Below are 127,603 nucleotides of genomic sequence, written 5' to 3'. Positions count from 1 at the left end.
AAATTTTTGGTACTATCTGCAATTTTACATAACCCCGTTTCAGGTGGCCACTGTGAGCTACAAATGTTTCCATCCTGTACGTAAGATCAGTTTTGCCTTACACACAGGGATGCTGCTGCTTTATGTAACTTCTGCTCTGTATCCTAAACGTAGCAGTAAAGCTTGGGTAACGTAATGCAACATGCCCAGAGAGGGTATAGTTGAAAAGGAGAAGAGTGCTGGGGAAGTTCAGTGGTACGCGTTGGTAGCATTTGAGTCCCAGAATGGTAACAGGTTTATGACCTACCCAAGGACCAGGTGAGAGGTAAGAGGTGAATGCAAAGGGGTGTAAAGTAGCATCAGATGCCATAAGCCAGCATGGTAATCAGGTGTGGATTTGTTGAAGGGAGAGAGGGAAAAGGAGACTCTCTTTGCCTCTTCCTCCCTCCCTCAGCGTGTGGTCTGATCCAGCCCGTGGTCCTGTGCTATATGGCGGATGTACAGCGGGGCTGCTGGGGGCAGACACATGGAATCTTTCAAGGTGCTTTGGGGCTGGGAGGGCTCTCTGATGCTGGGTGACAGAGCAAACCTCTGAGACTTTGCAGTGGCAAATATTATCGCTAATGGATGCCCCAGGGACTGCAATACTGGAAGAAGATGCCTTTGGGTAGGAGGTTTACAGGCAGAAAGTAACAGAAAACTTACTCCAAGTGTAAGACGAGGGACTTACCTACATACAGATGAACAAGCAGCTAAAAAAACCCCAAAACCCCAAGCAATTTTGTCACGTTCATCATCAGGATAAGTAGTGGTCTCAGCACACCAGGTGCCTCAGCACCGTCAGCGCTTGTGGAGGCAACAGAGCAAAGCATAAATGCATTCGTGCAAGGGAACCGGGAGGCCAGAACCTGAGTCTTCCAAAGCCCCAGGTGGATGTTTTGCCTTGCTAAGCAAGTCTGCTCGCTTGGTGACACCAGCTGCATCTATCCACTGCCCTTGCGTGACGCTGGCGGTACCCCTGAGAGTAGCTGCTGTCAGACCTGACCCTACCCTTCAGTGAAGCGCTGAACAAGTACATCTAGGATTTCCGAGTAAGGCATGCTCACTTTTAAAATAATATTCTTCTGAGGTTAGGCACTTTCCTTCAGTTACATGAGAAACCGCCTCTCAGTACCCTGAGAGGAAGAAGAGGGAGGGGAAGGAGGGCATCTTGAAACAGGTCTTTTTAAGTCCCACTATATGCACTTGCGCTGGGAAGTCTGAGGGGTTTTTGGCTCCTCTGTCAGTGTTGGGGTGTGTGTCGCTGATGGGGGGGTGTGAGACGAGAGCTGTCCCCACCTCTGTCTGCTCCCTTCCTTGTGGCTTCAGAAGTTGTGCTCCACCTCCAGAGGAGATGGGACCGTGTGTGAGATAAATGACCAGTCCAGAAGAACTGAAATAACCACCCCCTGGAGAGTATCCACTCCTTTCTGGGGCTGAATCAGTCTCTGCAGGGGTCCTTCCCTGCCGGCTCCCCAGTGCATTTCAGGTGAATCCAAAGATCTTCGCTCTTATTGCTATTTAATTGCTCATCTCTTTCAGCAGTATACTTAGGCATAAGCCATACCAATCTAATCGCAAACCCAAACAAACCAACAATCATTCGAGTCCTTTATATATTGGCAGGCAAAAGCAAGCCCTCGCCTCTTATCCATTCTGCACACATATAATTTTTCTGCAGCCTTCATCAGCACCAGGAATTCAATAGCTGAGACCAACGTTTGTGTCGGTAAATCCGGCGTGTAGGTCTGCCCCTTTCCTGAATATTCAAATACGCTGCCACATCAGTGTTTCTCATTTGGAAGACAGTGACAAGGGTCATAATTTTATTCTTTATCTCCCACTTCACCTGCTCCTGAATGCCGAAGAAAGGAGCATCCTGGGGAGCTCGGTGGTGTTGATGACAACCTTGCAATGCTCGACCGTTCGTCAGGGCGTCATGGGAGGATGAGGAGGAGCAAGAAGCACAGCCGAGCATCCGTGCCTTGCAGCCCTGGCTGGCCGGCGCTGGTGGCGGTGAGGTGGTACTGCCGATGGTGGTGGGAGGGAGACGGTGGGCGTTAGCCCTGCCCGCCCCTCCAGCCGCACGGCGCAAAGCCGAGGGGCAGAATTGCCATGTCAGGTAGGAAACCTTCAGCCTGGTCAAAAATAGATCTGATTTCTGAAGATGAGAAAGGTTAAAATTGAGGTTAAATGTCTTGAACTTCCCTCAGAACTGTTTTGTGAAAAGGACACTGGGTTTCATTCAGTTGCTTTCCACTCGCGCTGCATTTACATGCCTAAAAAGATTCAGCTGTCATAGCTCTGACAAGTGCTAAAAAGCTCTTGTTAAGGTCACCGACATCAGAGGAGTGTCTCTCGCACAACATCGCAGTGTATCGGGGCCACCGTCACTGGGAACGGGGGCCAACGTCAGACACTGTTTGCTACAGACGGGATTGTGACCCCGACGTCCTGGCACGGCTGAGCCGGCACTTTTCTCACCTCTCTTCCTAAGGAGAGCTGTGTAACGCTGCTCCAGCTAAGCGCAAAAAACCCCCTCTAAACATGAATGACCTTTAAATTTAGGCTGAAGCTAAAAGATCTGCTGCTGACTTAAAATCTGGGGTTGCTTTCATGTGTCTGAGCATTCAGGGAATAGATGTAGCTTAACATGCAAATGCAGGGCTTCCTGCAGAACGGCACTGCTTTTCAAGATCTCTCATTTCACGCTGTTACCGCTCCATGCCCTGCTGTTTCTGTGAAAAGAGCCTCTCGGAGGAAAAGTTTCCCACAGACAGAAATCCAACTGATGTGGTAAAAAAAAAAAAAAAAACCACAAAAAAACCACACCAACCAAAAACCCAACAACTTATAGTTTAATTTCTAAAATGTGTGGTGTCCATCCACAACCTGGCAATCAGCATCTTCTCTGCTGCTGGTGTTTAGAAAACAGCCCCCCACTCCCTCAGGTTTCTGTGTATATACTTTATATGTTTGTCCTCATCTACTTAAGCAAGTAGATCCTGAAGTTGGGAGTCGGGAGTTCTGTCCTGCCGTAGGTGTGCAGAGGAAGATTTTCCCTCTGTGCGAAGCTCCAGCACCTTTTAGCATGTTCATTGGTGCATCTGTTTTCTCTCTGTACAAGTTACCGTGCTCACATAACTCAGGTGTTCTGCACATATAGAGAAATAGATGTCCAAACGCTTTTTTTCCTTATCACTAATGAAAAATGCCTGTAAAGCTCACGTACAGCCGCTGTCTGGCAGGTCCCTTCCCTGGAGGTTACAGGTGGGACACACCACCAGCGGAGTCCACTTGCTGCAGTAATGTTTATTTGGCACTTCAAATATCTTCCTTGAGCCACCTGGACATCATCTTCTGTCTTTAAAGCAATGTATGATGCATTATTGATGTGTGAAATACGGAAAATGTTTGACGTTTCTCTAATACCTTACATTTTTATTCTCTTCTAATTTCAAATATTTCCCATTCCATGCCACTACCGTATAATTCAACATTTTAAGCATATTGTTCCTCACAGTGTCTGCTCATATTTTTAAGCTTGTCTGGTTATTTTGACAACAAGAGACACCATAAATTATGTAAGCAATTTCTCTCCTTACAAGCTGGTCCCAGCCCTGTGCTGCCCAGATAAGAGCAGCGAGACAGAAGCTGCTTTAGTAACAGCCGGACTCGTGTGACTGCACTTCAGCTGCGCTGTGACCAGGGCACAGAGCACGTGGCACGTTGGAAATGAATTGAAACTACATAGAACAGGGGGAAAAAAACAGATCCAAGCCTGGCTGCGGTCTGAGACTCCTCTGAGATTTGGGAAGTGCGGTTTGCGGCAGTTTCATCTTGAAGCTGTGGCTGTGACCGTGCCGTGGGCTGTATGTAACAGAGCCTAGTTAGCACATGATCCGGGTCTAGCAACTTCATCTCTAAAAGCTGGGCTTTCATCCCAGCTGGGAGTTCAGGTAGGTGTGAGGGGAGGGTTCTAATCCACGAGGCTTCAAAAAAATCAGAGATACTGGATTAAAACCCCTTGGGCAGGGGAGGGACCTGAGCCTGTCCCACACTTTCTCACGTATACTCCAATTAAGTAGGAAAGTGGCCACACGCAGCAGCATCTCGGTTCTTTCTTGAACTCAAAGACGAGCAAGAGTCCTGCTGTTTCCTTGAAGGGAGGTGCTGGGAAGCGATGCCCCGCTCCTCGTCTCGGTACCTGGGCTTTTATTAGACTCCACCATGATGTTCATATTCAGAGGTCAGCCTCCTGACCCGCCAGTCACTTTTTTCATATAAACAATCATTACAGACTAATTGATAATCTTGAGGACTGGCAGCAGTTATCCGGGACAGATGGCCTCTGCTGGGAAACCTCTGCCTCTGATAGCTCCAAAACATGACATAAGTCTCATCTTTTCAAGAAAGCCTTTACCAGATGGGTCTAATTTAAAGCATGGCCTTTCTCGTTTCTTCCTAGAGGATAACTAATTAACTGCAGAACGGATAGCTCTGCTCCTCTGAGGGCAGGCAGAAGTGGGTGTTTGATATGGAAACATTTATGGGTTTGGTTCCAGTGCATCAGTGAGGAGAGATGATGAACTCGTTAGAATAAGTATCGATAAGTGTATTGAACTTCCTATTATTCTGAATTTACTAGAGCTGGCCAAAAGAGGCCAATTCTTGAGAAATATGTAATGAAAAAATGTCTCGCATCTCATTTTTATTATTGCTCTGCAATGACAAACCCTAAGTCAATTTGTATTCTCTCTCATCAGTCCTATTAGTAGACTGCCGCCAAAATTTGTGGTCACAGCTGAGGAGCTCAGAAGAGGAGGCTGAAATAAAGCTCTTGTCTTGCTTTCCGAGAACTGCCTGCATCAATCCGATTGTTTCTGGCAGTCATTTCCCAATCAATAGTCAGCTTTGTCACTTGACGTTTGAACCTTTGGCTTATTTAGCCAGGCTCCTCACGGTCCTTGGTTTGCTGCTTGGAGGAGGTGTGAGCCCCAGGCTGCGGCGGGATACTTTATTCTCTTTTCCTCTTGTGCATGAAAATGGCTCCGAGAGATTCTTCTCCTTCAGGCAGGAAACCCTGAAAACTCTGGATCTTTTCAATTAGATGCAGTACTGATTGCCAGCCTTGTCTCTGTTCTCTTCCATGAGCTATAAAATATCTCTTCTCTTTGCCTCCCCAATTGAACTAAAAATGGCCTATTTTTATACGCTTTTTACAAGCGTGTCTACATGGTAGAAATGAGGCGTTCTAGCTTATCTTGTGTTATGTAAATATTTCTGTGCTTCTAGAATGAAATTTTTCTTTCCCTTTGATCCAGCTTTCTTGTAGTCAGTTTAACCTTCAGAAAGAGTCAGAAGAGATTCATGGAGATTGCCAATGGCTTTATTCCTGAGGAAAATTGGAGAGAGAAAAGAAAACTCAAAATTACTGATATAAATAGCTCATTTAGAAATGGATGGCTAACTAAAGGAAAAGGTTGTCTTTTGGTGTCTTTTTAAGCAAATTTTTGCTTAAAATAGCTGGGACCAAACGTAAAAATAGCATTTGCCATGTTTGTGTAGCGTGACAAGATGGAAGTAGTGCTGTTCCAGCAGCCTGGGAGGTGGCTGTGCCCCGTCCCTGTGCTGTGGGCAGGATCTCCAAATCCCATCCCCTGGGCTGCGGTGGAGGGACAGGAGGGTACGACCAGATGTGGGACAGCTGTGGGGCTGGATCTGCGGCTTTCCCCCAGCACACACACACACTGAAGGGTGAGGAGCATCGCCGGTGTCCGATACGATCCCTTTCAGCTGCAGTTGTTGAACAGTGTCAGCGGAGAAAAGGAACAGTTTGAGTCCGGTTATAGATGATTTTCTCAACAAACGGATGTTCCCGGTGGATTGCTTTTCTTAAAATGTTAATTATGCTTCTTTAGAAGTATGCTGAGAGGCGAAGCGGCTCAGGTGGGGAGGAGGCAGCGAGAGACCCGGGAGAAGCCGCAGTCTCCGGCGTATTTTGCTCATTGACCTCCCAAGTGGAGGAGGCAGTTTGAAACGCTGCTGACGCGTTTTGCCTACAAGCACTGAAACGGGTCTTGAACTTCACATATGCTAATGCCAACGGTCGTGGGGCAGAGTACCTTACAGGGACATGGTTTAGTGGTGGACGTGGCAGTGTTAGCTTAATGGCTGGACTTGATCTTAAAGGTCTTTTCCAACCTAAATGATTCTACAGGAGCATATACATATGATGGAAAAGCTGTAGGTATGGCTGGAAATAGATGAGTCAGGCTCTTGGGGTGAAGTGGTGAAGTCAGCTTTGGGTTTGTGGCTGAACTGTGCCCTTTTTAGTACCAGCTGCTGTGAAGGCGAGGCTGGAGCTCGGTCATGCCCACGGAGACAAGAAGGGGCCGGTGTGGTTGGAGGGGACGAGGTGTGCCCATCACACTGTTGCGGGGAGCTGTGTGCCCATACGGCTTCGCTCTGCCCCCTGCTATGCCCCAAGGAGGCGGCCGGGGACGGCGGCAAGGTCCCCTCGGTGCAGAAGCCCCCGTGTGCTCTGCGTTTGTCCGGGCTGTGCCGTGGGCTGGTTCTCTGCCCGCTGCACGGGGTTACCACCACGGCTGCAAACGCTGGAGTCTCAGACTCTGGCAATTCTCCGGCTGGTGGGTGCGTGCCCGTCTTTGAACAGGCTGTGCGGCACACGGGACTTCACCCCGTTCCAGCGCCTATTTAATGAAATACTTTCAGTGGTGTCAAGTACTGCTGTGTTAAAATCCGAAACCAGATAATCAAAGTTCTTTAGCGGTGATGGTCAACCTTGTGAATATGAATGAGTGGAAAATACTCTAAAATCGTGCTTGGGTTGATAGACAAAGATTAATATTCATTGTAAATGAAAGAGAAAGGACACTTTGCATAGTTCATAAATGAGATGGATTCCTGGAGAAAATTAGGAAGATTTTACTGGAATTATTTTTATCCTTCCATTTCTTTGTGGCTGGAGTTTTAGCTGATTGCTTTGGGCTGTGCTGGCAGCGGGGGTGAACAGTCTTTCCAAAAGAAAATTTTAGGACAACTTCAAACTCCCACAAGAAGAGGTTGATTCTAGTCTTCACTTATTTCATAGAGATTTATAATTAGGACCAAAGCACCACTACTAATGGGAGGAAAAGAAGCAAGCAGTCTGTAGTTAAAAAATGTTTAATTAACAGCTAAAAATGATTATACAGAAGATATAATAGCAGAGACTTTGTTATTTGGCAGTATTTTGGGCAGAAAGAATGATAGCAGGAGGTCTGGCTGAACTCATGCTTCTGTGCCAGTGACCGGGACTATTAGCATGATTTCCTATCTGGAGAAAATGTGTATGTGGGATTTATTTAGGTCGTGTATACATGTTTGCATGGATGTTTATCAGGTCAGCTGCTAGTACCTCTTTGAAAAAAGAGGGCATATATTTTAAAAAATAAACAGACGACAATGTTAAAGTCATGGATGTGAAGGCAAGAAGGAACCACTGCGAACCGCCACTTTGAGTGTCTGCCTGAAGCCTTCTGGTGACTCTTCTGGTAACACGGCCAGAAGTAAAATTTGGCTGAGCTTTGTTCTGCCTCGGTCGTCTCCGTGTCTAGAAGGGCTGATCGATCAGTCAAAGTCTGCTGAGATTGGGGTGAGGGTTTCATTAGCCTTGGATCAGGCCCTCAGCACTGGATACTCTGGTTGCTTGAAAATAGGTAATTAATGGCGCTTTATTTTGCATGTTTCCAAGGCAACACAAACCCCCAAGACATTGTTTTCCAGTACATGAGCAGAAGCTTTTGGCTGCTGCAGAAGAGTTCCCCTCTGTCTCATATGAAGCTGCTGTAAAGGTACCAAAGCCGTATTTTCCGTCGTTATAGTCGATTTACATCCTATATCCAAAAAGTAATGACGATCAGATGCAGCTGATGAAATGAGCTGTTCTCACTGCAGAAGAACTCATTCAATCTGCTGAGAGCTCTGCTGTTCAAATAGATAATTAGTGTTGTGACAAGTGTAACTTTAAATGCCTCAGTTTGGTGGCAATGTTAGGAAGTGTGACAAAAATTAAATTATTTGTCTGCTTTAACCATGGCCCTCCTTGGATTGCTAATGAGAGAAATTCTTGTTAAACACATGTCCTTTTTGATAGACTCCTTTACAGGTCCTCAGTTGGGAAAATGATTTATTATTTGTGTCATAAAGGGCATGAAAGAGAGGGCTTTCCCTTATTTTCTCTGACTCGTTTCTCTTGATGTCTTCAGCTGATGTAACAGGTCATTGCTTGTGTTCCAGCATAAAACGGAAAGATCCCCTAAAATGAAATCACTGGGGAGAGCAATCCCGATGAATGCCTTTCCCGCCTGTCGATGTTCCTTCTAAATTAATGGGCGCGGGGAGCGCATTTAGGTGCTCAAATCTCAGGGGAGCGTTCACGGCACCTTCCCTGGAGGTGACAAAAAAAAAACCAAAAAAAAACCCAATCTGCGCTTCTATTTAGGGCTGCAGAGCGATGAGTTCAGAGTGCCTAAAAATAAGTCCCTATGCGCGCTTTGAAGCACTTACCTCAGTGTGCTGTAACTCTGCGGCAGGGTGGGGAGACCGCCAAGGCCCCCCCGAGTCCCGGAGCAGGAGGATGCTGCGTTAAGTGCTCGGGGAGAGCGGGGAGTCGCTCTGGAGCACAGCGGCCAGTCGCTTTCATTCAAAGGAAGCGTTTTTATCTTTGCATTTTTATTAACGGCCAGATGGTTTGGTAGCTGGTTTTAGGTCCCACCTTTGACCAAGGGCATGCGAACCCTCCCCTTGTGCTGCTGGAGGATTCCAATCCTGCACCCTCAGCTGGCAGTGGAGGGGGGGAAGTGGCTCTGTGTCCGTTCTCCTCTTGCAGCTGGGTCATTCTGCATCCCGAGGAGTGCGGGATTCGGGAGGCTGGAGGCTGAGCGGGCAGCAAGGAGCTGGACTCTCTCAAAAGTTGCTCTTTCCTGATGGACAGTTCTGGGATGTGCCCCTGTCCTAGGAGTTGCTTTGAGTTTAAATTATCATGGGCTGAATTAATGAACATTTTGAAGTTGCAGCCTTTCTATTGGCTCCTAACGGGATGCTTTTGATTCTTCCTTTTTCAGCATTTGCCAATGCCTTCGTGTTCTCCCACCCAAAGGGGAATTAATCGCCGAGATGGAATGAAGAGCACAGCACAGAGAGCAGGCATGGGCCAGACCTCACAGGACTAATTATGCTCTTAAAGGGTAAGAGAATAATCTTAGGTACATTGGGAAGAAGGTGTCTTAGTAACGCTACATAGGGTTACTGGCCCGTCTCCTATATTTGTGCATTTAAAAAAAAAAAAAAAGAGAGACTTTCAGAGATACTTCTTGACCTCAAAAAGATCAGCAAGGAGCTCAAGAAAAGAAATTTAATACCAAATGAGTTTATCAAGTTTTCTTGACCCTTAGAGATGGGGAAGAAACAAAGGAAAGATGCACATGAAGGTCTTGTGAAAGTGTAATACTAAACCACTCTCCCGTACAAACTGAGAAGTCTCAAACCAGAGAGAGTTCAAAACCAAAGCCAATGAAGAGCATGGTATGAATTACCGTAAGTGCCATCGCAGACACTGCAACACGGCAGTTAAAGCTGATGAAGAGGACCCATGACAGGAAAGGCGAGTGTCTGTTTATCGAAATATCGGCCTGTTGGGGAGGGGAACTTTTTGATGCACCTAACGAGAGGCGGGACAGAGTCAGAGGACTGGCAATGCACAGCCACTGTCAGCAGGAGGAAAACATGAAAATAGACTCAAAATTGGTGACAGGCTAGGGTTATTTTAGACTGCCAACTATCTGTATTTGTGGAGAGTGTACCTATGCACAGACATACCCAGGTACTCCGAGGATATCTCCTAGAGATAGCCGTATTCCTCTGGCAAAGACGAGACGCTACCTGCTACTCAGGTCGCACCCACTGCGCTGGCTGCGGACATTGGAAGAAACGCGCGGTAGCAGAGCAGTTTGTCCCTGCGGAGAGGCAGGACAGCGGCTGCGCGGCTCCCGGGAGGACCGAAGGTCTCTCCTGGAGAGGATGCCCTCTGCCAAGGGCAGCGTGGGGGGATGCGCCGGTCTTTGGGAGGGCTGCCAAGAGAGCGTCTGCCTGCATCTCCTTGTCCTGCAGCCCGCGCTTTCTGATGGAGGGGTAGTGACCGGTGCCAGTGACACTAACGAGGTGTCCGCATCCTTAGCTGACCTTGTGAAAGACTTCCAAGCCGAAGGTGAGACATTAATAACGCCTCTGAGAGAGCGCTCCCATACGCACGGGGGGCAGGCAGCCTCCGCTTGCTGCGGCTGTTGAAGCAGGCGTTAAGCTTGGGAAAAGACAAATGTCTGTCCTTGTTTATAGGCTGTACGTCCTGGGGAGACCCAAGCTGCACGCACGCCAGGGAGGCAGCTATGAACTGTGAAAAGTCTTTGCAGAAAAGCTCTTTTCTAAGAGGGTAAGACTGACAGCTACAGATACGGTTAAGTGGTGTACCATTTCCCCGCCCATCCTGTTGCAGCTTGCACTATGTATGCATCAGATTTAAAGAAAAATAGTGCCTCTTTTTATCAAGCAGGCTTGATAAAACAACAGTAACGTACATTCAGTTGTATCTCTGCTAAACATATCCTTTGTTATTGCTTTTTCAGGAGTTCAAAGCATTAGCATAAAACAATTGAGGAGGTTGTTTTTCCTAAGAGAGCGAGTGCCTGTTTACAAACTCCTTTTATTTTCACAATATTCCATTGTTATTTATTTCAGACAGAAAGCTGTCAGATTAATGCACTCCCTCATGCAGGACAGCTTGCTTTATTGCCTGTTATTAAGACATAACATATATAACCTGACAGGCACTGCCCACGTCTGCATTCCGCCAGTGAAAGGCAAATTAAGTAGAAAATGGAGATCTCCAGTATTTCTTAGGGCTAAAGTGATATTAGTTTTTAACTCATTTTGTATTCATAGAGGATCCTGCATGTTCGCAACCTATCTGACAGAGTAAACTGTCCAAAGAAAAATTCTTTTATTCTTATACCAGCTACCTCTGAGAAATCCAGACTTTAGAAGCACAAGAGGAGTCATCAAGTCCCCTCATATAAACAGTTGTCAGGAAAGAATGAAAAAAACCCCATTACTCAGGTGGCACAAGAAACCCTTTAGGAAGCAAATCTTGGGGGAATGGCGGTGCAGGGTGAGAAGCTTTAAACCCACGCCTAAAATAACCCGACAAACAGCCCTCACCCTCCGAATCCCAAACCACAGCCCTCCTATCGCCGCCGGTACTGGCTGCCAGCGCAAGCCGTTACAGCGTCCGCAGGAGGCACACGCAGTTGTGAACGTTTTTTGTTTAGTTTTTTTTTTTTAGGCTGTATCAAATTCCTTTTTCTTTGGTGTGCGTGTCCAGCTGGTGGCAGGGCTCGTGTCCTTTCTCCTTTTCACCGTGACAGGTTGCGGTATTGTCCAGAAAACCCCAGCGAGTCGCCCAGTTTCGTGTGGCACTAACGGCTTCCAGAGAAGCCCCCCTGGAAGTCTCCGCGGTGATGCCGCGGCAGCACCCGCCTCCAGCCCTGCGTGCCAGAGAAAGGCCCCGCTCCTCCTCTGCCTCTGCCCAGCTTTTGGCTTTGCTCTTCGGTAGCCTTCAGCATTACTGAACAGCTTGGAGGAATACAGCTGCATTTTTTGGATAGGGTATTGAATACACTTTACAATAGTGTTTTCCTAAAACCTATGACTCAAGCCTACTATTCTTTCTTACGGGATTTCAAATAATAGCAATTTTAAGTGACAAAGTGCTGGCTATTTTTAGCTGAAGAACAAGTAAAAGCGGAATGGCAGAAATACTTTCCCCACCATCCGCAGTTCCAGTCATACAAGCGATGTTATTCACATTTTTCATTACAATTGATTTTTTTTTTCCCCTTTTTTCTCTCCCCAGGACTGAATTGCTAAACTCGGTTAGTCACAGAAGCTGCTCTGGAGAAGGCTGCAAGAGGTAGGCTGGCTCAGGGACCTCTCACCTTATCCCTTACTGGCTCTTCACCTTTTCCTCCTATACTTTCCCAATAACAACTTATTTTTTTTCTAACTCTCCAGGGAGAATCAAGTCAGTTTTATTACCGCAAATAAACATTAACTGAATTAACATGAGATGAGGAACAAACAGAGGTCAGTTTAAAGGCAGACTAATCTGAACATTGGGGGAAATACAGAGCGAGGCACATGTCCACCTACAACCATCTGAAAGGGAAAACCTGATGGTCTTGCCTCTTGCGTATACACTTGTAAACATGTTGGGATTATTATTAGCCCTTACTGCCGCATCTGGATCAGCTCCCTATTAATGTAGGTAGAAGCCATGCTTTAAAAGCTTAAAATATATAGTTCTGTTTTGTCAGTGTTCCCAGAGAGAAGGTTTTAGTGCTAGAAAGTCTCAGGCTTTACGGGAAACTGCAGTATGTAGGGAACAGGCAATTTGCAGGGGAAAACAGGCCATGCAATTTAATGCTGAATAGTGATATACTAAATTATTATAAAGAACTAACTCTTCTTCAATATAATTACATTTTTTTTTTTAGTTCAGAGGAGAGGGAACAGCCTAACTGGATAGATGGGAAACAAAGGCAGGGAAAGGGAGGTGGCTTTTTGTCCATCATGCTGCAAACCTGTGGGCTGAGGTAGAGCTCAGAAGCTCGAGCACAACCTTGGGTCCCTGCCCCACACACGTCTCACTCCTCTGGGGCAAGACCGGGACGTATTTACATCCTTACTCCTCTCCTCCCTCCTGCCCTGCTGTCTGTAGAAGTAGGCCTGGGTATATGGGTTGGGACTTCAGTCTTTTGGCAGCAAAGCTACTGCGAGGGAAACCACTCCTGTCCTGCCGAGAAGTGCCAGTTAGCAGGAGTACCATGGAGATGCAGTTAAGTATCATTTTTAGATGCAGTAAATCCCCATGTGTGCAAATACATAATACGAACAAGCAATAATACTGTGAAAGATTCTAGTATCCCTCAATGTAATAAATATTTTATTAGAGTAATAGAAAAAAATGCATACAGATAACCATAGGATACACACACAACTGGAAGTTTAAGGATAAATTTCAAACTTTTCAATATGAAACAAGGTACTCGGTACATATCTCATGGAGATATATAACTAGAAATTAAATAATACAATGTAATCGCATGAAAATGGCAATACAGGAACATGGACTAGAATTTTGTGAAGTAAGAATAGAAAGAGTCACCCTTTGTTGCATGAAACATAACTATATACTTACTAGTAACACCTGTTTTTCCATCTCCCACCCGCCCCCCCCATTTGCAAGTGTCTGAAAACATCACTGGTTAGCCACATTGAAAAGCAACTAGCCATTATAACTATATATGTACAGTATATACAGATCTTCAACAGTTAGCACATTTTCATCTGGATGTGACACTAATAAGGTAATTTGCTATTTGAATGCGTATCAAGGTATTTTTTCTACAGTGCTACCATAATTTCATTAATCCTGGTTCTCTCCCTTTATAGTTCTGTGTGTTGTAATAGTACTGTGTGATTTAAAAAAAAAAAGTCTTTAAAAGGCTCTGCTTTATGTCACATGAACACTTGCTCTACCATGTATGTAGGCAGCTCTCTAAAAGGTGTCTAAATGGCTGATTTGACTAAATTCACAACTATAGAAGTCAAATGTACCAGGTTTAATGTATCTTTAATATATTGCTATGAAAGAAAGCATAGATTTCTCTATAATAGCAAGCCTGAAGTGTCTTTGTGTAATTTTTGTGTTATAAGCTATAGTATTGCCATAAACTTACCAGAATCATATGACAGTAATGGGGTGCATTAGAGTGCCAGACCAGGTGAAATAGTTTTGAATTGGTTCAGGAGCAGCAGGAGGGAGAGTTAGGAATGTAACACTGAATTAAGGACGAGCTGAGTTTACAGTGCGGTGCAGCAGATAACAGAGCAAGATAATTTGGGGCTGCATATTTGGGAGCACCACATCACAAGGTAGGGAGGTGGTAGTAGTCCCTTTTCATAAGGCCATGGTGCAACTGCATTTCAATAATGCTTACAAGTGAGCACTTTTGTTAGTGAAACACACTGACAGGAGTTCAGAGAAGGGCAATAAAAATGATCCTGAAGGTGGGAGAATTTGGTTATGAATAAAGAACCTGGTTAAGAAATATAAGGTGGGGAGATAAGGAAATTAACTTCAAAATCTACTGCTGGAGAGGAAGGTTAGGTGTTTGAACAGGTACATAAATGTACGCTGCGATAAAACAGAGAGCCTTCCTTGAAACACGGCTGTGAAATAATTTCTTAAGAGTAGTAGCAGAAGCCCTGCCTCTTGGACACCTCAACATGGACTGTGCAAAACTAACATCCATACTGTGACTTTTCTCTACCTTCCAGCTTTGATTTCTTGCTAGATTTAGAATAACTTATATAAAGGGCAGTAAGAAAACTGATCCAAACCTATTGGATTATGACACTGTCTTAAGAACGGCCACTTGGTCGACGTGTTATCATCCGATTGAAACGCCATGTCTCTGATTTCATCTTTCGTATGTAGAATGATGTTATTGTAACAATGCAGAACATGCCCCAAACAATTCAGTGTCATTGCAAAAACGGAGTTTCTCACTGAGCTAAGCTCCTCCTCGTAACTCTGATCATAGTGCCATTGCTCTCCCTCTCTCTTACATTGTATCTGAAGTATGTAATATGTAAACTCCTTTGGTTCAAGTATTAAGGCATTTTAGATTCCTTTTTAAAGGATTCACTAAACTTTACATGATTTTTTTACTTCAACCTACAGTGAAATATAAAGAATTTAAAAACACGTCAGGATAGAAGAAAAACATGCATTAACCACTGCAGTTTTTTAAAAAAAAGCACTTTTCTGTAGTAACCGATTCTTTTTTTTTTTTTTCCCCCCAGCAAATGAAAATGTATCATCACAACACTGAATTAAGAGTCAAGGAAAATATTGTTGGTAAGAAGCTGGATACACTGAAGATATTCAAGACCGATGGGCCAGAACCTCTTGCATCCATACCTGTGACAAATGAAAAAGGTCAGGATTAAATGAAAGCATGAGTACCTGCTGTGCCAAATCCTTACTCTTCCTAGATGCTAAGCAAAAATTATTGTAAATTTTTATTTCTGACAAGCAATGAAACTTTACAAAAATACAGTAGATAGTTTTAAACTATAGAAATGCCTTGTAAAACGCTGAAACTGTACAAATGGTCTTTACTTTCAAGATAGTAACAAAAAAGAGAAAAAGTAAAAAAAATCTAATGTTTTTAATACCAATTTACATGGTAATTTACCAGTTCAATAGAATGAAGTTTGTCATGCATAAGGGCATGAAGACTGTTAATTGCTTTTCTTTTTATTACCTTATTACCATACAACATACAAGTATTAATTCTTTTTTTCCCCCCATCAATAAGGACTCAATTTGTGCAAAGACAAGCTGTGACAACTGCTGGGTGTCCACTGCAAATTCAGTAATGAGTCACACCACCGAGGCAGAGACACGTCTCTCTATGCCGGGGCGGGTATAAAGGAGGTGCTGGTACTGGCTGGAGACCCTGTATAAGCACGTGACAAAATAATAGTGATTCAGCTTCAACCTACTAGCTAGTCTGGGAATCAGGATCTGATCGCTGCTAGTGCCATCTCCGCCATCAGTTGTTGCTTTTACTTCTATAATGTAATCTTCGTTAAACTGGAGCCAAAGTTCAGCGGTTGTCTTGTCCGTGTTGAGCACGTTCATGTTGGTCTGACTGCTGGTCCTGTACAAAACCTGCAACACGAGCAAAGAGCTGGAGCGGGTCATTTCTTCCACTAGGACCTCAGCAGCAATTTTTATTTGTGTTTCTTAGAAACAAGGTTTCAGTCTTTAAAAAGACGGGATGAGAGAAAAGATCTGATTTTTGGTTAATATTGTAGGGCAGAATTACATTTAAAGAAAGAAGATAACATCAATTAAGCTCTTTTATTCCAGCTTTAATCTAAAATGGCACAATGTATAATGATAACAAAGGAATACTATATTCTGTTGAGTGTCTTAATATATCGTTCTATAAATTATCCCACCATTTGGAATCTGTCATTATCTAGATCAGCTTCTTATACCAATACGTAGTCTGGGAAGGAGAGAACTAATCAAAATTACAGACTACGTCGGAAGATGTTCTGCAAGTGCCGAGTGATTATTCTGTCATGAAACTTAACTGCATTCGGTGTCCTATGTTTTAAAGAATGGAAGCTACATCTGAATGTCGCAGCCCGGTGCTCAGTGTGATCAGGCAAGAGGAGGGATTTAAGAGCAACATCAGCCTCTCTTCAGTCCTGAAGGCTTGACGAGCCCGAAGGGTCCCTAGCGCCAGCGGCGAGGCTAGGCGTACAGAGGTATGTCCTCGCAGAGTTTAAAAAATGTACGGATCCAGTGCATGCACCTGGCAGAGTTTCACACATTTGCCAAGCAGGTAAGCTTGGGAGTTTCCCATTGCAAAAACCAGCAATCCCAACTCCCCCAAAATAACGGCAATAATGATGAAATGGAAAAAAAAATAAATGCAAAGCCACTGGAATTACACACACGCTGCCACCTTGGAGAGACGCTCCCTAATGCTGTGCCTTGCTACGAAACGCTCTCGGAGGGACACAGCCGCACGGCTCGCTTCCACAGCGACCGCACTACGGCTGCTCTGGCATTTTCAATGTCATTTGTTGGCTCTTCTCTTCCTGGCAAACCAACTTTTGTTAACCGTACTGCCCTTGCCTTCTGGGATAAAAACGACCCCCTAAGTGCTTTACTTCAGTAAAATTAACCAGCTTTATCAAAATTCAGCTTATCCTTGTGTACTTAGCAATGTTTGTTATCCACAGGGGAACCTGAAATTGTTGTGGGAGACAGAGTATGCAGTTTGAAGCTCTACACGGTATGTTTTTAGGTCAGCTACTGTCTATGAAACTAGGTGGCTCATCTAAGCTGTAAACCTATATTTCTTGCCAATACAACTCAGAACACTGCATAGTCAGATCTTCAGCCTAAATCTTTTACGCAGGAATACATCATGTGGGATCCAGCTGTACGCAGCTCATCGAGAACATCCTCAGCTGTTCTCTTAAACACACCTAAGATATACGACATATTTAAATATTTGTGTATTTGTGTGCTGATCAGATTTAGAGTAGATGTAGCAATGTAATTTCTATCAAGACAATGAGCATGTCCCACAGTAGGTAGAAGAAAAAGGTTTAAGAATATCCGTTTGATATATGTGGTACTAATAAATACACCTGGCCAGCAATGGAAGCTATACCCATCAGCTAAATCTTGGATTATTTGTTTTTTTTCAAAATGTTATACATTTGGGTAAGTGTTATACATGTGATAAGTGTTATACACGTTATAACATCTGGCAGCAATGCCTGCAGCTCCTGGCTTTGTTTGCATGAGGAGGAGAAGGCATTTAGGGTACCATTAATGGTAAAAGGACCACGGTTTATGAGACAACGTTAGAATATGATTTAAAATCTATAAAAAGGAGACATTACTGAAATGGCTTAGATGTGGTGTTGTGCATCCTCTGAACTTACTGCCTTGCACATAGACAAGAAAAGGCAAACTGTGGCTTGCTTTCAGATATTTTTCTGGTCTGTTTTCACTTGCCTTATACCCAGTCACCTCAGACTCGTTCTCCATAGCTGTTACTTCCTCCCAGCTGAGGATTACTCTGGAGTCGGTGACATTCCACACGACGTTTCCTGGCGGTTGACTGGGTGCTTCAAATACATAATAAAAGCATGACTTTAATTTAATTGGCATTAGTGATTTATTCTACGGTAGGAAATAATAGTTCAGGTAATTGACTGTCATTACATGTCAGATGCAAAAGCTACGCAAATGCAGCCTTGTCGTTTGTACACTTTATGGTTCAGAGACTAAATTGGAAAAACAGAAGGAAGGAAAAATAGAATGGCACATAAAAGTTATTTCTGAAGTTGCATTATCTGTTGATGGTCCTTCATTAAATACAGCCACACAAAAGCATATGTCTTAGGACATGGGTGATCAATTAGAACAAACTCTAATGCAACCAATGATGGTAACAGACAATTTCTAGTTTTAGCATATTGCCAAGATAAGCAAATACTTCACAATAGATTATTTATTAGACAAATTTAGTCTTAGTGAATATTCAAATCTACACACTATGCTGATTTAATATGTTTGTAATGCAAAAATATTTGACAGAGGTTTTTTTTTCTGTTCTTCTTTTAACTGGAGGCGTGATGTTGAAATGCAGTCTGTACCATTTCTGTATCTGCAGCCGTAACAATAGTGGGCTTTGGCCAAGGAAATCTATTGGGGTTTTTTTGTTCATTAACAATCTGAGACTGTTATTTTCAAAAGGAGTAGTATGCTTTTGGCTGTACGCTTTAATATATCTTGAAACTGCCAAGCTTTCAGGGAAGGCGAAGGTAAGTACAAACCTCTTAAGATGCCTCAAGTTGGTTTCCCAGAAAATGGGTCATGCAGTGACACAATCAATGATTAAAATATTTTCTAAATGTGTTAAGGAAAACAATTTACTGTTGCTGTCACCTAGTGGAGGCAACTGCTGCTTAGGTGGACCACGCTACGCTTTGATGCTGAAGGTTCCAGTATTAAACACTGACAGTGGTTTTAAACACTCCTATCCATGTGCTTATGGGTTTTTTTTCTCTCCCCCCCCCCCCCCCCTTTATTTTTAAACTCTTTCACACAGGTAGCTCTCTACCGTCTTTCCATGAGCAGTCAGATCAAACCCCACCTGATTATACTTCTTAACACAAAGTAGACACAAAAATGTAAGAGCGAGACTTAAAAGAATTATTCTAAAGTCAAACAAGCACTCACAGGTTTGGGGGTTTTTTTTCAGTATTTGCCTTGTTCTATATACTAAATAGGATTTAACGTGATGCACTAATAGCCACTTTTTGTAAACGTAAGAGGAGATTGTTTTACTCCTGAGAATTAAGTATTACAGCATATATGAATAGTTTTCACACTGAGATATTAAAGCTGAATTTCAAAAGAAATGAGTCATTCTTTTAAATCTACAACAAAATATTAATATGTCATCTGAAAAAATGAAGAGTAACTATATATAAAAACTGTAAGCCTCTATCTATCACTTGACTCATGGAAGTGATTCAGAAGGCTCCAATTCGCTTCAGACACCAGAATCTCCAGGTAATCGTCAGTGTTCAGAACTGCAGCACTTAATTTGTAATAGGTCAGCTCCTGAACCATCACATCACGTAAGTACATGTCCAGTGCTAAGCATGCAAAGAGCCACATGGATTTCTCTGAGACTCCTCAGATGCTTAAAGTTGGTCATGTACACTAGTATTTCTCTGAATTAGAACCAACGGACAGAACATTTGGTTGTAGTTTAAGACTTTCTAAATATGAAATAATTGTAACATCTTGCCTTATAAACTTAGGCAAGTCTTCCCCAGTTACTTGCCATTTTATATAGAAATATTTTATAAAACAAAACTACACTTGTTATTTTGGGCTACGAATGTGAATATTTCAAATATAAAAACAAAGACACTTTAATGGTCAAAGACAAAGACTGAATTTTCAATCTTGAAATATACTGCCAATTGAACTTATGTATTTGTGTTTCTTGATATGGCTAATAGTTACTAAGAAGTATCTTGCAGGTCATGTGGGTGAATGTAAATGCGATGTGCACAGAAATCCTTCATAGTGAAAAACATATCAATCACAAATATTCAAGTTAAGGTAGAAATTGGGATTGATTAAAAATCACACACTTGAATGAAAGATCAGTTTCTACTGCAGCAGTAGAGAGAATTGTTTGTCTTAGTCAATTCAACTAGTAGTTAGCAAAATCCTTCAGATTGACATTATACTGTACTGCAGTGGTTTTGCTCTCTTTATTCACCAGCAAGATACATGGACACGTGCACCTAATTTTTCTTTTTAATTATTATTCCAGATAGCAGAGATCTTGGACTAAGGGCCTGATCCAGATCCTGTTCAAATCTGTGGAATCAGGTGCTTGTCCAGTTCTCGTTCCCACATCCCAAAGGCAGGTGGTCACTAAAAAAAGGACTGAAAAAATCTGACTGAGCTGACCAGGCTGGCACAGCCTCCAGTGGGCAGCCAGCAGCCACAAAGATGATTAATTAGAGAAAACTATTCATCACATGTCAGGTACAGGCTACAGGCAGTGAGTTACTTCAGAGCAGCCAATTCATGGTAACTATACATATAATATATTGAAACTCTAGCAAATATAATTTCATCTGAGTTGGTTTAGTCCTCGGTGACAGAGTGCTGACACTCATTTCTGCACGTAATCATTTCTGATAAACTGGCTTATTTCATAATATTGATGATGTGACTGCTTTTGGTAGAAAGATGTTAATGACTATTCAAGGGAATTTGACCTTTCAGACAGATTTAATTGTACATTCTTGCAAGTCTGACAGAAATACTTCCAGATTGATGACCCTGATTCTGAGTTGTACTACAATGCAAGAGCATACTAAAAATATTTCCGTTTGTAGAAAAATTAGTGCAGCCTTTGACAATCTGTTCTCCAGCTTAATTTCTCCTTTTTAATAGTAAAGTGGCCTCTTGTGCAATTTGTTCAAGGGGAAACAATGGACATGAAGGATTGTTTTGTATGAATTGTATGAGGATCATTGCATTTCAAAAACCATGCACTAGAGAACTTATAAATATGTTATAAAACCCTGAAAAATTCAACAAGTCTCTGTTTTTTTTTCCTTCCAAATAACAAAAATTTTTCTTTTAACATTCTTCCAGTCACTAGAAGAATAGTAAAGGTTCTATGCAGAAATTACGTATCTTACTTCAGCTCCACTGGCATAGTTGAGTTTTACTTACCCTGCTAAAGTAGCAGAGGGCAGAAAATGGAAGATCTATGCTCGATTTAATTGTGTAACTAACTCACCCCTCTAGTCTGTATGAAAATTTAGGTCGCTTACGCATATTGTGATTCCCAGTAAAGCACCTATTTTTCATTTCCCTGCAAGTGCTCACACACCATTATGTCTCTTCCCACTTTAAATTCAAGATACTTACGTGTCTTTTTTGTGGTAGCATTTACTGTGGCACTAAAGGGACCTGCTCCAGCACTGTTGTAAGCACGGACAGCTGTGTAGTATGCTAAGTTGCTCTTCAAACCTGTTATTCTTATTGATGTCTCATTCCCTGCAGCTTTTACTCTGTTTGAAGATTCTTCTTTTTCACCACTATTCCAGTACCTAACCTGGTAGATATAAAACAAAACCATTTAAAATCTTGCATGGAATGGACTGTTCACCCACAGCATTGCATTTGACTCTAAGTGCATTTTTTTTCTCAGCTGAAAAAGGAAGAAATGCATTAAAGTTTAAAAAATGTTTACTGTGTAAAAAAAAAAAATTCTCATCCATCTGCTTTTCACGCTTGCTGCTCTTTTTAGTGTGATTGTAGGAAAAAGGAAACTGAAATATTAGCTCTTGCTTGAATTAAAAAATGACAAGAGAAAAACCATTACTTCATCTAAAAAGTAAACAAGTCAAACTCAGAAAACTGTACCTTACAAAATAGTTTCTTTGGAAGTAAATGTTAATTCTGAAAATATGTCAGTTTGAAAATACTGTTAGACAGACACATGACTATCAGCACAGGAAGCAAAACACAATTTCATTCTGTGTTCTTTGTTTTCAAAGATACTTAGAAGCAAATATCCTTCTTCTGGGCATAGGTGGGGCAGGAAGAAAGCAAGATACGTGGTAATCTTTTGAAAATTTGTGCTGCTGGCCTGCAGCCTGCATGACCCTCTGGCCCATGGCCCTTTACAAATGGGAGTGTATTTTAAATGAGCTTACCTCGTAGCCCAGTAACCTTCCACTACTCATCTTCCAGGGAATGGCCGTCCAGGAGACCTCGATGACCGAGGACGACAGACTTGTTGCAGAGACACCGGAAGGTGCTACGCTAGGCTCTGTATTCAGAAATCAATAAATGAGAGATGATCAGCAGCATTGGTGACTGTGGAAATAAACACGTCCGTATTCAAAGTGTTCTCATTTCTATTAACTGTTGCTATTTTCTCTGATGAAACCTCTCATGTTAAATATCTGGAGGTAACTCACTCAATCTGGAGAGAACTCAATCACGTACCTTCTTCAGCTGAAAAAACTGTGGTTACTGAACTAAATGGCCCTTCTCCTTTATTGTTATAGACACCAACTTTGACTTCGTATGGTGAAAAGGGCAAGATGCTTTCATTCCTAAAGACGTATCTGGGTGTGTCAGGAGAGGTGACCACAGTCTGTATCCATGTTGTGGTGCCAAAGGGGCGGAAAGCAACAACATAGCCAAATCCTTCTCCGTTTTGCAATTCTTCAGGGATGGGCTGTGGGAAAAGCAACAGACGACAGAAGTCTGTGATGCTACATACAGCACTGGACACGTTTTGCAGGAAGAAAGTACCGACAGACTAACGTACATGATTGTAACCAGGTTCTGGTACTGCATTTGGGATCATTCCATCAGCAAATTAACTCTGGTACGGCAGAGCAAAATGTGTTCCTTTGAACCTATTTTAAGGTTTGCACTTCAAGAAGAGAACAACTTGCAGGTATATTTTCCACTAAGTATATACTGTTTTAAGACACTCTTCAGTAAATACAATTTTTTTTTCAATTTCACAATCCATAGTTCATAAAAAAAAATGAATAATTGCTTAGTCAACTGTTACAGAATCCAATACTACCTTTGTACAGTGGCTTATACCTTCCTCTGATGTGATTATGATGAGATAACCACACAGAGTAGTCAGTAACAGAATGTTAACACTTTTTAAACTCATTAAAAAGGGGATACATAATATAAAGTAGTAGCTGATTGTTTGTATGGGCTAGCACATGCATCCAGAGTTAATGGTAGGAAAGCAAGAACTGCAAATTTGCACTGAAAAGCATAATTCTTTGGCTCAACCTTTGAGCAATACCCCTTCCTCTTCCCCCGCCCTCCTTGCCCCCTTTTTAGCGTTAACATTTGTTTGAGAACAGAAGCAATCTCAGACAAACTAACTAAATTTCCTACTGATTGCCATCTAGCACAGTAACACATGAAAGCGAAAGAAGGGAAGGCAAACGTGCATAGCTCACATTACAGAATGTTACCGAGCACATATACATCCTAGATGAGAAGCTGCTGCAGCCAGGGAAATTCATCTTTTAAGAAGAGTTTGAATGAAAACAATCATTCTCTGAAGAAAATTGCTTGCCAGAAAACTTACATCCCATGTTATGACCAGTTCAGACCTGCTGCCTCCTCCCCCACTGACTTCAGTTGGGGGAATTTCGGGAACTGTGAAAAGGAAACGTATAGCTGTCTACACAGTGTAGGTACAGGAGACGACATCATATAACGTTATCCTCACGCTCTAAAGCTAACCCGGTTGTATTCATACTGCTTTTGCAAATCAAGGTAAATGCTTTTGAGGCAGGGTGGGCAGTCCTGGAAAGCCCCAGCCCTGTCCTGCATTCACTTTGCTGCTTTGCATCGCTGGGGCAGGCTGATGTTTTTCTGAGCGCTTGAAGAACCTCACTAGCTCGCAGACTGAACCATGTATGCTAATGCTTATGAACTTCTAAAAACCGGAGGCATGCTTCCTTTTTTTAATAGGGTTAACTTATGCAGATTTATTGGGCAATGGCCTTATTCCAAATAAATTCCTGGGGTTTTAACTGATGTGTTCTTCTGAGCCACGTGCTTGTTACATGCAAGGCGTACACTGATCAAACACTAGGAATGAAATAACCCTGTCGAAATTAACCTCTTTCCATCCATTAATACCTTCAGACTCTGCAGCACTGCCTGAACTGACAGACTTTGGCATACTAAATACAGTTTAAATGTATTTAGATGTTATGCTTCTGTGATGTTCAGTAATGCAACACAAACTGTCCCACAGCTAAATGGAAAAATCATGAACAAACTAGTTATAGGCTTAATATTCAATAGCAATTCCAAGCTTGCTTGCAAAAAGCCAAGGACATGAATGCTCCCTTTTTGTTAATATTCAAGATTCTTGAATTAAAAACAAATAGAAGAACCCACTAACCTGCCTCTTCAGTTCTTACTTTTTCTGAGGGTAAACTAGGTTCTCCACCTCCTATTTTGTTACTGGCAACTACACGAAATTCATATTCAACCCAAGGATTTAAATCCACTACTGTGGTTGTGAATGTTTTTCCATCGATCACATCTGGAACTATTAAAAACAAAAAGAAAGCAAAAAAAAGGAAGCTAAGAACATGGTGTCCCTGGTCAAAAACATTTCAACAAAGCCTGTAACAAGAATTGTGTTTTACCTGTTGTAACTCGCTGCCAGCCAACTGAAAAGGGTGTCCTTGCTTGTATGGTGTAAGTGGTTACTGGGCTGTGATTATCTGTGCCTTCTTGCCAGGAGATCTGAGCTGTGGTATCAGTTATTTCATCCACTTTCACATGTTCGGGGGGCCCAGGTGAGCCTAGAATCAGATAGAAAAATACGCAGTGTTTTGTAAAGCCAGTACCCTGGAAACCACTACCATAGCAGTATCGCTTCCCACTTTATCAGCGCTGTGGGAGGAAGAAAACAATTCAGCTTGGAATAAGAACACTTGTAATTATTGTTTTACATTCACTAAACTCTGATAATCTAATTCTGAAATACTCTGAACTGCAGCACAGATGACAGGGTTTTGTTTTTTTTCAAGAACCTTTGTTCAGCATGATCCCTCTGTCTTTCCAATGTCTTTTACTTTAGTCCTCAATGTCCTCTTTTAATCTACTAATACATCTCTGTAGTCTGCCAATTTGTTATCTACAGCTGTTTTACTGTACAATGCACTGTAGCAATTTTTCAGCACAACATGTGATCCGCACTCTGAGCAGCAATTCAGTCAGGCAAGCTTTCTGCTGCCTTCTGGAAAATCCTGATTCTGGGCATCCTGGCAAAAATGCCGGGTTTTGTCTCATCGGCACCAGCAAAGGGGGTTGAAATAACTAACAGTACATTGACAATTAGAAAATATCTGGCATATTTTAAAATATATTGAATAAGTGTTGATCACATAATGTGCTTTCCTAGACCAAAGCTTTTCTCTTGCAATAAATGTAGCTGTATCATCAGCAAAGAAAGCTACAGTTCTGGCTTAACTGTGAGCATTCCAGCTCTGAATGAAAAGGAATAAGCCTGCATTATATGCTTTAAACTCCAGCATATCCCTAGGACAAAGCCTCTCCTAGGCTCTGGCAGCAGTTGCCCATTTCACAGGAAGGATTCTGGAGTCACCAACCCCAACTGTTCAGTCTGCAAAGGCAGCAACTCATGACTCGCTCACAGCTGCCAGTACCGAGTTCCCTCTCGTCAGTGACTTGAAGGACTGTCAGTGAGAAAAGATGTGAAGTCAATATTATATCCTCCAGTTCTTCACTTCTTTCAGAAAAATTAGGCTTCATCCAAAAATTGAGCTAAAATTCTCCCTAACTGCAAAGCAGAATGACATAATTCAAGTCACAGTCATTCATCACATAATTCAAGTCATGAATTGGTTTTATAATCTACAACATCATTTGTTTCTGTAATCTACAATATAAAAAAGTTAGAAAATATGATTCATGGTAAGTCAAGCTGAAATTTACCTCGTACGATAAGGTCTGCTGCAGATGCTACGCTGTCCACTTCTGTCTTCACCATACAAACGTATTTCCCACTATGTTTCAGCTGGATGTTTCTAATCATTAAATCTCCTGATGCACTCTGTTGAAATACAAAGTTCTTATTAACATAAATGTACTACCTTGTAATTTAATATTAAGATTGTATTTGTAAATGGAAATCAACCAAAAATGTTGAAGATGCAATTGCTCAAAAATTGCACTGGCAGACAGCCTGCAGGATAGCAAGTTATTACCCATCAGCTGCTCCCTGGTAATTGTCTGTAAGCATTCTCCTAATAAACGTGAGGTAGTGTGCCTCTTTTACAGGAGAAGTAAGCTACAACATGGTTAGCTCGTACTGGGAATGTACCTCCTGACTGCTATTAGGAACCATGAAGAAAGTCAGTGCCCTGTGAGACCAACCATTTGTCTCAAAGCCCTAAGAAAGACAAAAACGTGGTTTCTATGGCCATTAACCAGTTTGACTTCTAGACAGAATTTATAAGTCCAGTTATCACAGATTTTTAAGGAGTTCAAATGTGTAAATGACAAAGCTGAATTTGGTCCATTCTACAGGTTATTGCGAGCACACTTGCATTTAAAGGTCATACATTTCGTGCTAAATTCCCCATTTTTCAAGTCTAAGTTCTATTCTTTGTTCTTCATTGAATATTTAATCTTTGGTCATTTTTTTCCCATTGGTCTCTCTCATGTCATAGCATGTGGTCGATCTCCTGAATCAAAGGAAACATATATAAAACTTGAGTGATAACTGTAACTTCATATCACGTTAGGGCTCCTTGTATACTAGTTGTTTTCTACATCACTGAGTAGAGAACTTGATACTAAACCTTTGGTAGCCAGTGTCACTTCAAAACATCTCCTCTTTGTGTCAGCTGAATTACTGCTTTAACCCAGTTCACATCATATTTTCCAGGTGAAAAATCTCTCAGATTTCAATTTTAGAAGTTTTTATTTTTTTTTTAATTTTCTGGAGAAGCAGCGTTTCATTTGAAGACAGAACCCTATTTTGTGGGTATTTTCAGCTACTCTGGCTACATGACTGATTCTTGGGTGCACAGTAGTTTGGGAGAAAGGGGAAGACACGATTCTGGAGTTTATTTTAGTCTTAGAAAAAAAAATTAATGACCTTTCCAACCATTTGATTACTTTTCTTTGTTTCACGCTCCCACCCATTACTTCAGCATCACAATGTCTCAATTCTTTATTCAACACAAGCTGAAAACAATTCTGCCTGATTCCCTGCCGTGTGTGTGTAAACACAATGCCTGGTCTTCTGTGAAAGCACACATGTAAGCATTTGCAGGACCATTCAGCGCTGATTGCCTACAATACATTAGAAGTTGAGCTGAAGGCAATCTAAAATCCATCTACTTGATTGGAAGTGGATATTCCGGGAATGACCAACAACAGCAATGCATACTCACAAGCAAATCATGTTCTACACGAACTTATTTTAGCAAACTAAATTTAAAACATCTTGACAAAGGGGACTGTCAAATAGAATAATTTCACTTGAAATAAAACCCACCAAAATATTAACACTGCATTTAAATTATCTGTGGATATTTTGGGGAAGAATCCCAAAGTACCGGGGAAAACACAGAAACCTGCAGCAGCAAAAAGCTACAACATAGAAGGCACCCTCACCTCCCATGGCTCTGCAGACCATCAGCGGTATCCACATCCTTGCCTAGCCAGACTAAATCTTTGTCAGCACGGACAAGTCCAGGTGACAGTACGATCACCTTCCTTTCTCCATGCTACACAGAATACAAATAAAGAGTAGTCCATGCAGTATGAACAGCTGCTGAAATTGCTTTTGCTTCTCCTGACTGCATAACAACCTCAGCCATTGCTGGGCTCTATAAGCAGGTGATACCCGAAACAGCTTAGAGGCAATCTGTTCAAAATTTAGGAATCTGCTTTGTTTGCCATACTCTTTGTATATATCATCTGTCTAACAAAAAAAAAGAGCAGTAAGACAGTGTTACATCCTATATTTTTCTAACCATCTGGAAGACCAGGTGGTGGTCCCATAACATTCCCACTAACTACTACGTGTCGGAGACCTCAGGCATGCGTGACAGGGACCTCCAAGACATCATTACATAGAAATCTATCCACTGAAAAATTATTTTCCTTTTGCCATGTTTACGACCAAGAAAGCTGAAGTTATTTTTGCACAGCTATGCTTGTTATTTTGCACAGTTTGTTACTTTCACTTAACAAATGCACACTGCAACTACTGGAAGGCTGAGAACCTATTTATGCTTATTTACTTACCATGACCCGCATGTAACTCCAGATGAAATTATTCCACTGACCTTAATGTGATACAAAGCCCATAAAATATTTTCATGGATCTCTTGGTATGAAGTAGAAGACTATGAAGTCTTCTACTAACGAACTTCTATCCCTCTTTACACAAAGAAGAGTTTTTAAAAAGCCCTAAATGTCTATATTCCATAAAACCCCCTAATTCTGTCCGTAATGACAAATTTCCAAGTAAAACATTCTAGATTCAGAGTTCTGAGTTAGCCAATACTCACCCTGGATTTTTCTTCAGCACTGACTGAGAATTTTTTGTGAAAAACTACTTTTTGATGCTTTTTTCCTCAAAGGGAAAAAAAAAGAGACACCTAAACAAGGCTTTGATTTGGAATTATGCTTGTGTTTGTTTTAGGAGAAAGCTGAAATTTTTAGTGAGAAAAAACACTGCATTTTCCAATCAGCTTATGAAACCTTAACTGAGCCAGTAAAACTGTCAGATTCAGGTTTTGGTATGTTTTTAACCTTTCCTTTCTAATATTACTATTTGTATATAGAACCAGAGTACAGCTGGGGGGAAATATTACTAAATAAATAAAGTCCATGTAGCAATACTGGAAGGTAACGGGCTATGAAATCGGAGCATTCCCATTACAGCATGACAGATGGTCAGTTTCTAATTCTCAAAACATTTCTGTGCAAATGTACATGATATATGAATATCTCATGGCTCCTACAAGGAAATCTCATCATCTCCACATGCACTTATATTTAATCAATTGCAAACTGCAGAACAATCTGTGTGTTTGGTGCCTACTGATTAAATGCTAAATCTTTTGAGGTTCTACAGGCAAAAAGAAAAAAGTTAGGTGCTAAAATTTCAGTTTCACAGGCAGTAGTGTCTAACCCACAGCTATTCCTCTAGGGCAGGAGATCTGGCAAGAATACGTGAAAGGAAACTTTATGAAGGCTTATAATGGCCAGTTTCATGCTGATGCTCAGCTGCTTGTTTTGTTATCACTTGGCCATGGCTTGCACTGTAATAAGACCTTTTGCTGTAATTGATTTCATTCTCTTGATACATCCTTCATCTGTCTTAATGCTTTACTTTTCATGTTTTGATTAGAAGGCTAAATTCTAAAAACCATTAATGTCACCATACCCGCCCCCAGGCATGCTCAGGCAGAATGTTGAGGGATACACTAGGGATGCAAGTGCAAGAAAAATAAGGAAAGATGGGATGGTTTTGTTCAGCTTTAGGCTGAAGCTCACGAAGTCTGCGTCAAGTTCCTTAATCTGTCATTGCTGTGTTTCATGTGATCTTGGGGACAGTCATGTGGGGCTAGATGCGGAAACAGAGGTACGAACTTACAATACTTCAGGTCTAAAGTACAAGGCGTCTGAACAACGGGTTATGGGCAGCAAGCTAGCTCAATGAATGATTTCCCTCCAACACAGAAGAAAATTCTACAGGCCCAAAAGAGAAGAAACATCCTATTTTCACCATGTTGAAAAAAGAAAAAAAGTAAGCCCATCTGTGCTGCATACATCTATAAGGCAAATGAAGAGAAGGTGTTTGCAACTTACCCCTCCAACCTTCTCAAAATGAGAAGCGTCCTTCTTGAAATTGGTGAGCGTGCCATTGAAATACCAGGTGAAGCTGATGTCCAGTATAGGGTCATGCTGAACCTGGCAAGGCAAGACGACACTTTCTCCGACAGTGACATCCATGTTGGAAGGTGCCAAAGTAATCCTTGTTGGCTCTGTTGAGAGCAGAAATATCAGTTATTGGATTCCTGTACTGCTGAGCTTTGCTTGCTACTAATATTCTACCACATTCTTCAAATCTGATTAATGACAGTCACTTCAAATTATGCAGCTGGACTATAAATGCCGCTGCCCGACCCCTCTTGTTGGAGCATTGTGTCCTTGCACATTTACCGGTGGGAGCTACCCGACGCTGAAAAGGTAAATTTTAACCTGCTGTGTACAGGCCAATGTACTTTACAGAGCTAAATGCACTGCAACCCAGAGCAGTGAAATTACCCTTCAAGAGCGTGTGTGGTTCTTAGCAATGACACTCATGTTTTGGAGCAGGAAGCTGTAGTAGCAGCCACTAAGAGGTGGGAGTGAGAGAAAGAGCTAATAAAATCTGGAAACTAGACGAAATCCACATAGGGTAGAATGCATTGGATATTTGGGTCCATATATCATATAGAACATAGTGTCATTAAGAACAGAACATAAATAGTGTCATTAAGAACAGCTGCTTGTTATTCCAGAATCACATTAATGGAGAAAAATTTCAAGTACTGTAAATACTGTAAAAATAAAATTTCATTCTAGAAATCCTTTGTATATACTATTATTTGTATATAAAGGGACATGAATCATTTAGGAGCGCAGACTGAAAACGCAAATCTGTTAATTCACTGAACAAAATTTGTTTGGTGCTATGAGGTATATAGGATATGTAATGCAGTAGAATATTAGATAATTCTGAGTTTGCAAAATCTTTCAGATATTCCAATCTTTAAAAAAGAACGTCATGAGAAAAGACATTCTTCAGATAAACTTCACAGACTACTGGTCCTTTTAATCCAGTATCTTAGCAGCTAGTAATGGATGACTTAGAGGAAGGGGCAAGAACCCTTTTAACAACAATTATGTATACAATTTGCTTTTGAAAGACTTCATATTTTACTGCCCGTGGAGTCTCTGAACGCTCCTGCAGCTCGACTTTCTACCACATCTTTTTCCATAAGCAAACAGCATATAGTTCCTTAGGGCTAAACAGATTTTGGAGTGGAATAAAAATTACCTCAAATATATTTTTGATTGCAGTGGTTTTTTCCCTCAACAAATTAAAAAAAATCCCAAACTTAAAAGCATTGCACTATTTAGTATTTAGATAAGTGAGAGAAGGGAGGAAAGTGTTCAGAACTCCCTCACATCTGAGAAATATCTTTGTCAAAGACAGAAAATCCCTCAGTCTCTTTCCTCTCAACTAACAAAAGATCTATAACAAATATCCTTTTATCTTTATATATAAAGTATGTAACTTCTCACACTCTTTACTTTCCACCACATTTAGTATTTTTTCAATAAGCAAACTCAGACTCCACATTGTTGCAGACTTCCGTTGCAGAGTTTGCAGTTCAATTTACATCACCTTACAGATGATCCTCCGTTCCAGCTCACCTACCTGTAACTATTAAGTTTGTTGAGCCACTGGCTGTTCCAAACTGGTTTGTTGCCAGGCATGTGTAGCTTCCAGCATCAACTTTGGTCACATTGGCTATTCTTAGTCCTCCATCCTTTAATAACATGATTCTAAAAAATTATGAAGAGATTTTAAAAGTTGTAGCATTGGTTTGTAGACAAAATGCTTTAATACTCATACTGTTTACCTTAGATATATCAAACTGCATCAACTACCAACCCGATGTTTGAAAATTTTGTGGCCATATACAACAAATTTGAATCCATCTGTATATTACTCACCGTTTTGGACACCAGTAGAACCAATGTTTAAGATATGTATGTGCGCATATGTATGTTTGTATGTTTGTGTGTGACAGAGAGAGAAATCCCGCATTAACTCCATCATTTTCAGCTGCACCAGTTGAAACTAGAAGAATTTTCAGCTGCATTATGTTGTTTAGCTCATGCAGTCTTGCATGGTAACTTTGAAATAACTGTGCATCATTCCTATGATGATGCAATGGGATTTTGCATAAGCAATCCACATTTTGCACTTTTCAGGGTTCATATATACAAGCCTAACACATACTGCATTGAAGTCAAGAGCTCATTTACACACGTGACTCTGTAAAGCAGGATTTAGCCCATGCAAGTATAAACTCAGTATTTGTTTAGAAAGCAAACTGAGACTTCACACTGTTGCAGACTTCTGTCTCAGTTTATCACCTATGCTGAGCAGGAGTGACCTGCAGATATGGCAGAGGTATGCTTTGTGGAAGGACTTGAAGGAAAGGAAATTCCCTCCACCCCACACAAACTCCACCAGTGAGAGTCATGCCTAATGGACAGACAGTATGGAACAAACCAGAAAGACGCTTATAAAAGATGTGGACAAAAGAAGACCTGCAGTACTGATACAGACAGAAGAGCACCAGCATTCCAACAGCAGAGATGACAGCCTAGACAACAGCACTGGAGGGATGTAAAGGTAAGGCTAATTTGCCTCCCTCTTTCCCTATTTCTAGTCCTCCCATCTGTCATATCCTTAGATGCAGGGCCTTCTACCAAGTCTTCCCTAAGATAACCTGGAGCAGCTATGTAACTGTATATAAAAATGTCCAGCAGAATTAACAAAAACATTTTCCTGATACGCCTAAGTCAAAAGAGCTTCGGAGCTTCTCTCTCAGATCCCATCAATCCATTTCAAAGGCACCAGATGAATCGCAGCGAGGCTATTCTGTCGGTTCCCTAGGCACCTTAGCTAGAAGGTATTTTGGAAATTCCCCAAACACCCACATCTAGCTACACAGAATCAAGAGAACAGCAAACAACATTAACACTGCAGGGAAACCTCTAACTGCATTAGTTGGAGTCTTACACAGTTGTCAGAGTAAGTATCAGCTGAGAAGGCAGCAAATGTCATGAAACTTAACACTGCTACCTTCCCTTTCTCAGTAGAGTCAGGAGGATTTTGCCTTCTCACTTGCATGTTCTTCATTATTAACCTGCTTCTTTATTCAGTACAAAATTAATTAAATACACACCCCTGCTGCTCTTTTTATTTTTAACATACTTGAGACAAATTAGTATCAATGGATCTTTTTTTGTCCCAACTTAGATTTAGTTCTCTAAAGTTAAATACATATTACAAAAAGTAGATGGAGAAGTCCACTGTGTTAGGTGGGAATTGGGATCGCTGCCTTTCTTCTCAAAACTTGTCCCAAGCATTGGATAAGCAGGATGCTCACTTGAAAGAACAGGTTCCTTGCTCTTCTGGCATTCACACGCTGTGTCTAACAGCTCAGTGTGAGCAATTCTCCGTGTGAAACCCCGCATGTGCTGCGGTAGCTGATGAAGGATAATGCAAGCTTGAAACCGCTGCACCGGCTGCAGGGCAAGTCTGTAAAGACTTTTAGGACTGAAGGCAGGCCCAGCTAAGACACACTTGGTGAACGCACCACCTTAGATTTAATTGCATTGCCAAAATAAAAGCTGTCCCATAAAAGGTATATGCTTCAGTAAGCTGCACTGTCATTAATTATTTATATTGATTTATATTATAAACAATACAGTGTTATGATGGGGTTTTTTTTGTGGTTGGGGGTTTTTTTGGTTTTTTTTTTGTTTGTTTGTTTTTTTAAAGCAATGCATCTGAATCCATTATTTCAGAGAATAATTAAGTTGGTAAATAAGGGCAACAGAATGCAACTCTGGAGTTTGATGGGTTCAGTGATCTTATCCTTCACCCTTACCTTCTCTGATCCTCCAAAACCATGTTCACTAGCCGCAGACCACGGCGGTGGGAGTCTATCAGGCCTCTGTAGTTATGCTGCTCCTTTCCCTTAATAGCAAGTTCACCTAATCCTCAAGGCCACACGGAGACTGCATTTTAAATGTCTGAAAGCAGGAGTCTGGATTCCTTCCACAGCTGCACTGATGTTACACAGCTCTTTACAATGAAACATACTCTAGAAATAAGCACCACTTTTAACCGTTTTTCTTAATTATTCTGAATTACATTTTGTATTTTCATAAAAAAGGTGTTGCAACACTCATCGCTGCAGCTGAAATACATTTCCTTTGGGCAAAGGTGATACAATGATGAAATTAACAGATGCAAATTATAAGTGATAACAAGTCACCTTGTTAGAAGGACAGATAAAACATCTTATGTGGGGGAGAAGAGAGTTATAAATAGATAGACAGTTTAATCAGTTTACACCTGGAGGTAACCATCTTTCAATCTTCTGAAGTGTACTGAGGTAGCTAAGCCAACGTGGCGGCGTTAGAGGCATATTTGTAAGGAGGGTGTGCTTCATCAGTGTCAGCACAGCTGACCTCCCTGAGGCTTATTAACTTGTTTTGGAAAATTTCTAAGTCATATTTGGCTGCACTTTATATTAGCTGGAACATTTATAATTAATTAAATCTTACAATACGGTTTATAGGTATTTTAAATGTGTTAAAGATGTGATTAATACATTTTATAGGTAATTGTAATGACATCAATAAAAGGTGTTAAAATATATCAATTATGGTTGCAAGCAAGCTATTGAGTGGTTGGACTTTCTAGCTATCTGTGTATTTTGCAAAGGCTTGTATTGCATCATCTACTTTGAAGCAGTTTCCAGTAGAAAAAATACAAAACCAAATAAAAACCCAACAGTGTTGACAAAGCCTGAGATCAAACAAAGGAAAAAATAGGATTGGGGTATAAACCAGAAAACGTCTGTTGTTCAATTAAAACGAATCACATTTAGAGTGCTTTGAGCTATCTGCAAGTCTAGCTTGCCTAAAATAATTAAGCAATAGGCTTATTAAAACCAAGATATAATTATTAAAAAAACCAGCCCAAAAAAAAATCAATTCTAGAAGAAAATTACTGTCAAAATAAAATCTTTACTGGTAAATTAAAAAGAGAAATGCTTTACTTTTTCAATTACAAAACAGTAAATGCAGCACAGCCTATGAAAACAGTAAACCCAGAAACAGCTCTACTCCTTCCTGCTGAAACATTAGCAAACTGAAGCTTTTAGTGTACTTAAAATTATTAGATATTCACACAGTGATAAAACGAATGTACTGTGGCTGGCCCGCTGCCAGGAAGTGATCTGGATCTGTAATACAGAAAAATAACACATCCTTTGGTGCTTCCTGTATCTACAAGAGTTTTTGCAATACATTTTGTTGAAGGCCAGCAATTTTCAAAGTTAATTCCATTTTCAACAACCTGCACACTTTTGATGCACTGGCAAATGGCAGAAACTTTCAGCCCTGTGAAATAGAGATAATTGGCGGAATAATGCTTTGGCACATATCCATTTGCACAACTGGAGACTGATTTAGGGCCTGTTTGGTCATCAGATCAAAACATCATTGACAAACTCATCATCTCTCGCTAACTCTTCAGCAAAATTGTGGGAAATTAATCTTTGAGAAGATTCTTTTTTTCCAATAGTCAAAAGGATGGCATAAAAACCCCCCAACTAAACAAACCTACAACAGCCAAATGTCTTAACTCATACCCATGCTCTTTGACTGAGGTCAAGAGAATGGGGAGAGGGATCAACCAAGTCCAGGACTTCAGGGTTCCTGACTTGAGAGGCCCATGTTGGTAAAACTATGAGAGTCTTCCCGTCCCACCCAAACTAGGAGCGTGTATTTGGCATTGCAGATCTTCCAGACAGCTGAGGGACTTCAGTGGGATTACAGTCTCTATCAATTCTGCCCAGTCTGTCAGGTTTTATACATGGCATTAGAACTTGTCATTAGTTACCTTAGTCATAACCGACCATGGAGAAATCCAACTGTGAAATGAACGCATGTACTTCTCATACTGATAAATTTTTACTATTGTTACAGACTGCACCAAATTTTCATATTTTCAGATATTGAAACAAATATCATCTGGGACTAGAGGGCAAGTGGTGCTCCAGGGTGCCGATCTGAGGTCTGTCAACTTCAGTATCTGTAGTGTAAGAATATTCAAGCTATTCTGCATTCACCGTCCCCATACCTACTTGCTCAGAGAACTGGGACAGCATTATCTAGAGGTTTGCGTAGTTTTACCTTACTGACCAAAATCCTATTAAATTGAAATGTTGGTGCAGTACAACCATATACAGATGACCAAGGGCCAGAAGATGCCTCAGGATCCAAGATCACAAGGCTGCCACCTGAAATTTAGTGTCATTAATGAAACTGTTAATGAATGCAAATTTGCTCATCTTCCTGGGACAATACTTTATTACTAAAATAACAGACATAATCAAACTAAGTAACCACTGCCTTTTTCGTCAGATTATTCAGCAGAAAAGCCAACTATTTTAGATCCTTATTGATACGATAATAAACATAAACGTATTGCTTTCTAGTTCATAACACTTCAGTACAAAGGAACAGTGGAAAAGTGGGTCAAAACTGCCTTTTTTCTGTATCAGTCAAATTCCAACTACATTAAACCAGATTAATTAACAAGAACGTCAGCAAAAAAAAAAAAGCTCCTATTGAAGTACTGGTAAGTAAATGCATTACTTTCCACATCACAGCATTTCAAACTGTAACGCAAAATGAAATAAAAATACTTAATTCAAACCATAGGGAAGATAAAATCAGTAACGGATACTTCTAAGAATCATGCAAAATTTTATCAGGAATTATTTCTCCTCTTTTCTTTCCCCCTTAATTTGACATCGCTTCGCCACTGTTAAAGATGCTGAAACTGGAAATTTTTAAGAGAATTGTACTGGAATGTCTTTTAGTGAAGTTAAAGTTTGCAGCATCTTTTCATCTTTTTCTAGTCTTCGTAAATCTAGAAACATCTAGGAATAAAGGTGGATTTGTTTACAGGTGAAACATCGCTCCACATGATATCAAAATCCCTTGTATTAATCTGTTTCCAGTCAGGTATTTCAGCCAGGAGCACAGGACCCACTACAGCCAACATGCAGCAACTGTCTAGTACTATATATCAATTAAAAATCATATACATACATAAAACATTTAAAGAAATCTTTAAAGGGGTTATCTAGGTTGCAGCATAGTTTGGTATGTCTTCTGGTTTTGATGAGTTAAACTAGTATCAAGTGTATTTAACCTTGGTTAAATGTCTAATCCTCCTTTTTTTGAGGATAAAAGAAAAATAAAAGCACATTCATCTGGAGATGGAGGTGTCTCGTGCCAGCTTTTCAACACAGAAGAAGGTACACGAAGGCAACTACAGTTTGCATCCTCTGCTCTCTCTACTTGGAGACACTGGGGGCTATGGCCTGCTATCAGTAGAAGCTGCTCCAGATTGATTTAGAATAAAGAAAACCTAGTTGTGGCTTAATGACTGCAGATAAAATATACTTTCGAGAAAATTTTAAAGGCCTTATAGTATGAGATGGTTGGCAAGGAACAGCCTGAGTAAGTACAAGCTGCTCCCAGTGTGGTGGTACACACTATAACCATCATATGGGGTGAAAACTGACCTGTGCCAGGTAATCAGGTACCCTCAGTATCTGATCTGGCAGTCATTAAAGACAAGAGAATTCTTGCTAATTCTTGATGATTACGCTCATTACATCACCCAAAATTATTTATTTCAAAGGTCCAAAACTGCATTCTGGTGGGAAGCATTTCTTCCTTCAGTACCCAATTAATCTAATTCCCCTTTTCTGTCTTTCTTTCTGCATATTCTACAGTGACTCCTCTGCTTTCACTTCTCTCTGCATTCCACTCCTCTTTACTGTTTAGCTCTCTTTATTCAAGATATTCTTAAAAAAAAAAAACACCAAAATCACATACTTTGCAAAACTAACAAGAAGCAACATTGTATTCTTCAATGTTGAGTGATTTCTCAGTCCAGAGCTCATGAATCCATTCTGAATTGTATTTTCTTCCCTCCACAAGATGTATCATATTCAGCTCATTTAATTAAAATTTACTGAGTCATTATCCAAATCTTCTACATACTGAAAATGCAGCACCCTTTAAAAATAAATTAAGAATACAAGCAACAGTGCCATCAAAATGAAAACCTTTCAGGCTTTACTAAAGTAATGTAGTCAGTACCTCCAGCGAAACCTAAGTTCTCTTATGACAAAATACTATGAATACATTGAACTAATGGAGTATTTGTGCTTTATTTTTATTATTCAAATGGGAGTTTTCTTAAAACATACCAATTCTATCCACGTTGCTGTATCTTATGTGACATTTTCACTTTTACAGCTGACATTAAGGACTAGTTCCACCCTCATGCTAAGCCATGTTTGGCCTCTAAGCCTTCCAGAGAGCCTTCCCAGTTCAGGTACAGCCCAAACTAGCATGGTCTAACCACAGTATCTATACCAGAGTGCTGGAGGAATGTGCTGGCACATCCTCAGAAGAGGACACGCTCCAACCTTTGTGTATGTTTACATGAAAAACAAAACATTACATTGCCCCCGTTCTCTAACAACGCTGAATAACTCCATTACGCCACAAGCAAACCTACCAAAACCAACAAGAATATGGTTTTAACTACTCAAGGGCAAATGAATTTGGGAAACTATACATGTATTTATCCATGCGGGATATAGTGCAAGAGCTGCTCCCTTGCAGGAGCTGACTTACGGAGACAAAATAACTTGCTGCACTCTTTGAAGACCCTGCTTGCTCTTTACAAGCAAATGGCAACTGTAAAGGAGGGGAGTCTCAGTCTCCGTCTCACACCCCATCTCTCTCTGTCTCTCCTAAGGAGCGCTCTGTGAGCCTGAACCCTACCGTAGGTCGGAGCTCCAAATGTAATGAAGCTCATTCTGCCTCCCCTACCTCTCCTAGGTAAAGTGCATGCTGGACCTCTGTGGCCAGCATTACCCCTTTTAGGAACTCATTCCTTCCTTTTTCTGCAATTAAAAAAGACATCCTCCGCAACGGACGTCTCCATTAGAAATGTAGTTAATGGTTGAAAAATGTACTGCTAATTGGAAACCCTTTCCTGAATTGCAAGAATTGTAAAACTGCAAGAAATTCATGAATTGCAATTATTCGTAGCAGACAGTAATGAACTCCAGTGCTTTCTGCAAAGAATCGCATTTCTGCTTTTCTCTGAAGGCAAGCGTACTTCATTTAGATTAATTCAGGATTATTGGCTTGTTATTATGTTTCCTCTGTAAGACATTTACAGTGTGCCATCAAAAATATAGTAGGAGACATTTTGGGCCATATTTTGGAAATACCTGCACTTTGCAGAGCTAAAAGCCATAATTTATGCTCATAAATCTAAGCAGGCAGCATCATGCATGCTCAATACATTTTCAGAAACTGAACACTACTCTCCTTGAGCCTGGTACCATCACCACAAATGAAATTGGTGGGTACTGCTTTTGAAGGGCAATCCAAAGCAACCATTAAGACCAGATCTGATGCCCATCCAGACAGAAAGCTCACAAAGCAAGACACAAGTCGTGGCTGAAACACTCTTCTCCTGGACGTGTGTGGAGCCCTGCAAGGTCCACGCATGCCTGGCAGCTTTGACTATCATGAATTGAACCTACACAGCTTAGCTGAAGGCTGATGACAGGCAGCTCCAACAGAAGAGACAGGCAGGACTGGGAAGGATACCATTCTTCCTGCCTGCCTTTTTATGGGAATGGTATGGGGACAAACACTAGGAATCTTCCTAAATGGAGAAAATCAGGTGCTATGCATTTATGCACACGCTTTACAAAAGTGATCATAAAAATAACTGAGAATCATCAAAAAGCAACAGGTTTCACATATATTTTAGAGATCATTGTGGCCCTGCGTTACAGACTTATTTATCAGTATGATATTATGTCATTACAAGATGATGGGAGGTTTCATGTAGAAAATAAAAACAACTAGTGTTATTTTGAATGAGATTTTGCTTGCTTGCTTGCAGGCATGCAGCCAGGTAGCGAGTCTGTGGTACTGTGTCAAGCTCTGTAATGACAGACGCCTAATCTTCTGCCAAGTTGCCACATTTGACAACACTTAACACTTGAACACATGAAAACTATTGTGGTCCCTGTGAAGAAAGAGCCAGAGCTGCACAGATCAAGATGACAGCAAGCGTCCAAACCTTTTGGGTACAAGGAGAGCGCTCTAGCCTTACAACGGAGCAAATAATGGTCTCAATCACAGCCTCTAAGTTCTGACTTATCTGGTAGCATCTTCTGCGTTTAGAAATTTCGAAACAAAACCACAGCGTGATGTTTTACAGGAATAGGACTAGAAGAATTTCACCTGGCTCAGAAATAGCTTCCCGGTGACAGGCTAAGCTTTGTAAAACCTAACACAAAGACCTAGAGGAGCAGGGGTACATTCATGAAATCACAACACACTACCATAGCAATCCTCCTTCAAAAACAAAACGTTCGGTTTCCTCAGTCTCACGTCTGGACTTCTGGACACTTCAGTGATACCATTGTCCCTGAATAATCCTGCTAAGTACAGGGTGATACCGGAGCGTCGCAAGAGGAACACTCGCAGTCATCCTGTCCTCACTGCTCCCAGGCAAACCCTATGATTTTCTGTGGCTGTTGCTGTGACTACAGTCTGGATCTAACTCAGATACTCCAGCAACTAGCTGCAGAAAGGCTGACCTCAGGGCAGACTAAACTCCCAAATACTTATTCTGCTCCCAGGAGTTTTTACAGCCTGTACAGAGTGCTGAAGTGCTGCAGCTGGAATGTCCTAAGTACCACACTGCCTAGTTTCATGCTAAATCACATATATAACTGTCTTAATTACACCTTTCATCCAAGGTTTTTTTTTTCCCTGTCCCAGTTCACTACCTGAAATTCCCAGTCTATGCAAATACTGAAATGTAAAACAGAAAGCTTGAAAAGGCAGTAATCTCTAATGTTGGAGAGATGCAAAGCAAATGGCTGCTCCAGAGTGCAGAGACGTAGCTTCTGTGTAGTTTGATTATACAATTTAATCAGTAGACTTGTGCAATTCTAGTTTATGACTAATTCAATAATGCTTTAATGGTTAGTGCTGGAAAAAAATGTTTACGTGTTGTTGGAAGTCAATAGCTGAGGATATAGGTGAATCACAAACTCTCCACTGAGAATTACTAACACCAAAACACATTCACTATCATGTAAACGCTAAAGAAACAGCAACATATGTTATCATTGGTAAATAAAGTTCATGGCTGCTTGAAACGTGAAAGTGTATTTTCTTTTCCTGTTTTCATCTGAACAACATGCACATGAAATTAAGTATATGTACGAACAAGTACGTTCATAATGAGTACACATCTCATTTTCTTTCACACACCTCTTAGTTCTTCCTGAAGTCATACAATCTTAATCTTTTCAATGGCTGAACTGACTAGAGATCCATTAGTCATGCTTCTAAATATTTTCATCACCCATCCTACTACATATTTCTGAGAGAAGATGACCAGCACTTAACACAATATCCAAGGGAATGAATTTTTGTAATGGCATAACAAAATTTTAAAAGTTATTTTCTGTTCTGTCCCATACCTATCACTGCTCTATTATTTAACTGATAATGCATACCAAGCAGATGTTTTCACCCACCTGTGCACAAAGACGCTTGTATCACTTTCCTAAGTGTTCCCAGTTAATTTACAACACTTGGATACAAGTGGTTTTACTGTTTTACTTTTTCTTTCCAAAGTGTATTACACATTTGCCAATACCGATTTTCATCTGTTACCATTCAGCTCAAGTGTTTGGGTTTATGAGGTCCACCTTGCAATCACCTGGAAAACCTTGCATAATTCCTTTTTTTGCATGTGTGTCACCTACAATTTTGAGTCATCTTTGTAATAACTTTTCCCATATAAACAAACACAGTACCAGAACAGTAAAAATCAAAATATTAGAATGGTAAGAGTGCTATTCTGGACCTACCAATTATTAACTTTTGCCAACTGGAATTTTATTTTTTTTTTAATCTCTTTTTTTTTCTCTCAGCCACATTATCACCATGGCTGTAATATGCCTCATCTGCCTCCTTGCCAGCACTTTCAGAGTATTTTGTTGAAGGCTTTAAGTACTGTTTTATAAGCTTTGTATTTCCAGTTTTCTATCAGTACCTGGTTCTCTCTAAATCAGGCCAAACTCTACATTAAACTGAAAATAAAATCTGGCCCTTGACCTTAAAGAAAGCAATATGCATGCACTCTCAGTGCTCAGATACAACGACAATTAAAAAAACAACCAAACAACCCCCCCAGCTAGACAGACTTCAGAGAGACTTTACAACTATTTGGATCTACAAATGACACTACTGCATAAAAAGACATAAATAAGCTTTTTGTAAGATTAAAACAAATAAACCAATGTAACTTGATACCTTTCATTTTCATGTAGCTGCTCACCTCCCTTCTTCCAGGAACATTTGGCCTTAGGGGAAGCTTTGGGTTTGCATTCAAAATCAGCTGTCCTGCCTATTTGAACCTGGATCAGTTTCTTCATTGGATTCTTGGAAAAATCTGGAGCAGCAGCTAAAACAGAAGGGATAGTAATAGTGAAATAAAGCACCTTTAATTATATTAATGAGACTACTATTTAGCACTTACACGACACTTCTCGGATTCCAAACATAATTAAAAACATGAATTAATTAGTTCAAATGGATCTTCTATTGGACAATTATTTCTCCTCCTTATACTGATACAAAAGTAAAGGTCTCAGTTGTGCAGAGTACGTCACCTAACGAAGCAGGCACAGCAGATCACACCGACTTCATCTGAGCTGAAGCTCAGTGAACCCAACGAGCGTTAAGCACATGCCTAACTTTATGCTTTGCTGAATGTGAGCATACATGACTTGTCTAAGTCCAGGGAGGGCAGTCAACACCAGCAGTCTCATCAAAACTCAAGGAACTGTTTGGCTCCTAGTTTCATGTGAGAATGCACATCAGATCAGATATGTTACATGACATAAAATTACAGCGCAGCTCATTCTGAGCGGGTATAGTTTTCGTTAACTAACAGTTAAGAAAAGGTACACGACTTCTACCTATACTAACACTGAACTTCAAAAGGAAATTCGGTATTCTAGGAGACCAAGGCTGAGGGAGCAGTCTGCTGAGCGACTGTAACCTTAACAACAGAAAGGAAATAACTCATGTCCCCAAAACACATTGCTCTTACAGGCTTAGTTTTGAAATCAGTCTACGCTGGAGGTAGAAATCGCACAAGCATATGAGTGCGTAAGGCAGTCACAAGTTCCCTCAAACAAACGGTTGTTACCATTTTAGACTCAAGCACACACCATTTGAATGACTGAATGACAATCCCTTGTCCCCTCGATCAAGAAAGGCTGCACACAAGAGCAGCTGATTGCTTTTAAATGACATGGCTCCCCTGGGAGCACTGGAACCGCGGTGCAGAAGGTGAGTGCAGCTGACTGATGTGCGGAGCCAGTGCTGCCTCCAGACCACGTGAACGGTTTTAATCTTCAGGCCTGTGTCCAAGCCCCCATCTCTGCTCTTCCCCTAATGAATAATTTAGCTGTGTTCTGTTTTAAAGCAATGAATGATTGGACTGCAAATCCTCTGGAAGCAGATGAGTCAACGCCTCGGCACTGCAGATAAAAAGATATTAGGTTGACAAAAATGTTTATTTCAGTGATAGCATCTGAGTGAGTTAAATTTGAGATCATGACGAGGTGGAATACAAGGCAGGTGGAGGGCGTGTGGAGAGGGAGAATGAGGTTTGTGTTTTAGCGAAAAATGAAAATCTTACCTACAACCCTGAGCTCTGCACTCGAATAGATGACACCATGTTTATTTTCAGCTATGCACTGGTATCTGCCAGAATCTGTCAGATTTAGATTTGATATTGTAAGTGCACCATTTTCAATTTGGATCCTTCCCTGAATATTAAGAAAAATATCTTTATTGATGATATATTTCCTGTGAAAAATTCAAAATAAGTAAGAAATATAAACAGGACAGCATAAATACAATAAATGGGGTAAATGTAACAGCATAATCATGAGAACAGTTTTAAAGTAAGTGACATGACCACATCATGGTATGGCAACAGTGATCAAATACAGAGACTTGGCAGGAGAGTGTATGAAATCAGTTCTTCAAACTTGCTCAGTTTCACAGAGGCTTTGCAATCTCAAATACCCTCGTATTTCCCCAGAAATATGGACCAAATCATATTAGGCTCCTCACGACAGATCAGAGTATCCAAACTATACAGATGGCACTGGCATTTCGTACTATTTAGAGATTTCACACATGCCATTTGCTAATGAGCTCTCTGTAACACTATGCAGAAAAAATTCCAACAGTCATTACAGGGAAGACACATATTTAAGTGCCTTAGAGCCGACAAAGCTACTAAAGTATAGGGATCTTCTCATCTTGCTTATTCTTGGAAAGCTATATGAATTACGATAAGAAGTGACTAATTTGAGGACGGAGTGGCAGGAACTGGTGAGAAAAGGAGCCAGTGACAAAGACAAAACCAAAGGAGCTTCTCCTTTGGGGAAAACCAGAGAAACAATAACGGACAAAAGAACAAACTATTTGCTCAAAAACTTTTTCTGATTTTTTTGGGGGGGGATCTGGACATGGCTTACCAGGCCTAATGCAATGGTACTCACTCTCTGCCTTTTCCTAAGGGCATGTACTTACAGTTGGCCTCAGTGCAGGGTGACTCCGGCTATCTATGGGCAGTCAGGACAGCTCAGCTCAGCCCCTTCCTTGACAGGTCCCCTCCCAGTTTATTGCAAGGTGCTCAGCCAGTTAGACAAAGGACAAAACAATCCCAAAGAGGAACAAGCCTGAGTCTCCATGTCTTGATCCTCTATCTAGCATCCCAAGCTGCTCTTCTTACTCTCCCTTACAAAAGATTTGTTTATGAAGAAGGGGAGCTAGGCAGAACAACCCCAGCAGATTTTTGTGGAGGAGACCCAGCATGAAGAAGGATTATTGCAGTCAAGGAGCTGAAGACAACTGATCACTATACACAGAGAACTCCTGATGTCTCCTCAGCACCGGCTTTCGAAGAGTTAGTCCTACAGTTTACAGTCCTTAACTATTTCCAGAGTAAGGCACGCTTATGCCCTTATGACACCATGACAAAAGGCTGGACACCGATACTCAAAAGCGGAGAAATGGGAAGACTGAATGAGAGAAGATATTTTTGTACTTACCGAGGTAAAAAAAGCACATTACCTCAGTGACTTTGTACGATATGGTAACAATGCTCTTAAATCACTGAGATGAGATTTTGTACTCCCTCATTTAACCTGTTCATGAAACACTACCATTCCTTTTAGTGAGCATATAACTATAACACTCTGAATGGTAAGAAATGTTTTTCAGTGCTTAGATCATTTTTCATAGCCATCCACTGAATTCACTTGAGTAGTCACTCTTTCTTCTTCAACTGTGAGTGCCAACGTTGAGTGCAATGCATTGGCCAAGGGCAAAATGCCTTCCTGCGATGGGGTAGTACCCATAGTTTATATTCCTGATAACCTGAACTGAGCAGTTTTCTCCATGAAGCAGTGAGATTTAAGATCAATATGGGTATCAGATGCTTTTCTGCGTTTCTGATCTGGGAGACCAAGTACCTCACCTTCTAAGTACAACTTCTTTTCCCTGTCACCAAATGCATTACTTTCCATTAATTTACTTTAACAATTGTATTAAAGCACATACCTACGTTACATTGCTGTTTATATTTCACTCTTTACATCAAGTAATGTTGACCCTATGAATATTCAGGATTTTTGTCTTTTTTCATCAAGAAGTTTGAATATGTTTTCTTATTACGTTTAATGAAATGCCAATAGCAAGTATAACAAAATCATTTCAGTTCTCTGTCTCTCATTTATGGTTCTTAATGTATAACTTCAATTCAACTTCCTTCTCCAGTCTTTCTTTACATACGTATTTCTATGGTTCTATCGTTGCTTTTAAATCTGCTTTTAGCTGGGATATTTTTGTACAACATAATTTGTCTTTGTGTTTCTGGTACTACAGCCTTTCAAGTTTCCATCTGGATACTCTTGACAAACATACGAAAACCAGTATCAAATATTTCTCTTGACTAATTACATGGACTTTTGCGAATTCTCATACTTATATGAAGTATTGCTAATTTTACATAGCATCATGTTTTCAAAACAGAACGTTACCTCTATTGACAGTTGGTCTCCATTCTTCAGCCACCTATATGATGGTTTGGGCTTCCCACTTGCTCTGCAATCCCAGTATAAGGTGTCCTCCACAGCAACTTCAATATCTTTTATCGTCTGGATCCAGTGAGGTTTTGCTGCAGATGAAATACGCATCAACAACAAAGACCCTAAAAAGTTACTGTTCCATATGAGAATCAAAGGGCTAACTTGCACAGCACTCATCGGTTTTCTGTGTAGACTGGTTTGTACCAACAGAGGTTCTCACTGGTTCTGCTTCAAGTCACCTAATGAAGCAAATTACTCACTGTTCCTTTTATACATTTTTATTACAAGCAGTAAACCAAAAGAAAATTGAGATTACAGATCACTAAAGCTGAACTAGTGAAACCAACATTAAAATCACTAATGATTAAACAACACAACTTTGAAATTGAGGTAAATGTAAGATAAAGAAATTAGTGGTGATGTTGGAATTAAATAATTGGTGTAGCTAAATCATCAAATTAATGCTGAAAAGAATCCTTTAAGTCCTAAAAAAAATGTAATGGTATGTCAGCCTTAGTTCTAAATACCATTTAAATTGTTTTCTAATGCTAGTCAGTACTTAACTGGATGAATACATGGATATATGAGACTGTTTTTGAAAGCATTAGGCTTAGCACAGCATTTGGGTGACACAAACCAGAATATGGCCTTAAGAAAGGCCATAATAATCATCAATTTTTAAACAAAATTTTGATGTATTAATAACATATATCCTTCAGAATTACCTAAAATATAATTAAAGCTGTAAAGATAGAGTTTGAAACATCTGTCACAGCTTTCATAGGGTAAAAAAAAAAGCTCACTTGGCAAATAAACATCACTGCATGAAAGACAACAATAGTTTATTCCTTTGGTGCTATTTCACACAAGAGCACAACACTGTTTTATAGCTAATTCGTGTGAATTTTCTTTGAATGTATTGAATTTACTAGAACGTTTATAATCTCAATATATGCTATTTCTCCAAGAAAAGAAAAATTCTGGACATTGCATATGGAGAAAACAGATAAAAAGTAGGATGAAACTTGGTTGCAAATATATAGCTAAGGGCAAAAGAATTTTCCAGAGTCCATTTGATTACCCTAAAGATTTTCCTAAATTGGTAATTTAGGAAAACCTCATAACACTCTCACATCAAAACAACTAGGACAAAAAAAGTTCCTGGTGATACAGGAAAATATTATTATTTAATAGATGAGTTTTGAAAGCAAAGAAGGTCAGATTAATTCCTGTTGAACTTCCTACTACAATGGAGTTACACCAGCAATTAATTCAGACCAGGGAAATTAATGACTCGCCCATGGCCACAAGGGAAGTCTGCAGCAGAGCAGAGAGCTGAACCTGTTCCACTGCCATAGGCACAAGACCAGCAGACCAACGTTTGGATGAGGGTTGGTATTAATTTCATTTAAAAAGATTCATTCTTTTCTAGCATACAAATTTTGTCTCCATCATATATTCTGCAATGCAGCGGTAAGATCTCAACATGATCATGTACAGTATCATACTTTTATGATAACGAGGATTAATACTATTTATGATTTATGTATACGTACTTAGGATTAACTTCTCACAGAAGAACTTACTAAAATGTATTCATTGAGATATTAACTTAGGAGGTTTTGAAATTCAACCAATATTTGCTGACAGTGAAACCCTCTGTTACTACTTTTGTTTTGCACGTCCCTTATACCCCATGAGGATTAACACCCCCGATTTGGGGATGATATATTTTTTACACTCTCTTTATCAAGGTCAGCTCTAAAAGACACGATAACCTGATCTTTGTGTCAGACAAACGTACTATCTTGCTGATATTAATTTTGGTTAAATCTTGAAAGTTAATGTTACAACACTGGAGTTCAAGAAAGAGCCATTGCTTTACCTCACATTGTCATTTGGCGTATTTGCCCCACATGTGTCAAGTGGATGAAAGCTCAGGACTCCATGTTGGCATGCTTCCTGCACTTTGCATACCTAAATATTTATGCAACAAGCAACAGTGCTTGAATTATTGATGGATCCATACATGTGCAATATTTCACATCTGCTGCCTATCTCCACTTGAAAGTAGGTTAAATATAGTCTATTTTCAAGTTCAAGATCTTGGATTCAATTCCACTAATAAGAAAAAACATTGTCTACACCATAAATCTTCATTTTAGGACACTTCATGTCAGAGAGTCTCCATAGGAGGGTTTCGCAAGTCTCCACGGTAGATATGATAAACTGGGTCTTTTTGGAAAGCGTAGGAGCAAGACAACCACTCAAAACAGAAATGAACAGAACAGAGCTTCCTAAGCCACAACATGAGAAATTTATGGTGCTTGTTCATTCGCAAGAGAGTGTTGATGTAGACTTCAGTGATTTTCTTGAGGAAGGCTCTTTTTCTCTCCAAATTACTGATGAAGGAATTCAGCAGAAAGAAAAATACCCTTTTCAATCTGCCACATCTCAAAGTCTTTAAAAAAGGCTGTAAAAGTATTAGAAGCTCTTTGAAAAAGAACAATTCAACTAACCAGTTCAAAATTGAAAAGGCAGCTAAACGGGCAATTCCAGCTGGGAATATTCCACTGAATACTCTGAATCTTGGCCAAGGTAAAGATGGTCCACATTGCAGCAGCTGAGAAAAGTGCAAGACAGAAGGTCATGATGTATCAAGTAGATCTACATATCCTCTTCAAAAGATAAGCATGACTTTCCAAGCCCAACACTAGGCTTTTTATTGAGCTCTGCCTGACTGTACCTAAATGATTCTGTATATACGGCTTTATTCCTCTTGAGGTCTAGACAACATTAGACAAATGATACCTGTTTAGAACATCTGGTTCCACCACCACCGCCACATCTGTGCTCTTGAAGGAAGACTAATGACTTGGTAACAAAGCCTCATTCTCTCATGGAGCTACTTCATTGGCTTGGTGTATAACTTAGATCTTCCTGAGGAGACACCACTCCTTCCTCCTTAAGCAAGGAATAGGCAAACAGGCAACATACCTTCACTGAGATGAAAAAAATATGATGTCCTGTAAGTTGAAAGGTTGGAAGTTGATTTTAATGGAGTTTGTAGTGCAGGGTTTGAGACTGTGATAGGAATCTGTATTGTGCTGTACTATTAAGAATTCTTAGGAACTTGCTGTGCAATCTTCATGAAGATTCCTATAAAGTTCCCTTAGGAGAAAATACTTGTAGGTAACTGATATTCTAAAGAAGGTTAGCCATCAGCCTCATAGTCAGTCACTTGGAAAAGCATCAGACTCTATTTTGCTTCAGTTGTTTTTGCTTAAAATATTCCTTTCAATACTCATGGTCCCACAGGCAAGAAGTGATACAAGTGTGTAACTTCATAAAATTTATCCCAGTGAGAAGACTCAGTCATCTTTTTTTTGGTGGCTACAATCACCCTTTTCTTCCAGCTAATTAGTCCAGGCAGGTCTTCCTGAAGAAAACAACTCTTGCTTCATTACACTCTAAGGCATCCCTGTAGGTCATAAGGAAAGTGAGAACCATTTTTTTAGATTTTTAAGAAACTCTTTGCAATGACTGTTCTGGGTTTTGATGCGAATGAAGACCAACTGCAATGAGCGACTGCAACGAGCTCTTGGAAACAATGGCTGAAGAAGTAGACGCTTTTCAGAAGCTGTGCTGAGATCTAATTTGTAAAGAATTTGAGGGGTACCATGCACGATGCATGTTAAGATGTATTTTTATATATGATTTCCTTCAGAGTAAGAGACTCCAATAAAAATCTCCTTCTAATTCTGTACACCATAGGAATAGCATGAAGGAAAGGCAGAACTTCAGGCCCATGACTTGTCTAGACACTGCGCTCTCCCAGAGAGTACTGAGGTCTGCCATGCCTCTGCTTGGAGGCAGAAGACTACGGGAAGCTCTTCCATTCTCTAATTGGGGCTCGCACATAAGATGCAGTCTGCTTATACCCATATCTTTACTTTGAAATTTACAGTCTGGAAGCTGGGCTGGAGATCTCCTTTGAAAATACCTTTGGATAGCTCAGCAGTTGGGCAATGAATTAGAGTCAAAAGGAACTTTCCATAGTTCAAGAGAAAGCAGTTATGAAGCATACTGGGGAAAAAAACCAACCAGAAAATGTAACCTTCATTTTTCTAGGTAGTATATCCGAAAGTCAGGCTATGACACTCATACGGATGCCTACAGCAGTGATGAACCTTATTTTATCTCAAAACTCCAAGTGACTTTAAGCATGAATAAATTTTTTCTGATAAAACAACCGCACCTAGAGAAGCATCTAAAACATGCCTGAAGATGTCCATTTTTTGACTTCCATTCAAAAATAAAAATGCTCTCAAGCAACAGGTAATTGCTACATCATTGGGGAAAGTTTTAGTATATAAAAGAGATGAACAATTTGACTCTTTAGCAAGGCAATTAAATTATTAGACAGCATTGACAATTAAACTCCAGCCTGATCAAACTCAGCAACTCCTTGATATTATTTAGTCATTTATGGTTTTGTAGTTAATGTTTTGAAGACATCTCCCAGAACAAGATAGAGTCAGGCTATCAGACAAAAGCTTTAAACAGTGAGGCTCGTCCACATACATGAGTAATGTAGTTTCAGTATAATTTTGGTGGTACATTATTACCAAAGTAATTAACAAAATATACAAGTATTTTTTGATATACAAAAAAATTATGTAGAGTCTATATATTACTGGGGGTTTCGCCTTTGCTATTACAGACCACCACTGCAGAGCAAAAGGAGAATAACAGTAGAATTTTTTCTCCCTATTAAACATTTTACCTTGGTACTGTCAAGCATGAGTTCCATTAAATCAGCATGTGCTAATTAAGAATATATTTTCTTCAATTATACTTTAAATTAATTGCCTTATATATCTCTACCATGTTACATGTTTAATTGCATCTTAAAATACAAAAATGTAATTGTTGCATCTCTTCTCATTTTTCCATGCCATGAAATGTCTCCATGGATTCTTTCTTCTTCTATTATCTCTTTACGGAAAGGGCTAACATTGATGACAAACAAATACACTAATAAAGTGAAAGCAAATTATTTATATACTCAGGTTTTATATTAAATCAAAGTTAGATAATATTGTGTTATTTTTAGCACATTCTGAACTCCCCTGAGGAGAAAACTGGCATTAAACAAATGTTGGAACTGTACAAAGGACAAAAAACTGAACATTTGATGTTGGGCTTTTCTTGATAAAATCCTTCACGAGAAAAAAGGAAGATTAATAGTCTGTTAGTAATGTTATGAAAGAACCCAAAATATCTGTTTTAGAGTATCTATTTTAATTATTGACTTCAACTATGGGTTGAGACTTATATTGAAAACCCACGATGAAATTAGAAAAAACAGACTCATTTTATTTTTCATGAAGAGAGTTACAGATGTGCACAGAATTTCTAAACCAAACTGATAAGCATTCTTGAGAAAATGACTATCGATATGATTGAAGTTGAGCCTATGTTCAAGTGTTTTGTGGTTTCAAGACTGTAACTCATTATTGGAAGAAGAGGCAGGATAGCACAGAAAACATAATTGATTTTTTTTTTTAATCAAACCATTTATGCACTGAAAACCCCAATTTTCAGAATTCAAATTTTACAGTTTCAGCTTATAAAACAAATCAGGAGAATAAGAGCGTTTCGCTTCACAGCAGAGCAATGAAATCTGTCAAGCTTTTGTTTAGGACTAGCTTTATGTTTCATTTACAAAGAATCTTTAAAATCTGCAAAGAAAGGAAAACCTTCTATTTTTCAGTCAAATGGAAAATTTTTGTCTATTTTTTTTCCCCTGAAGATATTTATTTTTCACATTATTTCACTAAGACAACTTGGAAAATGTTAACCCCAACTCTTCTTATACTCTTGCTTGGGTAAAGCAGAAATGTGCTTTGTTCTTTTGACGAGAGAAAAATAAATGTTTTCACTGTTGAAATAAAAAGGAATTTGTCCATTTGTAATGCGTATATTTTTCTATATATGATTAGCAGACATGTCTTACACTTCTACCAATAAAATGGTTTAACAGCAGCCAACATCCACTAACATTACCACGCAGATTTGAGTCATCTTTGCCAGAGTTGGTACTTTCTGGCAGATGGAAGTTTTTTATTCTAAATCTTCAGTATGTTGCATTAATTTCCCCCAAATCCTCATCTGCTTTTAGAACAACTTCCTTAAATATCGATCTTTTATTGGAAGACTGAGTGGCATATGGTTAGATTTCTTTACCAGACAGATTTCTGAGCTTTGATATCAGATGCAGTGGCAAGCCATCAGAAGATATTATCTTCAGTTACAGAATATTATTGATCCACAAACAGAATGAAACCCCTTCAAATTATCAAAAAGCGTTAAAATGATCCTATCCTGAATACAGACTTGTTTGCATTCTATTTGCGACAACAAAGCAAGTAACAAAATAAGAAAGATTACTTAAATCTACTTAATTCTGCAGAATGGGTTTCATTAAGCAGAACAAATGAAATGAAACAGTTGGAGTGCCATTAATGCCATTACGGGTCTCATTATTCTTTTTAGTCTAAACATCCATATTAGGGATGAATCTAATATGGGCAGACATTTATATTGAAATATGAACTCTATTTGAGGGTTCAAATCCCTTTCTGGATTTGTAATGAAAATGTTCACACCGATTTACTTGTCACAAAACTGCAACTCGCTTGCTTTTATTGATTAGCGACATCCTTTGTTTCAGCTCTGTGTCCTTTAATGAGCAAAACAAAACTTGGGAAGCCGGTCAAATATCTCAAGATTGCCCACTGTTGTAATTACAAGAACTAATGAACAAATCTACTCTATTTTGTATGTAGTTTACATTGACGTGTCTTACAATCGCCCTGATTTAAAACTGGAGTAGGAGTATTGAGCCAAACTGATATACAAACCACAACTTGTTTGAAACTTTCAAGTAGCGAATAAAAGTCACTTTACAAAATCAAATGCATAGTGCCAAGTTTGGAATGACAGATGACAGTGGCAGATGAAGCATCTTAGATCTTTTGCCCTATGTTATTCATAAGATTTCTCAAAAAGTCATAATTACAACTAGTATATGGAAAATTCAGGTTGCTCAAAGTCCCCTGTCCAACCTAACCTTGAACATTTCCAATGATGGGGCAACGATTCAGTTTAACTATTAATTTGGAAGTTGAGGGGGGGAAAAGTCTCTTTTCCTTCCTCCTTATAAAATCTGTTGTGCCTTAAATTAAAATCTTCATTGACTAAAATTTACATGCAACACTGCATTCTAGTAAACAGCAGCTTCGCATACAGAAGTAGTAAACAGAAAGAACATTTGCTTGAAGTTGCACAGTAGCGATGCTCTATACTTTTTTATACAACTTAAAAAAAAAAAATCTTTGCTCAAATATTCCTACATGAGGAATAGCATTCCAAAGCACTGTCTGAAACACTCTTTAAATTGCCATTTACCTAAAGAAAATTATATTTGCTGAGATCTGGCTTTAACAAAAATTGTCAATTACCACTTTGTTGCAAATCACTCTAGCTTTAAAACACCACCAATGTGCTTTGCCGATACTCATTTCACACTATAGCCTTAAATGCACAAGAGACACTGTCTGTTTCCAGCTATTAAATTTCATCTTATTTCATTTCCTATGTTGGATTATATTCTCTCATTTTAAAATAAAATTGGCCGTTTTGAAAGCAAAGGATTGACAATATCCATCAGTAATCTTTTCCTAAAGCAAGATAAAATTTGTATTTCCTGTAAATGTGAGGCCTAAATGATCCCCCAAATAAATCCAATTGACTGAAAATCTAAGGTTTCACCAATGGATCAATAAGAAGCATTCAAAAAAAAGTCTTTCCATCACAGAAAAATAAGCGCAAGCACTTTCTACACTACTCTTAGCAACCCTTTTGAGCCTGGACATTTATTACAAGTATTATGCAAAAACCTGGTGCAGAAGTTCTCATTCTCTGAAAGTAGCTAAGATGCCACGGATTTTTAAGCACAAATGCTTGATGGTATTGCAGAAGCTATAAACCCAGAAGTACCCTAGAATGGTTTATATTTCACGTGGAAAGAAGGGTGGGAGAGAAGGAGGAAGAAAGTTTCCTACCATAGTAAGTGAGACGTCCTCTTGCAATGTTTCTTCCTCTTGAGTTTTCAGTAATACATTCATACAGTCCTGCATCCTCCTGCTGGAAATTAGGTATTTCAATCATGCCATTGGATTTCCTCAGCTTTATTTTACTTGGAAATGGCAGACCATCAGTTCTTCTCCAGTTAATCTGAGGCACAGGGCTAAAAAGAAAATAAAGGGATTTTCAACAGCTTTGGTTAAAGTACTTGATTGTCAAAATTAGAAACTTAAACTAACATACAAGAAAACTCAGAAGTGACTAAAATCTTGTGTTAAAAGTGGTATTCGTACTGTATATGACAGATGGTCAGACACTATGGCAACTGATTCGCATGTACTGTTCTGTTTCATACGCTATAACTTGTGGCACCAAAACTTTCATGAATATCTGTGTGAATGTCCAATGATCGTAAAATTTCTTGTAAATCAGCACTGGCTTCCCCTGAAGACGGGTGACATTTACCAGTGACTTCCATGGAAGGAGAATCAAGGCAAGTCTTTTGAAATTCCTATCCTACAACAGCCATTCATTCTCCGATTTTAAAACTTCCACTCACCTAGCTGGGGAACCAACGCAATAAATGTGATTAAGTTATCAATCTGGCGCTTAAAATTATGAACATCTGACAAAGCTGTCTGCAAATAAACCGCAAAGTGGTAAGCAAACACATTTACAGAAACATAAATGCATTCTCAGATCATTTGTGAAAGAGAAAAGATATCAATTGTGTGTGAAATATCATTCAGAAGAGGAATACATTTTAATCTTTATTTCAGCTGTAAAGGAGAAACAATATTATGAAATCATCAAGTACATTTAACAGCAAAATTCACTCAAAATTCTCGCAGACTTCAACAACATTTCCTTCTACACAGAGAAAGAAGAGCTAGGTCAAAGGATATGTGCAAAACTGCAATGATCTTATTCAAGATAATTTGAAATGAAGTGTAATTCCTGTGTTGCCAACATACACTTTTTAATTCTAAACAAAATAAAAAATTACTCCAAGAGTCTTTGCCCTCTTATTCCAAGGCAATAATTGTGATGATCAAAATAAAGTCTTTAGAAAACACCACCAAATCGACTGCCAGAACTCCACACCTCGTGTGTAAATGAACCCTAATGTGCTTCAACTTTCAGTATGGCTGAAGTCAAAAACTTACTTTCCTAGTGCAAAGCATTCTAGCTTCACAGTTGAGCCTTTAGCTGCAGGAAGTGTCTCAGGAAACTGAACTTCTATTTTGGGTTCATATTCTCCCATCACACCTATATAAGACAATTGAAAAAGGTAATTTTTAAAGCTTTTTTCCTCTCTTTAGCACTACATCACATTACATTCAAAATCAAGTTTATTTCCCTCACGCTCCATTTATAAAGAGAAGCATAAGGACCCACCAGTGAAACCACTGTCAGACTTATGAGAGGAAGAGGAGCACACAACACAAAATAGTTTATCTTCTTATAAAGCAATCAATATTCTGAGAATGCATGAAAGGTTACACTGTAAGAGACAAAAACATTCACTGACGACTAGGTGTTTTATTTATTTATGGTGCAGAAGGGAAGTCATACCGTCCGTGCGCAGCACTAGAGGAGTTGGTGATCCAAGAACTTGGCTGTTGGTCACAGTGCTGGTTACAACGCAGGTGTAATTTCCTACATCTGACGGCTCGACTTTGGCTATGTAGAGGTGACCGGTCTCTTGAGACACAAATCGCCGACTGTCTTCTTGTACAAATGATGGATATTCATTGAAGATCCAAGCAAATGACAATTCTAGTTGGTAATAAAAGAGAACTACCGATGTCTGGTAGGGTTTTTCACATTTTTTTTCAAAGATCACTTTATTTTATTATTGTATTTGACAATATTGCATAATATATATTACTGTATTACGTAACAAACAGGACCAGAGAACCAGTGACTGAGAAAAATAAATTTTAAAAATTACCAGAAACTAGCAAAACCAAAAAAAGGCAAAACAAACCATTTTTTCACCAAAGCAGTATCTCCTCCAGCAGAAGAAAAACGTGAAAGAAATTCAGAGAGCTTTATGCAAGGATAATTTTTTTATCTACTCTTTTTTTTTTTAAGACTTAATATGCATGGAAATAGGAGCAGACAGCAAAAGTGAGACCAAACTTTGCTAAAATGGAAACATTATTCATTCAGTAACTGCTTCACAACTCAGCTAGATACTTTGCAGACAGAAACAGCACAGGAGTATGCAAGTGAAAGGAATGTCAAAAGAAGCATAAATTCCCAGTAGGGCTCACCACACAGCAAAACTATTTTTTTCATACAAAAATCCATACAAATTCCATTAAAAAAATCTCTGTATGATATGGCAAAATAGCCCTCACTACCATTCATTATGGCCATTTGAAAGCAAACCACACTTCAAAAGATAAACTAAGAGATTTGGCAAAAACTGCATTAGAATTTTTTTTCTGAACACCACTGAGCTCTGTGTGTCCAATTTTAATTGGCAAAAACCCCTTCCCGCGCAAGGCCATGTGCTTGTCTCATTTGTATCCTACAGAATCAAAGGAAATTAATTTTTAATGGTTTTCCAGGCAAGAAATAATTTTTCACCCAAGTGCCGCTCAGCTGAAAGTTTATAAAAAGATTACAGCTTCTGCAAGTGCTAATTAGAGACGATTATAGCTTGATTGACCTGCCTTCATATTAAAATATCTTTTAGCATTCACACTGCCCCTACAAAATGGAGATCATCCCTTTTTGCACAGGTTTAATTTGAAAGTGCATAAATTTGGATGCAGTCATGAAATGCAGAGCAGGCATTTTCATAACCCTCACAGTTGAGTATGAATATGCATCCAGGAAAGCACTAAGCCAACAGGACAATTTAACACAAGGTAAGATTGTGCAGATGAAAAAAAATTCAATAAATGAAATTATTAAAATATTTATGGACTGGCTAATGCAAAAAGGGCATCAAATGAAACGGCTTATCATAATTGCATTTAATTTCTTCTATCAATATTTAAACTCCTTCCATCAACATACTCTTGCAGAAGCAGTGTGTATGAACAATTAAGAGTCTCAGGACTTTTCTCAAGAGTTAAGCTTTTGTCATATTTGGAAATATTTATTGTTGAAAACAGCCATCTACCCTTCTGGAGTTGCAGCGTGTCTCCTCAAATGAAACAATGGCTTTCACTAAAAGTTCCTTCCTACATAACGAGAGGTGTAATTAATTTATGATAAGGAAGGCCAACAAGGATTTGCCAAGAAAAGACAGGGTAGTTAGTGCAGCAGGAAGTAAAACCCTATGATCTAGCTTGACTTCAGTAAGACTTTTGAGATGTGCCACAAGAGTCTCATAGCCAAGCCAAAGAATGTTCATACAGTCAACAGAAAAAATATTCTGTACAGCTATTCCCATCTTACAACACAAGTACCAAGATATACGTGTCAACGATTTGCTGTTGACCTGAGAGGGCTTGCTGAGTAAGCACTGCACAGCAGGGAGGTGGCATCTGTGCACCGTTCTGGCTGTGGTCTGGCACTATTCAATATCTATCGGCCACTTCAAATAGAAAAAATAAAATAAAAAATAATTTTAAAAAAGGAAAAAAAGACAGAGTACACCAGAAGAGTTTGAAGGGGACCACAACCTCTTTGAGAGCAAAGACTGTATGGTCTTGCTAAATGGGAAAGATCAGAAAATAAAGCATAACTCCATTTCTACAGAGCAGCTGGATGAAGAGAGTGATCACAAGGCTGAGGGAGAGGCTGTAGACCAAACGAGGTATCAATTCAGGAACTGTAAGAAAAAAAAAATAATTTACATTTTCAGCTCTACATCAAACTCAGACATCCACGAGACACAAAAGCGTGGGAAGCCAGGCTTTATTGGTTCCGGTATTTATTGAGCTACTTGTTTTCCTTAGCTCAAAATTTTCTTTTCTTTTTTTTTTTTTTTTTAGAATAAAATAATAAGAAGAAAGACATTATTCAAAATATTCAAAGGGGACGTACAGATCTGGATACGCAGCAGGAAAATAAGCAGCTTGATTTCGTTCCTATTATATTGGGTTAAGTCAAGAGTAAACTCATTGAAATCAGTCATTATGATTATGAAAGCCACGCAAAGTGTATTCCAGTTTAATTGGATCCTTCAACAGCCTATGAATAAGCACTCCTGGAAACCTAATTTCCCATTCAACATATATTTTCATCGACTCTCTTAAAAAAGGAGCAGGGTGTTTCTTTACCAGTGCCCCACAGCCGATATCTCATTTTATATTTATCATACTTTACAAAATTGTATTCTTATTTTCCAAAAAAATTCATATTAAACAACTTGTCCTGTGATTTATTATGTTTACACCATTTGCCTGTTGCTGATCCTAGGGCACCTCAAGGGACATAAACTCACTCCCTTTCTGTCAATTACAAGTTTTCAGTTGATTTTCTGTTATAAATGGAAGTAATATGTCTCTCCTGGGCTTCCTCAGAGATCTAAGCCTTTGCTTTCCAATGCATTTCTTCCTTATTTGGCAACCATACATGGATAAGGTATTGGAAATTACAGTTATTACTCAATTTTTATTTGTTTACTACATCTTGGTTGGCTGCTTCTCTTTATTTTGCATTATTTGATTATTATTTACCATGCAGTCTACAAGCCACAACACACTCAGCATGCTCATACTGTTCTAGGCACTTTGTGCACCTAAGTGTTCAATTAAAAATCGCTTATAAAATTGCCTGTCATTTTTAAACTTAAATTTTTACAAAATTCAACAATTAAATCAGCATGGCCTTTGAGGCCTACCATGGTCTTTCCCTGCCATCTATGAGCCTTAAAAAAAAAACATATCTTCACTTCCTGTGTAAGAAAAAAAATTAATGTTGCTAAAGGAACATAAGGGGGTAAGCCCCACACATTTAGTAGTTTTTAGCTGGGTTCAAAGTTCGGCCTTAAGCTCGTGTACATGCTTTTGAAAAGATTGCTTTTAATTATATCACACATTGCCTCTAAGAGAGGCTGCAACGCATCAGTGGGAGACCACTGAATGGAACCAGGGCAATTTTTTTTCTTGTAAACAGAATTTAAGAGACAACAGTAGTTGTGGAAATCCAAAACTATAAATGAATTCAGGAAGTCAGCAAAACAAAAGTGTGTGTGTGGGGGGAAGGCATATAGACCTATGACCGAAAGGAGAAGGACAATTCATAAAGCTTATTTGATCCACTAAATGCACAAATTCTGAAGGTCATCTCTTGCTCCTTTTGTTCTGGACCATCACTCCTACACACCTGCTTAACATGTATCCGCTAGCCCCATATTTCACAGCTAAGTGAGATTTCTAAAATAGCCAAAAGCAAATGATGTGAACAGTGTTGTTCTGAAACAGATTTAAACTTATGTTCAAAACTGGCTGGATTTCAATTAGTGAAGCTGGATGTTTCCATAAATAATTCTGAAAAGAAAGGAAAATACTTGATTTTGAGTGCATCAAGCTGACTGAACAATAGTTAGAGGTTTTATCTTTTATTTTTTAAAGAAAAGAAGTTTCATGTCAATCATTGATACCCAAATCTATACTATTTCATGCAGTTCTCCAATTCAGATTTTACAATGTTCTGTAATAGAGATACAACAGGAAGCTGAAATATCCTGGTATTTTCTGTCTTCAGTTGGCACTCTGCCTAACCCGCAGGATGGTATATGGCTTTTAAAAAACTGTTTGCAAGGAAGTAATCAGACAAAATTTAGCAATGACAGAAACTGCAATTAAAGACGTGGAAATTTGTTAACAACTAGCTATTTTGAATTATCTACCTTACAGTTAAGAGTGAAAGTAATGGAAAAGTAACACTGATTTTGAGAGGATAATGACAGATTCCATAATTAAGGAAGAAACCAAGTAGTTCATCATTTGGCCCAGTTTCATCTCAAACTGTGATGAAATGACAGAAGATGGAGAAGAGCCTGTCGGTTTGTGGATGAACATCACTCAGGAAGGAGTAAGCTCTCACGGCACAGACACGAAGCAATCAGGTATGGTTTTGTGGGGCAGTCACACACAGAAATGTCAATTTTTCAACACTGCAGAGGACAGCTCTGTATGTCTGTCTGCACAGGAACCCCTAGGAAAGTGCAAATAAATTATTTAAAAGTAGGAAGTTAATCTGCATGAGGTAAAAGTGCATTAAACTCCCAGAGGATGCTCTTAACCTAGACGTAAACTGTCCTTACCTCACTGCAGCCTAATCCTTAGAGGATTACACTGCTATGGGTTTAGGTCACTGTACTTGTGGATGCGAGTGCCCCCAGGGGGTATAAAGCATTTTATCGTACATACATTACTCTATCCCAGCCGAAACCAGGGCACTTCTCATTAACTACTTTTCTTTTCTTACTTGGGTAGACTCTAGTTACTTTATGCCACTTATTTCACTGCCTTGAGTAGTCCGTCCTTCCTTCGGAAAGCCAGCACAACCAGCTGCAAGGCTACTCTTGGTGCCTGGACTTTAGCCAAAAAAACCCCAAGAGGTAATACTTTATCTCTGCCATAAAATAAATCACATCTTTCTCATTTCTTTTGCAAACATTAAAGGTTGTTTTACAAATAAAAACATTACGCACTGTAGGTGTAAGACAAGGTGTTTATGTACTCCAATATGGGATCCCCTAACATATACGTAAACTGGATATTATAATGTCTTTTGGTGCTGCTGTCAAAAATTATATTGTTTTGACGCTGAAAAAACTCTTTAGAATTTTATTGAAAATAAATTGTATATCATTTCAGGGTTTTAGGTTTCTTGAGCACATTAAATACCCAGAAACTGAAAAACTGTCCTAAGTGTGTTCAGCTGGGAAAATCAAACCAAAACAAAACTCAGACTCTGTATTTCCGAGGGGCATCCTGAACTGTTCGCATGCAATTAGTTATACCACTAATAATGCAAAAGTCTTTAGCTGTTCACAAAAGCTGCAGTCACACTTCAGAGCACAGTCTATCTATAAACTGTAGGTTGGTAGTTTACTTTTTGTTAATGTCTTCTATATAAAGATAATGACAATTACAAAACAAACCTCTATAATAGGGCTTGAATTGTGGCCACCAGGAGTAAGGTGAGACAATGAGTATAGGGTTAAAATAGTTGTAACGTTTTCCCAACTTGAGGAAAAATGTTTGGAGATGTATAAATGCTTCTGAAATTCCCCCCAAACTCTTTAGAATAACTCTCTTCTTTTGGCTGAAGATATTTTTGTTTATACAAAATGTAAATTGCATGACGGGAATCTGAGTCCAGCTACAAAAAGTGAACAACGTATCCTGAGAAACTCATTTTATTCCAGAGTATAATGGAAACACCCTGATTTGAAACTAATGTATACCATTAATCTTTTTGGCATAAAAGGTGAATTATTTTGTAGATAAAATATAAAAGATCAGTTTTCACCATGCTGTGCAGGTAATTAGGCATGCAACTCCTGTGTATGAAATAACCCAAAACAATGAGAGCAGTGCGAGACCTATGTAATATCTTGCAATTTCAATCTACACATTTAATGAGAATATTGAAATGTTTTAGCTGAAATTGCAAGTAGCTGAAATTACAAGGTTCCTACTTCAGGCTAACACCTAATTTTCATTTTTAAATGGAATATGGTAAGAGTCCACTCATTTTCTGATTTTGAAATGAGCTAGTGTGATGTAAAAAAAGATGCAATTCCTTAAACATTGTTGCAGCATGAATTGTATTTTTCTCTATTGCCCCGCTCAACTACACCACAACCATAGACTGGCCAAGTAGTAATCACACAAACTAGCTGGTTACCTTTGCATTGCTGCCACAGGTGACAAAGCTCCGGTGATGTAAAATAGCCCACTGAAGGTCTGTCTTTCTCTATACTCGACAACTTGTAGAGTTTTTCTAAGTCTTTCAAAGCAGTATCAAAAGCAAAGCACACCATTGTAATTAAAATGTAAACATTTCTAAGCTCATCCTTAGGAAACACAGATGTTCAAGACTGGCAGCGTTATTTCTTTATTAATACCACAAAAAAACCCCCCCTCATGGTAAGTACATTTTCAAACAGCACATCCACTGGAAAAGCAGTTCAGCAATATGGCCTTGCCTACTGTCTGTCTTTTCTCCCTCGCTCCCTCCTGTCACATGTGGGATTTGACCATTAGCTAGTGTTAAGTTTCAAACCAAACGTGACCTTGTAATGTAAAAGTGCTCCTTAACTAGCAGGTTAAATGTTCCTTGTTGCTCCAAAGGAAGCCCAGATGCTAATGGGAGAGTAACAAAATACTTTGCTGCATTTGGGTTCCAGTGCTGAATTAAAACCCAATTTCACTTCCCTGTAGCTGTGCAGGATGATGGATTAGTTTCTCTTTATCACATTTCTGAACTAACTGTTTCAGACTAGTTGTGTCATTCAAAGTGTCCTGGCTCCGATCAAATTGTTTGTACTCTGGAAGTACGCAGAGAAGTAAAAAACTGCTTTAGGAAGCAATATTTAAATACATACCCATTAGCCATATCCATTTCAAATGACAAATTGTTCTTTTAATCACCTCCCTAGAACTTTACATTTAATTGCTCAGAGCGTTTCTAACAATTCTGTTGTGCTTTTTCAATAGTTGAAAGTATTTTAAATTGCTTCCTGCCTATAATAATTTTGAGGATAAAAAGATGATAGTTTAGTTTATTGCTCAACTAAAACACATCTGATTTCTTCTGAATGTTAAATATTAGGGAGATAAACTAAGGGAAACTAATGGAAATACCCAAGAGTAAATTTTCAAAGGAATGTACTAATGTTTATAGGTGGAAGTAGTAATTAGTGACAAATTTCATTTGGTAGTCTTGCACTCATTTAGGAGAAGGTACTTGGTAAACCCCTGTGAAAAACAAAAATTACTTTCAGTACTCTTGTTAAGAGTGTAATGATCAGCTATGACTGTGTGCTGGGACTGCAGCCATCTCCCTCCTGCCTCTTCCTAATCAATTATCCTGTTTCCAAAGAAAAACTCAAATATTTTAGTAGAGAAGATAATAAAGAGCTGGAGGAGAAAAACCCCACAGTAACAATTTAGGGATAAAAATAATCTTGGTAGAGGGCCAAACTCAAGTTATTTTCTCCAATTTTCTCCTCTTTTTCCCAAGGCATACCTGAGACTAGCTAAGTGAAAAGGCTCGACCTGAACTTTTTTCTTGCAATCTGGTTCTTCCCAATCTACCTCTCCCTCTTTCCTTCCATCCCCACCTTCTTCCAAATACCCCACCATCAAGAGGCATAGTTTCCCATTAAAAGACTCTTATCTCGTATTGCTGCCTCTTTCAGTTTATTCAGGTTCAGGAAAGAGGGCTAATGAGAGCAGGTATCAGCAATAAAGTGCACACCCTATAGTCTTTCGAGGTCTTCTGGAGTGCCCACATATATTTTGCTGATGAAACTTATTCCCACAAAAGTCTGCTCTACGCTTTGCTCTCTCCCACAACAGCCTACATTATATATGCTACTACTATACTTACTCAACTCTTAGTGAATCTTTAGTGGAAATCATATGTACTGCAGCCAGCAGGAGCTGATCCAATCTTATGCAAAAGTCCTCCTTGGGCTATAGGTGAAATTGTACCCCTCACTGCACAGACTATAGGTTCTGACATGCTCTCTCACCCCACTAATGAAAAGAATAACTTAGCTTTAAAATACTGAGATTCAAAAATATTGTTTTGTTCTCCGATTTGTATACTTGGGAACGCTACTTTAATAAAAAAAAATATGAATGATTGAAGGCCAGAATCTTTCCTTAAAAACAAAATAAAATCTGCAATATTCCCATAATCATTTTGCAATGGGTATTCAAGATGTAGTGCAAAATTTACGAGAGCTAATATTACTGATCATAGATGTTTTCAGGCTTTATGCTCTACTGACTACCTGGCTATGAGGCTATCCTTCACAATCTAGATAACATCTCTTAATTTAAGACTTACAAAAGGGATAGAAGATCAAATATCTAAGAAATAAAATAGAAATACTAATACATTCATATGTTCAGTGCCATTGATATGCATAATGAAACATGGAGTTAAAGAATTCTGTAAGAATTTGGAGTGACACCTTGCTTGTCCAATTTGCCCTTTCCCAAACTGGAATCACGCATCTTTTGCTAAAAGTTTCTTAGGCCAGTTACACACCTCCACACTAGCTTAAAAACATGTACTGTAAAGTAGCTGCAGATGTTGCACAAATATATAAATAAGGATATACTAATTTCAGTCTGGTTTACTTCAGCCTGGAACACAGGTTTATCAAAAGAAAAAGTGATTTAGAAAGACTGCATTTGATAAAGTGCAGAACAGAAAGAGTGTCTCTGTAGCATTGGTTTGTTACTGGTAGTGAAAATAATACTCAGATAGAAATCACTGTAAAATCCAGCTGTGAACGTGTATTATAGTCCCTCATATGGACAAATGTAAGTGTCTCAGGTACCATTTGATTTCAAACTGTCAGCTGAAATTTGTGCAGATGATGACGACGACACCAGTAGGACTATTGCAAAATATATTTTTAAATAAAAATACCATTTCTCTTTGACAGATTGAAAACAGCTCAAGAACACTATGGAACCATTTTTAAGGCCATTGCTTTTACAATATTCAACGTCCTATTCTCCTTAGAATGCATTTTTGTGCAAAAACCTCATAATGTGCCTACTGCAAGTATGATTTATTGCTCATGCCCAGATGAGTGTCATCCACAATCTGCAACAAGAGCAAAAAGTAAAGGTGCAAAACCAGGATGCTTTCCACCTCCTGAAAACACACTGATGGGCAGTAGAAAAGAAACTGTATTCTGGAGTTCTGTCAGTTTGGTTTTGCTTTGTTTTAAGGGTATGAAATGTTTCCAAAGCCAAATAAGTAAAATCAATTAAATTTCCCCTGAAGATCTTCCCTGAAAAATAGCATGTTGATATTCAAGAGTCACAGAAAAGAAATAATCAAATCATCAAAATATTTCTGGCATATGAGATACTTCCCATGCTATGTTATTCATGAAGCACAGTCTTGCTGGAACTTGCAGGTCTCCAAATGGCAATACAAGAAACATGAGCAAAAGTCTAAATACTAATTTGCAACAGACATGACATTATTCACTGAATGATCTGTCACACCAAACAGTGAGCAATAAATTGGGATCTGTTTTTCCATGATCTAATATCATTTCATATCAGCATGTCACAACTTCAAAAATGATATGCTATAAGCTAAATTGATCCCTATCCTTCAAATATGGTCTCATTTATCGATTAAGTCTACATTTATCAGGGCATGATAGTAAGAGGGAGGACATATTCTTGCTGCTTTATATATGTAGAAATATCCTTGCCATATTGCATGAAATAGGAACACAAAGTCACGATTAGCCTCGTGTGATATAAGACAAGTAGAATTCCCTTGCAATTTCCAAGCAACAGCTTGTTGATTCCACAATGTTCTTGCCATTTACTTAAGTTCTTGTGGGTTATGGTCATATTCCACATAGTAACAAGATAACAGGGAGTATATCCACCAGCATAAAACTAATGCCTAGTTTTTCCAGACAAGCCTGAATTCTTTGAAATGTCTGAATAACCATCAAGCAAATCTTCACTTCTACCATTAAAAATCATCTTTTTCTCTGCGTATAAAGCAGCCCTGAAGCCACCACAGACAACATAAAAAGGACTATGCCTCATTGCTTCCTCCTCTCCCGAAGAGCAGAATATACCTCGTAAATCCAAAATCAATGTCAGGTTAGTAAAACTGACTGTACTAAACAAATAAATCGCCATATCTAGCAAATAGAAATAATAGCTGAAGACAAGCTACATGATAATCAAGATCCACATACAGTAGTAACAGTAGGTAAAACCCTAAAGGAACTTGCAGATTTGCTTTACTCAGGGCTTTGTCACTCCTTCGACACCGATTTTGGAACAAAATCAATAGTAGAGAAAAATCATTTTTAGATCTCCATATGTCTAGCCTTTTCCATTCTTGGCAGAACGGAAAAAAATTAGCATCGCATGAATGTTTTTTAACCAGCTGCATGTTAAGTGTGTCCAATATTAAGTTTTGTATGTTGAGATTTGTTATATCAACAGTCCTTTAAAACCATCAAAGACATAACAGTAACACAGTAAATCAAAATAGCTGTAGAGAGTTGAGTAGAATTTAATGATTATAACATTTAAAAAAGATAGCAGGAGATCTACATAAATCAATTTTAGATGTCATTTTATCTTTTGAGTATGTGGGTGAGATGATTTACTGATTTGTGGAAAAAATAGCGTATTTTAAAAGGTTCTCTGTATCAGAATTAAAATTATATACAGAAGTACAGTCATGCAGGACGATGACAGATGACCATCTCAGTTATCCAAAAATCACTGGTCAATTGTAATACAACTTACATTATCTAACACAAAAAACAGTTGAATTAGTAAAATATTTGGAGGGAAGTCTTCACACACAAAGCCAGTCATTTATTGAATCTCCCATTCAGTAAATCTCAAACAAGACTGCTAAAAAAAGGGAATGCCAAAAAGGGAAAATGCGCTAACTCTGAAGAAAATATCAAAGTGGTTTGTGATACAGCTTGTGTTTAATGACAGAAATATAAAACTGATCTGTGCACCCCCAACTGGAAATATCGAGCACCTTCTTCCTCCCCCTGTACACCAACAGCCATCGCAGAAACAAAGGTAAAATACAAGCTCAGCATATGAGCCGATGTGTATGAAGTTAAATGGAGTTTCATTGCTGGTTTAAACGGTAGATGTCCATACCCTGATGGAACTGGAACTGCAAACTTCAAAAAGACAAAAGTACCGTTAACTGCATGAATAATTTGCTCCCCTTTGAAAGAGGATATTCATATTACTTACATAAATATCTGTGGCTAAGATAAGCAAAGAAAAAATATGCCAAATTGTAGAAGGGAAGCAATTTCCTTTTTCCATACTATGAACCGGTATTTCTTTTGGGATGAACATTGGTTTCTATTGTAACTGGAATGCTGTATATGGAGGAATAATCACAATTTAATCTAGTCTCTTCTTGAAGACTCCTTACAGAGAATGTAAGAAATAAGTGCAATTAAGCTAGCAAGAACTTAGAAATTGCACGGCATGACAGAACACAAAAGAACAATATTTCAGGGGCTAAAGGGGAAGAGAAAACAAGGTATTTGAGAAGGTTTTTAGCGTTAGTATTGTCTGAAATTATTTGATAGCTCAGTGCAACAAATACAGAATCAAAGAAAAAAAAAAAGTCAGATCACCGATCTGGAAAGGGCTGAACAGCCCTCAGGCCAGGTCAGCTGTTCCTAAACCATCCCTGCTGTTCCTAACAAACTACTACTGCTTAACGGATGGGATATTTTATCTAAGACTTACCGATCTGCATCCTACCATGCCAGATCTAGAGGCACTGTATGCTTGATGTCACCGTGCTATAGGTTTATTTTAGTGAAAAAAGCAGAGGAAGGATTTCTTCCACCTTGCTCCACGTCTCATGAAAACTTTAATGGCTAATCCTCCAGCTCAGACAAGTCCAAAGATTTTAAATAATTCTGGTACCAATTCTCAACTCCATTTGATAATTCAGGGAGCCCTCGGCTCTCTCTTTTTTGCATGAATAACACAATTAGTGTGGGGGGTGTCAATCATATCCCATCTGCTGATTGCAAAAGAAATTCTCACCCCTTCCATGTGTTGATTTGAACCACCGTTCTTAGCAATATGAGCGTGTTTTGTATCCCCTCCTGTTTAACACCTCAAACTTAAACATTGCAAGAGTCAGGCAGAGCTGTAGTCAGTTTGGCGATCACCTCTGGGTGCATACCCATGCAAGAGATGCGAGTATAAGAATGGCTGGGGTCATTCAGACTTTGGACTGCATATAGAAACAAAATTTAATCATTCTAATTCTTATAGATAGCTGGGAGAATGACCCATTTTCTCAGCAGCTGAAAAGACAAAGCTGTCGTAAGGCTATAAAGATGATTTAAGAGTATGTATCAGTTTAGAGAGAGAAAAATTCTGCAAGCTCAGACAGTTGTAAAATTGCCACTTTATGGCCGTGTCTGCTTGGACTCTGCCAAATTTAAGAAGCCACAATACCTACATTACTGTATTCAATGTTTAGCTTATATTACCTTGTCTTTGCAATCAAATCTAATGTTTAATATCACAGTCCTTCAATAATGAGGCTCCATATCAATTAAAAACAAATAAAACCAGTTACTTTCAAGTATTACTTGAGGCTCAATAGCAATTAGTCAAAGACTGAAGATGCAGAATGAATGATAAAACGTACTTGCAACTTTTGGTCCACCAAGAATCCACACATGCAGTTTTATCGCCTCCCTCAAGACAGCAGTGTTTTAAGTTATGCCAGCATCATTACATTACACTATCAAATGTCTTGATTGCAAGAAAACAGGCAGACACCAGCATAATTAAGGACAACAATCTAGTCTTTGCAGTTGTCTAGTCATAGAGAAAACCAGATTCATCGAGGCTCGGCAATTGTGAGATTGGGCAGAATTTAACTCTGGAAGATACTCAATTAATTACTGGAAATATAAAAATCAGACATGTTAAGTGCACAGAAATTATGAGGAGCTAGAAAGGCATTTCAAGATAAAAGTAAATCCTCCTAAGTACTTCCCTCACCCTCTTTTGGTTTGTTTTCTCTCTCTATTTACTTCAGAAACCAGGTTTCATTCTTGCCCTCTCTTCTGCATTTCCAGGGAGATATTCCACTTTACAGTCAATCCGCTCTGGTTGAAGCACAAAGCCTGGAAGGTCCCTTACCTCCCGCCCGGGGGGGTGGTCCGCAGAGCAGCACGACTCCCTGCCCCTCTCGAACTGACACCGCGCTTCTCATTTTCGTCCTGGAGTTTTCAAGATCTGTTTTTGAAAGAAAGGTGAGCTGATATTAGGAAACAGAAAAGACTAAATATACAGGGGTTTCAAGTTCTTAAACCCTGATATCAAATCTTTTAGTAGGCAACTAAGTTCAGCAATTTCAGTGAATCAGTTGCAAAAGAAATGGCTGTTCAACACGAGGGAGGATGACAGAATTAGGACTGAAGTGAACTAATTTACAAGAACATAATTAAACAGATCCTATGGCTAATTTTGTTCTTATGCTAGGCTTATGCTACCCTAATTTTGATAACCAAAAAGGAGTCATAAGCATAACTTAAAAATAGGTCTTTAAGCCACTGTTTCTTCCGAAATGAAGGCTCTGATGAAAATAGCATCACGATACTACTGAGCTCCTCTAACCAACCGTAAAATAATGCTAATAACGCAGCTATTCAGAAAATGGATATATATCTTATCAAACAGAAGAGAAACCCCTCAACCATCTCCCTGTGGCAGAATCCCTTGTAATACCGCCAAGCTCTGAGCGAAGGCAAGCACTTTGCACCTCGGCATATTGACCCAGTGCTCTGCCTGGTTTCACGTCTTCTGTGATCTTTTTAAGCCGTGTAAGACGGGAAACAAATGCTACCGAGTATATATAAATGCAAAATTACAGAGCAACAGTATTTTATCATAAATCTAAATTAACTTTCCCTAACTGGTGACTCAAGATCCAAGAAAGTATGGCCTCATTATATCCTTAAATTAAGCTAGATATAACATTCAATACAAACTAAGATTGAGGTACTATACTAGGAAAGATTTTTCCATGAATAAACCATGTATTTTTCCATAATAAAACCAAACAGAAGACAATTTAAAAAAAAAATGTTTGTTTATAACCTTGTAAAGGATACTAACACACAGTCTTTAAAATAAGTCTGTCTTTATAACGGAACATAATAGGAGTAGTGAGTTGACCAACAGTAGCTATTTCGCAAAATATAATATTTTTTAATATTGAAAAGCAACAGCTGTTACAGTCAGAACATGAACAACAGTGATTAGAATTTCAGTGCTTCATTTAAATACATTTAATGCTGCAATAAGATATTGTTGTATTATTCTTCGTTACTGCACATAAAGCTCATAGGAGAGTTTCTTAAAAGGGCTGTTTTCAGCTTTCCAGCTGAATTTCTGTGCAGGTATATCTCAGGGCCTACACTTCACACACAGAATAAGTTCAGATCCTTCTGCTGGACCAGTTGTGGAGGTCACATACAACCACGGCCAAACCGATTTCACTGGGAGATCAAAATAGCATGCCCTGCAATTCGTTTCAGGCCTTTTAAGCATCTTTCTCTTCCCTCCATAACAATATAGATTCATTAGCTGCCCCTAGCACAATCCCCCTGAGTCATAAAAGGAAGAACCAAGAGCTGACAGCACCCCAGAGGACACACACTATTCTAGATTAGGATGAAAACAGCTATGCAATTTGGATTTTAAGATTTACCAAAAAAAAAAAACCAAACCCCAACTATTTTACATATAAAATTAATTTAGACCAAATTTTGCCCTCTTACATCACAACCACTGCAAGTCATAAATCTGTGACACACATAATTTCTGTAATTAAAATGAAATGGTTTATCAATGCTTTCTAAGCACATATGTTCATTTATTGCAAATATAGACCTTCAGAAACTCGGTTGTCTTTGTGCTGTCCAACACGCCGTACGAGCGGGATGGCATTGGGCTGGGAGCACCTCGGGAAGGGACGTAACCTGTGGGACATGCTGAGGCATTCAGAAAGGCTCGTCCTCATTATCCCACAGGTACCCAGCGGGGACCCACCGCAGCTCTGCAGTTTGATCTGTTGCAATGTTATACTGCAGAAGTTATTAATTACTGATTGCAGATGAAGACTGCCGTCACAGGGGAATAGTTTTTGGGGAAACAAGAAGCAATGCAGAATCCATCAGAAAATGAAAAATATGAGCCATACTACAATAAAAGAATAATTTTTCAGTAATTAGCAGGAAGCTCTCCATCCTACCTTCTAGAGTGGTTTAACTACCAGACTAATCACTCAGCTGCAGAAATATCACCACTTAATTCATTTATATACTTGTATATTCTCTTTACACATTGTCTGGCACCACTTTGAAAATAATTAAAAATCACCATGCAAAATAGTAATAGAGTTCTCTACTAGCATTATACAATAAAGTCCAAACCTCTGACCTTGGAAAGCACTTGCTGCTTATATATGAGACTCTGGTCTGATTTTCAGGCGTCTCTGTAGCATATTCAGAGTATTAAAGGTCAAAGCCAGTCATGTTCAGTAGAACAGCAGGAGAGATTGTTTCTTTTTGGGTTTTTTTGTTTGTTTGGGTGGGGGTTTTTTGGTTTGTTTGGGGTTTTTTTGGGTTTTTTTTTTGTTTTTTTAATAAAGCCAGTGTCCTAACTACAGTAACACTAGGGAGTAGTGCTGCATCTTCTAAGAAAACTTGCTATTACATGAAATCACTGGGAAGGAACATTACATTCTCAGAAGACTGGCAGGGTAAACAAAATACTGTAAAAGGTGGGCAAATAATGGAAGAGATTGTTTACTTTTACAGATCGATTTGTATCTCTGAAATCAGAGGCACTCATCCTGCTGTAATGTCTTAATAGAGAAAATATAACTGGAAACGAAAGAATGAAGAGAAGAACAGGACAGAAGATGGTTTTGAGAAGCAATGAGTCAGAACAGGACTCGCTTTTCAGCACCCCATAGGATGACAATATCCCATTGGTTTTTTTTGAAAGAAAAGGGCAGAAACATATAAAGTATTTCTGCATTTTATCTATTGATCTATGGATTGTCTTATCAGATTTTTAAAACTTTATCTACTATCTGAAACTGGTCACCAAAACAGTGTTTTAATTAGTTTCTCTTGCCTACATCTTTTTACTTCTTACTTGCATTTATTATGATTTATTATGCCCCACTTTTATCTCCTTTCATCTGAAATGCTACCATTCCGGTAGGAAATGAGCAACTTTATTACTTAACTCTACCAGGCAAAGTCTCTAATCATAATACTGAAAATATTTTGGTAAAAACGCTACAAAAACCTGACTACACAAGGAAAAAAAAATCCAACTTAAAACCAATCTAGAACTGTGTAATTTGCAAATTAAATGTTTTTACTGCCTGTTTATAGTTTACCATATAGAAGAAAGTTTAAAATTAGCAACCGAGACTTTTCTGACTCCTGAAACAGCATTTTCTTCTCCTTTCCTCTGTTAATACATCTATTTGCCTCATTGCTTTAGTACCAAGTACATAAAGTTACATCAACTGAAATACACATGCCATTGCAATAAAATGGAGCAAGAAAATGTAATTCAGCTTTACTGAAAAGTCTTTTATTCTGCCCGAAAAGGAGAACAACGAAACATGTTCTTGCACATACAAACAGCAAGGGTATGAAAACCGCATATTCCATCGGGTTCTCTCCTTCCATTTAATAAGCTAAGTTTTAAGTCTCAAGCACGTTGCTAAGGAAGATTTCAAACTATGGAGTAAAAGTAACACAAGCATAATTTCCACTGCCTCTGCCCTGGTTATTCCAGGTTATTCCTGTTTATGCATTTGGAACAGAAGCATATAAAAGTTCACGTGATACCCACAGTTATTAAAAGACATGCATTTGTGAATTCATGGCAGGGAGAGAATACACTACCTGAAGCATCTGTAGAAGGTAAAACGGACCTTGTTCTCACCTGATGTCAACATGTGAGAAAGAATAAAAAAATTGATCTTCATCTGCAGAATGCATGCCTGTTGACTGCATTCATTGCAGTTCACTGCAAGTACCTTCTAAAATGCTTCTGGTTTCTGTAATCTTGCATAATCAAGGAAGGTAAGCAAACGGATCATGCAAGATCGACCAAATATTACGCCTATGCTTTGAAAAGACATAGAACACCATGTTATGAAAAATCCAGAGAATTTTTGACAACAACAAAGCTGCTCCAGACACACGACTCCTAGCTTGTGGCAGCTCTGAGTTGTATCACATTGCGCCAAGAAACCTGTGTGACATTTCATCCCTACTCACATGTATCTGTACATAGGATCTTCATAAGATTAGTAGAGGCTGCTAGAAATTATACCAACTTCTAATTTTTTTTTTTTTTCTTTTTTAAAGTAATGCACAGGATACATTCACTCCCTGGAGGGGAGCAGGATTCAGTACATTTCCAACTCCAAGCCCAGTGACACCCAAGCATCTTATTACACTTAGATCAATTGATATTTATTGTCAACACACATTTATTAGCAATTCTATCATGTTTTGATAACTGCAGAACAAGGGTTCATGCTCTACAAACATAATTGTTCCTTAAGAGCCACAAAAATATTTATTCCATTACCTCATTAGATTCATTATTATTCAAAGCAGCAGAACTTGTTAAATATATATTATGTATAATTCTGTACTGGTAGGATGTTCAAGTACCTAAATGAGTCAGACAACCAAATCTTAACTGTTTTCTTGAATATGTTATTCCGAAGTGGGGACTTTGTTCGATGTCAGCACATAATGAAGTACTAATTCACAACCCGCTTGCCTTGGTAAAAGTCACATTATTAAAAATAAATTAAATACCAGTCTCTCAGCTCTTAAGAAAAAAATAACAGCCTCAGCGTGTTGTAATAGCTATGCTGGTAACGACAACTTCTGGAGAAAACAGAATAAGACAAATTTGTTTCTTTAAAAACCACACCACCACAAAAAAACCCCAAACCCTCTTCATCACCTAAATCGCCTACGTACATAAACAAACCTTCTTCCCAAGCACTCTATATTCCAAAATTGGCTATAACAAGGCATTTCTGTGACCATGTGTTTTATACTTCTTTAGACAGATACCAGAAACTGAGTGTACACTTGGCATAATTTTAAGTTTCTTAAAAATACTTGTATCCACTCAACAGAATAGTTGGATACATGGCCTGTGAACCCCAACACACTGCCTGCAGACATACAGCACTTGGAAAAAGCACAGAGCTGCACATGGAGCAAGTGAGACTTTCTGCTGCCTTCCCTGGGCTTCGGATCAAGCCTGGTAGAATCATGCTGGGGTGGGAGGGAGGGGTGAGACCAAAAATTCTCTCTGTAATCATCAATTACTGTTGGAGGTAGAGAGAGGAGAAAAATATTAACAGTGCAAAACTGAATATTACTCATAGCACGCAAAGAATCAGGGTGATTTGTTACTCCAGAAGAGATTCACTGGCTACTAGGGAACCACCTCCACAGTTTCATTTTTGTCAGGCTGGTGTTACAGGGAAATCATAATTTCACTGCAACCTCTACAAAATCTCTTAATGCCGTGACACACTGCCGAACTTTCAGTTTATAGTACAACATTTATCTGTATGAAGGTAACAGTACAGTGGGTTACACACACACACACACACACTATTGAGTATTTTTAAAACCCCATTTCAGTTAGAGGAGTTGCTCTGGCCCTGTGAGTGTACTTCTGCAGCCCAGGAGCAGCGGCATTGCTTCTCCAGGCTGAGACCCAGCCCTGCTGCCCACAGCCACCGATGCCCTCGCCACTTCATGCCCTAAAGGCTCCAGGACACAGCAAGCAGAAACGACCTCCCACCCTCAAGGCACTTTTTACTCACAACCCAAAGCACTACTTAGACAACTTGGAGTTTTTAGTTTGAAATACTGCTCCCATCTCTGCTCACATTACATTAGTCTCATTCAGCAAAGCCCATTTGAGTCTGTTTCTCGCATCCATAGAAATATTGCTAATAAAATGCAGCAAACTTCTACACAGAGCAAGCAGGTGAAGGAAGAGACCCTGCAGATTGTTTCCATTGCATGAAAAGCAGAACATCTAATGAGCGAGTCGTGCAGGGATTAACAGGCTGCTGGAGCCAGTTGCAGTGAACAGCACCAACCAACAGCACCAAACTCTTCACCTCCCCTTAAACTGCTTGGAGTGTAGCAAAAAAATGAAACAGGAAAGAATTAAACACACTTACACCAATTAAACAAGAAACATTTAAAAGTCATACAACAAAGTCTGTGTTATATAAACACAAATAGGGAAAGCTAAAAAGAAACTGGCACAGATGTATCAGTGCGGTGAACATGAGATGCCAGCATGGAAAGAGGCAGAAGAGTCTGCAGTAACGAGGAAGAAAGAGTGACAGAGAGAGATGAGATGCTTTCGTGGGCTGTATGGAACTGAAGGAAGAGACCAGAGACAGCAGAGAAAAAAAAAAAAAAGCAGTAAAGGAACATTAATAGCATAAAAGCTGAGTCAACATCTGATGAGCAGGGAAATTTTTTTTTTTTTTAAACATGCTTTGCACTGGCAAAAATGCACGGAAAGAACTGGAAAAAATAGTGTTACAAGGGAAACGCCTTTTTTTTTTTTTTTTTTTTTTTTGAAAGAAAAAAATTTGCCAGTAGGTATTTCCAAAAATATGCCTTCTATAAATTCATATTATCTGGGAATTACCACTCAAGGCAAACGCAGCACTGAACGAAGCAATTCAAGAAATATCTCAGGAGGGAAGGATGTTTGCTCAAGGAAATTATCTTACAGCTGAGTTCTCAGATGCAACACAGATTCTGCCCCCCTAACACTTCCCTGAAACAAACCCTAAGAATATCCTGACAGTCTACAAAGCACCTCCATCACTAACCACTCGTGACCACAAAGCTGGTTTAGTGTTGAAGAACACCAGGCTATTCATGTTTTAATAGTTAAACAGATCGCTAAATGTTTTGCCAGATCTAGGTCTAGTTACCTGAAGGTTTGTTTATTTATTAAATAAGTGGCAGTGTTTCCAAGAAGACTTTCCTCAATACATAAGATCAATGAAAACCATCCTACAACAGTTCATTTTTGAAGCACTGGGAACATGCTGATGCCAATGGGATTATTTTTTCTGCCACTGACTTCACTCCTTTATCTTTCCAAAGATAGCCACCTTCCTTAAAGAAATGGACGGATTCTCCCACAAATATTACAGAATACAGCTGGGTTGTCACCAGAAAGTATTGCCAGGATACAGGTAACCAAAATCTGTCATTTTCCCTGTCTCACTTGGTATGGAGCACCTGGCAAAAAGCCCCACTGCTTTGATTAGGGCCATGTGGACTATAACAGATGTAACGATGACAAATAACAGATACAGCAGATGAGTAAGTGTCCTATCAACAGATGTCTTGCCACAGCTGCTGCTTCACATGTAAAAATACACTAACTTGTCAGCATAAAAATCCAGTATTCACAGACCTTCAAAATATTTGTAGTTCTCATCAAAATATGTCTCCTACCTGGGTTAAGCAAAATAATATGAAATGCACAAGTTTATATAGAGCTGCAAACATAATAAGGAATGCCCTTAACTCCAACACAGCTAATGAAAAACACAGCCCCTGGAGGAAACCGTACCATCTTTATGGAGCTGCTCCAGCTCTCCAGAGTGAGCCTCCAGCTTTCACAGCCTGTGGACCACCTCTTTGAGAATCAGGCTCTCCAAAGCTCTGCAACTCTGAAACTGCGTTTCTTGCTGTGATTAAAACTCTGAAGTAGTTTTATCTGTTTATGTCTGTCCCTCCAACACCAGCTTCACAGCCAGCAGGCATGTGCAATGAAACAAGCCGTCTCTCCCCATCCATGAGCTACAATACTAGAATAATTTACCTAGAAGAAGAGAGCAAACCTTAACCCATGACCTACCCTGCCAAAATCACTTGTGCCATTTTCTTTTCCAGAATCGGCTGAGTTTTATCTCTAGCTCCAGCTGCTGTTCAGTATTTTTAACTTGAAATGTTGGGGATCCTGAAGAGCTGACACTAACAGATTTTTATTTTTTGTTTGTATTTTAATAATTCTCCAGTATTCTTTCTCAACCTACAACCAGATGGGTTTGTCAGGTACATTACACCTCAACTCTTTAGTTTAATAAAACAAGTACAAGGGAACTTAGAGAAGATGATTATTTCTACATAAGTGATTTCAGTAACCTACTTGAAGCCAGCCATAAAGTGGATAGAGTGCAAGAACAGAAATTAATACTGTAACAAGAATAATATTTACAAAGGAATTCAGAGGAAATTAAAACTTTTAATTTTATTATTGGAGTTACGGGTAGATGAAAAATGCAGAGGCAGAAACGAAGTAATACATTTTCATGGTAGCACATTTGCCTGGTTCATGTACAGGAAGAACAGTTATTTTACTGTACTAACTATTCACATCACAGTTTTAAGAAAGAGGTAGGTGAATTTTCCACATTTGACAAATAAAATAACTCACACTTAGTATCCTGAATACAGCATATGCTACTGACATTAATTGCTTCTGTGATGTTCAAATTAACATTTCTGAAACAGGGATATAATACACTCTTCCTTGGGTGCTCCACTACAACTGCAGCAGTACCTAGCTGAGTACAAAGATGTTGCCACAGCATAAAACAGATTCTGGAAAATTGCTGCAAACATTTATGACTATAAATCTCTTAGGTTACTAGCTAGGATTAGACTACATTAACAGGCTCAGGAGGACAGAACAGATAAGAAAAATGATCTATTTCTATTCAGGCACCGTACAGCAACACTAAAGTTGTAGCTTAATGGATGTTCAGGAGCACATCAAAGCAAACCAGAATGTATTTTGTTCATTTCCTTTACAGTAGCCAAAAGTGGCTAAAGCAGATGGTCTGTAGTTACTTTCTTACAGACTTCAGGGAACAGGGATGCAGTGAAATGCATTTCTTGCCATGCTGTCATTTGCAGCTGACAAGCAAAACTGGTATTTTCTACTGCAGATAACGCAGAAAAAAATAAAAGAAAAAACACATCATTGTGATGCTGACAGCAGAGATGTTTAAAACAACAAAAAATTGCCAGGTTCACATAAAAACACAAAAGTGAAAAAATACAACTTGATCTCTAGGAGACAGGACACTGTGCAGTCCAAGCAGCAGAATAATTTCTTGAATACTGAAGATGAAAGCCAAATGATGAAAAGTTTCCCATGAAGCTGTATCTCCAATCTGTGCACGAGTTCTTAAAAAAAATATTTAATCAAAAGCTAAAAACACTGCATAATCTAATTCAGTATTCTTGTGCAAATGTATTACTCTGTAGTCCCTAATAAAATTAAAAGAACATACTGAGGTTGCAAGCTCAATTATTTGGAGTTAGAAAATGCCAGAATTAAGGTTGCCTAAGATCATAAATATTGGCCAAGAAAAAAACCCCAAAACAGTAAGATTTCAGCACCAAGGGCCTGGGATGGGAGCGTGCATCGGCACCTGTTGGCTGGGGACATGTTGCAGCTGGGAAAGGCACTGAGGGACATTTGCTATCGGGAGAGAAGCCACCAGGAAGGTTACGAACACAAGTCCCATGAAGCGGCCACCCAGACTGAAACCTCCAGCTCCAGAGAGCCCTACTCCCAATGCCATGGTCTCTCATGGGGTCTGGGATGCTTTAGCTTGAGATGCAGTTCCTACACGATTCTGTCACTCCTCATGCACCTTCGTGCTTGTCCCCTCTCCCAACGGCTTCCCCTTCAGTCCTTGCTTCCCCTCCCGTTCCAGCTGCCTCAACTCCTACAAACACTCAGGCTCAGCACGTTCCCCGACTTTTCTTAAAATCCCTTTATCCCCAGTCTCATAACACTCATTCTGCCAATCTCTTACCCTTTAATTATGATCATGATATTCATTACAGTCATTTACATTCCTCTATCTCGTTCCTTTTAATCCAGGGGGATTTCACAGTTTTTGCTGCTGGGGTCTGAACTCAAGACAGATTGTCTCATCTCAACAGCAATGCCAGACTCCATTAGGTGAGCGTTACAGAGAAATAGCAACAAAACAGCAAACATGGTGAGCAATCAAGAGTTTGGGCATACTCTTGGTTAAGTCTTCACATGTAGAGGAAGACCTAGAAAGGGATTTTCTTGTCTGTATCTAAGGTACATGGAGAAGGAGATGCTGCAGTGAAGCCGGGAAGCTTCAGGGAGCAGAATTTGATGAAGGTGTTTGTTAAACAGTAAAGACAAAGACTAAGAGTCAATTCAACCAAAACAGCCTAAAGGCCATCTGGTCTCATTTTGGAACTGCTCAGTGTGGGGAGCTGATGATTCGTACCAGAGTTTCCTGCTATGAGAGCAGCCAGTTTCTTGTCTTATCTGGAAACCTCTCCTATCCTCAAGTTCTGCTGAGTATATTTAATTAGTTTTTGAGAGTCTGAATGTGGAAGGTGTCAAATTATTTTGCACCTATGGCAAGCTACAGCAGGCATCAAGTGCATGGCAGCTCTTGCTGAGTACTGACTTCATGCTCCTGGTAGGGTGTTTAAGGAAACTTGATGAGCAGTTGGCAGCTTGCAGTTGCTCCCACATGCACAGCAAGACTCACTGCAGCAGTTCTACTTATCTATGCGGAAATATGTTTTCACTGTAAGCAACTTTCTTGCACTTGTATCTTCCCATCAACAGACTCACAGTAGTCAATAAAAGAAATCATTTAGAGCAGAGTGAAGGCATACCGGAGGAGTAAACACCCCCATGACCTGCAAGGCTGGCGCTGGCTTTGCAGCATCTCTCAGCAGCATGCTGCCCACTCATCCGCCTACTGCATTTTCACAGGAGTTTCTCCTGGTATCATTTCTTAGGTAGGACAAACCCAAAGGCTGGAGCCAGATAAACTCAAGTTAGAATTAAAACTCCAGACAGTTCGGAAGAAGCAGTAAGTTACTGCGTAACTGGTAAGGTTTTAATACAAGGGTTACTGAGTAAAATTGTATTGCGATATCCAGGAGATCAAAAGAGATCATCTAATGGTTCCTTCTGATCTTTCATCTTAGAAAGACAGGAATAACCTATGGTATAGCTTATTTTCTCAAATCTAAAATACTGTAAACACTACCTTTTATCCTACTGAAGAACCGCTCTGTTCCTACCAGCTACACAAACACACCCTAATCAGCCTAACCAGAACTATAGACAAAGTCTACCCACTGCAATTAAGCCAAAATTTCATTTGCTTTGTCACACATCTACTTCTGCCCCTCATATCCTCTATAAAATCAGAATGGCCTTTTCAGTACATGTGCCAGAGCTTCAGTCTGGTTACAAAACCTCTCTTCCAACATTAATCATTGCTCTGACCCAGATATAATAGAGAGGCATTTAAAAACAAGCAGTATAATCCCCACGCACATAACAAATCCCATGTTTTGGTTTATAAAAGCGGGAACAATAATCGTTATGCAGTTAAACAGAGGGGTAAATAGACGATAAAATTGCATTTGGTCTTGCTTAGAATGAATTGGTATCTGATACTGCATCATCTGGAGGAAGGAGACCCTTGCAAGCGTGACTTGGAATAAATTAAGTTCATTACACAAAGCAATGATTTGTGATAAGCACTCACTCTAACTTGATCTACTTGGACACCTTATGTAGTGACAAATCAATGCAATTCAGGGTGTGTGGCAGACAAGTACCATGGCGTGGTTAAGTGTCTTGCTTTCAACTGAAAACAGTAGCAATGCATAGCAGCCCTTTTTCAGCCTCTAGACTGACATCATCTTCTCACGGACACCAGGATGTGAGAAATCGATTTTACCCTTGCCATGGAGTCAGTAAATACTGGAGTCTGGAAGTAAGTTTAGGTCGCACAGTTTAGACACAAAGCTCAGAACTGGAATCTCTAGACAATTTTTTCAGTAAAGAAGGATTTTTTTTATGAGGCAAAAAGGTTTCTAAAAGAAACAAGACAGTAATTCCACTGAATCCCCATCAGAAAAGCTAAGAGAAAGAAAAATACAGGATGGATAAGACAGAACTTAAAGAGAGGCTACAGTTAGTTTTAAATGGAAGCAAACAAAAGAGTTATACACAAACTGATGTTTGAGATGGTACCACTTGTGAATGACAAATGTCTATGAAGAAAACACTGATTAAACTTAAGACTCAAGTTACTCCCATATGTCATTAATATTTAAACGTGGTTTAGCTGGTTTGCGGTAAAGAGGTTTTGACTTGCTTATTTCCATGGTAAGCAATATTAGAAAAAAAATCTGTACCACCTTTTAGTAAAAAGCTACAATAATAAAAGTGCTGAGGAAATGAATGAAGACATTTGAAATTAAAGTGGTAAAGAGGGCTTCCACCTAACTGGTGAGTTAATTTTTCCAGTTTGCTCCATCCCCCGAAAGCTAGTGCAAACAGATTGTCCAGAGCACTTTCTTCTTTGCTCTTCTTGCAGAAAGAGAGCAAAAAAAGAAAATGCAGGGATCATTTGAGCACATTAACCTCCTTGAAAGAGAAGGGAACGAGACAAGATCTTTACAGAATTGCATTCTGTCTGCCTCCGCAGTAATGGCATTACACTTGAATGAAAGCAAAATTATGTGGAAGACTGTTAGTTTACTGAAGGGTCAAAGATGACAGCTGTGGCAGGCGACAGTAAACCTTTAATATGCCATGATGTACCAATGTGCACATCCTTCAGTGGATGAATAAATGTGGCTGAACAAGGGATTACACCTGAGTAAGCAACTGCATAGATTAATAAATTCAGCATCAGACCATTCAACAACAGAAGCTGAGGGAGTGGAGAAAAACAACCGCCCAGAAATACCTATCTGTTCTTCTGCTACTCCGCTTATAAAAACAGAGTTTTTATAAATCCCAGTGTTACTGAAGAGAGTTTAATAGATTGAGGCATGTACGTAAGTAGAAAACCCCCAAAACACAGTGGGACCTCAAATCTTTTTGTTGGTATCTAAGCAGAATCGCTAAGTGACAGATGCTCTATGTGCAGATTGATCTCCAGCATAAGCCAAATTGCTCCGCATAGGGTGAGGTAATCCTCAAAAGTATATCGTTAACTACAATTTAATAAAAAGCCACGGGCAGAAAAAATAGTTTCATAAAAAAGAAAGAAGATCTCTCATTGCACAAGGCTGAGAGAGGTAATAACAGGAAAATAAAAAACAGGTACTGCATCTCTTCTCCTAAGTAGTGAGAATTTCCTTGGTTATTAAATGAGACTCCTCACAATTCACAGCCTGTGCTCTCTGTCACCGCTCACTACCATATTCTACTAGAAACACTTGTGTAAATACATTATCGATACAAAAATAAAGACAGAAGCAATGCAGTGTAATAGGAGTAGTTCTGCAAGTTCCATCGCTTTGGTATTAAGATACCTACTTTGCTTAGCAAGTAGCTACACCGACTATAAACATCAGGAAGCAAAGTAGGCAGGTTGGCAGCAAATCAGAGCCCTGAAAAAGTACATTTAAAGTAAGAAGATACACAGTGAAGACATTTAAACAGTTATTCTCAATCCCTCCTAAATCTGACATTTATTGTGTTGCAGCCATGGGTTACTTACAGTTAAAACTTACGATACATTCATATATTCATTGAGTGTTAGTATAATTCAGCACATCACAAGACAACTGCACTTCTTATATGCCTTTTAGCAACACCATTTTTTCTATTTCAGAACTTGTTGCTGTAAAATGCATTCAGAATTATTTTACATATTTGAGGAGCCTCCAAATCCAATAGTTTTATTAGCCATGAAGTGTGAAGTATGACACATATAACACAGATGTGTTCATGTTGACTGAAACATTTATGTTTGATTCTGTAAGTTGTAAAGCTACAGTTGAAAGATCAAAGCAATAAATTCCTACAGAACATTCCTATCAACTTCAACGGGCTTTAGATCAGGCCCTTAATGCAGTATTAATGTAATGTAGATGTTTTTAAATATTATCTTAATAGTATCTGTAGTATGCTAAATGTGCTAACAAGATCCCATTAGGGTAATTCTGACAAACAAAACAAGGGCTGAAATTCTTCCCTAGCAATCACTTGTTTTGATTTTTCAGTGAATATAAGCTCTGTTTTCCCAAATAAGCCATATTCCAGAGGTTTAAGAACAGTCCTCAAGTGCAAAAATCCTAAGGAAAGTCACCACTCTTCTAAAAAAAAAAAAAGAAGAAAGAAATCTGCAAGAATTAAAGTTAAAACATGTTTTTGTTTAGAGCTTTACCAGGTGGAAGGGGGCACAGGAAATGCCAAAATTGTTAATTGTTTATAAAAATTCTTACACCTGCAGAATTGAAGCTAGCACTTCAAAAGGTTCCTGTCAAAAAGACTTCAGAATTTAGGCATAAAGTCTAAATATCTAAAAATATAATGGATCATATTGGTTTAATCTTTATGTATATTCTGTGATTGTAAGAAAACTTTTAGGTTTTAAAAGCCTTAAAAAAAACCACAAACACACACACACCCCCTCAAAAAACCTTCCCCCCAAAACCCACCACCAAAACCAGCGAAAAAACCTTACATTGTAAGAACTAGACACTACATGGGCTAAAAAATTTCAGCATACAAATTATTGCCCTCCAAAGAATATCTAAGTTAGCAAAATTAATGTTTAAGTCAAAAATAATTACTGCCAAAATGTAGATAGCTATTAGAGAAATGAACAAGGGGGATTATGAGGATGAAACATGAACGGGCTAATGAACAAACAGTCCATTCCTCACCCACTGACAATAAACATGCTTTGAATGCATGCAGAAAGTTTCGTAGCAAAGCTGCTCTCAGCAGGACTCTGGCAGTAACTAATAAAAGGTGATGGACAACCAAAAGCAAGTGAACAACTGCACGCAAAACTGCCGTTCCCGGAGGTCCTTATTTCTTAGTGTCAGTACTAAGAGTGCTGCAACCGGGTTGCATCTCTGGTTCACAGCAAGCTGTGGCCGTCAGGATTGAGGTAGCAGACAGTTAAAATATCTCCATTAGAGCTATGGAAGAAAAATTTTGATTCAGATCAATTTACATAACTATCTTCCATTGCACTTCAGGTCAGACACTTACTATATTAAGCAAGTCCAATCGAGTGAAATATTTAATACAAGAAAAAGATGCTCAGAGACAAAGCAACAGCTGCTTTTTTCAACCTCATTTAATGCCTTAAAATGGCAAGCAGATGCAACTAACAGAGGATGTGAACCCTTTTGTACAACCTGGTTTTTTTACACTCTGACCTGGGGCCTCATCCCTGTGATGCAGAGGATTTAAAGACTCTCCCCAGGTCAGGATATTCCCAGCTGTAGAGCTGAGGGCCACTGGTCATGGACCGACAGACAGAAGGGCTGGACACAAAGCTGGGGGTCAAAACAGCACCCAGCTAAACCTCTGCTTCCACCCAACTTTCTCTTAAGAGATTCCAAGTCACATGAGGAGCAAAATCACAGCAAGTTAAGCCTTATCTTCACTGAAAGTGGCACTTAAGTTATATAAGCCATAATGTTGCCGGTCATTAAGTCTGTATTTTTGGCTGGGTGTGCAGGTTGGCCTTTAACTTTTTGAAAGAGTTTTGCCCAAACAACCTACTAAAACAGCGTGAAAATTTCAATCTTCATGAAAAAACTACACTAAAAAACAATGTAATAAATATATAAAACCATCTTTTTACCCAAAGCTATCTGTCTCTCTCTCCAAAATATCCTTTCCCTTATTTCCTATGCCAGAAAGTCTCTGCTCTCTCTCCTCACCATACTCCCCTCCTTCACAAGTTATTCATGCACAAGCTTTGAAAGATAGTAAGAGACAAGCAGATTTACAGAAAAAAAAAAAAAGGTTGCTATGGGAATAAGACAACAAAAACTGTCACTTAATCCAACATAAAAAGGATAAGAACTGGCAAGAACTCAAATTGAATTGAAACTGTCACCCCAACCGATACGGTTATGATCTGCAACAACCGCTTCTTCTCCCTCATTTACTCTATGCTTTTATGTAATTTAATCTTCTCTTTAGATACTATTTATGGAAGACAATAATTCAAGTTAAGATCCAAAAAACTTTAAAAAAAGAATTAGAAGTAATATTTTCTGATATGTTGCTCACTACTGTCACTCACTTGTAAACTCTTGTAAAAGCTGAAATATGCCCACTCTGCATCAATGCTATGGATGTAGATCCGGAATTTGAGACAAATCTTTAGATTTTTATATATAAAATATATATAAAAAATATTCAGCCATGTAATTTTCTTTCTTTAAACTACAGTCTATGGTCTGCAATAAAGTTTTGCATAGGCTAGTAAGTAAATTCAGATTTAGCTTTTTCCACAGCTGCAAAGGCAATTCTTATAAATTTTGAAGGCAGAAAGAATTGTCACACCACCCCCTCTTCCCAAAAAGTCAAGGCACCATTAATGTCAGTAGTTTATCTCAAAAAACATTGTCTCTTATCAGAGCTTGCTGGAATCGCTTCTCAGCTAGCACAAAACATCACGGGAAGGAATGAATCTGTCCCATTTTTAAGCTGTTGATACAGGACAAGTGTTTCTTCACATTTTGAAAAATGTAGGGAAAATGTTATTTCCTTCCATTACCCATCCCCATAGCTGCCCTGACTCGTTAAATAATGTGCCATATGATCTCACTACACAGTGAACCTTAAAAATGAGAAGTGTGATGAAACCTTAACAGACTCAATTCATAAAGTCTCTACCGATGGATGATCTCTGGCAACATAAAGACCAGAAAGTAATCTGGAATGAACTAGCTAAAAAGTTTCTTGATTGTACAGCAGAGCTTTAAAAGACCGGTTCTTATTTGCACTTTAGCTCTTCCAAGCTATGCAAAGGCCTCTTAAAAATGACCAAGGAGCAGATTTGAAGCTCCTTTAAGATGCCATTGCAAGATTTATATTGGGGTACATTCACATCAGTGTGAATCAAACCCCGTGTCTGATATTAAGGCTGTTAGTGTCACAATTTGCCTGTTATCTTCAGTATCATAAAATCTGCCATTCCACTGTGTAACAATAGCAACACCTTTATCTGCCACCTCTGAAGTATGGGAGAATCCTTAACTGAATCTAACATTGAAAGCAATATAGAAAATCCCCAAATAGTTCAGAGTTATTAATAGTTGTATGAGGAACCAGGATAATATACACTAATTACCCTTGACTATGCAAATTAAGCTGTTTTTAATTCAGGTTTAAAACATTTTGAAGTTCTCATTGCACAACAACCGCCAAAGGCAAATGAACACTACGTTTTTCTTTGCAGTCCTTTGCCTCTTGCTGCAGAGCACCTGAAGATGCACTGAATTATTCTGCAAAGTATATGCCTTGTGTGCAAGGCGTGACTCTCAGATCACCGGGGACAAGGTGGCATTTCGAGCCTCTCTGATCTGCGATGGTGGAGTGGCGGCACAGGAGTTGTGAAATTTTCTGCTTATTCAAAATAAGCTCCTGACATACTCCATTGCCTCTACTAAACACAAGTGATGCTAATCCAGATTCCTCACACTTGGTACTTAACAAATGACACTTACAAGATAGGAACAAATCCCAATGTGTATTTAGAACAATGCAGAAAGTCTCCATTTTGTGACTCTTTTCACATAGACCCTTGCAAGGGTCATTATGCTTTTTCCTGGCAATTGGAATGGAAACTGCTAAGTCACCTGCACAAGGTCACAGCCACCACAATTCGAACCCAGGTCTCCTTAAAACCCACAGCCCTTTGCATTAGGCTATTCCAGATTTCTCATTTTACACCGCAGGGAAACATCCGGTTAGCTTCAGTATACAGAGTTCCTTACTGTATATCATTGCATAAAGTTACTCCATACCTCCCCTTCTTCACTAAGGCTTTCTGTTCCCCTCCGTTGGATTAAAATACTACAAATACTTCCAGCGACTGGTTCAAATAAAGTGGTTTCTACGTTCAAATAAAGTGGTTTCCCCACTGAGTTCGCAATCCCTGAACATCTGTCACTCGACTATGCAAGAGTAAAGGATAACCAAGCACAAACACGCTCACCTACATGTCATCTTCTGCTTTCTCTTCCAAGAGAGCACACAGCACTTGTCTAGAAAAAGGTCTACATTCCTGCCAAAAGGCATGTGTTTGAAATGCTTTTGACTTTGTTACAAGAATCCTAAAAAGTCGACAAGAAAGTCGTTACTATCTGTTCCATCCAAGAAGGAAAAACATCATGCTACATTAAACAGCTATATTTTAATATTCTGTTTATAGTTATGGAAATTTGGTTCATTTTAGCATCAGTAAGTTCTGATTGTGCTAATCAGACAAGAATATAAATGAGCTTTTATTTGCTTAGGTTTTCAAACATGTATAATAATATGGTTAAGGTTAAGCTTTTGCTTTACAACCTTGTGTTATTTTTCACTGAAAACCAAGTGTGAAAATTGTGTTCTGATCCCTGATAAATACTGATCCCCGAAATCTCATCACTGATATGTACATCCTGTATTGGAAAAGTTAAAAGCTAATACTATCCCATTTGTTATTAAACAAGAAACTGAAAGGTTAATTACGGGAAAAATAAAGCTTTTTGTCCAAGAGGCTAGCAGCAGCATATTTAATATTACCAAAAATTTAAAATCTAAAGCACTCATTTTGAACATTATCATTAACAACAACAAAATCAGAACGGTTTCTTCTGGAAGGCTTTTTAAAATACAAAAAGTATTTATTCTCAGTTCTGTTGTTTTCCTGAACATCTGCCACATTATTCAGCTTTAGATTTCAACCACAGTGTACCTCCCCTGTTTTTCAACTGTCATTCACAACCACTTTCATATGTTTTTTTTTCCCCTGCAGTGTCCTGAGCTTCCCAAGTAAGAGGCTGATACAATACAGCTTGTTCTGCATAGCAAACTTCTCCCAAAGTCATTTTCCCTTGTGTTCCCCCTCCCCAATGTCTTTTACCTTTCTGCTTGCAGAGAAAAGGGTTTCCCCCTGCCTGCCTTGGTATTTCTATAGCATGACTCAGCCTTCACAAAGCAAGGAGCACCACTAGATCTATTTTGTAGGTAAGAAGTAGAAGATTAAAGGTACCCAAGACCCCGGGAATTACGACACTAGATAAGATTACTCATCCATCTTGGTCATCCTTTATTCTTCAGCAATAGCCAACAATAGATACTTCAGAAGGTAGTTTAACCAATGAAGATGGCTGAATAGCAAGCCTGGGATGCTTCTTCTGTCTAGTTTGGTATCAAAAGGCAGAAGAAACAATAGGATGGCTATTCAGGTAATGAGTGAAAGCTTTATCTTCATTTCATTACACAAACCAGCAGAAGACAGACAAAACAGCCAAACTCTAAGTTTTATCTCTTCAGTAGGAACAGCCTGGCAAGTAAAGAAGAATGACTTTAATAGCTGCTGCCAGGGGACAGGGAAGAAGAGATAAGCTGATGCTTTAAGAGAGAAGAAAGAGGGATCCCAGCTTGCAGAGAGCAGATGACACAGCCTCTCCTCCACACAGCTCCTAGTGTCCCCTCATACCCTCGGGATAGGAGGGGAGGGCTGCCTTATGTTGGGGTGGAAGCCAGCTGTCCTGCAACAACTTCCAAGACCTTGCTGCTTCTGAAACTCCGCGTTGCCAATGTTGGACCACGCTAACCCAAAAAACAGCTGTGGAGAGGCTCCTGTCCTACCCTGATCACATGGCAGGCATGCTATGAGCTAAGGAACAGCTATGTACCTTCAAAAGCTACTTTCTCGGAGACAGGAGACTGAAGTCATACAATAAGTAGCCATATACTGAATACCTGGCAATGATCTACCTACCAAGAAACTCCGCAACCAGAAGTCCCAAGGCACTGGGAGTTATCACCATTCTTACTACATAAATATTTAGACTGTGGATTTGAGTAAGTATTCTGTTAGGGGTTACTATTAAATGCAGTCAAGCTCCATAACCTTTTACAAAAAATACATCAGAATTACTTGCTATATTCTACCACTATTTAGACTGCACTAAACAGAAAAACTGTATAAACACAGATGTACAGCCTTCATGCTCAGTAATAGTTGCAGTAACAAAATTTTATTGCAGGATAAAGCACTTGAAAAACTCTTCTTGGTAATTTATGTAAAAATTAGAATCACCACTAGACAAAATTTCTCCATTCAAATGTCATAAAATCTGTGACGAGTTTAATGAAGATAAAAATAGCATTTGTCTTGTTGAAATGAAGCATTAATTGTCTGGAGGTGAGGATTCAGCTTTAAGGTTAGACAGTATCTGCAGCAAGAAGTAGCTGCTTTTCAAGAGAATGTTTTCTTCAGCTTGGAAGACGAAGCAGAAACTGAGGAGACTCTTCATAGGTATTTAAGGTCTCCCTTCAAAGAGAGTTTTAATATCACAGCATTTTCCACACTTACGGAATTAAATATTGTAACTGGTAAGAGTATGCCTGCCATCGAAATACAGACTCCTGTAAATCCACTGAACTTGAAGAAAGTCCATTAAGTCAATTACAGTCTTTTCATTGACTCGGACCACCCCAGGTTTATATATAGCTAACAAGAAAAAACAGAAGATCCTAATGAAGGAGTCTATATTTATTCCCTCACTTAATTCCAAGTGAATGGATTAGCATAGTTCTCCATTGCTGCTCACCTTCTTGTTGCAATATTGACAAAGAATGAAAACGAGCCCTAAAAAGCCTTTCTCGAAATGAGTGTCCTCACTGGTAGGCTGAAAACAGAAAAGCTCGCAATGCTAAGGCACAAGTGTACAAGACTACTACAGTTGTATTAAAAGCAAGAGTTGCAGCAGGAAGGCAGAGGCAAGATTTACACTGGTTCATAGCAAGAGGTGAAACTGGGTCTCCAGTAAGCTACCACCATCTGTCAGTTTATAGGAAAAAGATGCAGGGCAAATTTCTTGCCTCCCATAGCTTACATACCAGGCTGTTTGCTGTATCCTTTGTTCATGGTAATAGAGTAGTTAGGTTTGATAGTATGTTGGGTTTAAGTGCAAAGGGATATCTACAATGAGCGCCTTTTCAGATTTACAGCAGCAATTCTGTTTTCTGATACCAGATCTGTATGAAGCACCCATGACATCAAACAACTCATAGAAAAGCAGAACTCTAAGATTGGTTCCTCATTGTGTAACGAATTCAATAAGCAAACAAAATTTTCTATCAGTGTAATGAATCTTGTTAGCAATATACAAGCAATCCAAGCTAAACAATCCTGACAGTCACTATTGGCATAGATGCATTTTAACATTATGACTATACATGTATAATGTACAAAAAGGATATTACTATTAATATGCAAAACCATTATGCATTAAGATACAGACTGGCTCTGTCTGAATGCTGTAACTCTTAATGAAAACTGAATTTTAACAAGAGCAGTGTCATAGTAGTAAGTGATGATAGATTTTTTTCCTACAAATGGATTCTCACCCATACAGAAACTTCTCACCAAAGACTAAATCAAAATTATTGCAAGTTTCTAAGAGCAATATCTGTTTTACACAGGGGAAAGTATTGTTGGCATTCTGCCAATGTCCAAGAAGCCTGCACTAAGAATTACACATTTATGACTGCAAATATACTCCCACATGGGATTAGTTTCAATACAAGAATTCACTAGAAACACAAGTTATTTCCTCATCCACATTAAATCAACAACATGTTGATGTTTGCTACACCCCTTGTTTTCAAGAAATACTGAGCCAAAAAAAAAAAGCACTCATGCCTTCAAAAGACGTTTAGCCACAAGCAAACAGCATCTCACTGCGTAAGTGCGTACCAAGAGGAAGATAAGAGATGGACCCATGGATATTGGGTGAGAGGCTAAGCTTTTAAACAACCAGACTGCACATATAAATGCAAGGTAGCGCAGACTGAGACCACATTCATTACTGTGGGCAGATCCTACAGCAGCACTCAAAAAAAAAAAACCCAAACCATATCCCAGACTGATGGGAAAACATATGTACTAGTGCATCTGTAAACCTGGTATGGGAGCAAGGTACTGGCTTTCCAGATCAGCTGGCTAGTAAGGATTTGACAAAAATTCAAGCCCGTCTCCAATTATACTGGATGCTAGAATGAACACGAATATTGTTCACTCATCTCATTGATCTTACAGGATCCTGATATTTGGGATCCAGTGCAAGTACAATAATATTAAAAAGTAGACCCATATCACAGTGCTTTCAGTAGGATCCCCTTTTTGCCTCTCCAAATCAATATGGGACAGAAGATGTGGGGTCAAAACAGGAACCTGACTGAGATCCTTTGCACATGCCCAAGCAAGCACATCACCTACCACCTCATAAAATGGTATGCCAGGTGTGGAGAGCCAAGCTTTTCCTCTGAAGAGGATATTTCTACTTTCCTCGTGGCTGATTTAATAGAAACAATAAATCAGTAAAAACATGGAAGGTTTGTTTTCATGCTCTTCAGAAAATAAAGAAAGAGTAAGAATCATGCTTTCCAATTTCTAAGTTTCTGAAACTTAATATTAAGTTTCCTAAACTTAATACTAATAAAGAGGAGGGCTGTGGATCTGATACATGACATTGCTGAGCCTGAGGGTTTAACAGTTTTTTTCTGTAGTAGACTGAGGAAAAAAAACAAAATGAAAAATTAAAACAATGAAAACACCTGAATTGACATAAAGAAATACATATAACACGATCTAGTTTTAAACTCAAATGGACTATTAAATAAGGAATTAGAAGGAAAACCTCCTTGTTGGCAAATTTCAGTGTAAAGGGACAGAATAGGAACCAGGCTTTAATGTCCAAATAGTTTCTGTATGTTACAATATTTTTTTTAGTTGGCTTTTTGGTAGTTTGGGGGGGGGGGCGGTTGGCGAAGGCTTGTAATGGCTGGAGAAAGAAGTTCAATGGTAATTTTTTGTTTTGCCCCATTTAGATAAAGTGCAGTCAAGATAGTATTAGGATACACTATTTGTGGTGTCAACGAGTTAGAAGCTTAGCAGAGAAAGTTAGTCCAAGCAGATTCTACAGGTCTCGCCCTGGACATGCTGTTTGAAACGTGCCCTTTCATCTACTGAAAAACAAAATTTTTTATGCATTTACACACACAGTTCTCACTTCATTTCTTTGAACTTTCTCTTTATTCACAGCTTTCTTCCCCCTTCAAACATCCTTCAAAAGTTGTTTTTCCTCTTAATTCTCAGGAGAAACTTTAAAAAGATACCTTTCCAGGGAGAAAAGAGCAGTCAGTTTTAGCAGCATAAAACAGCTGAAAACAGTAGAAAATTATGAGAAAGCAAGAGAAACTAATGCCCCTGCTCACACCAGTGCTGCTGTGAAAGGCTGGGTGAGCAAACGCACAGCACTTGTGCCAGCTGGGGCTGCTGGAAGCAGCACTCCCCACAGAGCTTACTCCTCCTCTCCAGTTGAGCAGCGCAATAAACTGCAGCAGGAAAACGAAGCCAAAATTAGCAAGAGTGGCAAGAAAAGCCAGCTGTCAGGCAAACTGCAGAGAAGCAGTTTACACACTTATGTGACAGGAGTTTACCTTAATTATCTTAGATGTTCACCATATTCACCATTCACTGCAATGGCAGTGCATCACAGTCTGCAGCACACTTCTCCTCCTGTATTCTGGAAACAAAGGAACTGCTATCCAGTTCACCAAAAGAGCAAGTGAAATCAGCTGGGTCACACGGGAGGGGTGGAAGTCCATGCAGGCGTCTGGAGAAATTGTAACACACCTGGAATCAATTCATGACTTCACCACAGATCATGGCTTAGTTTTGCACTTTAACTGTTCATGTTGTTTTGCATATTTTATTCATTTTTATCTTTGAAGTTGTTCTTCAGAGTAATTTAAACATAATAATACTAAAATATGTGTTTTGAAATTCCTTTCCTAACAAGGCAGACATTTTGAAACTCCATATATATGTATATTTAATGCTAAGTAATCACCTTTTTGCTCCCCAAGGTAGATGGACAAAAAGACCGCAGAATCATTAGTCATACAGATATAAGCATACATCAATAAACAAAAACCCAAGGGCCACTTCCCCCCCCCCCCGTTAGATACTCTCACATCCTCACTTTGATGAACTGTGAAGCTTCACATAGGATAAACAAAAAGCAATTTAATACAGGACACTACAATAAGGGAACTAGTTTGAAATACTTTATCTGTAAGGACAGAGAATGTCAAGGTTTACAAGCCAAGATCAGCAGCATCTCCATTTCTGTAGCTATGATGTTATTTCATAACATTGAACTGCAGACAGGTCTTAAAAAGAACTGTCTTTTTACTTATAAGCAGAGCATAAGAAAAACTGTTTTCTATAGAGAGTCAGAATACCTGCTGATCTATCTTAATGATAGGTTAAAAGCTATATTCTCAAAACTGTTTAACAACTTGTTTTACATTTACAGTGTGCTCTTATGAAAATCCGTCTTGAAATAAATTCAACTACAGGATTCCCAAGTGGATTTTAGAAGCACACTGTTCCAAAGGTCCACTAATAACATTCAAGCAATTGAAGCAAACAGGTAACGTTCGCATTAAACGCATGCCCAGTCTCCAAATAGCAGAAGATCTGTATGTCAGGATTGAGACCTTTTGCGGAGTTTTGAGTGAAATGGGTTAGGCAGCTGGAAATGCTCAATTCAGGCTGTTCAGCAAATTACATCTGGCTCAAACTCTTGTCTCTGCAAGTGCTGACTGTAACTCCAAGCAACATTCTCAATGACTGCAATATAACAACATTGTCAGGGATATATATATATCAATTATGGGTGCTCAAGGCTTCCAAGCCGTCCTGCTCCATCAAGCCATCTGGCTTTTGGCAATGCGAAAAACAACTTTTTGCTTGACTTCTTGTTGGTCCTCCAATCTACCAACTCCCCATGGCTACTAAACTGACATTTGGGAAGTACCCTAATTGAAGGGAGATGAACCGAAATAGATGCAAAGAAGGGCTAGTAGGATGAACATGGAAAGAGGACAGTCTTACACAAGACCAGAATCATTTGCACTTCAAAATATTAGCAACGTTTTCCTTGTTACTGCAATGGTCATTGGAAATTAAGTATTCCACTAGCAGAGTAATTAGCTGAATAACAAACATTTCTCTATTAGCAAACTCAATGACAGTCAATGCCAAATTTGCTATTGAAAATATTGAACTTCGTTTGAGATGTGAATTGGTGAATTCGCAGCTAACATCATCCCTTTCATACTGTGTCTCTTTCTGCAGTTACATTTGCATAGAACCACGCATTTATGACTAGATTTTTTTTCAGGAAGTCATTTGGTACACTTGGTGTTAATACAGTTTAACATAAGAAACCTTCCCATTCATCTTGGATCCTTAAGGCTACCCTTCTTCATAGGCAGCAAAAACGAAACGTGCTTTCATCTAAGTTGCTTTTAAATATGGCCCAAAAGAACCGAGATGACATGAAATAAAAATGTAAGAAAGATTAAAGGATAAAAAAAGTCCTTCAACAGATGGGTGAAAAATCTTTCATCCTTGTAGAAGGAGGTTATTTACTTCTCCACACGAACCACTACCAAGGTCAAAGTGATCTGAGCAAAGCTTTGAGGGTGTCCCACCTATAGTTCTACAGGTGTTGCAGCACATACTCTAAGTAGTTGTTTGCAAGTCTCCAACTAGGTATGTTCACAGCTTTCTCCATTATTACTGCTCGTAACACATCAGCAGTGCCTGGGAGACAAGGAGAAGCCTGTGCTATTGAAGAGTTAGCCTACCCTCGTGGGTCTGAATGTTACCTCATGTATTATCTCAAAGGTTTTTTTTCTGTTTTTAAAAAAGAGCATATTTAAATTCAACACATCAAGCCAGAAGATTTGCATGCTTTGCAATTTAAAAAGATACAAACTGGGCTTTTTAGCTTTCCCCTCTTATACTTTGTATCTCACATATTTTTTACAATTCAAAGGATAACTATTAAATTGTACAAATGTAACTAAAAACTACAGCAAGATAAAGTTATTAGTCTTTATCTTTCTTACCGTATATCAACTGAAAAGCTTATAGAAATTATTTTTATCGGATTAAAAAAACAGGCCTTTTTTTTTAGCATCAATACTCACCTAACCCTAACATAACCACGAACATAATGAAATCTTTCATTCCACTACAAATAACATGCATGATGCCAGTCACCATACAAGTGATTTATTGCATGAAAACTACTCATTGTAGTTAATTATTGCAATGTAAATATAACAAAACTAATATCCAGCAGATCAAAATGAGCAAGACTACACTTCGAAAAAATCTTTAGGTAGCGAATGATTTTTAATGTTCTGATATTACCTGTTTGTTTTTTTTCCCCACAGTATCCTTCATTACATCAACGAATCACTAAACACTGTTTGGCTTAGTCTATATTTAAATTAACAAATAATATACCTCCTTTGAATAACAACTGTACTGAACAGTCAGCAGAAATCAAAGTTATGTATGAGAGGTTCAGAAGCACATACATGCATTCTGCAACAACAAATTGTTTTGCTGACATTTATAACGCCAAATTTTGCCACTCCAGATGCAGCAGCGGCTAATTGGCCTTATAAGTAATTCCCCAACAATAACAGAGATGCAGCAGTAGACATTACAGAGAGTGGATTTATATCCTTCAAGTCATTTTAAGACTACAAACACATTTTCAGCTTCAGGTATTTCCAGATGCAGCCCAAAAGAGAGGCACAGCCCTGGCTGGGACGGCTCCACTTTCTAGCTAACGCAGGATGCTCACAACTTCACGCTCCTGCCTCACACAGCACTGCTGCTGCTGCACACGTTTGCTGCTAAAAGAAAAGAGCTAGAAGTACAAGAGCGGCATCGAGGAATGCCACAAAACACTACCTCTAATCCTCCTGTAGGGAAACAGCTCCCTGCCACCTTCTCCCTCACCGTTTTGGGCTTTTCACAGGCTCAAAGGGAGTCACACTTATTGCATGGCTTATGCCACGGCAGCAGGATGGGCCAGACTGACACAGGGAAAGCATGGACCCAGCAGCAAGACAGTATCTACTCTAAAGTATTATTAATAAGGTAGCTTTGCTCCCAGCAGTTTAAAGGGGAGAAAAGGAAAGCCCCTCTATTTCAACCAAAAATTCTGTGCAATTCTTGTATGATTGTTTCAGTGTCAGAAATGCCCAAGACCTCTTTCAGAAAGCAATCCCTAAAGTAGTCCTGCAGGAAAAATAATTTATATTTTTAAGTCTCTTGGGATTTTCTTTTTCTGTAGAAAACCATTTGGATTTGATAGAGACAATATTAGCACCTTTCACTTTACAGATTGGTTTAACAACGTGGCTTCCCTTTCTTCAAATTTTTTGACTAAGCCAAAAGCAAATCCTGGCCTTCTGAGTCTCCATATGAAGCTAAATCCATATACCTTACTCACAATTACATTTCTGTGCACCTCATGCAGGAATTCAATCCTCCTGAGGGCAGCCAGAACATAAGCACCAGTTACAGGAGGAAGGGGGATGAGAGAAGAGGCTGGCACAGCACATGCTGCAGTATCAGTAAGTAATCACAGCTGGGTGACTGCACAGGCCAGCCGCAGCATCTAGGTCTCTCTCCATTCATCCCTGTGTTAGAGCTGTCGCAAAGAAAACACATCTACTCACCCAGGCTATAAACCATTTGATTTACATGTTTCAATTAAAGCATGTGCATATATACTACCCTCCTTCCCAAAGTAGCGCTGACTGTTCTGAAGAGGATGCACGTAGGTAATTTGGGCACTATCAGCTATGTCTGTTCTTTGCAACCCTGGTGACACCAGCGTGCACCAAAGTCACCAAGAGTCAACCCCTGAGGACAGAACAGGGGCCTCTCCTCTCTCCCTCACACGCACCTTGGCATTACTACGGATGCTCAAGCAGAACGCATGCTGAATGAAGAGATCACCAAGAAAAGCAAGAGACTTCTGCTGCTGCTACGAGCATCGACCTCGATAAGGTAAAGAAAAATAACTCAGAAGAGCTAACATGGCAGGAGAGAGAAGACCTGAAGAGCAGCCCAAGTTCCAAACACTGAGAGTTAGCTGGGTTATTGTCTGGCAGAGTAGGAAAAGCAAACCTCTGAACTGCTGAATTGGTACACTGATAACATAGCGCTACTCCTCATGGATAAACCCATTCTAAAGTAAACAAAGTTTTGACAAAAGCTGCAGCAATCATCCCCAGTTACAGCAAGAATTTAAAGTTTCCAGTTAAAGAAAAACACACTGCAGCTATTAAATCAGAATACCTATGATGCATGCATCACCAATAACATCCTTAATGTATTCAAATATCTTCTGCTTGCTTTGAAAGCATAGCCCTATGTAGTAACTTTGGGAGAAAAAGGTTATTTTAATTAATTCACTGTTAATATTTTGTATTATTTAAGATATCTATTGCATGCTTGGTTTCTAAACTCTACGTGACATTTGCACGTCAGAGCCTCTGTGGTTCTGTTCCTCAAGTGCAGTTTAAATCTGGAATCTGGACACTTATGTGTAGCTCTAAACTGGAAGATAGGGATTATTGTATATTGTTACCTCCAAGACAGCCAACAAACGATACCAGGAACAGCTGTTTCCACAGCAGCAGCATCTTCAGTCACCTAAATTCAGTAATTCTCGTTCAGTCTCAGGTGAACTGTATGTTTAGTCTTCCAGGTGGCACGGTTTAACCTGTTAAAAGAGCAAACATAAAATTGAATCCCATGATGAGCCCTAAGAACTGGCTTCCTTGTTAATACACTTTTTAATAAATACAAAGTTGACAGATCCTCTAATGTTCCTCTTTTTTCCTATGACTTGACCCTCAACAGAAGGGTACGTACACATATCACATTTAGGTATGTATATGAGGTGTTAGAAGTTACGTAATTCAGCAGCAGCAGAGCTGATGGGTAAGTTGATTTTGTAGTTCCTACTTCTCACCAATCTCCAGCATTCATTTATTTGTAAGAAACCGTAGTTTTAAAGGAAGAGAGAGTACCTGAGGTGCAATCATACACAAAGTACAGTAGTTTAATGCATTTGTTACAAGAACAGCTTGGATTGGACTTGCCTTGTATACACTGTGCTAGCAACAATCTAAACACATGCAATAACTGATTTAAAGCCATGTCTAACCCATTACTTTTTGTTTGTTTTCCATATTAGATCTGTACTCATTATGCATAACAGCATTGTAGAAGTCTGAAGAGGAAGATCTAGCAACCAAAAAACCACCAGTGAGCACACTGCACTCAAGCACATCAGGTGTAATGACATGCTATGAATTAATTTGCTAGCTTCTATTTCTACCTTTGTTACTGGCTAGATGGTAAATGGTTTGCCAAGGTCTACTAGCCTGGGTATGACATTGTTATTTTACTTTTATTTTTTCCTAAAAAAGCTTTACAGTAAATTTTCTGAAGTTGTACAACAACTGTGGCCTTTATATTTTGTGCGTGTCACTTCCACAGCATCCTCTTTCTTCAGAGGAAGAGTAGCTGGGCAAAATTTGAGGTTCTGCAGTACACAGACCAAATGGTTCCTTCTGAAATTAGTCTATGGATCAATGCACAGAAATATTAAGGTCAAGAAAGCAACCATTAATTCTGAAGAACCAAATCTGAGATGTCTGAACTCGATTCTTCCATGTGAACTGTATTTCACATTACAGTTGAAAGTTTCTAATACTTGTGTAAATCAAGTGTCTGGATTTCAAGCTAAGCACCGCAGAAAGAGATCACACACTCTGATACATCCCCACTCCATGACTCGCTAGGGGAATTTCAGCTCCCCAGAAAAACTCCGCATGGCCCTTTGCCACAAGAACTGTATCTTTTCGCATCCTGCGATCCTGGCTCATGCAGGGTACACTATCAGCTTCCGCAGCAATGCATGCAGCGCTGACAGCAGCATCCTCTACTCCGTACTGTCAGAGGTATTGCTTTCTGATTTTTTCATGTGTTTCTAAAACAGAAAATAAGCAAAACCAAAAAACTCACATTTCTATCAAGTAATAGGTATTGATCACTCAGCAGGTATCTGCTGCCAGCAAAGCTGGTACAAGAGGGAAGTTTACTGTAGGGGTACGGCAATGCCCAAATACGTAAAAATGGGGGGGAATATCCCACCCCCAGGCAGCTCTCTGGATCAGACAGTTTGAGGAATCACACCCAGTTCTCATAGATGAAAAGTGAAGAAGTTTATCATATGCAACTAAAACATTATTGGTTTCCAAAAGGAGTCATGTAAGTACAATAAATTCTGGTAAGTTTTCATGTTAAAAAACCCACAACAGTGCTTTGGCAACATTATAATTCTTCCTTTCCTGGAGCCAAAAAACACCTGATGTCAGATGCACATACTGAGGAGATCACATAAAGCAAGGTAGAAATCTGTTTTGTGTCAGATCTGCAGTTCAAGACTTTTTTTTTTTTTTAGGGAGAAAAAAAACCACCAACAAAACCAAAAACCAAACAGAAAATGAGAAAAATATTTTTTGTTGAAATTGAAGACTTGGGTTTGGTCATTCCCCACCCTGTGTTTCCAAGGGCCATCTGCAAAGCCTTCCCCTAAGGAAGGTTATCCTTGGGCACCCAGAGACCAGAGGCAGGATGACCAGGCACCCGTCCAGGACACAGCCCCGGCTGCACTGCTTGTGGACCGGCTGCTCCCGCAGCCATCAGAAGCCACGACTGCGCTAGTGCCACACCAGCCTGGCACAGGAGCATCTCAGGACACCCCCAGTTTTGGGCTGCAATGCTAAATCCTGCCTAAGCACCACCATCCTAGCCCATGGAAACCAGCGACTTTATAGCTGCAATGTTTGCCCTGAGCAGTGAGGATAGCCAGAAGGGCAGGAAGGGGAGAGGGGAGGAGGTGGAGTAGGAATACTAAAGTAGGTCAACTCTTATGTATCAGCTTTCTTGCAGTCTTACAAGGAAGGAAAAAAAAACTCTGATAGAAAAGCTAAATTAATTTGATTTTGTTCTTTAAGTGCTCTGGGCAAAGCAGAACATGATAGATCCATTTCAGGCCAGAAAAAAGTGCTTTTGTAGAAGCTAAAAAAAATCGAAAAGTTTTATATGTGGGTATAAAAATCATAAAAATACATTCCAACCTCCGCCTGCATTATATTTTAATAAATTTTGATATCTAAAAGAGAGAATGGTAGTTACTAGCTAGCTAACCTTGTAAGAATTAAGTTTCTTTAAATGCTTCATTTTCTCTTTGTTCTGTAAGATTTTGCTAATCTAGGATCCATTCCTGAATACCCAAAATTTCATTTTTAAAATATGACACTTTGTAGTGTTCAAATTTACAGCTTTAAGCCAGATAAACATATCCTTATGCTCCATAACACGTCAGTTCTTTACAAAGGAAGATGCAAATTCATATGCACACCCATTTAACACCAAGCAGACACCAAAGTATAAAATTCTTGAAGTTTCTCCTCAGTTCATTGTTGAGTAACAGCCTTCCCATTAAAGAAAGGGAGCTAAAAGGAGGTTTTCTCTGCTGACACCATCCCAGTGTGCTGCCAATAGGTACGCAAAGGGTTGCAAAGCATGAGACTCACCATGGGCTCCCTGCCCTCCCCTTCGGCACCGAGGTCACCTCTGACAAGTCGGAGGATGGTATTAGGCTGTTTATAGACCCTCAGTGAATATTTGTCACTAGAGTAAGCCTGTTGCTTTGAAATTGCTCCAGAAATCAAGTATTGAGTACCACTGCAGCTCAGCTTTACTGTAACCTTTTTTTAAAAAAAGGTTATTGTAGTAATCTAAAAATTAGATCCCCATCAGAGGTAGCAGACAAAAATCCATTATATTAGAAAGGTTGCAGTGAGTTACTTTTCCATGTGCTAGGTAATTGGAATATATGTATTATGAAATAACCTGCAAAGCTATTCACTGCCAATGCAAGGATTCAAACTCAGATGACAATGCTGAGCATCCTTTGTCACCTTCAGAGCTCCTAGATAACCCCAGTTGTTTTTCAGATCATCAACATATCAGAAAGAGGTGAGGAAGAGTACAAAAAAAGGTACCAGCTCCTTGCCATTTGATTGTAATGTTTCAAATATGTCACATCTTACAAACGGAGAGTAATGTAATACTAATAGCAAAGAATAATTTTACCTCCCCCTCCTTTTGCAGAAGCAAGGGGGCAGATCCACAATATCATTTTCATGCTTTTGGAAATAAATGGATTTAAGTTACCTCCACAGAAATTCAGCACTTTCAACCTGTGCTTGGAAAAGATGGTCAAGAAACAAAGAGAGTAATACCCACAGAATATGTAAAAGGAAATATAAATATATTTTTTTAAATTAGAATGCTTCCTAGTATTAGATAGTGCTCTGGTTTCAGGAGAAGCCGAAGATATTTCAAAACAGTAAGAAAGCAAGCCTGTGAAGTGGTGCAGACACACCAGGAAAAAACAACATATGTAATTTCTTTATTATACATTTCTTTGACTTTCAGAGATAAGTAAGTTCTCATGAGTTCCTCTGAGAAGTCTGTTGAAGACAACCACATGACAGCAAGGAAAAAAAACCCACCAGCCAAACAAATTACGTAGGATGAAAGTACACACGTATGAAAAAATTCAAGTTGATTCTTCTTCCTTCAATATTAGCTTTCCAAAACCTATGCACTTTCAGATCATATAATATAGCAAGTGATGGACAAGAAAGTCTGAAAGAAATAGAAAGTTTGTGAAAGGTTCAAGAGTCAGTAATTTTATTCAGTGACCTTAATTTTTACTACCCAGAGTCAAATGTAAAAAGCAGTAGTTCCCCAAAGGTGGAATTTTTATTTCTATATATAGAAATGGAACTTGTCAGATCTGGCTGACAAGTTCAAGTTAAACTTTAAGTATGAGCTGGAGGAATTTGTAGCATCACTGAGTCTAAATTAATCAGAAATTCCTGGAACTCAGGAGAGCTACACCGACCTAGAACTTATTTTTCTGTATTGATCACAAACCACAAAACAGAAAATAAACTGATGTACTGACACTAGAGGTCAGCATATCTTTGCAAAGGGAAACAATTATTAGAATCTCATCTTGATAAATTATGAGATTAAACACTCTAGTTAATGACAAAGTCATCTCCACAGGGCATCATAAAAACGAGATGCACTGATTAGTGTGGAATACCCCTCAGCAACTTCAGGTAGCCCATTTCTATTGGTTTTGTGAGGTTTTTTTTTTGGGGGGGGGGGGGGGGGGGGGGGGGGGGGGGGGGGAATATTCATTTCTCATTTCCCTCAAAATGAAATTACTAGCTGTGAAAAATTACCCAATATACTTTGTTTCAATGAAGAATATCTACATGGTAGACTGTATCTTCCACATCACTGAATCAAGCCTCTGTCTCTTATTTTCCACACTCTAAGACCGATGGGAAGCAGTGCCACGATGAAAATATTCTAGCTTCATATGGTAACTACACATTTACTTTTCCACACTCAGTGGAAAAAATAAATAAATAAGTGCTACAATCATAGGCTTTTGAAAATACAAAAGAAATACAACAAAACCACTGTAAAAGTACTATGTCTGCACATAATTTATCAAGCTGGTCTTTCTCCAATACTAGCAATCTCTAGACTTTGCTTTGATACCAAGATAGCCCAGTTCACTGGGACCTGTCTCTGTTAAGATTAATCCAACTCAAAAGTGCTAAAGGTATACAGAAATATCAAGTCAAGGGCAGACCTATCCAATGCCAGAGTTAACCATAAATTGGTTTTTTTTAGATTTTTTTTATATCTGTTATTTGTTCCATTGATGCAGACATGGTGTCAACTCAAGATGAGAACTCAGAATGGATTTCTGTCACTTGAAGGAAATAGTTAATTCAGCTCTGATATCATCCAACAGGCAAATTGAGAGATCAAGGTATCAGAGTAATTCAATGCTAGAGATTGGAAATGCTTCGAAAAAACAAAACGCAGAGGAAATATTGAATGTTACAGAGCCAGTACTGGCAGCATACTTCTGAAAGAAATGCAAATGCATCTAATACACCTGAAAGACCGTAAATAAATAAGAATTGACCAGTTAAGAGCTAAAGAAGCATGACAAAGAATAGAGTTAAAAAACCCGCTAAGCAATAGCATGGCTTGTTCCAAAGAAAAGTTTAAAATGGTGCTCCAAGGAAACTCGTGGTTGCTCTGACTCCTTTGGGGTCTCATTAGATCTTTGTTCCACAGCTGCATGGCAGCACCACTCATTAGGAAGCAGCCTTTGCAGGTAGCAGTTGTGAGGCTGCCTGTGGCACTTCCTCAGCCTTCCTATCCCTACAGGGATATCAACAATAGACAAATCATCCTGACGAAGTTGGACCGTATGCGCAAAAAGGAGGAAGAAAGTTTTAGAGAAACTTCACCATTACCAAGCACTAAGTAGGACTGAAGTCATCTCCAGTGTGTCATTAGCAGAGACTTAGTTAAAAGCGTCATTTTAAATAAAATTAATTTAGAAAAGCTTAAAACAGAAGAACCAGCAACTGTTCTGTGGGGAGTTTTATTAAAATTTCTCTTCTCTCACTGCATTTATTGACTCTTTCAGCCACGGTCCCCTGCTTCACCTGCCCATCCATCCTTTGCACTTGATCTAAATCTCTCTGGTACACGGACTGCACAGGTGGTTCTGGTTTACAGACCATCTTCCCTAGTCCTATACTTATTTTAGTCCCTCCTTTTCCCACCGGAACAAAGAACATTTGTAGTAATTGAATGTCCACTCTCCCTGTACACTAGTCTTTCTACAAACTGTGTCACAGAGCATCTCTGCTTTATACCTCTTATTTGGCACGACGTTACAACCCTCTCTGAATATACCAACAGGGTTTACTGAACTTGGTATCTGCAGTTCTTCCATTTAACAGCTATAACCACTAAAGAAAGCTTTAATTCAGCTGAGCCTTTTACCACAGGGAGTTATTCCATGTCAACAAAAGCAGTGAAGTTGCAAAAAGAAAATAATTAAGGAATGACATTTATCTTAAAGTCCTTGGGAATCCTACTTTATTTTAAGACCACCACCTTCCACAACTCTGTATCAACAATTTGAGAGCCTCTTTAAATCTAGCCAGAGGTCTTTACTTTGCACCACCTGCGGAGGCAGCCCACCTCAGTCAATCTTGGGATACCCACGGGAACACTTCACAAGAGAACCAGCTTTGCATTTTTCCCCTAAGTTTACAGGGGAATGTTTATCAGAATCTCTTTTAAGTCTTTCTATTTAATCAATTACGGGATACAATTTAAAATTAGTAAGTCTTTTAAGCAATAGCAACTCCAGACCCAACATACATGGAAGACCTATTCCGAATACAGTGAATGAAGTTTGATGATATGTTTACTGTCATTAAAAACTATATTATGCCTATTTTTGGTGTTGGTACAGTGAAGGTGTTACACTGATTGGGTAGGTTAATTTTTCAAATTCAAAATGCAGATATTAAATTAAAACAGAATTATATTGCGTTTTTCTACATTACTTCATGAAACATCCACACATTGGTAAATATGAAAGTTAATGAGACGAAGCAGATTTGCATAAAAATTCACTCTTGAGACCTTAAAACTTATCTTGATACTATTTGCTTCTTCTGTCCAGCCAGTCACAGCTTGTGATTAACCAATTTATCAGAAACAAACAAACAAAAAAAAGGTATTTGATGTCTTCTTTCCATAATATTTTGAAGAGTTTTAGTTACAGAAGCTGCTAGTATTAAAAAACAAACAACACTTCTACTCACAGAAGAAACAGAATTAAGACACCTATTAGACAAAACACCTGCTATGACAATATTAACAGCACAGGCATCAGCCAAGACATTTCATTTCAAATGGCAAGCGCATGCTCCCCATATGGATGCAAGTGCGGACTCCGTCCTTGCTGCCGATGGATGGCTCTTGAGCCCCGAGGAGCAGACTTCTAGGTTTGCTACAGTGTTCATCTGCATACAGACTTTGTGTGCCCTAGTTACCATCAAGCTCACTTCCAGTTTCCAACTAAAATCTTATCTTCAGTGCCAAAATTGTATTTCCAAATCATACAGGAGGAAAGGGCGCTTTTACAGTGTACCAAAATTTCCAGGCTGCAACTTCTTGGTAAAAATTCTTTACCTATAGTAATCAGGAATCTTGTCTACTTAGCACAAAGAAAAGTTTGAAATTCCCTGCAAGTGTTATTAAAATTTAAAAATATATATATATTCATATTCACCAGTCATCGCCAAAAGCTAACTTCTGCTGCTACTTTAAATACCTCCATTTATTACTGCTATACAGATCATTCCTCTATACTTCAGTAGATTATTAAATGCCTTCCCAACCCATGCTACACAATGTCAGTGCAACAGCCTCTTGCATTTCAAAACCCTATGATTAACGCACCGTAATGTTAAAAATGCAATGCACCCTTGATAACACGACCTGTGCTCTGTCCATTAATTCTTCCTTTCTTGGAATAACAATATTTCAAACTAATAATCAACTTCATAAAGCTTTATTTTTTTTTCCAGAAGAGTGACCTGTCACAAATAAAGTATTTCCTCTGTTATTTTCAGGCCCTTATTCCTATAATTTGTATGCCTGAGGCTTTCCCCCTGTAACTTACCAATTTCAGACACCCTTCTGATAACACATATGGGTCATCACCTTCAATGAGGCGCTCCAAGATAGGTACTTCCAGAGGTCAGAAATTCTTTGAACCCAGATGACAAGATGTCACAAATCACTTCAAAATAATCTAAGGCTCCAGAATTATGATAAATAAATCAAAGCTATTGGAAAAATCAAATACGAAGTTGGACGAACTATGCCTGTGTGGCTGCAGTGGGCGGGAAGGGGGGGACCTGACTACCTGATTTCTATTTCCATAACTTGGATGACTACGATGAGTGCATTTCCATTACCAGCTCTCCAGGGCTGCCAGAGTACTTGCTGACCATTAGCACGGCAAGCCTTGGGATGGCAAGAAGTGTTGCTGATGAGCCAACACTTAGTCTCTGAAAATAAGACTGACCTTTGGCAATTAAGGTTACTTTTGTTAGCCATTCCTCATTCCCACGTAAAGACCCTTTCTATTAACATATGGAGAGTGGCCTCTGGTGATGTACAAATACTACAGTATTTCTTTCAAAACACCTTTGGTTCCATTTCCTACAAATCATAACTTCAAAAGCTTCTTCTATCCTGCATGGTTGCCCAAATATAACCCATCACTTTCCATTGCATACATAATTTCACTTTGTTATTCCTTGGCCAGAACAAAAGTTGATCTATATATCTCGCCTTGTCCCAGCCGGCATTAACATCCACCTCTCGCAGGGCACCGCCTCACCTGGCTGGGGAGCCCCACAAATGCTGATCTAGCTCTGAGGGTTACCTACAGCAATTTGTCAGTAGTTCCCTCTTCATCAAAAATTTAAAGACTGCTGAATTTCCAATAATCCTACTGCCCACAGTAATACCATCTAGCTCAAATATTTTTTTAAACAGAATGTACTATTCTCCCTCATATTTCTCCTATACAGAAGTGCAGTATCTACATAAAATCAGGGTATCGGACAAGCAAGACTCATCCTGCCCTTGAAATGGGCTTCAAATCCCGGCAACTGAAATTCAGGCAGTTCCATTTACCTGAACTGAGGCATCTAGGGAGCAAAAAAGTGCCACAGAGTAATAACAGACTGTCTCCAAGCACTTGCAAAAACAAAACAAAAAACCCAACACAAACCCCAAGCATTTCCTAAACTCCCTCCCAACACAGAAAGATTAAAAAAAATGAAGCAACCAACCAAAAAACCCAACCATAGACAGACCATTAAATGCCACCAGACAAAACAGCAACATAGTCAATCCACTTAAAAAGTGTTGACAATATATTACTCTGTCATGGTGCTGCAACTCAAAAGCATACAAAACTCAGCACAGAAATACTCTCAACAGCAGGCTGCACCAAAATTTACACAAACAGGCCCCTGTGTTTAACTAACTTTTCCTGAGAAAGAAGTTACTCTGATTTACAAAGCTCCCTATAAGAAATATCCCTGCTCTTAGTCCCAAAAATACTCATCAAAATGTACACCCTAGCCTTTCTGGTCTCTCTCACTACAGGGGACCATACAGAAACTCAACATTTCCATCCCATTAAACTTTTATTATGTTTATTATTATTATTAAATATATTATGCTATACATTTGTTTCTTCTTGACCAATATCAATGAGAAACTCCCCAGACTAAAACTGACATAAAATTCATGCAAACTTGTTGGTGAGACACATTGCTCCACATGAGCAGTGATGGAAAGTTTCTCTTCTTTCCATAAGCCTCACACACAGGTTTCTTTTTTCTCCCTCTGAGCAGAAGCAAGCCAAGAGGAAGAGATGACCCACAGGCAAGCTGACCTGAGACAGACCCCACAGGCTTGTTTTCTGCCCCACGGCCAGATAAACAGAGGAAGAAGCCTGCAGGCGAACACAGGGGATCCTTTGTTCTTTCTTCTTTAGCTATTAGACATCGACAGTTTTTGCCACAGTAGGCAAGGGTGAGGTGTCACATATATCACTGAACTAGCAGTAAATCCTTGTTTTTAAGGTCAGCACGCATCTTCGAGAACAACAGTCTTTAAAAACCAATATGCACGCACTGGAGAGATTTTATTGAAAACGCAACTCAATGTTGAGATACGGAACGGTTTGGGTGGGGAAGCCAACAGCAATAGGCTCCTCTGCAGTCTTCTGTTCCGAGGCTCAATGCATCCTTCGAACTGCCTCCAGTGATGGAGAGGCTAAGCGTAACGCTGGGCCATGCATAGTGCTCTACATCAAGGCAACTACTCACAGGGAATAACTCGCATCAAACCGTCTTACATGGTTGAAGATAACGGACAAATGCAGCACTGGGGGAATGCACCACTGCAGTCCCAAGCTGAGACCTCACCCTGCAAGCTGAGGGACCAGCCCCATCTCCCCACATGCTCCAGCCACAACACTTGTTTACAGCCTGACAGCCGACACGCAATGGGTAACAAGATGTATTGTCTCAGTGTAATTGTAAAAGAAAAATTAATTCCCAAGAAGTAAGATACCAAGAGGGCAAAATGGCATAAACGCTTCAAGCATATAGGTAAAAAAAGGGGGGGGGGGGGGGTAAAAAATGTGAAATTTACATTTTATATACAGCCTTACCAGCCTTTTCTTATTTTGAAATATCTATAGCCTGGGAATGGAGGAACTAGATAGAAGAATTCACCAATTTTAGCAAGGAACTGAGCTTCAGGAGATATGGCCACAGGTACCCTTAATCTATCCTGTCTGTGATTATCTCACTCCAAGTCACATGCAAGAAAATAATCCCCTGCAGCATAGAGCATTGATGTGAAAGGAAAGAAAAGCTCAAAGTCACAGCTGAATGCTTATAGCTGAACCCATTTCAGTACTTTTTTTTTTCCCCCTTCTACTTCTTACTTGAGACCAAGGCAGCTTAATCTGCATTGATGTCTATGAAGTTTCACTTTAAAAGTTATTCAGCCCAAGAGACTTTGCTCTCTTATGAATAGAAATAAAATGCTCAAATATTTTTATGCAAAGTTTTTTTAAAAAAGAAACTATGAGATATTGCCTGAAAACTTGAATACTGCATTTCAGCCAAATTTCAAACTAGTAGCAGAGATATTAACCCCAAAGTGAAACAGAAAAAACAGTTAAACTGAACTAGCAGGCAGGATAATACCCACTGGAGAATACAATAAAGCCATTACAGATGTTCAGTTGATTAGTATGGCTGATTAGCTTGCACTTGACAGTGTACTGTTCAACAGAATCAAACCATTTTATGGTTATTAAGACCACAGAATATGGTATTTTTTTAAATTATTATTTTTATTTTAATAGAACACTTCCCCACCTCTTCCCACTCCTCACTTTCTCTCCGTTTTGCCCCACACACCCCTGCTCCCCTTCATTACTGCAAAATTAATTCCAGCATTAGCTTAGATACACGCTTGCTTTGCTAACTCACCACTGGAAGAGGACAGTACCCAGACCTCTATGACAGAAAGTAAAGGGAAAGAAGGAGGAGACACGATGAACAATGAAATGACAGCAGGTAATCTCAGTTTTGCATAATTTAGAGATTATAATTATTATTTGGGTACCCTCGTTACTCATGTCTCTAGGCAGGAAACTGAGTTTCAGCATAAGACCATAATTTGAAAAAAGCAGAATAGTAGAGGTTAAATTTCAACTGAGTCTTCTTCCATTGATACTAGAAGAGAAATGTTAGTGTCTATTCCAAGATTAATGCATGCAACCACAGTTGATCCATGGCCCCAAAAAGCAATAAAGAAAATACTATACTTGTTAGCCAAACAACCGTGAAACACCTCTTATCCTTCCCACGTAATGAGGCCTCACTTTCAGGAAAAAAAGAGAAGAAAAAAGGACTTGACAAAAAGCAGCGTTTAAATTATTTAGCAAGATCTTGTTAAATATCAGTACAAGGTTAGATGCGATAAAGACTACATTGGCTTTGCTGGATAAGTTTGACAGCTTTGGTTTAAAAAAAAAAAACCAACACAAAACTGGAAGGAGCAGAGAGCTACACTGAGATAACAGTGGCGATGAACCTAAGAGTATCTGAAGTACTGAAAAATCAATTTCGTGACTTAGGAACTAAATTTAAATTAGGAAAACTGTCTGACAGAGGTTTGAAAACCGTGGAAGGAAAGGAAGATGGGGAGGGAGGTTAATTGGTTTGTAAAGTATTAAGAATACCTTGATATAAAATGCCCTGGCAGGAAAACAAACCTGCAGAGAGTCATACAAAGAGAGCACATGGAGTTTGCACCAGGGAGAGGGGGTGCAGAAAGAAACCCAAATTTAATTTTTGAGGTTCAGGAGTTTTATTTCATCCTAATAATAATAATATTGTTCTGAAAACATTCATGGCGCCAAAGCAAGTTTGAAATACAACTTCAGAAAACCTACACTTGCAGCTTTGCTAACCAAAAAGCTCTACTTCCCAAACATCACTTTATCTTTTCTTCAGAGAAGAAAAACTCTTTTCCACTGTGTCTAACAGGAAAGTAGCAACAAGCCCCAGATGCCAGAAGAAGCTGTTTTTCTTTTGGAACTCCAAGGTTCACTTCATGTCTTGATATACTTGGCATTGCTCTCACTATTAATCACATACTGCAGACCAAGAGAAAGCGCTTCTCCAGAAATGACCTCAAACTAAATTCATAATTCTTTAGGAATGAATAAACCCACTGAACCAGAAAGCTCAGCCCTTCTGCAGTGGGCTACAAGCAGCCAAGCTGCTTTACTCCCTTTAGCAAGATTCACCGCCACCTTTTATTTAAAGCACTGAGTGGGAACTGTTCATATAGCTTAACAACATACCTGTGTTTTGAGCCAGGAAAGGAAGGAAGAAGCCAGAAGACAACAGAAATCCTTTATGAACGGCTACACTAGAGGCATGCTACATAACTTCAATCTGTCACTGGATTTGTATTTTCCTGTGCTACAGCCAAAGGAGCAAAGGCTCCTGGACACTCCTACCTAATACTTTTTCCTAATCCTCTAAGACCTAGAGGAGCATCCCTTCGCACTTTCCAAATGTTCCTACAGAAATCGAGACCTTCTGCATTACGTTTTTCTGGAGTTACCCTCATCAAGAGGAAAGATCCTCTATGAAGAATGGGTACATGTGTGTCTCTCCACACATATTAGACGGGTTCTTACTCTTCCTCACAGGGAGGAGCTATTCTAAGTTGAATATGAAATTTGAATAGTCAGATCTATGACATGGCATGAAAGATGCTGCAATTACTAAAATATTTGGGACACACCTCTGCATCCTTCATTGTACAGGAGAGGGAAGGTGACAATTGGAACTTCTACTGAAACAGAGCCTTAAAGAACATATTGTGCCTGGCTTTAAGTGGTATCATTAAAGCAAGAACACAAAGCATAAACTCATCTACATAAAACCTTGTACAAGAGTACTTGAAGCTGTGCCTACAATGCATACATTTTTAAGTCATAAAAAGTAATTTTAATTCTACAAAGGCTTTTGGAGCCTTTTTTGACTAACAAGACCATCAAATTCACCTGACCACACACAACGAATCCAGGAAGCAGGATTTTTCAAAGCCTAATGTTAAAGGGGGCTTTCAAGACCTCTTTCACTTTCCTATAATATTAATTGGATCTACATATATTTGACATAGTGGAGAGGAAGAATACCATAATAGAACTTTGTCAATTGATAAACCCTTGCTGGGATTTTGTTTCTAGAAGTACCAACGTCTTTTAGTTAGAGAAGTCTAAGGTATGTAAAATATATCCCAGTGAAACAAAGAAGAGTCATATTTTTTAGAAGTCCTCCACACAATGCAGAGAAAACTTGCAGAATTTATCAGAATAACACATCACTCAGGACTCAGGAGGATTCGCAAAGGAACCAGATAAATAACACAAATAACAAGTGTGCCCAGAATTATAGTTGCCTGCATTTGTAAAGTAAACAGAGGCTGGAGCCACCGCTGCAGGACACGGCTTGTAGCTGCCAGTGCCAGAGGGAGGAACCAGCTCCAGAGAGCAGCAGCTGTAGAGACACACACCCCATCAGGCTTGTTGCACCCTCCTCCAGGTAACTGGGGTTGGCTGTTTGCTCGGAACATCCACCCAAATATTGAGTGTGACTTTGCATAACTCTGAGACTTCGATAGTAAGTGATGGCAAAAGGTGGGTTTAAGATGACTGGGAAAAAAATTCATTGTTATTTCTGTTGCCAAAGCAAAACCTGACCTGGTTAGGGACAAAAAGAGAAGAAAAATATACACTAGCGCTTTTCTACCCCCTAGTTCATAAAAGTAACACAGCATATTTCCATAAGTCCATTATGGGTTAACTTTAACATGTGTAAATGTGTGTTGCATCACTGCAACATTAACATTTCTTTTGTGCAAATAAAAAAAACCCCCAGCTCTCTGCTGCAATACCTGTTTGTATCTCAAACAACTTCTTTTCACGTGTGCTATTTAGCTAGTTCAAATCACTATGTAATACTGCTTCCCAGGAAGTATAGGGATAAATTAATCCAAGAATGATATGTTTATTACCACCTTAATTAGGCTTATTGGACAAGTCACTGAGTCTTTCAGAAAGGAAAATGTGGATCCATATAAATTCAGAATTTGAGGAAATTTAAATTAGAATTGCAGACACTTAACTGTCTGCAGTGCTTATTCCCCAGGCTGATGCACTTCAAATTTTTCTGAAAACATGGTGGAAATGCTGGTTCTGCCCTCCCTGCTGCAGGGAACCAAGGGCTGGGAGAAGATTCCCTTTGTTACAGTATTGTAAAGGGTCATAAGGATAAAGGAGATTATTTTCTTGTGCTTATTTTGCTAAGATACCTGCAGAGAAAAAAATGTGATTTTCCCCTTCCGGATGATGTTGTATGCATCAACTACAAATTCCAAGCCTGGTTCTCTCAAAAAAATGTCACTGTAGATTGTTATCTGCTGGAAAGAGAGCATCCTTGGACACAAAAGGGAAAGTACATCTACATTATTAGTGATTTATATGTTTGAGGCTTACATGTAATTCTTTTCACACTATAGTGTAAAAAGCTTCAGGGAGCTGCTGGAAACTTCTACCACGACAGTATCCAAGGTTCCCAGAAAGGCAGCAGATACCTGATGAGGAGTTAAGGGGATCAAACGACCCAGACCAGAACTCATGCCTACTCTGCATTAAGAGTCCATCTCAGAATGAAAGCAGACTGGAGTAAACTTCAGGTTTAATCTCACCAAACCTTACTACTTTTTTCTATCAGTTTCACACATTTTACTGTTTGTTTTTTTTTTTTTTTAAAAATCACAACTATGTGAAAGGTCTGGGAGCTTTTTGTTCTTTCAGGATAAGATACAGGCACGAGCAGTTAACTATGCAAGTTATCAAAATCTGTAACATTAGGATGTTCAGATGTGGGGGGAAGATTGTATGTTAAAATAGCTCAACAGCAGGAACCACGAGGTGGTGGAGCTTTGCAACTTCCTTAAGCTGCTTAGCTTCAGATAAGGAGCTTATGCAACTTTCTTAACTCTGGAGTACATTCAGCAAGTGATATCAAAACAGTCTTCAAGTTAAACTACACTTGGGACAGATGCCTCTTGAATCCTGTCATTTTGCCTTCTTACCAATGAAAGAAGCCAGAAAAAACCAAGCCCCCACAAAAAACCACCCACCCACTAAAAGCTAGGTACAGTTTAGTAGAGGAGGTAAGTGCCATACTTGTTTCCCTTGATGTTTCCCTTCCATGACATGGGACATCTGCATAGTAAGCCCAGCTTCTGAGCTTTGGCAGTATGAGCAAGAGATTGTTTCACAGTTTCCAAGTGGAGCCTGACTACGAAGAAGCTGCTTTGCAGTCATGTGGAAATACTTGTAGAAATGAGTATAAATACTGCAGTTATTCTAGTCAGAAAACAGACTCACGATAAGTGGTTAGAATTTTTCATCTGAAAATAAACCAATCAACCCACAATGGATCTAGTCAAGAATATTCTTGGGACAGGATAGGGACAAGGTCAAAACCTTCAAGTCTTACAACAGTCTTGATTAAGTTGCATCAAAGCTGAGACTTGAATGAATAATGAACATGAAAGAGACACTACACTCCTCTTGGAAGTTGTTGAAGAAAACATGGAAAAAGCCAAGAAAAGTCCGTGATCCTTTTCTGGATCCCAGTGTCTTATGGAGAGGCACCAAATGCCACCATCACCATTTCCAGAGGAAGCACAACAGTGTCAAACACCAGGTCAGGGCACAGCACTCACCACAGCAGATGCACAGGGGCTGGTTCTTGGAGAGGCTGGGACCACTCACCTCTCCAACCAGGGGCTCCTGGGGGCTCCGCTTTTGAAGAAGATGGTGTGTTTCTTCACAAAGATTCACTTATTTCAGCTGTTACGTAGAAGGACAGATCTGTGGAAGGGCTTTCTGGTCTACAAGTGCACCTGATGAAATACTGGAACTTTCTAGTATCTGGATTTTGGTGTGCGAACCACAGTTACATGGCAGGGAAGAACTTACTGCAAAACAAAGTGCCAAGAAAACCACAATCTTTTGTTATTCTCCAAAGGAGAAGAGAGGAGGAAGCCCTACTTGTTCTTCCTGTAACAGACACAGAAGAACAGCACTGTTAGACATAACACCTCTTCTGTTTGCATTTTAAGCTTATCAAGGAAAAAGGATGCTCAAGTAGACTAAACTACAGCTTTTAAAGCATTAGAAACACAGCTCTTTACCAGAGCCACACAGATTTTTATTTTCTTTAGCAATACAATAGCAAAGATAGTCAACACAAGATTCAAAATCCAATAGTTACAACAATTATAGTGAGAAATTGATAAACTGCAAGATCTATAAACAGATTAAGCTAAACATATAAAAGGAAAACTACCGTATATATGCAACTACTTCAGTAATTGTATTTGATTCCACAAATTGTTTGCCAGTTCTCTGTAAGGCTTCATTGCTTTTTCCACTATAATTTCAACAGGAGTTTTAGAACAGGAAAGATGCGAGACAAGCAACAAGAGGAACAGTGCTATGTGAGAAGGCAGACCCTCAAAAGCAGGGGGAGAAGAGGAAAATAACTCTGGTTTACATTAATTTAGCTGCTTCTGGGATAAAAGCTAACTCTTGCTTAGTCAAGAGCAGACAAACAAGTACACGCCCAAGAATGGGAGAAGTTACACATGAGCAGCTGCTGCCCTTTATCTCGTCAAGAAGAAAGACACTTAAGCATACTTCCATTGCAGCTGGGCAATGATGGCAACAGAGCTCATCAGGGCTGCGTACAGCAGCACTGGGCTCCACAGCTTCTGCAGGCTTCAGCACTGGTCTAAGTACAGGTCTAGGTAAACCATCACCCAACCCAACCCTAAGGGAAGAAAAAAGGTTTTCAGCATGAATTTATCCAGCCACCTTCTACCAGTTTTAACATGGAGCCGTTTGGTCAAGTAAACATATATACATCTTTCTTCTTTTGGTATGAATGTTGAGATCTTTAGTCTACAACAACAAAACATGTATTTTCTCTGGTGTAAAAAGTTCAGCATACCAAGAGAGGCTTTTCATATGTCATTAATTATGTGCACACAAACCTAATGAGTACCTAGCACATCTCTGTAGAATCAATAAATCTTTATGCGGAGGAGGTGCACATTGCTAAAAATGTACGCTTAAATGCTCAAACAGATGCCAGGGACTGCACAGTTGAAGACCTCACATGAAGGACTACAAACCTTAGGAACTCAAGTTCTGGTTTTCCCCCAAAAGACTTAATCACTTTGAAATTCAAGGGTTCAGTTACATGGATGCTTTTTCAGCAGCAATGCTGATTTAGCCTGTACCCTCACCTACTTATTCACTCCTTAGGCGATGCCAGCACAGCCATTTGTCAGACCTGCAATGAACAAAGTCAAAGAGCTGATGCAGGCTAAATTAAAGGGTTATTAAGGGGATAGGTGACTTGATCCTCTGTATGTCTCCCTTAACTCAAGGATTATAGCTCAGAAAGAGCTAAGTCACTTAGGCATCTCTAAGTTTTTACTCATTATCCCAAAATCTTTCAAACCTAGAAGGGATTAAACAATTTATTTAAATTACCTCTATTCTTAACCACATTTCCTTCCTTCCTGGCTGCTAAATTAGTTTTGTTTACCCTCCTTCTCTTCTGCAAGCTTTAGCTTTGCTTTTTATCCTGTAAACCAATGACTGCACATAAAGGAGACAAAAACTTACGTCTTGCGCATCACTTAGAAGTGGCAAAAACTCCAAGACACATGTAGCAATGCTTATTTTCCACCACAACTCAGCCTCAACTAATGAATCCTGCAAATTTTTAGATAAAACTCATTTCTACTGTAAACTCTTCCCCCTCCCCTTTTTAATATGGCAGCATCATCTGCAACCTCCTGACCTCAGCAGCTTGCTTCAGAATTTAATGGAAAAAGAGGTAAGAAAAATCCTAAAGATAAAATGTGAGAGCTAGAAACTGATATATTAAAAGCTCAGTATAACATACGGCTGATAAACATAAAACCTCTTCCTGTTAAAAGTTGTTTTAGTTTGTCTGTTTTAAATTAGGTTACAGAACAGATAAAACAAAGAAATCAATTCACTTAAAGAATCAAACGCTTCTCCGTTTTAATGTTCTCAGGCTTTATTAAAAAAAGGGGGGGGGAAGGAAAAAAAAATCCCAGCAGATGGTTCAGCAGAGAGGCTCAGCATCATGTTGTAACTTTCCCTCGGGGGAGACCGAAGAGCCTCCCCTGGCCACCCTCCTCAGCTCCTCCTCCATCCACAGGGAAGCACAGATGTCCTGCTGGGTGACTAGACGTGTCTGGCCAGAGGATAAGAGGCTCTTGGGAAAGAGGGTAGAAGAGAGGCAGCACTAAAATGAAGTGCTGCAGTGGTCCCTGTTCTACCTACAGATACCAACTCATAATCATGAGACTAATTAACACACCATTTCCCCCATGTTCCCCTGGGAGGCAGGATGGGTGACAAGTTGCAGTGAACCTCAGGAATTTACAACACCTCTGACTACACCACTGATCATCAGTGCCCTCCTTCACCTCGCCAAGTCTCTCCATCTGCAGAGATGAAATAACGACCCGAACAGCTCTTTGCAAAGTTTGTGAGCTACATGCGAGTTCTTTTAAAAGGGTTAAAAATTCACAGTCATCATTGTAGGAGATCTTAACGTGTTTGAAGTAATCTGCCATAAGTAGCATTACATAGACCACAAAATAAACATTTACCAACCTTATGCAGCCAATTTGCACATTGCCAACATTTCCACATATTTCAGTACTCAATGTTTAAACAGATTCTAAGTATTTAGTTCTTCATATTTGCTCATTTGCATCATCTTTTAAGCATTCACTTCATTCATAAACACAGCGACACAGATTTCTCCCCCATTTCCATTCACTAGTACTCACTCCCACTCCAGTATTACACTCAACTTAATATTCAGGATCGCATTTTTAAGGAATAGCAAATCATACCCCGAACTTAGAGCAGCAGGCAGTCATCCTCTCCATTCAACACACGCACCTACCTGAACAGCTGGACCAGGATACTTTGCAAATTGTCTCCCTGAAGACCCCAAAATATCTGACTCATCACCTTTAACTTTTAGCATTCTCCAATCACATAAGCTAAAAAGATGTTGGCCACAGAAGAAAATGCAAGGAACGACACAATCAAGCACATGGATAATACTCTGCATGACTTTTAGCAGAGATTCCATAAAATTTAACCTTTTATCTATCAGCTAATCCACACATTAGTTACTAAGGCAACTATTTCTGCTCATGAATGGGAACATGAAAAAAAAAATCAAGTTAGGAGTCTGTCTTTTAACTTAGCTGTTGATTCCCTTTCCTCTGCTGTAAGTTGCTCAACTTACTACTAACAACCTTCAATGGAGCTTCCACTAAACTTCCTGGAGGTATTGCTCAGCAGCATTTGCCATTGATTTAAACCACTATATCCAGTGTCCAGTTCATAAGATCCAGACATAGGACAGCATGTTGGGAAAAGATAATCTGATATTAATATTCACCTACTGGCTTGATCTGTGGTCTCAGGGAAAGCTTCAATTCCCTGTATCTTGTAGCTTCAGCTTCACTGGAAGGACAGTTACATGAAAGCACTTAGAAACCCTGAATAAACTACACTCATTACTCTTTACAAGCCATTGTGCTAAGAGATGATTCAATTCACATATTTACATGCACCCTCATACAAAAGAGAAGAGAGAAAAGTTACAAAAGCTATCCTTTCCACCTAGACTACAGATACTCATTTTCATACATTTATCTGCACAGTCAAAAAACACACTCAATGTATTTAGTCAACACAAGCAAAAACTAGGACAGATGGAAAGGAAAGAATTGGAGCCAGCACTACTGCATAACGGATGCCAATTCATGTACGAAAACATTAGGAGTTTTCCTGAAAAGCCAGATGCAGACCTGAATGGTCCAGAAGCCAGTACCAATGCTCAAAACTAGGGCTTACTTAACAGGCGACTTTCAAAGGTGGCAAGGCTACTCTCTTGTTGTAACTTCAATCAATCCATGTTTAAATATATCCCCGTGACGTAGCGCAAGTGTTTTCAATGCAAATGTTTTCAATTGCCTGTTAATAACTCTAAGGCAATACATTCTTAAATCCCAAGGTTAAAAAGAAACAACTGATATCATTAACAGTTCCACTCTATAGACCAATGAAGTGAAACTTAAATTCAGTACAGATCAACATGACAGAGAAATTGTTAGCGCTTAATAAGTTCACATATGTTTCAAGGGCAAGTATTTTAATAATGTGCCCTTGTAATTCAAAATGGGAACAGTAGCCTACCAATTATTCAGGCATACTCCACTGTAAAAAAAAAAATTTAAAAACCACAACAAAAAACCCTACGCCATAAAAATTAAAAGGCTGATTCCAGCCTGAACTCAGCTCTGCTCCTTCCCTCCAGTCTCAATTCCACACAGGCAGATTTGAACACACGGCTTGAAATGGGGCATCCCATCACCATGCTGGATTGGCAACGGGCAATCTTTTTACACCATTCTGGATGTTCAGGGCAGTCAAAAGGCTGCGATGAAGGGCAGCCTTCACTGGAACAGCCTCCCTTCTGTGACCATGCCCTTGATTCACCCTTCTCACCAGCCATGGTTGGCAGCAGGAGAAGAAATGAAGAGCACCAGCTGATCCTTCTAACACACTTCTGGTTTCTCTGCAACTATCATCTCCTTGACTACTCAAAGCGACCAAATTTTAGAGGAGATGGGATGGGGAAGAGTGGATGGAGGGACTTCATAGCCAAGCATTGTTGGAAGAAATTCCTGTTCCACCACCTCAATAAATGCTAACAGTTAATATAGTCCTGACCTTTTTAATGCAGCTGTTTTAAGAAAGCCCTATTTTCTGCTGGGTAAGCAACAATAATAAACTGTACAATGTGATTTAATTGCTTTATAGCAAGAGAGAAATGCTCCTATTACAGCCCCGAGATCCTGCCCCACCTGCAGAAGTGAGGTTTCCTCCTGGCATCACTGCTAAGCATCTACTCCAGGGCTCGAACTACATCACAGCCCAGAGGAATCCTCCTCACCAGCTAACCATAAGCTTACAAACAGAAACATACGGTCAAGGAGACAACCACTGTCAAGAGGAGTTAAGGAAGGTCCTTACTTAACACAGCTCTCTCCCATAACTGTGGAAATGCCAGAAAAATCCCACCTTCAAACCTGCAGTATTTCAATAATACGCAATAATTACCTATATAATCATTATCCTACACTACTCATACCATTACATTTATATATCCTGCTGTTTTAAAATCATATATCGATTGCAGCAATTATTTAGAATTATTAAAAAACACCCTCTGGTCTGTCTTATTGCAATGAACAATATAATTTCCAGTTAAATAAAAATATTTAACTGCAGACAGAAAACTCAACAGAATAACCTGAAAGATAAATGTATTTTTCCTTAACACTTTTGAAGGACTGAGTCAATGGTCACCACTATTTTCCACAGCATTTGGATGCTCAGATTTGAAATACTAAAGGTAAGAACATAAAGGGTCTTCTACTAATCTTAATAATGGAAGGGAAAGACTCAAAATGCATGCACATAGGTGACAGTGTATACGCCAACAGCTCTTGATCACTGCGCTAGGTTTCTTTAGAGCATTTGTTTTTAAGTGCAACAAACATTTTACTGTTATTACTGAATTGTCCAGGAGCATGTTCCCAGAGCATAACACACCTCAGTGGGAAAGAGATACTGGTGGTCAAGCAGTGACCTAGCAGAAATGCTATCAACTTATGCTCTGCTTTATAAATCACCCTAGTAAAACACACATGCATATACAGCCTTTTCTTTTTATTGTCATTTCCAACCTACATCACACTTGGCTGAGATGTTAAGTAACCCAGAATGCTGAAAAGAGCTCTCCTCCCACTCATAACCTCAGCTTTGCACACACAATGACCTACAGTAGTAGCAGCAAGCACCAAAAAAGTTACCCCTTAAATAAAAAAAAAAGTCATCACAGTAAACGCTGACATTTTAGTCATGAGTTTGATGTAAAAACTACACGTGATCCTGCACATGTATGCTCTATGAACACACAGTCCCACCACCCAGGAGAGTGTTACTGTCCTTGTCTTGTGTTACAAGATCAGGACCGCCAAGGGTTACTACCTGCTTCAGCATCTAATAAGCATCATGCTCACCCTGATGCTTGTCCCTGCCTCAGTGAGGGCACCAGTAAGTGGTTGGGTGGTAGCAAAGCAAGACCCTGTTTCCACGGTTTTAGAAACAGACTATCCTCAACCAGCAGGACAGATGGATAGGCAGGACAGACACACATCAAGGTGACTGCAATAAGCCTTTTAGAAGCCAGGATGAAATCAAAACATTTGATTATATTCAGGAAAAGTAAATGACGGTTTTTGCATCAACCATACGAGTCTGATTTCCCAGTTTCTCCATATAAAATATCTCCACAATAATATGCCATTAAAACAGTATTTTTCATCTCGCACATTTTACTGGGAATGCTAAGAGACACTGACTTCAACAAATGGAGCATCTTCAAACACAGAGATGCATGATTCTTCTGTAAATGAACTGTGAAAATCAGTATGCTTGCAAGCTAAACAAAATTTATCATTTACTGACCCACTCTGGATTGGATTAGACAGGATTGCTCCTTATGTAGTCAAGTAGCGCAATAGACTAAAAAGGATTGTCCTGACCTCAAGTACAAGCAAAAGGGATGCTGGCTGTGCTTTACATTAAGTCAGATTGTGGAAAGCCAGTTGATTTTCCCCACCACTTTACTCCAAAGGGAGGTTTACAGCTACGAACAGCTGTAATTTATTATATTTTAAATTTCATAAAAGACCTAAATATGTTGAGCGATAATACTCTTCAGAATTGTCAAGGCCTATTGAACTGAAACACACTCCCCAAATTACAAACATGGTACTGTGATTTCAGCAGTGCTAGAGAAACAGTATGATATTTTTTTAAAGTGAGTCAGTACACAAAAACGGCAATAGGGAGAAGAGCATTTTTAAAAACAATTAATGCCAGGGTGGCCCATCACTACTTGGATTAAAATGTAGATGGCAAAGTAATCTAGATTTAACCATAAGTTTTCGATGATGCTCAAACTACTGTTTTAAAACTACAATAAAATATAATGGAACATACAAGTGTGTCTTTCCTCAACTATACATCCCAAAACCAAAGGAAGAGCACATAGGAATAGATCTATAGTAACAGATACGAAACCTGCCCATACCCGATGTCTCTGGTGCTTCTTGCGCTGTGTCTGCCACACCTCACTCGAGCAGAACAGGTCTCAACTCCACAGCTTCCCTGGCACTGCGCTACACAAGTGACTTATTAAGGTAAAAAAAAAAAGCCTTAGTTTTCTTCATTTAAACACAGTATGGAGGAACTAATTTGTAACAGCTGGACCAGTTTAATCGTTCTGGACTTTTGCTGCAAATAAGCTGCAATCAGAAAAGCAGAGACAACTGCCACCACCAGACACACACCTGGGTAGAGGCACAGCATATGAGCCTTGCTCCATCCTCAGCTGTTGGAATTGCAATGTATTAGGCACTGTCTTGTAAGTCAGATTTCACTTGCACAAAGATTTTTATAAGCTCCTTCACACTTACACTTATTAAGTCCTTGTCATTACAGTATGCGTTTCCCCCTCAAACTGCAGGTCAGAAATTTAAATAATATGCACTGTATTAGAGAGACTCTCATGCCTGCCCTCTGCCCATCACAGCAGCACACCAGAAGGAACAAGCCTTTAAATGAAAACAACTTCTACTGTATCTTTGCATCATTGCTTCACCCACCTGTATACATATACATTTAAAGTCATATTAGCACTGCATAGTAAGTGACCTGATGTTGAGGGACTGGTTGGGGGGGGGGGGGGGGGGGGGGGGGGGGGGGGGGGGGGGGGGGGGAAGAGGGGGATTAGTGTTTGGTTTTTGTTTGAGTTGTTTTTTGGTTTTCTTTTGGGGTGGGGTTTTGTTTTTTGTTGGTAGTGGTGGTGGGTTTTTTGTTTGTTTGTTTGTTTTCATTTTTGCAGTGTTTAGGTTCAGCTACAAGACTTCCAGACACAAGAAATAAAGCAGATAACAGCTCAGGAAAAAAAAGACAATTCAGTCAACTGTTAAATTTCAAAAGCATGCTCTTCATAACCATAAATGTCAGCCTGACTGTCTGGAATTAGTCTCTCTGACAACAACTTGCTTATTTCCAATATTAAAAGAAAAAAAAAAAGGTCTAACCTATTGCTGTGAAAGTACCTCAGAGCAAACCAGTCAGAAGAAATACTAGCCCGAGTTTGGTGCATTGGGGTGTGAGCTAGCAGTATAACTCTCTCATGGAAAAACCCTGAGGTTTATATTCTTGTATTTTCCAGCACCCAATAACTGACTGATCAATAAGAACCTCCCAGACCAGTCTGGTCATCTCTGGTTTTCTCTTCCTATTACCTGAAGCACTTGTTCAAAAGCCTTTTACAGCCCATGTCGCTGTGTCCCATTTTCTGGGGGCCCACCACATTGGTAGCTCTGCAGTATGTATTTTAAATGCTTCATGATTCACAGTCAAACACTGGAAACAAAGTTTCTCCTGTGTGCAATCAGGATTAACAAAATACTAAAATACATGTCCTGGTTTCAAATACTGTCCATTCTCACTAAGTAAGTTTCTCCAGGAGAGCACAAGTAGGCCGCAGACGTGATTGCTCAGGGCTGAGCACAACTTCAGTAGCTCTGACTGCTGTTTCGCTCAGCTGGAAATGCAGCAACTTTGCCAGTTAATTATTCTTTACATTGATCAACAGATATATTTTTCAAGAGAAAAATACTTAAAAAGTTATAGTTTGGGAAAAAAATCCCATATCAGCTATGCAAAATGAAAGTATCATTGATTTTAAGGAATAATATTATAGTTATTACATTTTAAAAGTGAAACTTTAAGAGTATAAAACTAACTGCTCTTTCAAATAAAGGCAATGCTATATACATTATGAGCTGCATTTCAATCAATCTTTTCTCAGACCAACTTTCAACATGCATATTTTAGCTTGACACAAAAAAAGACCAACTATCTGCATTATTTCACCAGCTGCCCATCACCTTCTCTCTTCATTCAACCATGTATGAGACTGAGAATCCATAAGATTTTTTGAACTCCTGCCACTTCCCTTCATTCTGTATTAGCTCCTCCTTTCTTTGTATTAGACAGCACACTAAAAAAACCCCAAACCTATGTATAGTAAATTTGAGTTGACTGCAGTCAAAGCTTCCCCCCCTCCCATTTTTGTTATCCAAACAGTACCCTCCTGGATGCACTTCCTTCAGAAGGCCATCAACTTTGATCTGTTTTGCATCTGTCTCAATGGACACAAGAACAATGTGGCCCTTTGAGCACTGAATCATTACCTGTAAACAGGAAAGTACTTCTCATTTTACACAAACCTGTAACCTTTACCTAATCCTTTCCTATGTTAATGCACATTACAAGGTATCACTGATGAGTCCTTATTTTTTTCCTCTAATGCATTCTCCTACACCACATGCTATAAAATGTGGATATTCAAATCTACATTGAGAAGTTAGGGGTATGAGTCTACACAGCTTCACTAAGTCAAAGGTGGAGATGTTAGCATAAGAGAAGACTGCAACTCTATCAACTTCATATTTTTGCATTTTAATTGTTTCAATTGGGATAATCACTGACTGATCTTTCCCTGGTTTGGCTGAAAGAGGCTGCCTCTGAGGGAAACTTAAGCTGTAGAGCTGCAAAACAAAAGACCTGGGAAAGGACTTACCATCACTGCAGATATGTTTTGTTAAGGATAGCAGCAGAGAAACCATTTCTGAGCATGAGCATCAATGCAAGTCTCCTGCTCCTCCATTTCCAGAGACAGTTTCTGTAGCACATTCAGTTTTGAAGAACCAAAACAGTAAGTTTCTAAACTTCTTTAAACAAAAGTTGATTCCAAAGTATCTTGCCATTTAATCGATCTTGACATCACCCATGTACAACACGAGCTTAAGCAATGCATTCATCACAGAAGTCCCCTGAATAAGTCATTTCCCATCACTTGTAACTTTAGTAGTGTTCAATGCATGCGTGCATCTCAGGTGACTATAACCTAGTGTTCACTAGTTTTCAAATATGAACTAGAAGGTTACATATTTGATACCTCAACAAGACAGACCTAGCTGCCAAAGTCAGCACCAAGAAGGTCAAAAACTAATACACACAAAAAGCAACTTTACAGATGAACAGACTTCCCATTTTCCTTGCATTTTCTACTAAATCAAGCCCCATCTTGTAATCATTTCTCAAATCACCCAAAGTCGTCTTTATACTCAGGAGGCATACTCACCACCAGCCATAGTCATTCCTCATCACTAATAACTTCTTCCCTCTCTCTGTAGGCTTGCTGGCTCCTCAGACAGCAGTACCACACCACCACGCCTTTCGGTGTCTCAAATGCATGAAAAATCTTGTTTGCAGATTGCAGTTAATCTGTGTCTTCTAGCATTAAAGTAAACCCTGATAATCACTTACACTTATATAAAACCATTGGCTTATGTCACTTGTAAGACTTGGTCTCTTCCATGAAGAAAAGTAAAAAGATTGAACCTATTTGCAGAAATTTCCCATTACAATACCAGAAGAACATAAAGATGAGGCACAAAATGAAAGACAGTGAGTCTTGCTCAAAACCCCCCCAAAACCATCCCCTCTGCACGAGTGGTTGGAAACATTTATTTTTGGGGGAAACTCCAATACAAACATTATAGAAAAGTAACATGAAAATATGGCATCGCTACATAGCTACAGTGACTTGCTCTTTAGAAATTTAAAGAACAAGTTGTTTCAGTAGGTCCATAGCTCACATGTCCGTAAGTCCCCAAGCCCAGGGATTTGCAAAGCGTGCAGCCAACTGGATACATGCACGGATTTCTGTGCAAGACCCTAACTAAGGTCACCGGCACGGGAGCTGAATGACTGCCAGGGCTACAGCAGTTACGTGCAGAGTCAGAGCTTGCCACCGCTCTGCAGTGGCTCCGAACCCCACAGGCTTTCTCAAAAAAAATCTAATATTCTTACTTCCCTTAACATAAAAGGTACCAAGTTGCAGATTAATTAGGCAACCCCTACCTGATGTTCTATTCATTAAGCAACCATCCGCAAAACCAACTTCGGAAAAATCCCATAGCAAATGCCAGTGCCAACTTGCAGATCCTCTGCTCTGACAACGCGAACCCGAGTGGCACCTCCTACTGCTTTACATATGCAGAAAACACCAACGCTTTCAGCTCAAAGCCTGTAGTTCATTCCCAGTGCAAGGCAACACTAAGAGTAACAGAGAAGTAAAAATACTATAAAGCCTGTAGGAGCCCCGATGAGCAAGGGAAATGCCTGTGTAGCAGGACAGAGAGCTCACAGCACAGGGAAGAATTGCAGGGCATCAACATGCCTTTAAATTGCAGCCCCAAAAAGTCGGCAGCATTTTTAGTAAGAATTATACGCCTTCACTAAACCATTTTCCTTAAATGCTTTCACATATTCATTTGCCAGATTAGTATGGCAAGTCTCTTGCATAATAAATAACTTTCTGGAATAATTCCACATGGAGTAGCAATACACTTTAAATGCTTACAAGTTAGTTCAGCGTTTCTATTACCGATTTTAATAATGTGTTCGTAACTTTCCATATAGATTAAAAAATTACATCACTGAACAAACTTGGCATGCAGCTTAAGCTATAGTTCAAGTTTCTCTTGCAAAATACCGCAGTCAATAGTTTGGAGAGTTTGCTTGTCCTTCATAAGGTCTGGTTTTTTGGGGTTTTTTTTGTTTGGGTTTTTTTTGTTTGTTTTTTTTTTTTTTACATTTTTGCACTCATAAAAAAAAATCACTGACATTATTTCCCCTTATGTAAAACAAGCACTTTGAGGACAGCTAAAAATCAGTATGCTAGTGATTTTGTGTGTGTGAATGTCATCAGTAAGGTAATCATGACTAACCAGTTAGCACCCAAGGCTATTGCTGGATCATTTCACATCAGAAATGGACTGCTCTCCCTCCGACACATACAACAAAATGGTGCTTGGATTTAGGTTAATCACAACCAGGCACGATACTTAATTGGCAACAAGGTCACATAGTGATACCGGAGACATCAGCAGCTCATACCCAATAAGGTATGAATCATAAATAAAAATAAAAAAGTTCCAAAATAGAAGGCAAATCACTAGTTAAAGAACAAACACCAGAGCAGACAAAACCTGTAGAGAGGCTATTGCAGAGAGCTACAGGAAGAGAGAGAGAGCAGAGCCATCAGCTGTGCCGAGCCACGTTACTGCCGACTACACCGAGTGAGATACCACTGAAACTTCATGTCTAGCTCAATCTTTTTCCCCCACATCTGATGGGAAAGTTCTGGTTTTGTCAGAATTTAGCCGAAACTGAACGGTGCCGAGTGACGCACAGACAGAGCAAAATGATTATTCAAGAGAAAAAAGAAGCTTTTCAAAATGCCTTCACTGGCATGGTGTGGGGTTTGGTTTTTTTTAAACCAACATGCTAGCATTCCCACGGACATCAGAGAGAAAGGAGAAAAAGCTCATATACTCACATTCTTAAATTTGAGGCAATTATTAGTAGTTAATTAAAAGCAAAGCCAGAGAAGCACAGCTTTAGAACTTGAGTAACTCCAGACTCACTTAAAACAATTTTCGGGGGGGGGGGAAGCATGCAAACATTCAGATTTTCAGTAGTTTTTACGCAGCAGTGCAGCCGCCCGGGTCAGGCCGAGTGGACAGACCCCAGCAGCACGCAGCCCCGCAGGTACACCCTGCAGCCCTCGGGCGCTTTCCTACCCCTCAGAAAGCGGCTCAGGAACCAAGGACGTTTTGTGGAGTGTTTGCAACCGAGGAGGAGATGCATTAGGAGAGGGAAAGTCGCGCAGCGGCTCCCCGCTGCGCACGCAGGAAGGAAAGGTGCCTCGCTAATGCAATTAGCGGAAATCAATCAGGCGAACAGCAGCGGTGTGTTTGCACCGGTGCTGCAGAAGCACGTACGAACTGCCCGTACTGCACCTTACCTGGAAGAGCCTTATTTTCTGCGCTGGACTGTAGATGCGTTCAGCAAGACAGCACGTCAACCCCCGCTCTCCCCCAAAACCAGGCAGGGACCCCTCCCGCGGCGTTTAAAATAACACCCCTCAGCCGCGTGCCCCCGCGGGCTGATGCCGGCTGCGATCCCAGCCGGAGCCGTTTCCCCCGCGCTCGCCGCCGGCAGCGCCCGGAGCGCAGCCCCGCTCCCCCGGCCCCGCTCCTCCCCGCCGCGCCACCAACTTGGGCGCCCACGAAGCGGCCCCACGCGCGACGGTGGCCGCGTCTC

The 127,603-nt window shown here is 39.4% G+C and overlaps 1 protein-coding gene across 1 annotated transcript; it reads right to left on the bottom strand.

Moving 5' to 3' along the window:
• Positions 1–15,020: 15,020 nt before the first annotated feature.
• Positions 15,021–114,085, bottom strand: CNTN3 (contactin 3). The gene is made up of 21 exons (XM_050904572.1): positions 113,924–114,085; positions 97,556–97,690; positions 69,030–69,125; positions 55,738–55,941; positions 55,329–55,431; positions 54,141–54,325; positions 45,964–46,100; positions 43,548–43,677; positions 42,152–42,302; positions 31,329–31,456; positions 29,711–29,886; positions 25,814–25,931; positions 24,499–24,657; positions 24,249–24,398; positions 23,421–23,491; positions 22,298–22,532; positions 22,003–22,118; positions 21,212–21,398; positions 17,753–17,865; positions 15,709–15,877; positions 15,021–15,121 (listed from the first exon to the last, which is right to left on the bottom strand). Exons 2-21 carry the CDS (start codon positions 97,608–97,610, stop codon positions 15,021–15,023), a joined length of 2,784 nt encoding a protein of 927 aa, XP_050760529.1. The 5' UTR covers positions 97,611–97,690; positions 113,924–114,085.
• Between the last annotated feature and the right edge of the window lie 13,518 nt (positions 114,086–127,603).

Source organism: Gymnogyps californianus, chromosome 13 (genome assembly GCF_018139145.2).
Source record: "Gymnogyps californianus isolate 813 chromosome 13, ASM1813914v2, whole genome shotgun sequence".
Taxonomy (NCBI): Eukaryota; Metazoa; Chordata; class Aves; order Accipitriformes; family Cathartidae; genus Gymnogyps; species Gymnogyps californianus.
The sequence above is the reverse complement of the archived record's forward strand: the minus strand, read 5'-3'. Positions and strand labels throughout refer to the sequence as shown.

Coding starts and splice junctions, on each gene's coding strand:
- CNTN3 (XM_050904572.1), bottom strand. CDS start 97,610: ATGCTGCTGCTGTGGAAACAGCTGTTCCTGGTATCGTTTGTTGGCTGT. Junction 54,326..55,328: donor GAATGCTTTGCACTAGGAAA/GTAAGTTTTTGA, acceptor TTTTCTTTTTAG/CCCTGTGCCTCAGATTAACT. Junction 22,119..22,297: donor AGTTTTTTCAGCTGAAGAAG/GTACGTGATTGA, acceptor TTCTGAATACAG/AGCCTAGCGTAGCACCTTCC.